Consider the following 121,896-nt stretch of genomic DNA (forward strand, 5'->3'; position numbering starts at 1 on the left):
GTTGGTGTTCTCACTTCCTTTCATTTCATTGCTTCTAACCAAAGCTACTGGGCTCAGACTAGAGGGTGGCTTTGACATTAATAATTCCTTCTCAGGAAAGGAAGTGCCCAAATTTCTAACCTATTATTGAATGCAATTTCTGTATCCTTTCCTGACATTCCCTGAAATTGTGATTTAATATGATGGGTAGCACAAGCTTGCAGTGAAACACATGCTCATACTTGCAAGGTTATTAAGTCAATCATAGTTTCATTATTGTCTTACTGAGCCAACCTTGATGGACCAGTATTTATGTGGATTGCCTTTTGAAGACTTTAATGGAGAAAAATGTTAGAAAAGGTGTAATTAAATTAACTCTTTTTTACTTTAACTTTCATTATTTTTAGTGCACTTATTATAGAATAGTTAGAATGTATAGTAAAGAGGAAAATAGCAATGCCCTAAGAGGGAGTAGGGCTTTGAAACTGATTTTTTGGTCACCATAAATCAACACATCACTCTGGAACGAGTATGGTGGTAGCAATGCCCTCATCCCTGGATTGCTCCTAGTGTTCAGGGAGACCAGTGATCCAGGAGCAGGTCCCCCTCTCCCTACTTTATGATGGAAACAACTGTGCCTTTGGTTGACCAACCCTACTGTGCTAAGGGTCATCCTGAAAGTGCAGCTCAGAGCTCACTCCAACTGTTCTGTTAGCACCAAATTTGTTATATCAAATCCCATTTCACTTGAAAGAACCATGGGTAAATTTTCTGCAAATGAGCCCTTGCAGACAAACAGGCAAAGTTTTGAGGGGTTGGGGTACAGCTCAATCGTGGAGTGCTTGCATAGCATGCATGAGGCTTGGGTTCCATCACTAGAAGCACAGGAGGGAACAAATAAAACAGCAGAGTATGGAGGCAGGAGAGTGCCAAGGTGTGATGACTTAGTTCAGGGGACAAGGTGGACGGCACAAGAGTGAACATGTGAAGTCAAATAGGAAGCTCTCAGTCAAGGACAGCCTTGGTGTCCAGCAGCAGGAATGTGGGCTTCCAGGATGTGCCCAAGAAGTGCTGAAGGACCTCTAAGAAGGTCCAGCTGCAGCTCTGCCCACCAATGATCCTCTCTGGTGGGACAGGTATCAAAAGTATCAGGTTGAGCTCCAGTGGCTCACGCCTGTAATCCTAGCTACTCAGGAGGCAGAGATCAGGAGGATTGCAGTTAGAAGCCAGCCTAGGCAACTAGTTCATGAGACCTTATCTAAAAAAAAAAAAAAACAAACCATCACAAAAAAGGACTGGTGGAGTGACTCATGGTGTAGGCCCTGAGTTAAAAACCCAGTACTGCCAAAAAATAAAAATAAAATGACTCCTGACTGATTGTCAGAAGTGACAATCAGTGACACTCTTGTACTCTTGCTAGGGGGAAGCTCCACAACTACCAGGTAGTGGAAACAAGAAAGATAAGACTGCAAGCTTTTGAAAAAAGTAATAATAACAACTGTATTATTGTAAAATTTACATACAATTAGCCAGAACTGGTTGTGCACACCTGTAATCCTAACTACTCAGGAGGATGAGACAAGAGGTTCAGACCAGCCAGAGGCAGGAACCTTGAGCTCACATGTTAAGGCCAGCCTGGAAAACATAGCAAGACCATGATTCTATAAAAAAATAAATAAAACATGCCATAGACTTCACCCATTCTTAATGTACACTTCAATGATTTTTAGCAAATATACTTAGTTCTGCAACCATCACCACAATTCAGTTTTAGAATACTTCTACCATCTAATAAAATCTGTCTTAGAATGTGCAAGCCCCGGTGGCCCCCAAAAGTCTCTTTTAGAAAATGGTCTTTAAAAGCTGGGCATGTGGCACACACCTGTAATCCCAGATACTTGGGAGGCAAGAGGATTGCAAGTTCTGACCAACTTAGCAAGACCCTATCTCAAAGTAAAATTTTAAAGAGAGCTGGGAATATTGCTCAGTGACAGAGCATTTGCCTTGCATGCATCAGGCCCTGGGTTCCATCCCCAGTACCAAAAAAAAGTTGTTTAATTTTTCAGTTTTAAATTTTGAAATGATTTTACTTAGAGAAAAAAAAAATCAAGAACTGCACTATCAATTCAAAACAAATGATGGCTGGAGCCCAGGAACAGGCTCTGGGAAGGACCCTTATTAGGCCAGGGGTCAACCCTTTAGTTATTAGAGCATGGGGATGGGAGGGGCCTCTCCAAGACCAAGCCTTGGGGACTTGGGCTTTGGGGAATTTTCCTAGAAGCTCAGTTGACCTAGAAGCAGACTCTCAGATGAGTGTCTGTGTGCAGGTGACTTATTGTGGACATGTTCCCAGGGAAAGCCATTGAGAAAGTGGATGAAGCAGGACAAAGAGTGGAAGGAAGTAAGCAAGAAGATAATATACTGTTCTTCAGAGAAACAGACCTATAAAACACATAGATATGGATACAGATGGAGTGAGGTTTTTCACGCTCCTGTTTCTCTCTGACCTAACTGGGGGTGACTGGAGATGCAGAAAGGACAAACAATAGAAGCCAGACATGCGTAAAGTTGGGGTCATGTGTGTTGGGTGCTCAGATGGAGACACACAATAGCCTCATTGCTTTTTTACCTCTCTTCTCTTTACTCTGCTTCTTTTCTCTATCTTTAAAACCTCATTTCTTTAAAGTCTTCTTTTCTATTCTTTAAAGTCTCGCCTTAGACTCTGCCTGTCCCATGTTTTCTTTCTGCTTTTCCTTAGCATAATCTCCCTTAAAGTCTTTGCCCTCAGACTTGCACTGTCCAATGTTCTCTTTAGCTTTTCTTTAGCTTAGCTTTTCTAAAGGCTATGTATAAAGTTCTTGGTGCAGAAAGCTGCTGTGGTAGAAACCCAACAGCCAGCAGCACCAGCAGCGGCAGCCAATCAAAATCCCCCATCAAAAACCTCATGTCCTCCTTCACCAAGTCTTCTATATCCAGTGGTAAACAAGGAGGTGGAACAACCATTCTTGGGGAGGGGCATGACATTGTAACAAGAGAAACCTGAGTTCCTACTTCTCTGAAAGTAAACAACTTAGGAGAAGCAGCTATGCTGCGCTATGCACTTCACTCTCTTCTGTGGCTGGGGCCAAGCCAAACTCAGCCTGCCTTTTATTGGGCACAACTGTGTTTATGTCAAGTTCTCATAGGCTTCTCATAATCCACTCCCCACATATAGACATAGAGATATATAAAGAGATTTGTTGGGGCTGGAAGAATGGCTGCCTAGCAAGCATAATATCCTGAGTTCAAATTCCAGTACTGACAAAAAAAAAAAAAGGACATTAAAGAGATTTGTTGTAAGGAATTGGCTTATGCCATTGTGGAAGCTGAGAAGTCCTACGATCTGCTTTCTGCAAGCTACAGACCCGGAAAAGCTGATAGTGTAGTCCAAGTCCAAGACCTGAGAATCTGATGGTGTAAATGCCAGTACAAAGACAGAAGACCAATGACCCAGCTCAAATAAGCAGACAGGAAGTGAAAGGAATGCAGTCCTCCTTCCTCCATATTTTTGTTCTATTTAGACACTCAAAGGATTTGGAGATGCCCACTCACATTGGGGAGGGTCACCTGTGTTACTCAGTCTACAAATGAAAAGCTGATTTCATCCAGAAGCACATTCACAAACTCACCCCTGATAATGCCAAATATTCAAGTGCCCCATGTCCCTGTCCCAAAGAGGCCAGCTTTGGCTCTCCTTCAGGGAGCTCTGTAGAACAAGCTCTGCTACAGAGTTCTCCCAACCACAGATGAGGAATCTTTGCACCTGCTAGTTACTGTCTTAGGACCACAGTGTGGAAGGATCTAAATCTCCAAGCACTTCTAGGTGCCCAAGGACAGCCCTCCTAAGAAAAGCTGCCAAAAGGCTACAGGTGCTGGCCGCTGGAGGGGAAAGTACCTAGAAGGTGGTGAGGGGGATAGAGCACTAACATTGTTCAGGCCAGTGGGATTGGGGCCAAATCAGTGCGTGCCAGCTGAATGCAAAGCTGAGTAAGAGACAAGGAACCATGTGGCAACTGGAGAGTGAGACAGGCTTAACAATGATCCACTCTCTTCAACTCACTAGCCAGATGACAGCAGAGTCACAGCCTGTAAAACAAAGGACTGGAAATACATGCTTTGTCTCCAGTCTTCTGAAGCTAATTTCTCCTCTGATAACACTGAGAATTGTTTTCATTGAATCCAGATTGTACCTAGACTTTGATATTCACAGGGAATAATACACATGGTATACAATAATAGTTATGGCACTTGACTTTCCCCGCTTTATTTCCAGAATCTAACCTTACCTTCCTGATCTTAGGGAATAGAGAGTCCTCACATGTGTGGTCTTGGTGGAAAGTAGCGGCAGCTTTCCAAAGGGCTGGAGTGCTTCCTGATTCACTGCAGCACAGGCAGAGCCCGAGCATTCTAGGCCAACTGGGTGTCCTGTCCAGGAGTTTGGAATTTGGTGTGAGTGATATTCGGTGGTGGAGATTATTCCTCCTAGGCAGCAGTGACTTGCTGACTTCACTCTTCTGGGGTGTGGCCTCTACTATGGTTCCCCATGCCTAACCTCCTGGAGACCCATGGGCTGCATCTTTTCCATTCTTGGTGGGACTGGAGCTTGAACTCAGACTCAGGGCTTCATATTTGCAAAGCAGTCACTCTACCTCTTCAGCCACACCTCCAGTTAATTTTGCTCTGCTTATTTTGGAGACAGGGGTCTCACAAACTGTTTGCCTAGACTGGCCTCCAACCATGATCCTCCTGATCTCAGCCTCCCAAGTAGCTAGGATTACTGGCATAAGTCCACAAGTGTCCAACTCCTGACATCCTTCTTTTAAGGTACTTTCCAATGTTTGCAATCAAGAACTCTGTTACAGGGGGTTGTGGTGGTTCATGCCTATAGTCCCAGAACTCAGGAGGCAGAGGCAGGAAGATCAAGTGCTGGAATATTGAGGAACACTAAAACAATGCAAACATGGCTACTGTCAATAAAAGAGCCATAGAAAAACAACACGTATGGCTGGCTGCCCAGCCCCAATGACCTTCCTGATAATGTCCAGCACCTTCCCCATTCCCCCTTTGCAGTCATTTTTTCTAATGCCCATCCCCCTCCAACCTCCCTTTTCCCACCACAGGATGCTTAAAAACCCCAGCCTGTAAGAGAGGCGTGCTCTCGCCCCTCTCAGAATATTACTCTGATGGCTGAGGGTTCCTCTCAGGTCTCCTCTTCCTAATAAAGACCTGCTGCTTGCAAAGGTCGCAGATTCTCTCTCTCTCTCGCTCTCTCTCTCTTCATTTTCCTTTCATCAAGAGTTCAAGACAAGCCTGAGCTACGTAGGAAGGACCCTGTCTCAAAAAACAAAACAAAACAAAAAAACCTTTGTTATAAATACAAACTCACCTATCAATAATGTGTATAATTATTTCAAAAAAGTCTTACATAGTGTGTCACTTGTAATGGCACAGACAGACAATTTTCACGTCTATGTCATTGATCAAAAGTTGCCAGCATGCCTCTCTCCATATCTGGAGGGTAAACACTTTGAAGGCTGGAACTGTGGCTATCCGATAGAGAAGACTGATGTCTATCGGAAACCCTTGCATAAATTAGATTTTCATTACTAAGCAATGAATAAAAAGTAACATGTGCATTTTTTTTTCTGTAACTTTGTTAGTCAGCTTACCATTGCTGTGACCAAAAAACCTGAGAAAATCAACTTAAAGGAAGAAAAGGCTTATTTTGGCTCATGGCTGCAGAGGTTTCAGTCTGTGGTCATTTGGCTCCATTGCTATGGGCTTATTGTGAAACAGAATATCATGGTGGGGGCTGTGGCAGAGCAAAGCTCCTCACTTCATGGCAACCAGGAAGCAGAGAGAGACAGAGAGGGATGGGGGAGAGAGGAGGGAGGGAGGGAGGGGCTGGGAACAAAACATACCCTTCAAAGTCCCCCCCTCCCCCACCTCTCCTATCCCCTCAACTGCTTCCTCTAACTAGGCCCCACCTCTGAATAGCACATTAGGCTATGAACTCCTCAATGGTTTAATGGCTTGATGAGGTTAGTGTTCTGGTGATTCAATAACCTCTTAGTGGCCCATCTCTGACTTGCCTCTGGGAGACATTCCAGATACACTATCACACTATCTGGAATAAAAACTGTTCTGAGATTTTATGCATAAGTACCTAAAAAGATAGCTGTGTTACTGCAAGAATTTTTTTTCAAAATATTGATAAAACACTCTTTGATGTAGCTTTTCTTTGTCTAGGTCTTTATCTGAAAATATTTTGTTTACTTATATGTGGTGATCTTGTTTCTAAGCACAGGCTGAGTTTCCCATAGCTGCTATTTTCAATGATGCTTATGTGGAATTTTCTCTTTTGCTGCCATGGATAAAACATCTTAATAGCCATAGTATCAGAGTGTGGAACAGTTAGAAATCAATGCCCTAAATGATCTTCCAGCCACCCCTGCTCTCAGCAGGATCCAACAAAATAATTTCATAGCAAAGATACTGAAAAAAAAAAAAAACAATGAAATGTATGCTCCCAGCAAGAAAGAGGTTTCAGCTTACACTTTGTTATAATCATAAAACATGGATTCATTTTTATCCTAGGACATCTTGAGTCAGAAATTCAGGCACCTGATTATTCTGTAAAATCAAAATGAGAGCCTCCTCAGAGAGACAGTTGCCTGGTAACTCAGACCAGAGGGTTGTCTTTCAATCCCTGGAATCATGTATGTCTATTTTGGTTTCTCTTTTGAGTTCATTTCCTTCCCTACAATCCAAAAACTGAATAATTTTTGGAGATAAATTTTACTCAAAAGAAAGACTTTTTCTGCAGGAGGTATTTTCATTAGGAAGTGCAGCTGGCTTCATGCAGTTGACTAACTCTATTTTCAGGGTTGTTACAAGAACATATAAGAAAAGAAAAAGGAAAAAAAGCTAAGTGAGAGGAGATTTCAGGTGGTAGTCTATATTTTGAGGCTCAAAGGCAGACACTGGCTTCCTAAGAAAAAAAAACTGCCTAAGCACTCACATGGGATTGAAGTACAGTTTGTCCAGGCTGGAGAAGCTTTGTACTGTCTGCACTGAAGCAGAAAGCTGCCCAGGCAGGCTCTTCCTCTCCAAGATTAGAAGCCTTGAGTCTCCCCTCTTTTGAATTGGTGATCCAGTTCCACATATTTTTTTAACTCTGAACTTAGAAATTTTAGTTAGTTGCAACATTTAGGATTCTTTTGATTATAAGCAAGAGCACTTGAGGGACCTAATGCAAGAGGAAATTTACTAGAGGATTCAGGCACTCACAAAGGGCTAACCAAACAACTTAGAAATGGACAGGAACCAAGGCTTTCAAAGTTAAGAGGTAGGAAGCACAGAAAGATCCAGAGGGAATCTATACTGAGATCAATTAATTTTAATGAGCCATCCTTGTGTTATCAGCAATCCTTGTTCTCAGATCTTGGTCCTTGTGCTCCAAATGGAAGAATCTAAGCAGAATACGTGGATGGAGTGAGGTAGAATAGCTTTATTGAGAGAAGGGAGTCACCCGTTCTGCCAGGAAAGAGGAGGGAAGAAGAAGGGCCGGGGTCTCTTGGTAGGTCATTTTTATACCATCTTGTACTTGGAGGTGAGGAGACAATACGTCATCACCTGGCTCCTCTGACCTGTGGGCAAGGGGGAGGAGCCCTTGAGCCATGAAGGGGAGCCATGAAGGGAGACTATCCCTAACCTGGTCTGCCTCACTTGTTTTTGCACTACCCATTCAATATTCAGAATCCTAGTAGAGTGTACGATTGGCTGAGATGAGGTCCCATCCCTGGACCTGCTGTCTCAGGTAAAAGAGAAATGAAAGTCTACTAAAAGGGTCTCCGGGAACCCCTTCAGCCTCCATGGTAGAAGAACAGGCACGTAGATTTACAGTCCCATAAGACTATCTACAATGCAGAAGGAGGATCCTAAAAAGAAACTCTGGTGCTATTAGGGAGGGTGAATAGTATAGGAAGCCAAAAAAAAAAAAATTCCAAATATTCATCACTGTCTTAGGTTGAGATCCCAGAAGCAGAAACTGAGGCAGGGAGTCTCATCCTAGAAACTTACTGAAGTCATGCCTCCAGGAGAAATCTTGTAATGAGGGAAGTAGACTAGAGTAGGGAAGAGGCTAAATAAAGATAGGTTTTCAGCCTTCCCACAGTGAGCTCTGGAGTATGAACAACACTATACTTGTCCCCTTTGAGGCAAGGGATGTCAGCTCTTGTATCTTCCTTTAAATCAGTCATTGGCTACATGATACCCCTAGGGGAAATACAACCTTCCGGGTGATTCTAGGGAGTGAGGCTCCCACTGGCCAAGAGAATTCTGCAGAGAAGGGTGCCATTAGCAGGCAGCACTTACAATAGCTAGGATGGGAGCAGCAGCTGGCAGTGGGGACATGGGTGAAGGGAATCAGGGTGGGACACCAACAGTGTCTACTACAACTACAATCATAAAGGCAAAGTTAGATTTTATTTATTAAGTCCAGGACATCCCATCTGTAAACTAACATAAGTTTATGAGGACTGTTGCTAATTCTGAGATAAACCATATGAAAGAGGTTGATTATTTATTGTGTGATGATGTCATTTGGAGAAATGATGCAATTAGCAGAAAGATGCCAACAAAGTATGAAGTAAGTTTTCTTTAAAAGAAAGATATATTTAAACTTAACAGATATTTGCAAAGGACAGAGACCAAAAGAGAAAGGGTTTCAGGAAGGAGGTCACTGAAAAAAAAAACAACTAGTAGACTTCTAATGCTTTTGAATAAATGCACCAAAAAAATAATGTTGAAGAAGTTTGATATGTGTAATTTGGGAATAACTAGTGATATGTGCATAGAAAACTAAGCAAACAAGAAGAAGCTACTGTTAATTTCAGAAAAGAAAAAGCTGTGCAAAAAAACAGGATGTGATTTTTGTTTTGTTTTTGTTTGGTTGGGTTTGGTTTGGGTATTTTGAGACAAGGTCTTGCTGTGTAGTCCAGTAGCCTAAACCTCACTATATAGCCTAGACTGGCCTAATCTGATCCTGATCCTCCTGCCTCAGCCTCCCAGGTGCTGGGATTACAATGCTAGGATTGCAGAAGTTAACAAAACCAAATGAAAAGGGAAATAATTTTTATTAATAACATTTGCAACATAAAGAATGTTATTCATTACAATTAACAACATTAAATATATAGTCATGTACATCATAATGATATTTTAGTCAATATCAGACAACATATGTGATAATGTCCCATAAGAATAAGATGGGGCTGAGTGTAGTGGTGTGGACCTGTCATCCCATGTATGTGGGAGGATGTAGGAAGGAGGATCTCAATCTGAGGCCAGCCCGAGGAATAAAGATGAGATCCTACCTGACAAATAACTACAGCAAAAAAAAGACTGGGATATGATTCTAGTGGTAGAGCACCTGCCTAGCAAGTGCTAGGTCCTGAATTCAAACTCCAGTACCACACCAAAAAAAAAAAAAAGAATGAGGTGAAACTGAAAAGTTCCTATTGCCTAGTCTTTTTACTGTATCTTTCTATGTTTAGATGTTTAGATATGTTCAGATGCACAAACACCATTGTGTTACAATTGCCTCCAGTAGTCAGTAAAGTAACTTGTCAAACAGGTTTGTAGCCTGGGAGCAATGGCTGTACCATATAGGGTAGGTGTGGTAAGGTACCACCTAGGTTTCTGTAAGTAAAGTCTTACAATATTCACACAATGTCGAGATGGCCACAATGCATTCCCCATTGTTAAGTGCCACATGACCCTCATAGACACATCCAGAGGTGTGCTTTAGGTGCTTCTCAATCCAATCAAGATGACAATCAAGATTTACCATCAAAACCAGGTGCTGCTGATGGCTCATGCCTATAATCGTAGCTACTCAGGAGGCTGAGATCAGGATTGTGGTTTGAGGCCAGCCCAGGCAAATAGTTCTTGAGATTCCATCTCCAAAATAACCACAACAAAATGGACTGGGGATGTGACTCAAATGACAGAGCACCTGCTTTGCAAGCACAAAGCTCAAAGCCCCAAGTTCAGACTCCCAGTCCCACCAATAATAATAATAGTAATAATAGTTCGAGACTTCCATGCCTCACTTTCTGTAATTGATAGAGCTAGACAGAAGACTTGACCAACACTATAAACCACCACTACGGAATACTCCACACAACACAAAACACTTTTTTCTCGTGAATATATGGACCATTCACCAGAATAGAATATATGTCCAACGATAAAACAAGTCTCAAAAAATGTTTTAAATTTAAGCTGGGCAGGGAGCTGGTGGCTCATGCCTGTAATCCTAACTACTTGGGAGGCTGAGTGAAGGAGAATTGCAGTTCAAGAACAGCCCAAGAAAATAGTTTGCAAGACCCCATCTGCAAAGTAACCAGAGCTAAATGGGCTGGAGGTGTGGCTCAAGCAACAGAGTGCCTGCTTTGCAAAAGTGAAACTCTGAGTTCAAAGTCCAATCCCACCAAAAGAAGAAAAAAAAAGGAAAGAAAAGAAAAGAAAAAGAAAGAAACTAGAAAACAAAGAGCACATTAGACCCAAAGCAAGCAGGAAAGGAAATAAAAGTGATTTAAGAAAAAATAAATGAGCTGGGCACCAGTGGTTCACATCTGTAATCCTAATTACTCAGAGATCAGGAGGATCCCTGTTCAAAGCCAGCCTTGGGCAAAAAGTTCATTAGACCCTATCTTGAACAAATCCATCACAAATAAAAAAGGAGGCTGGTGGAGTGGCTCAAGGTAAAGACCCTGAGTTCAAGCTTCACTACTGAAAAAAGAAGAAGAAGAAATAAATGAAGTAGAACATAGAAAAACAATAGAGAAAAATCATTAAAACCAAAAACTGGTTATTTGAAAAGATCAACAGTCAGTACCTGTGGCTCACACCTGTAATGCTAGCTACTCAGGAGGCAGGCATCAGGAGGATCACAGTTCAAAGCCAGCCCAGGCAAATAGTTCCACAAGACCCCCATCTCAAAAAAAATATGAAACAGGGCTGGTGGAGTGGCTCAAGTGATAACAGTGCCTGCCCAACAAGCATGAAGACCTGAGTTCAAACCCCCAGTACCAAGGAAGGAAGGAAAGATCAACAAAACCTACAAATCTCTAGCTAGATTGACTAAGACAAAAAAGAAGACATAGATAGGCAGGGGGAAGGGGGAGAAATAACCCAAACATTGTATGCACATATGAATAAAAGAAATTTTTAAAAAACAGAAAAAAAAGAAGATATAGATAAAAAAAATAGAAAATCTAAGTTGAATCATAATAAGTAAAGAGGTTGAATTAGTATTTTCAGCATCAATATGTGAAGATAAACATCAGGAATGAACCCAGGGGTTTGCACATGCTAGGCACGCACTCTCCCACTGAGCTATACCCCCAAGCCCTCCTCAGGATTCTTAAGAGCTTATTTGGAGGTTCTAGCAGGGAAGTGCAGCTGCCTATATATCCTTGACCAAAGTTATACTCCTCTATTAGAGAAGGTTGTCCTCTTCGACCAAGCACACAGTTTCAGGAGGGAGGAAGGAGACAACCACCTAGCCAGCCAGATCAGCCAAATCAACCAGGGCAATAAGTGGGGTGGCAAATGTCACAGCCAGATTGCCCTCACATCCTCATCAGGATTCTTAATACTAAGGAAGAAAAAGAGAAAGATTGCAAGGGGTTCACACTATTAACTGATGAGAGTTGTCATAATCTGTTTTCTGTTATAACATAATAACTGAGACTGAGTAATTTATCATTAGTTCGTGGTTCTGGAGTCTGAGAAGTCCAAGAGGATAGCACTAGCATTTGGGGAGCATCTGGTGAGGACCCTCTTCACATGGCAGAGGGGCATCACAAGGTGAGACAGAGCAGGTTAGCTGGAGAAAGGTGGCTTTGTAAAGTAGCCCCTCTGTCAATAACCATTAGGGTCCACTTACTTCCCATAGGTCCCACCTCTCAAATACCAGTAACATATGACTTTGGGGAATAAGTTTAAAATGAATTTCAAAAGGAACATTTATAATATATATATATAACTTATGTAGACCATTTGGTAACCTAAGCAGTGAAGTTTGTTGGAAATTTAAAACATAAAAACATTCTAAAGTTAAAAAACCAAGTTTACTACCTTGCCAAATTGGTTACATGTCTGCAAAGAAACAAGTGGGACCATGAAGTCCAGCCCTGGTGTCAAGAGTACAGTGTAGGGTCACAGCCTCCTCCTGTACTCACATTGCTGGTTGGGCTCCAGTTACCTTCTGGGCAATCTTTTCTTGAAGGCAAAAGATAGAATCACAAAATTTAGGGATAGGTGATGTAGAACAAAGGAATTCTGTTTTTACACCTTGTTAGGTCTTCTTCACAAAGTCTCCATAAGACACTTCCTGTATGCCCAGCCTTAGGTCACAGATGAGCCTTTCTCACTGGGACCTTCCCTTCCTAGCCACATTGAAACCAGGATGACCTCAGCACCCTGGAGAGCGTGTTTGTATTCTTCCTCTAGGTGGAAAATAGCTATTTGTTTTTCAATTTCAGGGCTCAGAAATATGAGGTGAGCCTTACAGGGTGAGGAAAGTAAAAAAAAAAAAAAAAGGTAAAAGGAAGGAAAGGAGGGAGGAAGGGAAAGAGGGAGGGGGTGGGAGGAGGGAGAGGTTGGTTAGTTTCCATCACCTTGTTATCCAATAGGGTCACATGAAATCTGTCACTGAGAAAGCTAATTTAACCCAACAACTTGTTAACCTTTTTTGCTAAAACTTGTTTTCCAACCTTAATTTTCCTCTTCAACTCCAGCACTTTATTCCCAAGGGCCTCCTGAGCATCTCCACTAGGATGTTCTGCAGCCACTTCTACCCCAACATGTCTCACTCTGAGCTCCCTGAGTGAGCTTTCTGATTAAATACCTTTCTGAAATATGTAAAGTATTCAGATGGAAGCAATGCAATTGTTAGCTCCAATCATATGAAATCATCAGATCTGTAGACAAAAGCTTGAATATATGTAAGTTTTCATGGTTCAGCCTAACATATCACATCACGTGTCAAAGCATGCTCAAGTAATTTATAGACACCACGTAAAGTAGGTTGCCTTAGGTACATACATGTATAAGGAACACTGTTGCACTTATAAAGTAATTATACTTACAAAGCTTCACTTGGGGGTTCAGTTTGTTGTGATACTTACATAATTATAGAGGATTTTATTGGTAATATGGCCAATAGTCAATACACACCTCACCAGGACTTGGTTTCTCTCCAAGTTCCCCCCTGCCCCGCCCCCATTCTGCCCACAGCCATTCTAATCTATTGCCGGGATCTAGGAAGAAGAGAATACCTGAAGAGAAAAGACAATCAAATTTAGGAAGTCAATGAGTTTAATTTTTTACACAATTCAGGTTAAATAGGTTTTAGTAAGATGTTGGCTTTAATTTTTCAGAAATATGCAATATGTGATTTATAATGGGTTATTGCCTTTTGAAAAAATGATTTATTGAGGTGAAGTGTTGCTGTGAACATTTGTGTGTAATGAGTGTGGACAGTAGTTTTTTATTCTTTTGAGTATATGCATGCAGAATAGAATTACTGGATCAAATGACAACTCCTTGGTAACCTTTTGGTTAACAAGTTGTGATCTCTCCACATCCTATGTAGTAGACTTTTTCATTGCTATGACAAAATACCTGACATAAATAACTTAAAGGGAGGAACTGGGTTTTTTTGCTCACAGTTTCAGAGGTTTCAGTCCATTGTGATAGAGGGTCTGGTAGAGCCGAGCAGCTTGCATCATGACAGCCAGGAAGCAGAGAGGAGAATATCTGCACTCCCAGCTTCTTTCTCCTCCTTTTCCTTCCATCTGGGCCCCCAAGCCTATGAGATAGCTCCACACATTCAGGGTAGGTCTCTCCCCCCATCCTCCTGCCCTCAGTTAATCATCTCTGGAAGTGCTTTCACAGACAAACCCAGAATTGTGTTTTACTGATCTCCTAGGCCCTTCTCAATCAATCACACCGATGACTGTCAAAATTAACCATGACACGTCCACTCCTTATTAACTTGACACTTCAACACATCTTCTTCTTTTTTTTAATTTATTGTTTTTACATTTACTCACATGTATATACATTGTTTGGGCCATCTCTCCCAACACACCTTCTCAAACCATAACATTCCACTCCGGCTCAAGTCCATTTCATAATGCAAATGTACTTAGTTCCTCTCCAAGAGTACGCATAGTATTAAGTTCCAACACTGTTCAAAAGTAAAAATCTAAGGTGTCTTCTGAGCTGAGACTGAGGCAAGGGGAGGATCAGACTAAAGTAAGATTGAAACCCAGCAGGGTAAACACTAAATCCTGTAGATTCATGTCTGCCATCTGGGGAGCAGGGTGACATGGTGTGAGCTCTGAGGGGCTTGGGAAGCCCTGCCCCTATGTCCTTGCTTGTTACAGCCCATGTGGCCTCCTGTCCTGGGCTAACTGTGCTTGAAGCATTCCTTGACAGACATTCCATATTCCTGGCCTTTCCAACTTCCTGGGATCTCTATTGTATCTTTAGTTTCACTCTCATGGCTTTACACATCACTCCCTCATAGGCTACCTATAGGGATTCCAACTCTGCTATATATCACTTGGCCTCCCAAGCCTTCCTTTGAAATCTGAGTGGAATCCTCCATGACCCCACAACCCCTGTATTCTGCATGTCTGCAAAGCCAGCATCACATGCACAACACCAAAATCTACCACCTGCTCAGGTGGTAGCCAGAGCCCCTCCAGCCATTGACTGCAGTGGTCTCTGAGTGCCTAGATAGCTGAACATGGAAAACGCTTTCCTTGTTGTTCCCATGAAGCAGGGTACCCCAAAAACACTCTCTTCTCAAAGGAAAGTCTTTCAAATGCATTTGTTCTCTCATACCCTTGAGCCTGCAATCGGTGTGGTTTGGCCAATTCCTGAGATGCCCTCAAGGCATCTTTCCTATTGTCCTGATAGAAAGTACTTGGTTTTTTTTTAATGGTGCTAATCTCTTCAGAAACCATGACTTCTTTAGCCCCAACTTTATGATGGCTTTTCCAACCAAACTGCAAGTTTCTCAAATCTTTCTGATCTGTTTTTTTGCTCCTAATTCTCACTATAAACATGGCTAAAAGCAGCTAGCAATGTCACAGCCTGAATGCTAGGCTGCCTTGAAATTTCCTTCACCAGATTATTAGTTCATCACCTTTACACACAGCTTCCCACAAAGTCTCAGGGCATGGACAAAATGTAGGTGAATTCTTTGAGCAATATAACACAAGAGTCCTTGTTCCCTCAGATCCTGAATTTCTATCAGCATTCTGGTCTCCTGAGCTGAGCTTCCACCAGAATCACCCATTAAACTCTCTTTGCAGCATTCTGAGGCTTCTCTGGGGTACAGCTCCAGACTTTTCCAAATTCCTTTCCCAAATCATTTCCAAAAGTCTCTAAACCACACTGTTAAGCAGTCATAGCAATGACTCCTTTGCTGGTGTAATTTTTTGTTAGGTTTTGTTGTTGTTGTTGTTGTTGTGACAAAATACCTGACATAAACAACTATTTTTGCTCACTGTTTCAGAGGTTTCAGTCCATCATGGTGGATAGTACACAGTGGAGTGGAGCAGTTCACATAATGATGTCTGAGAAGCAGAGAGGAGAATGCCTATGCTTCTGGTTTCCTCTTCCTTCCCCTTTTTTATTTCAGTTGGGTCCCCAACTGATCCCACCCTCACTGAGGGGGTGTCCCTTCCTCCCTTCACCTTCTTGGAAATACCCTCGCAGACACACTAGAGATGTGCTTTACAAATCTCCCAGGCACTTCTTAATCAAATCACATTGACTGGAATAACTATCATGTTCTCACTAACTCTTGGCATTACCTGTCTTTTTTTATTGTAGTTGCACTGCTGGGTGTAAAGGAGCATCTTATTGTGCTTTTGAATTCCCCGTGGCTAATGATATTAAGCATCTTTTGTATACTTAGTTTTTACACTTTCATTTTATTTATTTATTTATTTATTTTTGGCAGTGCTGAGGATTGAGCCCAAATCCTCACACGTCAGGCAAGTGTTCTACACTTAGCCCTGGGTGTCATTCATGTGTCTTCTTTTTCCCAATTGTTTTTATTTCTTCATTATCAAACCTATCTATTCTACACTATTTGACTGCTTACTTTTCATCAGAGCCATATGTTTCTTTGCCTTTCATGTTTTAGTATCTGATAAGACTACACCTGAGCTCCTTTTTTTTTTTTTTTTTATGTCTTGGATATTCTCTCTTATTCTTTGCGAAAAAATCAGAAATGGGCACATTACCATCTTAACAAAACAGAGACACCCTTGTTTATAACTATTACTTATACACCCTCACACTATGCTGATGCAGTTCTTACAGATGGGATACAGAAAACACTACCCCAAAATAACTCCCTTTGGCATAATGAACATTTCAAGCTGAGGAAAACTGAGAAAGCTGCAGATACAGGAGGATTTCTCTGACCCTCTCCCACCCCTTGCCCTGAAGCAGGCCAGAAAATCTAAGAATGCTACACTTTCCCTCCCTTCTTCCCTGCAGACCCTTTGTGTGACAGGTGTCCACTGTCCCAGGAGGGAAAGAATGACTCACAGAGAGGCCAGGAAGAATCTGAACAAACAGGTCTTGCTAAGTCCCTCCCCTCCAGGCCCCAGTTCAGTACCACTAGAGCAAATCCTTTTGTCCTCTGATCACACTTCTACAAATCTACCCAGAAAAATACAGTTTTTCTGGGTCTTTGGGTATTCCTTTCTGAAGGCTCCCATGTCACATAAAACTTATAGCAAATAAGCATGTATGTTTTTCTTATCATTCTCCTTTTTGTTATAGAGGTCTTCAGCCACAGAAGAGCCTTGTGATGGATGAGGAAAAGATATTACCTTTTATCACCTGTAATACACACCCTAAAGTCCAGTAGTGATGGAAATGGTGTGTGTGTCATTTGTGACTTTGGTGAAATTTTACTGCACTAAAATGAGAAAAGCAGTTGACACACAGGAAAGCTAATGCCATGGGATAGCGCTTACTTTGTAGTGGAAGGTTTCATCTAAAAATGTCCCTCGTTGCCCCCAGCATAGCTTATTGTTTACTAAAGCTACTCTCTTTGCATTAATTTCAGTTTTGCAGCATTTGATTAATCCTGGTAATTGGGATTCTCCATAGAAACCATGGAGCAAGATGCTATACCTTCCAAAACCAAAAAAAACCTTGCCTTTTATTTGTTGCCTGGAAATTTCAGAGATTCTTGCTGATCAGGGTAATTTGGGAAGAGAAAGAGAAATTGATAGGGTGATTTAACCTTTTTCATTTTTAAAGATTCAAGTGAGGGCCTTCACAACCCTAAAGAGCATAAATCGTATACAATATACTGGCAGAGAGAAAGACCGGAAACTTCATCAGGGTCTTGGGAATATATAAGGTGACGCTGCTCTGATTCATGGGTTCAAACTGCAATGTATTCATAAGTCTCGTCAGTAGGCCTCATTTCGAGTGGCTCCTGGGTAGATGATGTTTTAGATTCACAATTATTTCTTCTTCCCTACCCTTGCCATTACTGACTATGGATAGAATTCACCTTCCCTCTTCATTTCCCTTGTGTGTGGTCTGTAAAATGTGGCTGGATGTGGCATATGCTTTGTCTGACCAGAGACCTCATATAAATCTGTGAAATTTCTGTCATTTGCCAAGAGGAGAGAACGTTCCAAGTAGGCATTGGTCCCTTTAGCCTGAGCCCTGGAATGAGAAACACATGGAGTAGACTAACTCTAATCCCAGGCCAGCCTGGCCAAGCCATATGCAGTGCACAGACCAGGAAAGGAAAAATAAATACATGTTATTACGAATCTCTGAAATTTGGGAATTGCCTGCTTTGTAGCATTATGGTGGCAATCACAGAGAAATGAATTGTTCCCAGCAATGCTTACTGTAAGCAATCACAGACTTTACAATGTGTACAGTGGGCGGCAATCATCTGGTCCCATCTTACCAGTTCCAGTCATCAGTCAGATGGAGCAAAGTCTGTGTATGCTCTACCACTTGAGCCACTCCACCAGCCCCCAACTGCCTTGTTCTAATGATGTGAGGATGGTTTTCAAAGTGAGAATTGTTTTTAAGTATACATTATAATTTAGGGACAGATATTCTAAAAATACTATTAGTGGGGAAAAAATCAAGTTATAGAACAATTCTTACGTTGTCATTCATGTAAATTTTTTTTTTCCTTTTTTCAGTAGTACTCTATCACTTGAGCCATGCCTTCAGCCCTTTTTCACTCTGGTAATTTTGGAGATAAGGTCTTCCTTTCTGCCCAGGTTAGCCTGGACCACAATCCTCCAATTCTAGGCTTCCCACTGTAGGTAGGATGACAGGTGTGCCATAGAACCCAATGGTTGAGGCGGGGTCTCTCAAACTACTTGCACAGGCTGGCCTTGAATGGTGATACTTCTGATCTCAGCCTCTCAAGTAGAATTACACAGGTGAGCCACTGGTGATTGATCATTCGTGTAAATTTAAAACATGTACTCTGGTCACCACAGAATTCTTGTCTGTGAGGAAGGGAGTCTGGGTAGGCAAGAAGGCTTGACATTGGATGTACAATGTGATAAGAACTCCCTCTTCTGCAGCCTAAGCAGCAGCTGGTCTCATCCCTTGCAGAACAAGGCCCCACTGTCCCTTACGTTCTGCCACCTCTCTTTGTCCATCCCTAGCCCTTGCTTTCTCCCAAATGCTACTTAAGTCCAGACCCACCAAGAGAAGCTGCTGTGACGTTTTTTCTCGGCCAGCCAGCCTGCTTATTAAACCTCTGGACATGAGATACCTGTGGTGAGCCTCCTTTGTGTGCGATGTGCGGCGTTTTCCTAACACAATGGAACTTAAATGTAATTTTAAAATCTCTGGATTGGTCCTATCACAGAATTGGTCGGGGGAAAGCTGGTGAAGATTATGTGGGACCCTAATACCCCACACTCCCTGGTGCTCCTTGGCCCGGACAGTGCTATATTAAGTGTATCTACAAATACACAAAAAGTGAGTTGAGGAGAGGCCTATGCCAATGTCAATGGGAGTTAAAAGTTGAGTTTTGGGGAATCTTCACCCTCTTCCTTGTGCTTTTCTGTATTGCTTGAATGTTTTGCAATTTCCCAAAAAACAATGAAGTTATTTTCCACAAAGGAGTCCTAGTGATCTCCGTTTCCCACATCTTATTTTTGTCACCTAAATAGTGCCTAAAAATCCTGCCATGTCTTACCTATTTTTTTAACGCTATAACCCTCTGAAAAACAACCAAACGTAAAAGAAACGACACAGACATGTTCGAGCGTCCTGGCGGGTAAAGACCCCAGCTTCAGCCGTGAGGCTGGAGGAGGACACGACCAATGGTGGGGTACCGCTGACCCTGGGCGCAGGTGGGAGGAGACACAGGCGGGCTGGGTCACACTGGGGGACAGGGGCGGGGGTGGGGGCGCACTGCGCCTCCGGGTACCAGATTTCGCGATTCACGGAGAGCCTGGGAATCAAGTTTTACATGCAATCGCATGATTTTAAAACGTTTTGTGAAATCTTTGCAGGCCACGTTAACCCCTCCGGTGAAAGCATCTGGCAGCAAGCGCCGCCGGATCCTGTGTTATTTTCCTGGAGCCCACCCCGGCGCCACCTAGTGGCCGGTGGAGGAGTTTCCAAGAGGGACTTTGGTGAGCATCGTGGACCAGGATTGGCCTGTTTGTTTTCTTAAACAGATCGATGGAGAGATAACGTCAACTTGAACGCCAAAAATTTCTCTCACTAAAACACTTACTAAATGGCAATCAAAAATATCCTGGCACCGGTGACTCACGCCTGTAATCCAAGCTACGAGGCAGATATGAGAAGGATTGTGGTTTGAAGCCAGTCTGGGCAAATAGTTTGGGAGACCTTATCTCAAAAAAAAAAAAAAAAAAAAAAAGGACTGGCAGAGTGGCTCAAGGTGTAGGCTCTAAGTTCAAACCACAGTACCGCAAATATATATATACGTATATATATATATATATATATATATATATACGTATATATATACGTATATATATATATATGTATGTATATATATATATGTATGTATATATATATATGTATGTATATATATATATATGTATGTATATATATATATGTATATATATGTATATATATACATATATATATATACGCACACACACATATATACCAAAGAATTTCTTCACCACTAATGGGACACACACTGTGACTATGCCAAGTGAGACACGCGGTTTGCTATGTTCCAGGAACTCAAGTTTTGAACTATTATTTCAGTTCATCCTCACTGTAATCCTGTGAACTGACCCCCATCCTGTTAGGTGCAGGTGTGAAATGTTGTGGGCCGTACGAAACAATCCTAAGTGTTTCTACCCTATAGTTTTGGCCTTTCCAGATTGTCATATAATGGTGTTATACAGTTTGGAGCCTTTTTAGACTGGCTTCTTTTACTGAGCAATATGCACTGACGTTCCTTCTGTGTCTTCTTGTGGCTTGTTAGCTCCTTTCTCTTTAGCAGTAAATAAAATTTCATTGTCTTGATGTTCCATGATTTATTTATCCATTCACCTACTGAAGGATATCTTGCTTGTTTCCAATTATGAATGAATTTAACTGTCATCATTTGTATACAGATTTTTGTGTAGACATAAGTTTTCAATTCCTCTGGGTAAATATGAAGGAGCATGACTGCTGGCTCATCTAATAAGAATATGTTAGCCAGGTGTGGCGATGAGGCAGAGAAATTAGGGAAAGACTTTTTCAAGACTTTTTAAGACCATCCGGCCATTTACAGCACCCTGCTCCCCCTCCCTGACTTGTATCCTCTGAGCCCAGAGAGCCCCATTTTAATTGTAAATCTTTTGTTAAACTAGAGTGAAAATTTCCTCCCTCATGGACTTGAGAATTAGCATAGGTGTATGCATGAGTCTGTCCAGCTCCTCCCTCTGGCCCAAAGACCATTGGAGATGAGAGTGACACGAATTTCCTCCCCACCTCCAAGTTAAGAACCTAAAATAAAATCCTGCCCCTTTTCTCCAACACGTGGCACCTCCATTACACTTAGCAGAGACCTCATCTGTAATCCCTTTCCCCCTTTCCTATAATAAAACTGCCGAATTTCCCTCAATATGTCCACATGTTTTGCTTGAATTCTAACTCATCAGAGCACAAGAACAAAGATCTTCTGATTAGAGACATCATTACCAATGGCAGTAGTACATGCTTGTAATCCAAGTACTCAGGAGGTGGAGGCAAGATCTCAAGTTTGAGCCCAGCCCTGGCTACATAATGAGACCCTGACTCAAAACAACAAAACAAAAAGAATATGTTTTATTTTGTAAAAGCTTGTCAAAGTATATGTACTAATTTGCATTCCCCTCAGCTACAAATAAGAATTCTTTACATCCTTGCCAGCATGCATTTGGTGGTGTCAGTGTCCTGGATGTTAGCCAGTCTAATATATGTCTCATTGTTTTTCATTTGCATTTCCCTGATGACATCTGATGTCATTTTGTGCGTTGGTTATTTTTGAGATAGGGTCTCTTGAACTATTTTCTCGTACTGGCTTCCTGAGTGGGTAGGATTACAGGCATGAGCCACTGGTGCTCAGCAAGATTATAAATGTTTTAAGCCACTACAGTTTGGGAATATTTATTACAGACAACCCATAAAATTGCTATAATCATTACAGAATAATCAGAAGCATCTAAAATCACAATAAAGTTCATAGTGATTCCGAGACCACAAATTAATTAAAATTTACAAAAAGCCAATCAATACTTTCCTGACTCCTTGGGGGAGTGGGAGTGAGATTTAAGCCCAGGCCTGTTGGAGTGATGCTACCTATGCCCCTGTCCCTTCTGTGCAGCTCAAGAGGGTGGACATGTACGCAGGCCATTTGCTTTCTATGTAGCAGTATCGGAGCTGCAAAGCCCTTCACAGCCTAGTCAGTAGGCAGCAGTAGCAAGACTTCAGCTTGGGCACTTAGCCTGGCAACGTCTCCATCTTCCTTCTAAAAGCACTGTCACTGTGCTTTTAGAAGTCTACTCTGTTGTAATGATGACAATGTTGCGGTGTGGTTAAGGAGTGCCTATTCCACTTCAAATGCTTCGCAAATCCCATTGAGTCTGCCCATCAGATTTGAGTACCATTATTACCCCATTTTCCAGATGAGGATACTATGGTGCAGAAAACAGATAAGGTTGCAAGTAACCAGGAAGCAGAGCTGTTGTGATAACAAAGGAGCACAATCACTTGCTTCTGCAGCATTTTATTTCCAGAATGTCTCCTGAGCCACTAACTTCACCATAAATCTGCACCCACCATCTCCAGAACTCCAAAAAACGGAAATCAAGCGATGGGCTTAATAAAGACATTTCCAAAGCTGTACTTGTTCCAATCTATGCTTGAGTGGGAAACAGGAAATACTGTCAACCCCTTCATTAGTCAGTCCTACCCCACCAGACTGATTCAGCCCTATAAACAATAGAAATAATTACAATGAACAATTGTGTGTTTATTTCCATGTCTAGACACAGTTTACATTTGAAAACAGAGGGGAACAGAAAAGAGATGGTGCCCTGCTATTGTTTAATTCTTTGTGTCAAACTGCTTCTTAATCTGGATGCATCTCTCATGATTGGGTGATACATATTCAGACTATCTGGCTTTTTTTTTTTTTTGCAGTTCCCAGGGCTTGAACTCAGAGTTTACACCTTGAGCCACTCCACCTGCCCTTTTTGTGTCAGGTATTTTTTGCGTGTGTATCCTTTCTTTTTTGATGCTGGGATCGAACCCAGGGCCTTGAGCATGCTAGGCAAGGGCTGTACCACCAAGCTACATCCCAGCCCATGTGTCAGGTATTTTTGAGATAGGGTCTCGAGAACTTATTTGTCCAGGCTGACTTTGAACTTTGATCCTCTTGATCTCTGCTTCCTGAGTAGCTAGGATTATAGGTGTGAGCCACCAGTGCCCAGCTGGACATTTCTTTTTAAAAGAACCTTTTTGTAGAAGAATCAGTATACACTTAGGAGTAGGATAAGATTACATTTAAACAGCTTCTACTCTGAGAAGAAACAAGTCATTCTAAATCATAGAGGACTTAGAAAATTATGAATGGGTACTAAAAGTAGTGAGTGAAAGTTGGATACATTATTTGTGTAGTATCAAAGTACCTCCCCACAAATCACGTTTTAATGTAACAGAGAAAATGATAACGATAGTGGCAAGGCCTGGCAGATAGCAACTTCATCACATCATCTAAGTATTAGGACAAACTGACACTAGGAAAACCAACATCAGGTGCCTCCCTCCAGAAATGGTGTGCTAAGACATAACATCCTTTCCACCCACAAGGACATGGTGGTGCACACCTGTGATCCCAGCACTCAGGAGGGATGGCGAGGCAGGAGGATGGTGTAAGGGCGAATATAAGGCCATGTTAGGAGCAGACCTCTTCGCCCTTGCGGGTTTCTTACTAGAAACTCTCCACCTGGCTCCAAAGAATGACAAACCCCATCACAACTTACCTCCCTTAGCTAGCCACAAAAGTATTTTCCCACCCAGTGACTTTCGTGCTACCTCCTATATCTACCCCGTCAGTACATGGCAGAGGGCTGGAGTGTCTGCTGGAGACCGCCTCCTGCAGGTTCCTTCTCCTGAATAAAACCTGTGCTGACGTTGACCATCTCCTCATCTATCTCTCCGTGCTTTTTCAGTCTAACAATGGTGAGATCAAGGCCAGCCTGGATTTATCATACTCTGTCTCAAAAAAAAAAAAAAAAAAAAAAGAAAAAGACATAACCTGAATCTAGTCCTTAAAAATTCAGATAAGCAAAATTGAAAGATATTCTACAAATTAACTGGCCTATATTCTAAAAATTAAAGAACTATTTTCAAGTCAAAGAAGACCAAAGTACAATTGAGTGGGCTTTAGTGCATTTACCATCAGCACTCTCTAACTCTAAAACATTTTCATGTCCCCAAAAAGAAATCCTGCACCCATTAGCAGTCACTCCCCATTCATTCCCCCTTCCCCCAGCCTGCAACAACCACCCGTCTACTTTCATATCTATTGATATGTCTATTCTGGACATTTATAAACAGAATCATGTGGTATATAGCCTTTGGAGATGCTTCTTTCACTTAACATGTTTTCAAGATTCATCTATATCATGTGGGTGTTAGTTTTTTGTTCCTTTTTTGACTGAGCCACATACCATATGGATATATTACATTTTGTCTATCCATCAGTCACCAGAGACGGACATCTGAGTTGCTTCCACCTTTTGGCTATTACAAATAATGTGCTATGAACATTTATCAGTGAGTATAGGGCAGATACTCCTATATGTCCAGGAGTAAGACTGCCAGGTCACAAGGCAACTCTGGGTTTAAGGTCTTGAGGAGCTGCCTAGCTGCTTAAAAAAGTGGCTGCTCCATTCTCCACTTCCAGCAGGAAATTTGCAACGTTTCTAATCTGCTCTCGCCCTTTTTATTGTAGTCATCCTAGTGGATATGAAATAGTATCTTATTTGGGAGGATTTTGGTTTTTTTCTCAGTTTTCTGAGACAGGGTTTCACTATACAGCTCAAGCTGTCCTGGAACTCCCTACAATCTTTTTTTTTTTTTTTTTTGGCAGTACTAGGGTTTGAACTCAGGGCCTCACCATTGCTAGGCAGGCATTCTACCACTTGAGCAACTCTGCCAGCCCTTTTTGTGTTGGGTATTTTCAAGATAGGGTCTCACTCACTGCTTTAAACCTCGATCCTCTTCTGCCTCCTGAGTAGCTGGGATTACAGGCATAAGACAGTGGTCAAGGCTTACCATGACCTTGATTTGCATTTATCTAGTGGCTAATGAGACTGAGCATCTTTCATGTGCTCACTGGTTATTTGTATATCTTTGGAGAAATGTCTGTTCAGATCCTTTGTCCATTTTTAAATTGGATGTCTTTTTATTGCTGAGTTCTAAGAGAATTGTTTGGGGGTTTGTTTTTGTTATTATGTTGTTGTATTAGGATGTGAACTCAGGGCCTTGCACTTGCTAGGGAGGTGTGGAAAGCAGATTATGAGAAGCCTGTGAGAACTTGACATAAGCACAGCTGTGCCCAATAATCAGCAGGCTGAGTTTGGCACGGCCCAGCCACAGAAGAGTGCAAAATGCAGCACAGCTGCTTTTCCTAAGTTGTTCAGAGAAGTAGGAATGCAGGTTTCTCTTGTTACAATGTCACACCCCCTCCCCAAGAATGGTTGCTCCACCTCCTTGTTTACCAGTGGATATAAAACACTTGCTGAAGGAGGATGTTTATACAGTGATTGAAAGGTTTTTTTGATGGGGGATGGATTGATTGGTTGGCTGCCTGTGAGAAGCAGAAGCTATTGCTGGGCAGAGACGGCTGCTGAATGACACAGCTGGCTGCTGCAGCTGCGGCTGAGTTATGCTAGAGATTAGAGGAAACATGGGACAGTACAAGTCTGAGCACTGAGACTTTAGGAAAGCTAAAGAGAGAACTTGGGACAGTGCAAGTCTGAGGACCAGGATTTAAAGAGAGATTAAAGAAAACATGGGATGGAGCAAGTCTAAGGAAAGAGACTTTAAAGAACAGAGAAGAAAGACTTTTTTAAAGGATAAGAAAAAGTAAAAGAAGAGTTACTAGAGAAAAGAAGTAAGGAAGTTGCTGTGCATCTCCATCAGAGCACCCAGCAAACCTGGCCCCAGTTTTGCCTTCTATCTTTGTCCTTTTTGCAACTCTCCCCCAGTTAAGTCGGGAGAGCCAGGAGCTTGTGAGAAAGCTCAAGATAGGGAGGCACTCTATCACTTGAGCTATCCCTGCCCCCAGTCCTTTTTGCTTTACTTATTTTTCAGATAGGGTCTTCAGTTTTTGCCTGGGGCAGGTGTCCAACTGCTATCCTCTTACCTGTGCCTCCCACATAGCTGAGATCACAGGTATGTACCACCATGCTCAGCTTGTAAGTTGAGATGAGGGTCTCACTAACTTTTTGCACACCTGGCCTCCCAAACTCCCCCTTGTGAATCATAAGCCACTGCACCCCACTGAGTTCTTTACATATTCTAGACAGTAGAACTTTATGAGCCATATGATACTGCAAAAATATTCTCCAATTCTAGGGGTGGTATTTTCATTTTCTTGATAGAAAATGAAATATTGTCCTTTGATGTACAAAATTTTTAATTTTCTTGATAGTGTCCTTTGATGCACAAAATTTTTAATTTTGATGAATTCCATTCTATCTATTTGATTGCTATGCTTCAGATAATCACTGCTGCCTAGAAGATGGTTACAAAGATTTATGCCTGTGCTTTATCCTAAAGTGTTTTATTGATTTAGCTTCTCAGGATTTAGAAGGCAAACATCACATTTAGGGAGCTTCTTCAACCCACTTACCATAAAGATCTAGTTCTGAGTGGAGTCCAAGAGCAACTAAACACAGCTGCAAGTGCAGGCTGTGGTGTAAGCCACCTTGCCACTGAGCCTTTCAACATGTAATATGTGAATGGTCTTTGGTAAATAAAGGTATCAGACAAAGCCTCTGATGAGCCCCGATGGGATACTCAACATAAATACAGACAGTTTGGGAGCAAAGCCACGCTCTCTTTTGCTGTAAACTGTTCTCCTTTGAGAGCCAGTTTCTGGTTGGCTGCTAGGCCCTGACAGAGAATGAATGATCTGGCAGCTCTCTGACCAGCCAAGCCATGAAGTCAGCCATGAGCAGCAGGAGTAGGTCCATCATAGGACAGCCATCCCCAATGGAGAGCAGAATGCAGCTGGCCTAGAAGGCAGGTTTTGTAAGTGGATGGTTCTGACTTGTTAACACCTACTTCTCTGCCTCTTACTTCTGCTGCATTGCTGCCATGCCAGCAGTCAACACCTGTGGCCTCCTGAGAAGCTCTATGACCAGCTATGGAGAAAGAAAAAGATGCTTGGTTTACAGATAGGTCTCCACAGTGTTGAAGTAAAGTTACCATATTGAACAGAGCAAATATATTGTTTCCATCACAGCAGAAAGTCCTGAGACAGTGCTAGTTCAGCTCTGCTGATTGCATTCCCTTATCATGTATTGTGCCCTCTGTATCGCCTTTAGTTAGAGATAGAGACTTAATCTGCTTTGGGGCTTTTATCTCTTTATTTGCAAGACCTTTCTCTGACCCCCACCCAGCAATACTGGGGTTTGAATTCTGGGCCTCACCCTTGCTAGGCAGGCACTCTACCACTTGAGCCACTCCACCAGCCCTGTTTTGTATTGGGTATTTTTGAGATAGGGTCTTGCAAACTACTAACCATGAACCTCCTGATCTCTGCCTCCTGAGTAGGTAGTATTACACACATGAGCCACTGGTTCCCAGCACAAGACCATTTCTTCATGGGTCATACTGTGTTCTTCAAATAGAAGCCTTGACACAATGACCTTTTATCTCAATTTTGAAGCTCAAAAGTAGACCCATCATTTCACTGGGGTTTAAATGTAGTGACGCGCTGAGTTTTTCACGTCTTCTTCATGTGTAAGCTGGAGTACTTCTGTAAAGAACACTTCCCTAATCTACGCTTTGGATACAAGGAGGTAAGAACCAATAGAGCTGTCGAAAGGAAGCCCAAAGAGCGGATCCTTCATCTTTCCTTTTAAGCTTTCCTGATGAGCTTGCTCACCAACATCACCTGCAGTACTGACTAACAAATTTGAACAGCACTAAATACTTACAAGTAAAATGTGTTTCAGTCCACTGCATTTTTAAAATACTCAGATTGTCTTTCACTTGACCAGTGCAACCTTGTTAAATTGGCTTTTGAAGACTTTGGTTGTTTGTTTATGATGAAAAAAATGTGTATTTAGAATTAGCCACCTGGACTCAGTTTAGATGACCCATCATAATTAGGAGCCAATCTAACACAAGCCTTCTCTATGTCAGGCCTGATCAGGTACTGACCTTGGTCAGCCGAATTAGTGTCATAGGGCTTCTGCACAGCCTGTTTGATCTGGTGCTTGCTGGCCTTGACATCTATCATGAAAACAAGTATGTGTTGGCCAACCTGGGCCACATAGTGAAACCATCTCAAAAGACAAACAAGGGGCTGGTGGAGTGGCTCAAGTGGTACAGCGCCTGCCTGCCTAGCAAATGTGAAGCCCTGAGTTCAAACCCCAGTACCACAAAAAAAACCCACTAACTACAACAAAAAAGTTAGATGGTTTCTATATCTTGGCCAGATCCCTCTGGGATTTCAGGGTCATGTGGTAATACAATTTTTAATGTTTTGAGGAATCTCCATATTGTTTCCCACAGTGGCTGTACTAATTTACATTCCCACCAATATATAAGGGTTCCCTTTTCTCCACATCCTTGCCAACATGCTTATCTTTCATCTTTTTTTTTTTTTTTGGTGGGAATGGGGTTTCAATTCAGGGCTTCACACTTGCAAAGCAGGCACTTTACTGCCTGCCATTCTGTCATCTTTTTTTTTGGCAGCACTGTGGTTTGAACTCAGGGCCTCACACTTGTGAGGCAGGTGCTCTACCACTTGAGCCACTCCTCCACCCTGTTTTTGTGTTGGGTTTGTAAGAAAAATGATCTTTTCTATCAAAGTATTTGTTATCCTCTTACATTACTTAAAAATTCCTCAGGTCGCCATCTTAGGTGACTTACATGTTTAAAGGGCCCTTGTTTCTTCTACCGGATTCCTGTACAACTCCAAACTGTATGCCCTAATCCATCCCCAAGCCTTTTAGCCAATCAGGAAAGATTGTGAACCTTTGACCTGGACAAATCCCAGGTGAGGGGAAGGTACAACTGCATCAGGGATATAAGGAGGAGCTACTGTCAGCCATTTTGTGCTTTCATGTTGCTTAGCTGGAGTGAGCACATGCTTGCACCCTCTTGATTAAGAGAAATTGCCTTGTCAAGATTTTCTGTCTCTTGTGTGTCTGTTTTTGGCACTGGAAGGTCTTTAATTCCAGCAGGTTTTCTCAAGATGGGGTCTTGCAAGCCATCTTCCTAGACTGGCTTCAAACAGGGATCCTCCTGATCTCTGCCTGCTCTGTTATCTTCTTCTTCTTCTTTTTCTTCTTCTTGTTTTATAGTACTAAGGCTTGAATTCAGAGCCTACACCTTGAGCCACTCCACCAGCCCTTCTTTATTTTTATGATGGATTTTTTTTTTTTTTTTTTTTGAGATAGGGTCTCTCAGACTATTTGCCTGGGCTGGCTTCCAACCATCATCCTCCTGAGTATTTCAGGCATGAGCCACCAACACCTGGCTTTTGTCATCTTCTTGATAGTGTTGAGGGCACTGGTGCAGTCTGTGATCAGAAGACTTCCAAATTCTTTTGCGTCCCATGGGAAGAATCCATGGCAGGACACATGGGTGTAAATGGAGTTTATTAAAAGGTAGGGAAGGGAAATACAAAGGGAGCATGGTGGGCACAGGTGGAATATTAAGGCCGAGAGAGAGTGTTTCTTCTCAAATTTTTTTTGTTGTTGTTTTTTGTGGTTCTGGGGTTGAATCCAGGGCATACACTTTGAATCATTCTACCAGCCCTTTCTTGTGATGGTTTTTTCCGAGATAGGGTCTTGCAAACTATTTGTCCAGGCTGGCTTCGAACCGAGATCCCCCTGATCTCTGCCTCCTGAGTAACTAGGATTACAGGTGTGGGCCACCACGTCCAGCATCTCAGGTGCTTTAAAAACCTACACTAACCTACGGGAAGGGAGGAACCAGGTGATCTCCATCCCATAATCAAGGGGTGGGAAGGAGCATGAGCGGTTCTCAGCCAGGTGAGGGGTCCTGAGCCAGAGCATGGTTAATCTAAGATGTAATATTTTTCTATGAGTCCTCAACTTTCCCTAATTTAGCCTACTTCAATAGCAGCCTTTCTAACAGGCGTGAAGTCCTATTTCATTGTGGTTTCCATCAATGGGTAAATGGATAAAGAAAATGTGGGGACTAGGGTTGTAGCTCAGTACATGCTTAGCATGCACAAGACCCTGGTTCAATCCTTTTTAAAGGGAGGGAGGAAGGATAGAAGGAGAGAGGGAAAAGGGAAAGGAAGGGAAGGAACTGTAGTATATATACACAATGATATACTATTCAGATCTGAATAGTGAGGTTTTTTGTTTTGTTTCATTTTTGGGGTGATACTGGGAATCAAACCCAAGGCCTCGTGCATGCTAGGTTAACACTCAACAATTCAGATACATCTCAGCCTTCTGTATTATTCAGACATGTTTTAAAAAAGGAAATTCTAGGCAGAGCACTGGTGACTCATGCCCAAGCAAATAGTTCATGAGACCCTGATCTCCAAAATAACCAGAGCCAAATGGACTGGAGATGTGGCTCAAGCAGTAGAGCACCTACTTTGTAAGTGTGAAGTTCTAAGTCCAAACCCCAGTCCCATACAAAAACAAAAGGAAATTCTATCATTTGCAATAACTTGGATGAATCTAGAGAATATTGTGCTGAATGAAATTGCTAGGAACTGAAAGACAAATGCTTCCCCTTCTATGTGGAATCTACAAAACCTCAAAGTCATAGAAGAAAAGAATGGTGATTACCAGAGACTGAGGGTGGGGAGAGGGGAGGGCAGGAAGTCAGAAATAAGCCTTATCAGTCTGCAAGCACCCTGGGACCAGATGTAGGGAGAACTGGGTGGATTGCCAGCGTTTGCTGCAGTTGAGCAAGGTTCACCTGCCTGCAGGGTTTATGAAATATGGCTACAGTCACCAAAAGAAGTTAACAATAGTAAAGAGCCAGGCAATCAAAGTTACCCACAGGACAAGATAACACAATTTATTTCCATTTGCATTATTTGCTATAAATAGTACAGCTTTGGCTCCCTTGTACTGCCCAAAGGAAAAGGCTTTGTGGTCCTATTGTTTTCCTTCTGTCTTACTGTTAAATGAAAGGGCAAAGGTGGATGGATGTGTACTCACAGTGCACTAAGTTCAACACTGAACCAGCTGGACTGGGCTTCCACATGCCAGGATGGGCCACTTGCCCCTGTAGCCAAATAAAGAGGCATGGTAAAGGTAGAAAATGGAGATTTATTACTATTACATAGCCCCAGGACATGCTGTGGGAAGAGGTGGAGTAAGCAGTCAACCCATCTTCAGCCACCTTGGGGTACATACATGAGCTCTAGATTTAAACAGACAAAGAATTAGGGGCAGGGGATAAAAGGTATGCATAGTTAAACAGTCCCTGTCACAAGTGTGTTCCCCTGGGGCCTGGTTAAACATTTTCTCAGTCCTTGTTCTTTGAGGTTTCTGGAGAAGTTGTTAAGGCTGTCATCACTAGAGGGGAGTAATCTGGTTCCTAAGAGATTACTCCTGCTTCAGGGTGCAGCTTCATCATTATATGTAATTGTCCTCATTTGGGGTGTGGTCTTTCCTGCAAGGTTCCCCTGTTCCATAAGGGCAGTTTCAGTTCTTTATCATAATGATGTTATCCTGTCCTTCCTTGATTCCAAGGTGGCTTGCATGACAGAATGGCTCAGAGCAAGAGACAACAGGTGCAAAATGGTTTTAGTTAACTTATGAGTTCAAGTAAGGAGTAAGTGCTTTTCAGCAAAACAGTTTAAGCACTTCTCACAGTATGTGGAAGTCTAGATGAAGTCAGAAGAGTCATTTCTAGCCAGGCATTGTGGCTCATGTCTGTAATCACAGCACTTGGGAGGCTGAATCATGAGGATCATGAGTTTGAGGCCAGCCTGTGCTGCCTAACAAGACCCTGTCTTCCCCCTTCCCACCCCCCCAAAAAAGAGCCATTTCTGCAGAAGTCTGGCTAATATGCTATAGACATTCAACTAATACAGACTGAACAGAGGAATCAAGAGGGAAAGACCTCAGACAGTGGCACTACAACATTAAGTATATATATCACTGTGGTGAACACATATAAGATTGCTGTTGTATTGATTAATTGTATTGTGTTAAAGTATGGAAAATTGTTGTAATAAGAATTATTAGCTAGTGTGTGTTAGGACTAAGAAACCAAGCCAGAGAATGACAGGCTGATATGCAAATGAACCAACCCTAAGGTGGTTAGACCAATTACACCAACTGAGGTCACCACCAAGCATAAAAACCTGAGCCTCACTACCACTCATCGCTCACCTTCTGAACGCTGGAGACCGCGCTGTCAGAGCCCATCCCAAAGCTCTGACTTAGAGGTAGCCGCCACTTGAGAGTGTGCCCCTTCTCCCAACGACTGGGTGTTGCCGGTGAACCAGGAGACTGGACCTGCAACTGAGACTGACCGTAAGGATTCCCCAGAGCTTGGCTGGACTCCCCTTATCGTCTAAGAAGACATCGCATGGTGAACAAGGCTTGGGGAAGGCCTGAGTAAATTCCTGGCTGGCTAGGGTAGAAAAGGACAAGACATTAGGATCTGTGTGAGAGTGCCATGTGGATTTGTTTGAATAAAATCCTGTTCTCTGAAGTAAGAGTCTTCTGAGTACTGCTTACCCATACGCAATTGGTAATGAACCATAAGTGCTCGTGACAATCACAAAGCTAAGTTCTTTAAATTCACACTGAGACTCATCCACACATTTAAACTTGACACCCTAGGGGAGATATCTTGGTTAGATCAAGCACTGTCAAAGAAACAGGTCTTAAAATACCTACCCTAAATGTAGTATAATTTATGAGATGGTACCACCTAGTGGTCAATGGTAAATTCATGTTTTCAAATTAGGGGTATGGAAGCAGTCACACAGATGTAAAATGGTGCTGTTTTCTAGGGTTACATTTAAGGGCAGAAAATGGTGCTGTTCAATATGAGCCACACTTGTGAGATGTATGTGGAGAACCTGGGACCAGGAAGGGCATTTCCAAGGCCAGTACCAAGACTGAATGAGAGGGCTTGGAACAGGGCACAGGCAATGGAGAGCAAAATGTAAACGATGACTCTAGGTTTGAGCCCTAGAAGCCTGTAGCTAGGCCCTTGAGCTGCTCTAGGGACATTTTGGATGATTCCAGAGACTCTGAGGCTACAGAGCCTTGGCCAAGATTACTGTTCAGGTATGCTGTGTTTACCTGAGATCAGTGAGATGGGTGAATAAAGACAGTTATATGTCCAAAGATGCTGGTTGTAGTGTTCTTTGAATTAGAAAAAAATTGGAAAATATTTCAATGATCATTGTGGAAGGCCAACCTGGGAACATAAGAGACCCTGATGCAAACAATAAAAACAAACAGACCAACCAAAAACAGCAAGGATGAACAAAGAAACTGGTGAACAGGAGGGCATATCTAGGCCAGTTGTGGTGACTCATGCCTGTAATCCTAAGCACTCAGGGGTGGAGGGGTATTGCAGTTCAAGGCCAACTGGGGCAAAAAGTTAGCTAGGCCCTCACCTCAATCAATAAGCCAGACGTGGTGGTATACACCTATTATCCCAGGAGACAAAGGTAGGAATTATTTTGTCTAAGGCCTGACCACACCACCCCCCTGCAAAAAAACTCAAGACTCTACCTGAAAAGTAACTAAAACAGAAAAGGGCTTGCGGTGTGGCTCAAGTGCTAGAGCACCCATCTAGCAAGCACAAGGCCCTGAATTCAAATCCTAGTATGGCCAAACAACAACAAAAACCCAGAAAGTGCATCTAAAATGCACATATGACAGCAATGACGACTAAGAGAATTGAAAACATGGTAGGATTCTAATGGACAATCACTCAGGTTATATGCTTCAGGTAGACAATTGTCTCACCTTTCTGATACACAGTGAAAGGGAGCGTAACAGCTCTGTGGCTGAGTATAAGTTCTTGAGTGCAGAAGAATGCTAGCTAGGGCTAGGTCTAGGGTTAGGCCTGTGGGAGAGCAATGGCACACATCAAATAATTTTAATATAAAAATGATTAAGGATTATTGGTTAAAATACACTGAACACACAAAAACCCATGAATTCAAGCCACGTATGGTGGCCCATGTCTATAATCCCAGCACTGGGGAGGCTGAGGCAGGAGGCCAGGGAATTTCAGGCAGGCCTGGGCTACATATCGAGATATGTCTCCAAAAAAAAAACAGAAACAAAAGCAAAACAAAACAAAAGACCCATGAGGTCAGAATAGGGAAGGGAGTAGTCCTGGAGACTGCGAGGGTATCAACTCATTTCTTTGAAAATTGGTAATTATAGGCAAGAGGTAAACATTCATCCCAACTTTCTATATACAGTGAATTTAAAGAGAACCTAACAGCTCTGTGGCTGAGGGAAAGTTCTTCAGTGCAAAAGAATGCTAGCCAGGGTAGGGACTAGGGTGAGGCCCATAGAAGGTCAAGGGCATACAGTTTAAGGAGGCCTCACTTAACCTTGATTCTAGTTAACAAACGTTGGAGGCTCCAAATTAGAAACTCATTTCTGCCATTGGTGGAATAACTGGCTCCGGGAATGCTCATTCATGCTCCTAAAATCATAAGCTGAGGGGCTGGGGATGAGCGCAGTGGTAGAGAGCTCGTCTAGCATGCATGAGGTACTGGGTTCAATCCCCGATCCTGGAAAATAAATAACCAAATAAATAGATAAAGCATAAGGGTGAAAGCGGACAGGATATTTACAAAATCTGGCCATCGCTAACTATACCCAAAAATCAGTCTTTTGCTATGTTGCCCAGGTAGGCATTCAATTAGTGATCCTTCTGCCTCCTGAGTACTGGAATTATAGTATTAAACCACCATGTCTGGTTCCAAAAATCAATCTTAAAGTCAAAAGAAGTAGGACAGTTAGCAGGATGTCTCCTGACCGGGATGCAAAAAATACACAGCACCATCTCGGAGGAATTCTGAGGAATTTTGAATCATAATTAGAGCCTTTAGGACTGACCTCTAGTCCAAGGGGAACACTGGATATAAGGGACACAGTCCACACAGAGACAGTATGCCTGACTCCATAGGCGGGCCCATATATTCAACTCTAATTTCATCCACAAGTCAATGTCAGGAAAAATAAAAAGGGAGGATACTGTTCTAGATTAAGAGAAACATAAAACTTAACAGACTTAAGAGAAACACATGAGACATAACCAAGTTCAATGAGTAGGTTTTGTTTGATCCTGACTCTATAGAGAAATTACATGAGAAGAAATTTGAGCATACTTTGGGTATGGGGTGATTTTAAGGAATCGTTTTGAATTTCTTTTATGACATAATGGCATTGTGGTTATGCAAAAAAACTATTTGCACTATTTCTTTGTGAGTTACATACCGAAGTGTTTAGAGGTGACCTGCATGATATATCTGAGATTTTCTTTAAAATACTCTAGCCACAAAACATAAAGAGGGGGATGGGGCAGATGAAACTAATATATGGCAAAATGAAACTGGGGGATGGACACATGGGATTTGTTATACTCTCTGTTTTTGCTTATGTTTGGAAAGTTTTGCAAAAAAAAATTAAATGTTTACATGGCAGCTAAATCATGGTAGGATTTAGCATGGATGCTAAATCTAGGATATTGTGCATATCCTAGAAAAATTCTTTTAGCTGTGTACATGTTTAAGAATGATCTTTGCAGGCTGGAGCCATGGCTCAAAATGGTAGAGCACTTGCTTACCAAGCACAAGGTCCTGAGTTCAATCCCCAGTACTGCCAAAGGAAAAAAAAATTCTTTGCAGCAGTGTTTGTAAAATGAAAATTGAAAACAATGAATAGAAGTAAAGTGACAAAGATTGTTCTACGTTGGGCATCATGGTGCACATTTGTAATCCCTGCACTTGGGAGGATGAGGCAGGAGGATTGTGAGTTTGAGGGCAGCCTAGGGCTGGTAGAGTGACTCAAGTAGTAGAGTGCCTGCCTAGCAAGCATGAGACCCTGAATTTAAATCCCAGTGCCATCAAAAAACGTAAGTAAATATAAGTGTATCCATTTATGGATACATATGTTGTAAACATAGACTAGGATGCATACCATATGCAGGAGAGCTCTGGGAAGGACTCAGTGAAATGAGATGAGGAAGAAAATGCAAACTGGACTCAGCTGGACAAGCAATAATTGGCCAATGTTTCAAAAACTATCTAAAGCAAACACTGGTTAAATCTGGATGGTAAATACACTTGTCATATTATGTGTTTTGAAATATCTCAGGATGATTTAAAAAACCTTATTACCTGATTTCCTCATTTTTATAATTAAAATATTCTTCTTGCACAAATGCTTCAGAATCACACATAAATTTGAAATGTCGTAAGAAATGGTGCCATTGAGAAACACTCTTTAGGGTCAATTGGCCATAGAAAGTTTGCAAAATACAGATACAATTGTAAAAACCCATGTATACTATTAGTACTTCTATGGACTTTATCTTGTATTTGCGTAGTATTGGTTTAGACATATTGATAAAGTCATAGATTTAAATGCCACCAAACATTAGAAGCTATCTCTAGAAGGAATAAGGAACCTCTTGGGGTGGGGGGAAGGGCGCAAAGTAGTGTTGAGATGAAAGAGGAAACTGAAGCCAGACATGGTGGCTCACGCCTGTAATCTTAGCTACTCAGGCAGCAATCAGGAGGATCACAGTTTGAAGCCAGCCTGAGCAAATAGTTTGCAAGACCCTATCTCAAAAAAACGCTTCATAAAAAAGGGCTGGTGGAGTGGTTCAAGGTGTGGGCTCTGAGTTCAAATGCCAGGATCACAAAAAAAAGAAACTCAGTTAATATGAGTCTTCTTCCTCTTCCTCTCCTCCTTCCCCTCTCCCGCCCCTTCCCCCTCCTCCTCCTCCTCCTTCTTTTTGGCAAGATCTCACTCTGTAGCCCAAGCTGGCCAAACTCTCCATCACCCTGCCTTAGCCTCCCAAGTACTGGGATTATAATTTGTTTCACCATGTCCTGCTTAATATATTTTTTTAATTTATAAAAACCTATAGGGAATCTAATACTGGGAATTGAATGGAATAGCTGAGAAACCAGACAAAAGAGTGAAGCAACAAATTATATGTCAGTGATGAATTACAAAACAAGAAAATATAAATTAAATAAATTGATTAAGATATTTTCAGAGTATCTTCCCATGAAATCCCTACTCTGGGTCACTATTCAATTCAGTGCTGTTGTTGTTTGGATATGAAGTGTCACCCCAAAGAGCTCCTGTGTGAAGGCTTGGTCCCCAACTGGTGGATCCAAACAAGGGCTCTGACCTTATTGGGAGGTGATGGAAAGTTTTGGAGGTAGGCCTAGTTGGAGGAAGTAGGTCTCTGTCTGTCTCTCTCTCTCTCTCTACTTCTTGACTGCTATGAGGTAAATAAGGGACTTTACTTTGCCACATAGTCCCTGCCATGATGCTTTGTCTCACCATAGGCCCAAAAACAATGGAGCCAAGTGACCATGGGTAAAAACCTCTGAAACCATGAACAAAAATAAATGCTTCCTCCTCTAAACTGTTTCTCTCAGGTATTTGTCACACATGCCCACACAAACAAGAAGTCTGAGTAACACAACACCTTCAACATCTGCCTTCACCTGCGACATTGTCTTCTGTGCCATCATTACCACTGGCAGTGAACTAGAGGGGAGAGGAAAGATGGAGGAGGTATTTCTGGAGCCCAAGACTAAAGACAGAGCACAGCCAGAACCAGTACAGGAGGAAGCCTGTGCCAGAGGTCTTCTGAGGCAGAAAAGGAAGGAGAGGAATATCTTGCCCCTTTTCTTGCACTGTAATCTCTCATTGCATCCTGTTGGCTGGACTTAGCTGGAAGCCACCTGGCATGGGAACCTGGGACACACAGTGCTGTAGAAATGAGATCTATGATCAGAGCAGAGCAGGGCTAGGGCGAGATAGAGAGCTGAGGGCAAAGAGGATCCAATCCCTGGTTATAAGCCTGATTGCTGGTGACTTATTCTTTCTCACCTCTCATTATCTATCTATCTATCTATCTATCTACCTACCTACCTACCTACCTACCTATCTACTTTATTAGACAGGGTCTTACTCTGTAGCTCAGGATGGCATAGAAATCCCTATGCAGCCCAGGCTGGCCCTGAATTCAATATCCTCCTGCCTTAGCCTGGTGAGTGCTGATTACAGGTATGCACTGTATGAAAGCCACACCTGACTTTCATATTCATTTTAAAAATGGTTCTTAGTCAGCCGGTGCCAGTGGCTCATGCCTGTAATCCTAGCTACTTGGGAGGCAGAGATCAGGAGGATCACAGTTCGAGCCAGCCCAGGAAAATAGTCTTCAAGATCCTATCTGGAAAATACCCAACATAAGAGTGGCTCAAGTGGTAGATGCCTGCCTAGCAAGAGCAAGAGCAAGGCCTGAGTTCAAACTCCTGTTCCACCAAAAAAAAAAAAAAAAGGTTCTTAGAGTAATGCAGTAGTATGCACTATAGTCCCAGCTCATTTTGGAGGCTGGAGGATCACCTGAGTACAGGAGTCTCAGACCAGCCTGGGCAACATAGCAAGAACCCCCTCTCAAAAAAAAAAAAAAAAAAAGAAACTGGACATTCTGTAAAGTTGTATCTTATATGCTATATATTATATATCAGGTAAATTCTAAATGAAACTAGCTTTTATATCAAACAGAAAAAAAAACCTTGTCCTAAACAAAACTTATTTCCTCCCACTTAAGCTACACCTCCAGGCCAATTGATCCAACTTTTTCTTTTTGGGGGGCAGGGGGATTGCATTCAGGGATTCACACTTACAAAACAGGTGCTCTCCTACTTGAGTCACTCATCCAGTCCATTTTGCTCTAATAATTTTGGAGATGGAGCTCTTGAGAACTATTTGCCCAGGCTGGTCTCAAACCAAGATTTCCCCAATCTCTGCCTCACAGATAGCTAGGATTATAGCTTGAGCCACTAGCACCCTGCATTATGGATTTTTTGTGTTAATTTTTGCTTTTTAAAAATATTGTGACCAGATACCAGTGGCTCGTGCATGCTTTGCAAGTATGAAGCCTTGAGTTCAAACCCTGATCCCACCAAAAAATAAAAAAATTAAAGTATTGTGTTTGGAGCTAGGGGTATGGTTCAGTGGTAGAGCACTTGCCTAGCAAGTGTAAGACCCCAAGTTCAAACCCTAGTTCTGAAAAAAATCATATCTAGAATATATACTTATAGCACAACAATTAAAAGACAAAGAATTCAACTTAAAAATGTGCAAAGGGGCCAGATACGGTGGCTCACATCTGTAATCCTAAACTTGGGAGGCAGAGATCAGGAGGATTGTGGTTCGTCCATCTCAACCAACAGTTGGTTGTGATGGTGTGTGCCTTCATCCCAGCTATACAGGAAAGCACAAGTAAGAGAATCATGACCTAGATCGGCCCAGGCATAATTTGAGAACCTATCTCAAAAATAACCACTGCAAACAGGTCTGGGGTTATGGCTCAAGTGGTAGAGTACTTGCCTAGCAATCACAAGGCCCTGAATTCAAACTCCAGCACCACATACACACATACACACACAGACACAGAAAATGTGCGAAGGACTTGAATAGGACTTCTCCAAATATATACAAATGACCAATAAACATATGAAGAGAAGTTGCTCAATCTCCTTAACCACCATGGAAATGCATAACAAAAGCAAGTGAGATGTCACTTCACATTCTACAGGACAGCTATAATCAAAAAGACAGTTACAAGTGAGAAATAAGAATAGAAAAATAAGAACTCTCATATGCTGCTAGTGGGAACATAAATATTGTAGCCAGTTTGGCAGTTCATCAAAAACTTAAACCAAGGGTTACCCTATGACCAACAATTTCACTTGAGAAATAAAACACATGTCTACACAAACACTTGTATAAGCACATTCATAACAATATTATTTATAAGAGCCAAACAATGGAACGACCCAAATGTCCATCCACTTATTAAGATAAAATGTAAAGAACAGGGCATGGTGGCACATGCCTGTAATCCTACCACTCTGGAGGTGGAGGCAGGAAGGTTGTGAGTTTGAGACCAACCTGGGCTACATAGCAAGACCCTGTCTCAAAAAGTCAAAAGAAACAAAACAAAAATGATGCTATATTTAAGTCAGTCATAAAAAAGAATGAAGTACTGATACTCCCATCAGTGTTGATGAACCCTGAAAATATTATACTGAGTTAAAGAAGCTAGACATAAAGGGTCACGTATCATGTGATTCTCTGTGTGTGAGATGTCTAGAGCAGGCAAATTCATAGGGACATAAATATTAATGGCAGGCTGGAGATGTAGCTCAATGGTAAAGTTCTCATATAGCAATCACAAGACCCTGGGTTCCATCTGCTCAGCACTGAGAATATAAAGAAAAAAAAGGTTAAAAAAAAAGTAGTGGTTAGGGATTGGGAGGAATGGAATGAGTAGTGACGGATTAACAGGTATGGATATCCTTTTTGGGGTAATGATATGTTCTAGAATTAGGTAGTGTTATAATGATTACACGACTTTTGTGTATATACTAAAACCCATGGGATTATACACTTTAAAAGGATAAATTGCATAATATGTAAACTATATCTCAATTTTTTAAATTGCATTTAAAAAAAACAGAAGTCATGGTTTATTATTCCTCAAAATTAACTGGGCAATTTTTCCTGCTTTGTGTTGTAATAAGGATTACTCACGTGAGTTCTTTCAACTGACTGCTGGGCTGGGATAGATAGTTCAAAAAGCCTTCCTTTATATGGGTAGAACATTGGTGCTGGCTGTCAGCTGGGACACCTTGGTTCTCCTCTCTCTATCTCTCTCTCTCTCTCTCTCAGCAGGACAGCCTGGGCTTCTTTCAGCCTGGTGGCTGAGTTCCAAGAACAGGAAAATGGAAGCTGCCATGCTGTTTAAGGTCTAGTACCAGAAGTGGCCCTCATTGCTTCTACTGCAATGAGTAGTTGGAGTGAGTAACAAGACTTCCTCTTATGCAAGAAGAGAGGAAGCTGATTCTACCTCTTTTTTCAACCCCCAACTTTATTGATAAATTAAAATTGCATTTATTTAGGGGATACAATGGTTACCACAGTCAGGTTCACAAAGCTACTATTTTACATGTGTGATGAGAATACTTGAGAGCGCCTTTGCAAATATCAAGTGTACAGTACATTATTGTCAACTATAGTCACTGTGCTGTATGTTGAGTTCAATTCCATCTCTTGATTGGAGGAGCAGCAGTCCATATACGGATAGCAGGATTATTAACAACCATCCCTGGAGACAGTCTTCCGCATCCTGCTTGAGGGGCTGTGAATGGATAGTGGTACCATCATTGGTGGAAGGTAAAGCAACTCACCACAGTTGGTGGCAGAACACAATCCCATTGATTTTTTTTTTCCCCTTTCACTGATGTCAAACTGACCGTACTTTTTTTTTTTTTTTTAATTTTTGGTGGTACTAGGGTTTGAACTCAGGGCTTCACATTTGCAGGGAAGGCACTTTACTACTTGAGCCACACCTCTAACTCTCAAACTGAGTGTAAATGGAGGGAAGGCTACCAATACTGAAATGTGAGAGATGAGACCCAAAATGATACAGGAAAATTCTAGAACTTAGAATGTAGTGGTTAAGACAATAGCTGCTTCCTGGTTCTGTGACTTGATAAAGTGAGTTAACACCTGTGCCTCAGTTTTGTCTGTGAACTGGGAGCAGATATGTGACCATGAGCAGATATGTGACCATGTATGAAAAAGTGAAAAGTGCTGACATCTAGGCTGTGAAGGAGGATGACACAATAAGAAACAGGTCTGCTAAACACAATTCCCAACTGGACATAAGCACCAACAGAATACGAACAAAATTCAGATTCTGTTTTGAGGAAGACAGAAATGAGACCCTCAACTTAAAATATGAGGGCGTATCCCCTTCTTGTAACATGGATGATCCTGCCTCTACTGATGACAGTCTGGTTTGTCTTAATCCTTCACCTCCTAAACAGAAACTGACATCCAATCACTGGATCCTCTGTTTCCTGAGGAATCCAATCCAAAACTGGTGCTCCTTACATGAGTGTGTTGAGTTCAACAAAATTCAATACACTCTACTTATTTATGATTTGTGCACTTTCCTACAAGTACATTAACTTGAATAACAAAAGTAAAAAAGAGCTGGAGGCATGGCTCAAGTGGTAGATCGCCTGCCTGGCAAACCTGAAGTCCAGAGTTCAAATCCCAGTACCATGGAGGGGTGGGAGTGTGTGTGAAGGAAAAAAAAACCAGGTTACCATGTCAAAGGGATACAAGAACAAATCTGACAAAAATTTACCAATTAACAAAGGTATGATAATTTGAGGGGAAAATCACTGCATTATTTGAATATAACCAAAGCATAAGTATCACGGAGTCCATATTGATATAAATATGTGACTGAGTAGCTATAGAGAGAGAAGCAGTAAATCTTCCTTGGAGATCATTTTGTACATCCTACTGCAGGAGGTAGTGCCCAAACACTGATCTCCTCTCGTGGAGTGTGCGCTGCACTTTAGGATTTGCTTCCAAGTATAGTGTCCAGCTGGGTGTAGTGGTACAAGACTGTAATACCAGCACTCAGGAGGCTGAGGCAGGAAGGTTTAGAGGGCGAAATTGTCTCGAAACCAAAATCAAATCCCCCAAAGAGCAGTGTGGAAAGGAACGGGGTAGGTAAGTTTACAGTGGACAAACCTGGCAAACTACCTTGGAGAGGATCAAGGTTAACTTAATCAGTGATGTCATTTTGTAGCCTGTACCCTTCATCTGATGTGATGAGCACGGCCAATCACCTGTGTAGGCTTCCTTCTAAAACCCATAATCTCAGTCTAAGCAGGAGAAAAACACTGCACAAACCCAAATTGAGAAATTCTCCAAAAAAATTTGACCAGTACTTTTAAAAACTGTCAAGATCATCGAAAACAAGTCACAGTTAAAAACAGCCTAAGAAGATATGACGAATAAATGCAATACTGGGATCCTGGAAGAGAAAAAGAACGTTGACCGATAAAATCCAAATGAAATGTGGAGTAAATAGTGATACACCAAACTGGTTTCTTAGAAGTGACTTAATTTAAATGTAGACGTCACAATAAGGGAAACTAGATAAGAATACAGGAACTCACTGAATCATCTTCGCAGCTTTTCTACACATTTAAAACTATTCTGAAACGATTCTAAAATTTGTTTTCTTGAAACGCGGAACTGTAGCAGCGACTCCCTCACAGGGTTGTGGGAAATTGGTGAGATAGTACAAGCAAAGTGAAGGCTCAGAGCTTGCCACATAAACCTTACGTGAGGGTACCGTGATTTTGACAAAATGAAAACGTTGCCGTTTTACCGAGGTCCAGCAAGAAGCAGGGCACCGAATCCCCCCGGCCCAGCCAGCACCAGTCCACAGACAAAAGCCAGCGCACGCGCGCACTTCCGGGGCGGGGCGCGCCGGGGCGGGGCGCGCCGGCGCTGGGCGGGGCCAAGCGTAGTTCCCACGCCAAGCGGCTCTCGCAGATGACCCCGCCCCGGAAGTCGTGTGCCACAGGACGCCGGGAGTGGACGGGGTGTTGGGGAGAGGGCGGAAGCTGTGTATGGCCGGGACTGTGGCGCTGCCTGGGCGGGGATGCTGTTCCTGTTGCTAGACGACAAGCACTAGCTCTCGTCACTTCCTTCGCCCGCGTCTGCCCACTCCCCAGGCCGGAACAAGGAGACCCGGAGCCCTGGTGAGCTCAAGAGTTGTCCGCTGAGGTTCAGCACTGCACCCAGCCCGGCGGCGGGAGTCGGGGCCACGCCACCTGCAGGGAAGAACCCGAGCGGAGGCGGGAAGATGGCTGCAGACAAGCCTGCAGGTGGGGCGCGCCTCGCGAGGGTAGCGGGACGCGCGGTGGGCAGTCCCTGCGCGCGGGGGCGTTAGGGCCCCGCGTGGGGACGTCAGGGCGACTTAGCTTTGGACAAGCATTTCTCCCCCGCGCCCTCCTCTCCCGTGGCTCCCCAAGTGCAGCGTGTAGCCACCTCCGACCGCCTTTGCTCTGCTTTTCCAGAAACTCTGGCCTAAAAAGCTTAAATTATTCTTGACGCCTCACCGACTCTTGGATTTCCCGGGGCGGAGAGGCAGGCCCAGGGGAGGTCGCCCGGTGCGCAGGCTGGAACCCACCTGGACTTTCTACCCACTTGAGGTCAGCGTCGCCTGTGGAATTAACTTTGTCAAAATCTATTTAAACAGGCATGAAGTTTCAGTGTCTTCCTCTTGTCCTTCAAGATTAACTACATAACATCCATGATTTTCTTTACTGTTTTTTTGTCCTATTCCTAGACTCTTCTCCATTAAGGAATATAAAATTCTCACCAACCCAATACTGGGAGGTCTGGCGTATGTTTCCTGCAGGGAATTAATACCCTCTGTGGCATTCAGATTTTATGGCAGGAACTTGTGACAGGGCTTAGAAGTGGTCTGTAACTGATAAATGAGCCATTAGAGGGTTAGATTAGAGAATCTCTTCCCTATCTGTTAAGAAAACAGAAAAAAAGAGAAAGTGAGGATAATAGAGTGCTATGTCATTTTAGTTGGGTGGTTAGAGAAGGTCTCTAGGTAGGTGACAATTTGAGCAGAGATCTGAATGAAGTGAAGGAATGAACCATTTGAAATAGGGAGTGGGTGGAAACAAGCATGGCCTATCAAAGACTGGGCAAGGAGCCCAACATCTCCTTAATTTAAGATAGGTCCTCTGTCCCCAAGTTTGCAATTCCTCCCTGTTCATACCTGGAATCCGTTTTTTAAACCTACAGCGCATCCAGTTTTCAGGTCCTACCTCAGCAAAGCCTTCCTCTGCTTGTTTATTCATTCACGGGGTTTGACAGCAGGCACTGCCTTAGGTGTTGAAGAAATGAATGTGACAAACCACTGCCTTTGAAAGTTTGATTGAGTCTGTCAGAGGAGACAGACCGGTCTATCATAGTTACACTCCCATTGGGTAAGAGCAGTGTAATATGTATAGTTGGAGAATAAGGTCCAGAGCGACTAGGGGACTTTCTTTGATTGGTTTAAGTTTATAGACCACCTTGTAGGAATCTGTTCCCACAACTGTTTCCAGCTGATTTTTCTCTATCAACCTACCAGGCTCTTCACATCAAAATGACTCTTGTAAAGTACTGTGTTCTTTTGAGCTTCTGAGTAATACCCATCTTTTCTCAATCTGACGAATGAACGTTCTCCTCATTCAACATCTACCTGCTGCTTCTTCTCTAAGCTCCTGAAGTCAGGGTCCTTGTCACAGGGGGTCTTAATGTGTTTATTCTTCATTACGTAAGAAGAGGGCAGTAAAAGGATTTAAGAAGGTAAGTGACCTGATCTTAATGGCTGTGGTAGAGGATGGACTTAAGGAAAACTGGAAGCCCAGAGACCACAAGTCCAGCTAATATTGTAATATTACTTTATTCAGTAAATACTCATCAACAACCTGCTTTGCCAGCCACTTTAGGCACTGGCTGGGAAACAAGACAAAGTCTCTGTCTTTATTATGTAGTATGAAAGACAAACTTGTAAACAAAATAAAAAATTAGTGTTTTCAAGTTGTGATAAATACTCTGAAGGAAAGAAATATGCATGTTTACAGTTTAGATATGGTTTGAGTGTGTCTCTCAAAGGTTTATGTATTGAAAGCTCTGTGTTCCAGTTGTGTGTATTAAGTACTGATGGAGGGACCAGGAAGTGTAGGTCAGTGGTAGAGTGTGTATTTAGAATGCACAAGCTGCTGGGCTCAATCCTAGCAACAAAAAACCAAATGACTATGGAACATTTGAGAGGTAGAGCTGGTGGGAGGTGATGGGGTATTGTGGGTGCTGCCTTTGGAAGGGATTAAGTTTGCTCTCAGGGCTGGGGGCATGGCATAAGTGGTAGAGCTCCTGCTTTGCAAGAGTGAAACCCTGAGTTCAAACCCCAGTCTTATCAACCCCCTCCAAAAAAAAAAAAGATTGCTCTCATGGGCCCCTGCTCTTGTTCTTGTTCTCATGAGAGCAAATTATAAAACAACAAGCGTGACCCCTGCCTTCCTGCTTTGCTTTGTGAGCTCCCTCACCCATGTAACTCCTGCCATGATCCGTTTTCCATGTAACACAGCCAAGTGGGTGCTCACCAGGGCTGAAAATATGGCTGCTTGATCTTGGACTTCTAACCTCTCAAACTGTGACCTAAGCCAGGCATGGTGGATACATCTGTAATCCCAGCACTGGAAAGGCTGAGACAGGAGGATTGTGAGTTTGAGGCCAGCCTGGAGTGTGTGTCCAAAAAATTTATAAAACACACAGCCTTGGGTATTTTGTTACAGCAATGGAAAAATGGATTAATACAGTAAGAGGATAACAAAAGAAAGGACTCTGTTTCAGATGGATTGGTTAGAGAAGGACTTTCTTAGAGGAGACATTTGAACAGAAACCCTAAAGATATGGAATCAGCCATGTGGGAGAAAAATGATCCAGATAGTAGGAACAACAGATGTGCAGAATGTTGGTTGAAAAATGTTTAAAGAACATCAAGAAGCTCTCTTGAATATAACTCCATAAGGACTGGACTTGTGTCTATATTAGCCATGCCATAACTCCAACCTAGAACAGTGTCTGGCATGTAGGAGGCACCCACTATTTTTAGGAGAGGAAGTAAGGGTAGCATGACAAAAGATGAAGTCAAAGTTATGGTAGGAGCTGTTATATGTTGGACTTTATTGGTCGTGGGTAAAGTTTAAATTCATTCTGAGTAACAGGAAGCCAACCAGGCATCTTCAACAAGGCCATGATGGTTTGATCTGATTTTTGTTTTAACTGTGCCAGGTAAGAAATTATGGCAAGTTGGAAGCATGGGGTTTCAAACCTGACAACTAAGGTTCATTCTGCTGAATCACTTGGTATTTATGTGACCTTGGGCAGATTTTAAGCCTCTTCCCCATCCCCCCCCCAAAAAAATGTACTGGGCAATAATGGCTCATGCCTACAATCCTACCTACTTGGGAGACTGAGCTCAGGAGGCTCATGGTTTGAGGCCAGCCCAGGCAAATACTTTGTGAGACCCTATCTCGAAAAAATGCCCAACACAAAAAAGGGCTGGCAGAGTGGTTCTCTGCCTAGCAAGCTTGAGGCCTTGAGTTCAAATCCCCCCAAAAGAATAAATTTTTTTAAAAAATAGACCAAAGTGGATCAGAGGTGTGGTTCAAGCAGTAGAGTGCCTGTTTTATGAGCGCAAAGGCCTGAATTCAAATCCCAGTCCCACCACAAAGAACAAAACAAAAATACTGGGGCTTAAACTCAGGGCCACATGCTTACTAGACAGGTACTTTATCACTTGAGCCACATCCCCAGTCCTTTCTGCTTTTAGTTTTCAGATAGGGTCTCATGCTTTTTGCCCTGGTTGGCCTCTGGCTTCCATCTATCTGCCCATCTTCCCGTTCAAAATAGCTGGAATTATAGAAGTGTATCACCATGCCTAGCTTGTTTTGGGGACTTTTTTTGCCCAGGCTGGCCTCGAACCTGGTTGTCCTGACTCCACCTCCTGAGTAGCAGGGATCACAAGTTAGCACATGCCAAGCCAAGAAGCCTTTTTTTTTTTTTTTTTCAATACTGGGGCTTGAACTCAGGGCCTCACGCTTGCTGGGCAGGCACTCTACCACTTGAGCCACTCTGCCAGCCCCTAAGAAGCCTTCGTAAGCCTCAGCTTTCCCATGTGTAGGATGATAGTAGTGTCCGTCTTACCGAGGTGATAAATGAGACAGTCTCAGGCCCTGTTTTTTCAAAATGCTAACTAATATTTTAGGGTAGTGGTAGAATGGGCAAGGAAAGGCAGATGTAAAGGAGTTCTTAGATTAAAATTGTCAGACTTTAGTGACTGAAAGAAAGCCATGCTCCTTGGGAGAGGATCTTAGTTGAGCCCAGTTTCTTCATTTGTAAAATGTGAATCCTTATAGTTTTCTAATTTATTAACCCACAAGGCTTATGAGAATCGGCCGGTAAGTGTGTGTGTTAGCTTATGTCCTCTGGCAAGCCTAACTGAATTTTTACTTAAAAGGTGCAAGTCCACCAGATTGAAAGTGAGGGAGAGAAGGAAGTAAAACCAGTACATTACATTCCTGGCTACTTTGAGCTGTGAAGAGCCAATGGCAAGTCACTTGTGTTTTTTTTCTGCATCTCTACCCACTCCCCCACGACCTATGGAGGACTTTGAAAGTGACTCATAGAAGAGGGAAAGGATGATTTATCTGTCCAGCTTCTCCTGTTTCCTCTTTCCAGTTGGTTAAGTCACCCACAGGGAACTAATTTACTTGTGCTTCTGGGTGATGTCTCAGGGATGGGTGAGCCAGCAGTTCCCACACCCTGTGTTGCATTTCAACCAAATCCGAAAGGAAGAGGTATCCTACAGTGAAGGGGCACCAACCAAAGATAAAGATTGAAAGAGGAAGTAGAAGGTTCACAAGGTTTGTGTCCCTTTATAACATGGAAGAGTGGTGTGAAACTAATAATCTTGTTTGTTGAGTTAGGGTTTTGATAAGTAGCCTATGGTGACCTTGAACTCACAGTCTGCCTGCCGCAGTCTTCCAAGTGCTGAGATTATAAGCCACCACTTCTGGCTTGCTCACAGTTTGGGAGGCTAGAAGTTTAAGATCAAACAGCCATATTTTCAGTCTCTGGTGAGGGCCTCCCTGGCTGTGTTACATGTGGATGGCATGGTGGCCGGAGTGCATGTGTGAGAAAGCCCACATGGCAAAATAGGAAGCCAGAGAGCAGGTGGGAGGGTCAGGTAACTTGCTATAGTGAGAGCAACCAAGGGCCCGTGAGAGCAAACAAATCAGGATGATCGAGTCTTGTAGCTCAATCTGCTGTTTATGAATATCTTACCCTTGGACTCTGACTTGTATTTTCCCATTTCTCCAGCTCCTAGTGTTCAGCTTAAAGTGGAGGGAACATGGTTTAGAGAATAGGGCTGTAGAAGATAACCCCTTTGGTCATGTGTTATTTCTCTGCATCTAGGTAGAAATCAGCCGTTTATATGTGGAGTTTTCATAAGTTGGGTTTCTTCTCTTTTGGAGGGTGTGATACTGGAGCTTGAATTCAGGGCTTCATGCTTGCAAAGCAGGTGCTCTACAGCTTGAGCCCTACCTCCAGTCCGTGTTTCTTCTTTTAGGTAATAGAAACCACGTAGGAGGTTTCCTACCCTCAGCTAGCTGGTGACTTTAGTGAGCCACAATTATTATAAAAGACATTCTTACTTAAAACCTTCCTTCGCAATGGCGTCATAAATATTTTGTGACAGTAACATTGATTTCCTTAGGCCTGTTCATGTACCTTTTTTCTTTGGGAAATCTTGAATATCATTGTAGCTGTATTTTGACAGCATGGTTTATCATCCCTCCTCCAATCAGACTGGAATTGTTAACATTCTGTGCTGGAATATGTTTGTGCTTTCAGTTAACTGACTCTTTCAGTTTTGAGGAGGTGGTACATTTCTTTTCTATTTAGTTGAAACCTAAGGGCATCTGTTTGGTTAGAAATGAAGTCTACTGGCTTAAAGAGCGTCAAGGTTTGTGGGTCAAAGAGCTCTGTATGCCCAGAAGGTCAGCCATGTTTGTCAGGCCAAAGTAGAAGGAAAGTCAGGCTTATCAATGACCGCTCACATATGTTTTCAATTGGCAGTGGAGACTACTTTTGGACAAATAAGGATACATTATGGAACTACGTGCAGACTCTGTTGGGTAAGAAGTCAGCAGTTAAAAATTATGAATGGTAAAAACATTTATTACAAAATTAATACCTGTTCCTTATAGACAACTTGAAAAATATGTAGACATACAATAAGGACAATAAAGATAGTAATCCCATTGAAATGTACATTTTTCTTTAAAAAATTTTTATCCTAAAGTAAAAGAGTATAGGAAAAATAGTGGTTTGCTAGTATGTAAGAGATTATTTATTGAACTCAGTTCTCTGAAATATGTAGAAATGGGAAGTTCAGCCTTGTCAACCTTAGAATCACCTTTTTTGGTGGTTCTGGGGTTGAACTCAGGGTTTCTTGCTAGGCAGGCTTGAAGGCAAGTCAAGAATTTTCGCATTTAACTCAAGTTTTTTTCTTTATGGAGGGAAATACATTTAAAAAAATGTTTCCCTAAAATCATTTAAATGATAAAAGAAACAAAAAGTATTCATTGTCTAAGTGTGTTGTTGCACTCCCGTAATCCTAGCTTTCAGGACTCTGAGGCAGGAGAGTCAAGAATTATAGGCCAGCTTGTGCTACTACATAGCAAGATCCTTTCTCAAAAAAAGAAAGAAAGAAAAAAAAGAAGCAGCTGGACATGATGGTGCCTGTAATCCCCAATATGTGGAAGATGAAGGCAGGAGGATCTTGGTTCCAGGCCAACCCCAGCAAAAACACCAGACCCTATCTGAAAAAGAACGAAAAGTAGAAAAGATTGGGGGTGTGACTCAAGTGGTAGAGTGCTTGCCTAGCAATTTCAAGGCCCTGGGGAGTTCAAAACCCAGTACCAACCAAAAAAAAGAAAGAAAAGAGGCAGTTTGACAGGATGGAAGGACCCCAGTTTTAAGTTCAAAGTTTACCTTCACTGCTTCCTTAGAGTCCTTGGCAACTATTTAACTGTCTGAGCCATGGTTTTCTTTTTTATAAGGTGGCATCTTGCTAGTTGTAATGACTGGTGGTAATTTAAATAAAGCTCTTAAGGCATGGCATGTAGTTAAGTGTTCAGTGTCTATTTTTCTCACCAACAATGATCTGTCTGGCTGCTCCTAGGAAAGATAGACAAGAGATCCAAATCTCACTCATACTCTGGTGAAGAGGATTTTTTATCAATATAAGCAAAGACTGAAAGAGTAGAGATGTCCAGGGTCCTGACACCCTGAAAATGGGAGTGGTAAGTGGTCCATGCACAGTCTTTGAGGAGAGGATGCTGTAGAGAAGAATGGAAACACCACTCCCTCTGTAAGGGGAAGGTGTCAGGGAGAGCCACCTGGTAAAAAAAGAAAGAAAGGAGCTAGAAAGTTTACAGACCCTTCACATTCCTATTTTAGACCTTCTGCCGAGGGGAAATTTTCCTGGGCACAGTATATACTGAAATGATAAGGCACAAATCTGCTAGAGTTTGAGGCTGGTTCCTTAATTTATTAGAGCTGTGGATTTGCCCCAAGTTCTTACAGCTCCATGTTTCAGTCTGGCCACAAAACGTGAAGTACCTATGTGAGGATTAACTTGAAAATTCAATGAGTTACTACATTTGAAGTGTTTAGAACATGTCTAACACATAGCATTCAATATGTTAGCTGCTGTTATTATTGTGATAATGACTCAGAAATTGCAGGTGGTATAGAATGGGGAAGCAAATTGTTTCTTAAGCTACATCCTGGCCTGTGGAAGTAACTGAAAGGAATGATGATTGTTCTGAAGCTGCAGGTAGGTTTTACATTTGGAGCCCCATTCTCTCAGGACTTCCCATGCATGCTTCTTTGTCGCTTTGGTCCTTGGAATTTCTGCTGAAACTAAACACACACACACACACACACACACACACGCACGCATGCACGCACGCCCTCCCGCCCCAGCTCCATTCTCTTGTTCACTTTCAAAGTGACCTTACTGTCGTAGCATTATTCAGTCTGGAATTATGTGTTTGCATTCTGTCTCCCTGAGGATCTGAGTTTCATGAGTGCTGGAACCTTGTCTGTGGCTCATGTTTGTATTGCTAGCAGTGTTTGACCTATTGTAGTCTCTTGCTATTCATTAATTTTTTTTTTTTTTTTTTTTTTTTTTTTTTGGTGGGACTGGGGGGTTTGGACTCAGCTTCAGGTTTGCAAAGCAGGCTCTCTATTACTTGGGCCATACCTTCAGTCTGTTTTACTCTGGTTATTTTGGAGATGTGATCTCAAAAACTTTGTTCCCTGCCTGGCCTTGAACCTCAATTCTCCCAATCTCAACCTCTCAGATAGCTAGGATCATGGGTGCGTGCCACCAGCACCCAGTGGGATTAAAAAATGTACAATGTATTCTGGTGAGCTTGGGGTGATGGTGATGGTAGTGGTCATAGTAAGTTTTGGGGCAAGATGGCCTGTCATTTCTCATGTGGCCTGCTGCTTTTAGCTTGTTTGGGGTTACTAAATTTGAGTTGGAAGGAATCCTAACAGCCATCTAATGCAAACCTTCATTTTAGTAAATAGGGAAACTGAGATTTGCCCCAGTTCCCATTTCTGTTTCATATATTTAATATAAAAGATGGCACTAGAAGCTGGGTACTGGTGGCTCATGCCTGTAATCCTCGCTACTCAGGAGGCAGAGATCCTTTTAGGTTGTAGTTCGAAGCCAGCCCTGGCAAATAGTTTGTGAGACCCTATCTTGAAAAAACCCAACACAAAACAGAGCTGTTGGGAGTGATTCAAGGTGTAGGCCCTGAGTTCAAGCCCCATTACAGCAAAAAAAAAAAGAAACTAGACTTTTAGTCTTTTGTGTGTGTGTGTGTGTGTGTGTGTGTGTGTGTGTGTGTGTGTGTGTGTGTGTGTGGTGGTACTAGAGTTTGAACTCAGGGCTTTGCACTTGCTAAACAGGTGCTCTACCACTTAAGGTATGCTTCTAACCCTTTTTGCTCTGGTTGTTTTGGAGATAGGGTCTTGCTTAGACTGGCCTGACCACGATCTTCCTCTATTTTATCATTCCCACCATAGCTGGTAGTGTGCCACCACACTCAGCTTTTTCTGTTGAAATAGGGTCTTCCAAACTTTTTGTCTGGGCCGGCCTTGAACCCCCATCCTCACAGTCTCTACCTCCCAAGTAGCTAGGATTGAGCTACAGGTGCCCAGTGTAGTCCTTTATTTTAATCCTAATCCTTGTCTCTGCCTCCCGTGTGTATGTTAAAAATGATAGAATATGTGTTGCCATGCCACATCTTGAGGTCTTATTCTGCCAGATATATGCCAGCTACTTCCACATATACTATTGCTAAAAATTTCAGATAACTCCAAAAAGGGTTATCTCTATTTTGCATATAGGGTCCAGTTTTGTAGGGCATTGAATTCTAGACTGGAGAACAGTTCTGTCTAGAAGAAAAATTCCCACATAAATAAGAAATTCAAATACCACGAGATTTTGAAATTCTTCTTTTAAAGTCAGTGATATTACCCTCGCATGCCTATACTTGCATCCTGTCTTAATCTGTTTTCTGTTACTGTAATAGAATACCTGACAATGAGTGATTTTTCAAGGAAAGAAGTCTTAAGGCTCATGGCTCTGAAAGCTGAAAAGTCTGAAATAGGGCAGCCTCATGGAGTGAAGGCATTGTGCTCATTAATAACATGGCATAAGTCAGAAGGTGCAATCAGGCTTGTGCAAAAGAGACAAAATAGAGCTGACAGTCTCACTCTTAAACCTGCTTTATGGTAACCAATGCAACCCACTCACCTCTTGAAGGCCTACTTCCTGGCACCATCAGAATGGCAGTCAAATGTCAACATGAGTTTTGGAGAAGAAAAACATATTCATACCACAAGACATGGTCTGGGAATGTGGTTCAAGGGATTAAAGCACAGGCATGAGTCTCTGAGTTGGAGGGGGTGGGGGGTGAGGGACCAACCGTGGGAATAGCTTGTGAATCATATTTCCTTTTATTGATGCTTCCATTAATGAGGCATGGAGCTCTTGTTGGTCGGTATAAGCAAGAAACAGTATTCTTTGGAAGATACCATGTTTTAAACCTTTTTTGGCGGGCTGGGGTGGCTGTGCTGGGGATTGAATGCAAGGCCTTGTACATGATAAGCTATACCTCAAGCTCAAAAGTAAGCTTTTCTAAATAAATGGCAAGTTTTTGACAGGAAAGAGAAATGTTGATATTGAAAAATGACTAACATTCACATTGCTTGAGTGTCATAGTCTGAGCACTCAACAGGCTGAGTTGCAAGGATCTCCTGAACCTTGGAGTTTGAGATCAGCCTGGACAACATAGTGAGACTCCTGTCTAAAAAATAAATAAAAAAGAGGTGAATCTTCATTTGCACAGTATTCACAAAATGATAGTTATTAACATGGACAACAAATTAGTGGTTGCTAAGGGTAAAGCAGATGGGAGGAAGTAGATGTGGCTATAAAATTACAAGGGGAAGGATCCTCCTTTTGGTGGAAATGTGTTATCTTCTTTTTATTTTTTTGTCATTGTCTCACTATGTATCCCACACTGGCCTTGAACTTACCATCCTCCCGTTTTAGGTCCCCTGAATACTGAGATTTCTAGTGAGCGCCACAATGCCTGGCTAGAAATGTGTATCTTGATTGCATCTTAGTCCACGTTCTGGTGCAGGTGGTGTTGTTATACTGTAACGTTGGAAGATGTTGCCATTGGGGAAAGTAGCTAGAGGATACAAAGGATCTCTCCGTATCATGGTTTACAACTGCCTGTGAATCTATGATTATCTCAGAATTAAAAGGTTAATGTGAAAAAACATTGAACACAGGTGAAGAAAATAGACACATTCATTGTGTATCCTTTTAGCTTTTCTGAAGGTATGAAAAGTTTCAAAATTGGAAATTGGGGGTGTGGGTGGTAGTAAAAAAGATACGGGGGTAGAGGGGGAAGCTTTTATTCTTTTAACTCAAAAGAAAGTCTTCTGAATGGGAAAAATAGTAAATTAGAAGAAAACAGTTTCCAAAGACTGATATTAAGTAGGAACATGCAACTTATATGGTGTGATCAGTATTTTAGAGAAAAAGCAAGAAATGTCATAGTACAAGTGTCCTGAATTTTGAGGTCAAATATTAAATGAAAGCCAGGCATGGTGGACATGTGTATAATCCAGCACTCAGAGACTGAGGCAGGAGGACGGACAGTTCAAAGTCAACCTACACTATATAGCAAGACTCTGTGTCAAAAATATAAATAAATACATATATACATAAATAGATGAACTATTTTAACTATAAAATTAACCATGGCACTGCAGCTAGCTCTGCCTTCTCAAGGACTGTGGCTTTCCTCCCTACCTGCAGTTCCCATTCCCAAAGTCTGTTATTATAGCATTGAATAAACAAGAAAGGGGCTGAAGGGTTTTGAAACCTATTTAAACACAGATTAAAGGGACTTAACATTTGATGGCTCTTTGATGTATTTGACATGTGTTTAACAGCTCTACAGTTAAATCTACAGTTTAACAGTAGATGCAGCTGAGAGTATTTATTAACTCAACTTTTATAACTTACTTTATTGTGTCTTCTTTATTAAAAAAAAAAGAGAGAGAAAAAAGATGAACTGAGGAGATGGCTCAGAGGTAGAGCACTTGCCTAACTGACATGTGTAAGGTCCTGGGTTCCATCCTAGCACTGCAAAAAAATGTCATTTCTATTTCTCTGTGTAGAAATGGAAACTTTGGGTTAGTTTTGGTTTTTGTTTTTTTGGGGGAAGGGCAATACTGTGGTTTGAACTCAGGGCCTTGCACTTGCTAGACTAGTACTCTAGCACTTGAGCCATATCCTCCCACCCTTTTTGCTTTAATTGTTTTTCAGATAGGGTCTCACACTTTTTGCCCTAGCCAGTCTTGGACCTCAGTCCTCCTAACTGTGCCTCCCATGTAGCTGGGATTATAGATATGTACTGCCATGCACGGCCTGGGAACTGTTGTTTTAAATTGTTCTGTGTTTAGCAGCTGGTGCTTATGTGGTTTACATAAAGGTGAGGGTTTGAAGTTTGAGACAAATAAGTATCTTGTTTTCTCCAAAGACATGATTTAGGGGGCTGAGGGAGTGGCTCAAGTATAGAGTGCCTGCCTAGCAAGCGCAAAGCCCTGAGTTCAAACCCCAGTGCCACCAGAAACAACAACAAAAAAGTTATGATTCTTCTCACTCACTTGACATCAAGGCTCCAGGTTCCAAGGAGAACAAAATAGATGAAAGGGTCCTGTCAGCCCCTCCCTGCCAGAATCCACTAGTCCAGAAAGATTACCACTGTGGGCATGAAGTGAAGTAATCTAACTGCATTGTACTCACAAATTTAGGGAGCAACCATGACGCTGAAGTTCTTACTTGATTTACACGAAGTATTTAAGCATTTGTGAGAGCACTTGAAAATATGCTTATTTTTGTCTTGTTTTTTTTGAGACAAGGTCTTGCCTTGTAGCCCAGTTGGCCTCTAACCTGTAATCTTCCTGCCTTAGCCCCTCAAGTGCTGGAATTATGGGTGTGCACCACCATGTCCAGCCATACTTTTTTTTTTTTTTTTTTTTGGCAATACTGGGGTTTGAGCTCAGGGCTACACTTTGAGCCACTCCACCAGGTCTTTTTACTGATGGATTTTTTTCAAGATAGGGTCTTGCGAACTATTTGCCTGAGCTGGCTTTGAGCTGAGATCCTGCTGATCTTTGCCTCATAGGTAATTATGATTATAAGGCATGAGCCACTGGCGCCCAGCTCATACTTTTGTTTAAGGTAGAGTTTCAGACTTGGTTCAGCTGAGATTTTTACCTTTGTTTTAAGATTCCATCTTGAAATCATTAAAAAAAAAAATTGGTTTTTAAATAGTAAATTATGGGGGTAAGAGGTAGTTTTCTCGCTAAGCAGAATCATTAATCTTTAATTAGAACATATATGGACACTTAATCATGTTAAGGAAGTTTTTAAAATATGTTTATCAATGGCTTTTTTATTTCTAAGCCTGGGAAAACATTGTTTGCCTGGAAATTAACTGAGAACCCTTATCAATATGGTTTCTAATTACTAAACATTACTAGTTTTCAAGTAGACAACTTAAAGTTATTATAGGTGCTATACTTTCCTTATTCTCCAGGATCTGGCATGGTTTCTTGAATATGCTGGCTAGCAGATGTATTTATTAACACAACATTCTCAGCCTGAATGTACTAATGAGCAGCTTGTGGTCCTTACCAGAGTGGGCCAGGTTTTTCTTGTACTTTACCATGGCCAATGGGAACATTTCGAGTGTTGAGAGGAGCACCTTCTTGCAACAATGACTAGCTGCTGTTGAGAGCTGTAGCTCTCAACACGTGATAGAGCACGTGTTTAGTGTGCTCAAGGCCCTGGGTTCCACCCTAGCACTACAGAGAGCAGTAAGATAAGTCGGTTGTGCACCTTTCATTTCTAAAGCACTCTGAAACTTGTGTGTTTGCAGATCAGGGAGCAGAGAAGCATGATGGGACAGGTCAGTCCTCCGGAATCACTGACCAGGAGAAGGAGTTGTCCACTGGCGCTTTCCAAGCTTTCACAGTAAGACATGCTTCTCTTGTATTCAGCTCAAATTAGGACTGTAGTGTTTGAATTTTTTCACAGTGAATACAGAAATCTGTCATTTTTGTTCTGCAGTGACTCAAGAGTTTAGAAAGACATAGATGTCATTTTAAATTACAAAAAACATTTTAGAATTTATCTGTGATGAAAGGAATGGAAGTATGTTGAGCCATTGACAAGTTTTTGTGTTTTCATAAATATGTTTTAACTAACTGTTTTTTGAGTCTTTTAAACTTAGATTTGTAAACTATGTGGGTCAGTCTTGCCATTTCACTACTCTGTTCAGTCCTTTGTCTTGAATGTATTTTAAAGTGGAACCCCAAAAGCTTGTTGTCAGAATGTCAACTTTTCTGACATCAAACAAAATGGAAAAAAATTCTGGCCCAGTGTAGTGGCATATACCTGTAACTCCAGCTACTTGGAAAGTAGAAATATATAGGCTCAGAAGTTTGAGGCCAACCTGTTGGGGGGAAGAAATTATCGAGGACTCCCCCCACCATCTCAACAAACAAGTCAGATGTGTGGTGGTGTGCAGCTGTAGTCTCAGCTATGCATGAGGCTAAGTAGGAAGAACTGTTAGACACCAGCCCTCAGAAAAAGCAAGAGATGCTATCAAAAAAATAACTAAAGCAAAAATAGCAAGGGGAATGGCTCAAATGGTAGAGTGCCTCCCTAGCAAGCCTAAGGCCCAGAGTTGAAACTCTAGTATCACCAAAAACAAAAGAACAACCAAAAGCCCCACCTTATTTATCAGGATGTATACTTGTAAGCAGAATAATTTTATTAGTAACTAAAAAGACTGAGTATACTGGCTCAACATCTATAATTCTAGCTACTTGGGAAGCAGAGATCAGGAGGATCACAGTTTGAGACTAGCCTGAGTAAAAAATTTCAAGGCCTCATCTCAACCAATGGCTGGGAATAGTTGTACATACCTGTTATCTCTACCTATACAGGGAAGCACAAACAGGAGGATCGCTGTTCAGGGTGGCCTGGCCATAAAGTGAGACCCTATATCAAAAAAGAAAAAAAAAAAGGATTGGCAGCATGGTTCAAGTGGTAGAGCATCTGCCTAGTAAGTGGGAGGCCGAGTTCAACCTCCAGGACCACCCCCCCAAAAAAAAAAAAAAGATTAAAATTTGGAGTAATTGTTTTTGGGTAGCTTCAGTGTTTTATACCCTGTTAGCAGTATATGCACATAAATACCAGTATATGTGTTATATCTACATTTGTGTTATAGATAATATTTGTCAGAGTTTGAGTCTTAGAAATATACAGTTTGTTAATTGACATGACTATTGCTTTATCTAGTGACTTCACTTAGTATATTAGGGAAACTGTCTTTATAAGAATTTTTGAGGTGAAGATGAATGAAATATATTTGGAAATAATGTTCTTAAAGCTGGTATGTAATTTTGTGTGTGTGTGTCGTTTTTTGTTTTTTTTTTTTTTAGTCTGGAAATTATGATGCCTGTCTGCAACACCTTGCCTGTCTACAAGATATAAACAAAGATGATTATAAAATAATATTGAATACAGCAGTAGCTGAATTTTTTAAAAGTAATCAAACAACAACAGATAATTTGAGACAAACACTTAACCAGCTGAAGAATCAGGTGATAAATGAATTTAACTATAAAAAATTATTGTGCTCATTTGTGAACTAGAACTAAGGAAAATAAATGTGATTTCTTGTCTGATACCTATGGCAGAATTTCTAATGTATTTTTGAAACATGCATTGGTATTTTACTTGTACGAAATTATTATTCCAGGAAGCAAAAGGTATGTTACATGTGTTTATTTTGTTTTGTTTTGTATTGGGTTTTTAAATAACTTGAACAGAATAGTCTAATTACCAAATTTGAATGTGCTTTATAGTTTTCAGGAAGAAGTCAAGTAGAACCATGTAAAGACCCTTAGTTACCGAGATATATCTTATTTATATACCTTGTAGGATCTTAATCATTGGTAATACTGTCTGGTTTTCACAATTTTGTATCAGGAAATGATTAAATAGAAGATAGTCTGATTTATATCTGGTTTGGAATTTGAATTGGTCATTGTTTGGGTCATAACAGTTCACACATCACAGATATCACTGATAGTGCTCACAGGATCAGCTAGCAGGCAGCTACTCACTATGTGACAGACTGCCAAAGATCTTCTGTGTAGCATCTCATGTTTTCTTCTCACTGGCTCCATGAAACTGCTGCTGTCATTTTTCTCATAGGTGTGAAAGGTTGAGGGACAGCTAGCTATGTAAATTTCTAAAGATATCACACCTTTTTGTTTGTTTGTTTGTTTGTTTTTGCGGTACTGGGGTATGAACCAGAGTCTACACCTTGAGCCACTCCACCAGCCCTTTTTTGTGAAGGGTTTTTTTGGGGGGTTTTTTGCCTTTTTTTTTTTTTTTTTTTTTAATATGTGTTTTTTTTTTTATTGTTTTATTATTCATATGTGCATACAAGGCTTGGGTCATTTCTCCCCACTGCCCCCACCCCCTGTGAAGGGTTTTTTGAGATAGGTTTTGCAAACTATTTGCCCAGACTGGCTTGGAACCATGATCCTCCTGATCTCTGCCTCCTGTGTAGCTAGGATTACAGATATGAGCTACCAGCACCTGGCTTAAAGACATCAAGCCTTTAAGTAGTAACAATTATAGAATCCCTGTTCTGTTTGACTTTGGAGCCAGCAGTGTTAATTACTGCTTCATGCTGTAGGGAGTCCTGAGACCTTGAGCCCATGTCTGGTAGTCAGGAGTACCTTTATACCATACACTATCATTTTAAACATGGTACATTCAGAAGTAGGTGATCACTTCAGGTTGTTCATAATTCTGTTTAGCAGTAAAGTAATTTTTAAATCCTGTTAAAGTTCTTCACTGAGAAGTGGGGCATAGTAGTACACTGCTGTAATCTCAGCTGCTCAAAAAGCTGAGGCAGGAGTCTCACGGGTTTGAAGCCAGCCTGACCAAAATAGCAAGACTTTCACTCAAAAGAAAAAAAAATTTTTAATTCTTCAATGAAGATGAGGATAATAGCCAACGTTTATTTAATGCTTTCTTGACACTAAATTAATTATAAAGTGCTTTTTATACTATATCTCATATATTTCTCGCATTCAGCCTTTGGGGTAGGCACTTACTCAGTTTTAAAACTAGAGTTTGGGGCTCAGTTTTAAAACTAGGGTACAGAGCTCATAGTACTCAGGAGGCTGCGACCAGGAGGATCATGGTTCAAGGCCAACCCAGGCAAAAAAAAAAAAAAAACAAGACCCTATCTCAAAAACACCCAACACAAAAAAGGACTGGTAAAGTGGCTTGAGTGGTAGAAGGCCTGCAAAGCAAGCCTGAAGCCCCGAATTTAAATTCTAGTTCCACCAAAATAAATAAGTAAATAAAATAAAGCTAGGGTTTAGGAAGTCTAATAATCATTTTCATTTATCTTGCTGGTAAGGGAAAGGGTAGAATTTGAAGAAAGCTGATTCTTTGCTATGCAGGAGCTCTATAGCTTAAGCCATTCTGCCAGCGGAAAGCTGATTCTTGAGCCTATTCTAACTGCTTCGTCCTCACAGGTTTGTTATATCACATTTCTTCATTACTCCAATATTGTTTTCCATGACTTTATCTGGAGTTCCAAACTCAAAGGAAAGATGATGTTTGCTGATAGCCAGTATGTGTGTTCTGTGTCCCCATAGATAGTTTCTTTTAGGACAGATTTGTTTGGTCTTTGAGAACAAGTTCAGCCTTAAAACTATGTTCTAGAATCAGAGCTCCTGCAGACTTTGTATTGAGCCAAGAAACTTCTTTTTGAAATCCTTTCTCTAGGTTTTATTCTTAATAAGGTTGACTCAATGCCTTTGAACTTTAGAGTTTCCTAGAAGTGTTTGTATTTGGGTCTCCTGACTCCTTTAAGTCATCCTTCTGTTCATAGTCACATGTCTTGGGCACAGTTACACACCTTTTCAACCTGTTCCTCTTTCATTGACACATTTAATGACTTCTTGTTCTGACTAGAGCAATTACTAGGTTATTTTGATGAATCAGAAAATGTAGCAAAATGGGTTGGGGGATGTCAGCACAATTGTGGGGCATTTGCCTAACATGCATGAGACCCTGGGTTCCATCCCTGGCACCACAAAAAAACAAAAAAAGAAGGAAGGAGGGAGGGCCTCATGTTTGCTAGGCAGGTGCTCTACCATTTGAGCCACTCTGCCGAAACTGGGGTTTGAACTTAGGGGTTCATGCCTGCAAAGCAGCATCCTCCCTCTTGAGCCATACCTTCAGGCCATTTTGCTGTGGTTATTTTGGAGATGAGGTCTCACGAACTATTTGCCTGGACTGGCCTCGGACCATAATCCTCTCAGTTTCAGCCTCCAAATTAGCTAGGATTACAGGCATGAGCCACCAGTGCCTGGCATGCTATTGTTTTTTGTTCGCTTATTGACCTCAAATTGAGATTCTATTGTCTCAGCCTCCTAGGCACACTACCACTCCCGGCTTTAATGTTTAAATTTTGTAATATGTTTTACAGTTCTTCACATTATGTAACATTTTTAAGGGAAAGTTTTTTTTTTTTTTTTTTTGCAATGCTGGGGCTTGAACTCAGGGCCTTCACCTTGAGCCACTCCACCAGCCCTTTTTTGTGATGGGATTTTTTGCAATAGGGTCATGTGAACTATTTGTTCAGGCTGATTTTGAACTTTGATCCTCCTGATCTCTGCCTCCTGAATAGCTAGGATTATAGGCAAGAGCCACCAACGTCAGCAGGGAAAGATCATTTTGAGTTGGGCCTACTCTCCATACACCTTCTTAAAACTCATGAGGCTAGAAAATGGGACTCCTAATCCGAAGCAGTGTTGGTAGTTCAAATAACAAGGATATCTTCCTAGTGGCAACGGAGAGAGCTACCCTGCCTGTGCTAGACACTTTGTAATAAAGTCCCATCCAAACACTTTACTTAACAGGTGCTACTGTTAAGTAAAGAAAACAGGTAAAAGGGATGATTTTTTAATATTTGGGAGGAATTAAATTCTAAAGGCACTATTGAAAGTGTAGAAAACTCTGAATAAGAAATGGTGGCGAGCTGGGTGCCAGTGGCTCACATCTTTAATCCTAGCAACTTGGGAGGCTGAGATTGGGAGGATGGAGTTTCAAGGCTAGCCTGTGCAAATAGTTTGTGAGACTCCATCTCCAAACTAACCAGAGAAAAATGGACCGGAGGTGTGGCTCAAGCAGTAGAGTGCCTGCTCTGCAAGTGAGAGTTCAAACCCAGGGAAGGAAGGAAAGAAGGGAGGGAGGAGAGGAAGGCGGGGAAGCCTTCAGCTGGGCAGCTCAGGGGTAGAGTGCTTGCCTAGCAGCCACGAGGCCCTAAGTTTGATCCCCAGCACTTCCAAAAAAGAAATGTTAGCCTCTTTTCCTCTTTATTAGTGAATTCTTTCACTTTTGCTCTTTATTTCTTTACGGTTGTTAGAGCAAGTTCTCTTGATTGTTTTATAGGTCCACTCTGCTGTTGAAGAGATGGATGGATTAGATGATGTTGAAAACAGCATGCTGTATTATAATCAAGCAGTCATTCTTTATCATCTGCGGCAATATACAGAGGCAATAGCAGTTGGTGAAAAACTTTATCAGTTCATAGAACCTTTTGGTATGTTACCTGTCAAGTCAGAAGTTTCCTTATGCTCTCATACTTGTAAAATTTATTTATTGTATTTAGATTATTGTACCTAAATAACCTAATCAAAATTACATGCCAGTATTTCAAAGAAAAAAGACTATGTCAACTTTTCTAAATTTGCTTCTAAAGTAGATAAAAACTGTATGATATTTAGATAAATTCAGGTTTCCTTTTTGTACCCTGTCTCACGTAAGCTTTGAAGATGATGATTAGAAATGTGGGAAAATGTTGGAATCTTAGGTTTTCCTTGGCTGTTTGAACACTACCTTAGTAAGCCAGACCCTTTCTTAAGGAAGCATTTTGGACTGTTAGCATACAATGTAGTCTGTTTCTGACTGAAATTCCTGTATGCAGTCTGCTAGTATAAACTACATTTGCTTTTTTTTTTTTTGTCTGAACTGGCTGGCCTCAAGTAGGAATAGGAGTAGTAAGACAGGTAAGAGAGCTAAGCAGGAGCTAGCAGAGCAGCAGAGGGAAGCTGGATCCAGAGGCAGTGGTTAGAGTGCACTCTTGGCTTCCAGCCCACAGTCAGTCTGATTTCATTTGTGCTTTGCATTTTTCTGTTTTTCTCCTGATTTTTTTCTGTTAAATTTAGAACATTAATAGGAATTCCTAACTTATGAACACCATTTCTGGTTATGGTTACCACAGGACAAAATGATGCCCCTGTGGCACTTTGGAAGATGCTGATTGAGCTGCTGGTTACTGTGATTTCAAGGGGCTGTGTTGAGGTTCTTTTCTTCTCCCCTCAATTCTAAGGGCTTGGTGACTGGACAGACTGGGCAGGAGAGATGTTAGTGATTAGGGATAGTATAACTGGTGACCAGTTCTGCATAGCTAGAAGTCAGAAATATGGCTCACTTGTGTGCTAAAAAGCATATTCCCCAAAGAGTTCACAAAATCCCATCAGTCTGTACAGTGACTGAACAGAATATAGCAAACAATATAGTCAGTATTTAAATCCTTTTTTCTTTTCTGAAAATTATTTTTTCCTTTTCTAAGTTTTACTACTTGGGTTCTTTTTTTTTTTTTTTAAGATCTTATTTTGAACATAATAGTTTTAGGTTCATAGCAAAATTGAAAGGAAAATGCAGAAATTCCATGTACCCTCTTCCCCACCCCCACCCATATTTATAAATCTCCACATTACCAGTATCTCTCATTGCTAAGTGTGCCAATGTACATGTTATAGTTGATGAGCCTACACTGACACATGATCTGAATCCATGCCTTACATTAGAGTTTACTCCTAGTGTTGAACATTCTGTGGGTTTGGACCAGTAGGCCCATTGTAGTAGTATACAGAGGATGTTCACTGCCCTAAAAATTCTGTTTCCGTCTATCATCCTCTCCTCTTTTCTCCAACCACTGAGTTTTTGCTGTTTCTATAGTTTTATGTTTTCCAGAAAATGAAACAATATTATAACTACTAGATTCTTCATATAACACACATTTATTGAGCACATGGGCCAATGCTGTGGTACAGGTTCTTCTGAAATATGGGGCTGCTGTGATGAACAAAGCCGAGAAAGTCTTTACCCTCCATTAAGCTTATATTCGGATGGGAGAGAAGGCAACATAATATATATTGTGAGGTGGTTGAATGCTGTGAAGTAAAGCTAAAATCGGGTAAGAGGATAGAAACTGAGGATGTTACTTTTAAACAAAGTCTGGGATCAGTCAGTATTTGAGAAGAGATTTGAGTAAGGAAAGGAGGTGAGTGGCAATTTCTTGAGGAAAGTATTCCAACTAAGGCTTACTGTATATCCTGAGGACCTTAGGTGAGCACAGTGTTGAGTGAGAGGAACTGCAGAGAGGCCTCTGTGGAGCGGGGTTGGGGAACAGTAGGAGATAAAGTTAGACGCAATGGGCCCAACAGGTATAGCATTGTAAGGATTTAATGTCTGAAATATGCTCAGAATCCTTGGGGATTCCACTTCTAAAGGCTTTTGAAATTTTCTGTTCTAGATTTTAGTGGCTGCCTTTTATTTATTTATTTTTTTGACAATGGTGGGGTTTCAACTCCAAGCCTCACACTTGGTAGGCAGCTGCTCTAAAACTTGAGCCACTCCACCTGCCTTTTTTGTGTTTGGCAGGATCCTTGGTGTTGAACCGAGATCTTCCTGGTCTCTGCTTCCCAAGTAGACAGATGTCTTTTAGACTCATTTTTCCCTTATATTTTTCCTTTCATCTTCACTTTTGAAAGGAAAAGAGAATGGTTTTATGTCATACCAAGTTGCCTGCATTGCATTTTCCTCTTGGCAGTTTCAATTTTCACATGCGCTCCACTTCACACCTTGCTGCTTTTGCTTCCATAATCACATTCTTTTTCCATCTCTGTGATATAGAAAGGAAATCTTTTTCTTAGAGCATAAACCTTATTAGACTTAGAAGGAACCTCAAGAGACCTTCTGCCTTCGAGTAGGTAAAGTATTCCCTCATTTCTGGCCGTTGAGGCTTAAAAAGTTAAGTGATGTTCAAAGTCCACAGGTCCACCAAGTAGCAGAGCAAGAACTGGAATTCAGGTTTATTATTACCTAAGTTAGATTCCTTGGTGCATGTGCTAGCATTTAGTAAATATTTTACAAAGAAGGTTTAGTCCTGGGATCCCTGAAATGACAGGCGTTGAGACCCCTCAGTAACACAGCATTGTTGGCATAGCAAGTTAATTCATTCTCGACTCGCGACCTGCATTCACTTGCTCTGTAGAGCTCCGCACTGTTACAGGGGTAGTCTGAGATAAGTGCTTGATTTTGGATTATGACTTTTCTTTTCCTATTTGTTTTTTTTTTTCTTGCCAGAAGAAAAATTTGCCCAAGCAGTGTGTTTTTTGCTTGTAGACCTATATATATTAACCTACCAAGCTGAGAAAGCTTTGCATCTTCTTGCCGTCCTAGAAAAAATGATTTCACAGGGTAACAATAACAAAAATGGAAAAAGTGAGGTAAGTGTCTCCATATAATCAAACTAAAATTGAGTATCTTAACAGCTTTATTGAGATAAAATTCACATAAATTACCTTGTTTTTTGCCCAAACCCAGTAAGCTGCTGTTTTAGTGTACAGTTCAGTGGTTTTTTTTTTTTTTTACTATGTTCACATAGTTGTACAAGCGTTACCACTATCTTATTACAGAATGTCCTCACTAACTCAAAAAGAAACCAGAATTCATTATTATTTCACCTCTCTCTGTCCTGGCAGCCACTATTCTGTTCCCTATCTCTGTGGATTTGCCCAGTGCTGGATATACATATAAGTGGAACATGTAACCTTTTGTGATGGGTTTCTTTCAGTTAGTATTTTTCATGTACTTTATCCCCTCCCCCACCCCCCCCCACCCCCGTGTGTGTGTGTGTGTGTGTGTGTGTGTGTGTGTGTGTGAGAGAGAAAACTGGAGTTTGAACTAAGGGCCTCATGCTTACTAGGTAGGCACTCCACCACTTGAGCCATGTCTCCAACTCCTTACTTTATCCCTTTCTGTAACTGAGTGCTATTCCATTTCATTACACAAATAATGTCATGTTTTTAAGTCCAGCAGTTGATGGACATTTGTGATCCTTTCCACTTTTGACTATTAAAAATAATGCTACTATGAACATTCATGTACTGCTTTTTGTTTGTGTGTTCACTTTTTTTCTTTTGTGGGATTGGGGTTTGATTCAGTGCCTCATGCTTGAAAAGCAGGTGCTTTACCATTTGAGGGATACTCCAGTCCATTTTGCTCTGCTTATTTTGGAGATGGGTTCTCACGAACTATTTGTCCTGGCTGGCCTTGAACCATTGTTTTCCCAATCTCAGCTTTCCAAATAGCTAGGATTATAGGCGTGAGCCATCCGCACCTAGCATTATTTTCATTTCTTCAGGAAGAGTATTTGAGGGTGAAATCACTGTGTTGTATAGTAATTGCATATTTAGCCTTAGTGGGGTAACTACTGGACTATTTTCCAAAGTAGTTTAATTATTTTACCTTCTCACCAGCAATTCTGGAAGGTTATAATATTTCTTGTTATTGTCTTTTTTTGTTTGTTTGAGACAGTGCCTTGAACGCACCTCTCATCCTCCTGTTCCAGCCTCCCAAGTGCTGCAATTATAAGCATGTGCCACGACACTAGCTTGTATGTCTTTGTAAAACGTTTAGCCATCTCAGTGCAAAGTGGTACCTCATAATACTTTTGATTCGTGTTTCCTGAATGACTAAGGATATATACTCAGCATTTTTTCATGTGCAGAATATTTGTACAGAATATTAAGGTTAGAAAAGATAATAAAATCTGTAATATGAAGCCAAGCATGGTGGCATTCATCTAGAATCCCAGGCATTTGGGAAGTAGAGGTAGGAGGATTAGTTAAGCCCAGGAGATAGCAGCCAGCTTCGGTAACATAGGGAGACCCTGAGACAGTTTTTCTAAGACAGAAAAAAATCCATAATCTATGTAGACAGCTTAGCTTTCATTAGGGAAAATTTCATCATTAAAGCTCTTCAAGGAGAGCATACATTAAATTGGGAGAACACCTGGGATCGATCCCCAGCACAGCAAAAAAAAAAAAAAAAAAAAAAAAAAAAAAGTACATCCATTTACAGTAATTAAGCTACACCATGTTCTGCTAAGAGACTTGGTGTGTATTAAGAATATATCCATTTAGCTGGGCGCCAGTGGCTCACGCCTGTAATCCTAACTAACTCAGAGGCAGAGATCAGGAGGATCTCAATTCCAAGCCAGCTTGGGCAAATGGTTCTCAAGACCCTATCTCGAAAATACCCAATACAAAACAAATGGTAGAGAGGCTGAAGTGGTAGAGCACCTGCCTACCAAGCATGAGTCCCTGAGTTCAAATCCCAGTACTATAAAAAAAAAAAAAAAAAGAATACATCCATTTACACATCTATAATACTACTTACTTGGGAGGCTGAGATGGGGAGGATTGTGATTCGAGGCCAGCCCAGGGAAATAGTTCAAGAGACTCCCATCTCAGAGCAAAATGGACTGGAGGTGTGGCTCAAGTGGCAGAGCACCTGTTTTTGAAGACTCGAAGCTCTGAGTTCATAACCCTAGACCCACCAAAAAAGCAAAACAAAACAAAAACAAAAGAATACATCCTGGAAGACTTGATGTTACTATTTCTCAGAAGTTTATAGCATTATTTATCCTTAAGCAAAACTGGAGGCTGGATGAAAGTAAGAAAGAGCAGGAAATGATTCCATTGGCTCTCATTTTACAGGGGATTCAATAGTCAAGCATTAAAAAGAGAAAAATTTTTGCTACTACATTTACTATAATCATTAAAATACTATCTTCCCTTCCAGATAATATCTGGACCTTATTTATTCATTAGCTTCTTTTTTTGTGTGTGGGGGGGGTGGTACTAGAGTTTGAACTCCAGACCTCATGCTTGCTAGGTAGGTGCTCTCCCATCTGAGCCACTCCACCAGCCTTTTTTTGTGTTGGGTATTTTCAAGATAGGGTCTTGAGACTTATTTGCTTGGGCTGGCTTTGAATCTCATTCCTCCTGATCTCTCCCTCCCGAGTAGCTAGGATTACAGGAATGAGCCACCAGCACTGGGCACATTAGGTTCTTAAGTAACTTATTTCTTCATTGAATAAATTATGATCATTTAAGCATTAAAAAAAAAACCCACACCAGGCACCAGTGCTCACATCTGTAATCCTAGCTACTCAGGAGGCAGAGATCAGGAGGATTGTGGTTCAAAGCAGCCAGGCAGATAGTTCTGCAAGACCCTATCTTGAAAAAACCCTTCATAAAAAAAAAAAGGCGGGGGGGGGGGCGGCTGATGGAGTGGCTCAAGGTGTAGGCCCTGAGTTCAAGCCCCAGTATGGCAAAAAAAAAATACACATCCTGGGTCTTATGTCTTTTGCTGCGCTGCTTCTTCTAAAGGGATGACCCTTTTTCTTCATGTTTCTCCCAATCTATTTTTGTGGCACTGGGGTTTGAACACTGGCCTTGTGCTTGCTAGGCAGGTGCTCTACCACTTGAGTCACTTCTCCAACCCTTTTTGCTTTAGTTATTTTTCAGATAGGGCTCACATTTTTGCCTGGGGCTGTGTCTGATGGTGATACTCCTGCCTATAACCTCCTACAGTTGTTGGGATTACAACCCTGCATCACTATGCCCAGCTCTACCCCTTATTATATAGAAAAGGAATATATGAGGGAAAGATTGCCAATGCCTTTCTACCTGGGACCACTTGCTAGGACTGGTTGCTGTGCCCCCCGCCCCCCGCCTATAAAAGTTTGAGGTTTAAACATAAAGTAGACATCTAGGATGTTTTACTTTTTTCTGCCTAACAAATGTTTATATATAAAGTATTTCAGTTGAACAACCTGCATTATTCCTGGAAATTGTGTTGTAAAATACTTAATTTTTATGTTTAGTACTTGTAGCATTTGCTGAAATATAATTTAGTTCAGTAGATGCTTGTTGCTGTGCTCTATACTTAAGTGACAAAATGGAGACACTGTAGTTCTTGATTTTAGGGACTTCTGCTGAGAAGGAATAGATGGCATAACATCAGTTCATGGACTGGGAGGAGTGAGGTTAGGGAGTGGTTCACAGGAGTTTGAACATTTGATTTGACTATCCAAATAGTCTGACAAGCCAAAAAAGGAAGAATGCTGTGCTGGGCATGGTGGCTCACATCTGTAATCCCACATATGAGTGGAGGTAGAGATTGGGAGGATCATGGTTTGAGGCCAGTGTGGGCAGAAAGTTAGCAAGACCCTATCTCAACCAATAGCTGGGTGTGGTGGCATAAATAGGAGGATCAAGGTCCAGGCCAGCCCTGGCAAAAACACGAGACCCTATGGGAAATATTAAAGCCAAAAGGACTGGGAGCATGGTTCAAGTGGTAGAGTGCTTTCCTAGCAAGCATGAGGCCTGAGTTCAAACTCCAATACTGAGAAAAACAAAAAGAGAAAAATTGAACAGGGTAACAATCCAGGCAGAGAAAACAGAATAGAAGGCATGAATGTCTGGTATGCTGGGAGATTTTCTGATAATAAAATAAGCAGCATCCGAGGAGTGTAATAGAGAACAGGAGGAATAAGGTTGGTGATGGGAATGTGGATTAGAGTGTGAAGAAGTACTTATCTAGCAAGTTAGAACTTGATTTAGTTGGCAGTGTTTATAGCAGAGAAAGTTTTTAGGAAGGCAGGGACGTGATCCGTTGGGAGTTGTAGAGAGATAGACTGCGTAACACCTGTGTTTTTAAAGCAAGCTTTTCATGCTCAGATGTGAGTTTCTCTAAGTAGTTTCCTGTCGTGCACTGGACACTATTGAGCCTGAACCTCTTGAGAGTGGGTCCTGCTGTTCTGTATTTTGAAAATACTCTGATTTCTCTATTAGCTTACTTGGAAGTTAGTTATGGTCAATTTAAACAGACTTTGTTTCACCATCCTACAGACTGGCAATAATACCAACAAAGATGGAGCTAATCATAAAGCTGAAAGTGGAGCTCTGATTGAAGCTGCAAAGTCAAAGATACATCAGGTAGTATAAACTTCACACACATAATGAAGCAATGTGATAAGTCAGTGAAAAAATACATGTTCATTCAAAGCAGGCATATTTATTCATTTTGAACGATTCTAATTTAGAAGTACATTTATCCCTCTATTTTGCTTAAAATGATAGTTTTTTAAATTATTTTATAAAAGGTTGAGATAAATAGCCTGGGAATGTATTAGATAATAAAATCAGTTTGGAATTTTAAAACCACTTAACTGTAGATATGGATTTTTAGGGTTTTTTTCTCGGAACGCAAATATAAATTTTATTCTACAGTACTTTTTGTTGTTTAGCATTTACTCCAAGAGTACAATCAAAATAGAATATTTAAGATAATTTTAAACTTGATTTTGCAAGGAACTGGTGTGTATGTTGTAAACATATTGGGAATAAATTCCTTAATTAGAAAGCAAAACTTTAGCATATGTAAATGAATTATTCTTACTACTAGCACTTCTCCTTTGACAGTACAAAGTAAGAGCATACATCCAAATGAAGTCCCTGAAAGCATGCAAAAGGGAAATCAAGTCAGTCATGAACACAGCTGGAAACGTAAGTTCCTCTGGACTCTGCTCTTGTTTAACAGTTTCTCTTGTTTTACAGTTTTCTTATTTAGACTATGAGTATTGGTTAGTTTTAATAATTTATTTTCAGCTGGGGTCTGGTCCCAGTTGGTAGAGTGCATGCTTAGCTTGCATGAGGCAGACCCTGGGTTTAATCTGAAGATTGAACCAAATAGATAATTCATCTTAGTCTATTATATATACTAACAGACATAAACCTCAGTATTACATAGTTGGGAAGTAGTAATCATACTGTGTCCATAGTTTAATGCATATTTTTTACTTAAAATTATAACTAATTTTAAGGGGGTGTAGGGAGCTTACCTAGCATGAGCAAGGCCCTGGGTTTGATCTCCAGCAACCAAAAAAAAAAAATTTTGATTAAGTATGTCCCCTTTGTATCCATTCTTTAAGACCTGTACTTTAAATAGCTGCCTAGTATTCCAGTAGTAATCTATAAAAATTCACTTAGATGTTTTGCTGATACATTCAACATTTGTGTTATTTTAGAATGTTTTAGTTTTACACTCAAAACATTCATTAAAGATTTAGCAGTCAAATTATAGCGAAAACTATTCCCAAATGAGTTTTCGATGACTGGTACTAGAATATTTGAGATATAATGACTCCTCCTCTTATTCTTCTCACCCCAGTCCTCTATGGATAAATAATTTGGTGCAAGAAACAATTATGAACAAGTTGGTGTTATAGAAAATTGTCAATTTACAAGTATGACATCCTGAGGAGATACCAGGCAGAATCTAGATTAGCCCCTTTATTAGTATTCCAGTAGTGTTTTGTTTTGTTTTGTTTTGAGAACTGTTGTAATCCAGAACAATTATAGGCACAGAAGGATAGGACTAAATAGCCAGCCAGCCATGATCAAACTTTTTTTTTTTAAGATAAAGACATAATCTTTTCCTTTAAAGAATCTAGTCACAGGAAAGAGACAATTGAAAATAATTGTAATGCCATGCAATCAGTCGTCATACCTCAATGAGGGGAAACTTCAGTTGAATAATCCTTGAAAACTCTTGTTCCTTAGTGACCAAGGTGAACAGGAAGCAGAGCAGAGGAACTAAGATTTAGAAGGAAAGCCGGTTTCTAAGCTGAAGTGAATAAGTAATGGACAGGGATTCCAGTTTCCATGGATATATATTTAGTGTTACCCACTGTGTGCTTTTACACTCTAAACTAGTATAATTTTGAGAACCCTCCACTCTAAGGATTCTAAGAGAAGTAAAAGATGATCTGCAACCCAAAACATAGTTTTTCAAACAGCAAGAGCACTCAGAAACGAAGCTTTCTGTCGAGATCATTCTTCCATTCATACAGTGCTGCTGTTTTTCCTGTTTGGAAAAGTATTTGATTATTTGGGTTCTAATGAAAAGTACATTTGTATCCTAAGAAATAAGGACAATCATCAGTCTTTCTAAATGACTATAAAATTGAAAGACCTCACTGGGCGCAGGTGGCTAGGAGCCACTTAGGAGACAAAGATTGGGAGGATCGAGGTTTGAGGCCAGCCTAAGCAAATAGTTCTCGAGACCCCATCTCCAAAATAACTAGAGTGGGCTGGTGGAATGGCTCAAGTGGTAGAGGCCTGTCTAGCAAGCATGAGGCTCAGAGTTCAAACCCTAGTACTAACCCCCTGCAAAAAAAAAAAAAAAAAAAAAAAAAAAAAAAAAAAGACAAAATAACCAGAGCAAAATGGACTGGAGATGTGGCTCAAGTGGTAGAGTACTTCCTTTGCAAGTGTGATGTCCCGAGTTCAAATCCTAGTTCCACAAAAAAAAAAAAAAAAAGACCTAGTTTGTGCTGTGAAACTGGCTTCTAGTTAAGTCAGGTCTGGAGGTCCACACTACTCAGGATGCTGAGGTGGGAGGATTGCTACGACTTTTAGGCTAGTCTGGGCAGAACCTTGAGACCCATATCTAAAAAAAATACAGAATAAAAAAAAAATTGACTTCCAAATACTGATGTAGTACATGATAACAGTCAGTAGTCTGTAGACTGTATTCATATACATATATGTTGTGTTAATTTTTTTTTTTAGTTAGACACAACAATTCTTTTTACAAGGTATTCTCTTGACAGAGGTTTTAGGTTGCAAGAGTAGTGAAAAATTTAGAAACTTTTTTTTGGGGGAAGCTGTGCTAGGACTTGAACTCAGGACTTTGTGCTTAGTAGGCAAGCACTTTACTACTTGAGCCATGCCCCCAGTTTTAGAAACTTTTTTGTGACTATGACTTAACTGATTAATACATGCTCTTGAGCACATATCTATGCAAAAGTATAATTATGATATGTGTTAGACAACTGAAAATAAATTTCTCATAACTTTTGTATTTTCTTTATAGTCTGCACCCTCCCTGTTTCTTAAAAGCAATTTTGAGTACTTAAGGGGCAATTACCGAAAAGCTGTGAAGCTATTAAATAGTTCAAACATTGCTGAACATCCAGGATTCATGAAAACAGGTAAAAGAAAATTGTAACATTTTTTTTCTGATTGTTCTACCCTTTATTGCTTGTTTTTTTAAATCTGACTCCTTCACAGTGATTTGGCTTTTTGGGGGTGCTGCTGGGGTTTAAACTCAGGGCCTTACACTTGATAGGCAGGCACTCTACCACTTGAGCTGCTCCACCAGCTCTTTTTTGTGTTGGGTATTTTTGAAATAGAGTCTTGTGAACTATTTGCGTGAACTGGCTTTGAATCACAATCTTCCTGATCTCTGCCTCCTGAGTAGGTAGGATTACAGGTGTGAGTTACCAGTACCTAACTGATTTTTTTTTATGGGACTGGGGTTCGAACTCAGGGCTTTGTGCTTGCAAAGCAGGCACTATACCACTTGAGCCACACCTCCAGTCCTTTTTTTTTTTTTTTTTTTTTTTTAATGAAAATGTTTTCTGCTAGGTGTGGCAGTGCATGCCTATAACCCCAGCACTCAGTACACTGAGGATTACAAGTTCAAGTCTAACTCAGGCTACCTTGCAAGACCCTATCTTAAAACAAACAACAACAACAAAATATTTCAAGATTTCTGTTGCAGAAAATTCCTAGAATTTTACTTTATGACTAGTTTCAAATTTGGAAAAAAGCTTATTACTTCTTTTACTCTTTCTTTAAACCTTTACTTGCTCTTTCTTTCACTTTGTTTTTAAATATTACCTTAGAAATTATGTCTGGGCATCCGGTCCTTCAGCTTTTGCTTTATGAAGTGTGACCTTTTAAAGAAATTAGATGTTTTTACTTTCCTGTAAAAACAGTGAATGATATAATTTCTTTAGAAAATTAATTATGAAAAACATATCCATAAATTTAGGGAGTCATAATGAATTGCTTGCTATTAATGGTAAGATAAAAGGCATGAATTGTGGCTGATATGTAGGTTTCTCCCATTGCTATTTTTCTCAAGAATTCAGGACCATCTACTAAAAATGCTTGTACCATACCAAGTTTTAAATACAAACAAAGCAGCTGGGCACTGGTGGCTCATACCTGTGATCCTGGCTACTTGGGAGGCTGAGAGGGAGAGGGTCATGGTCCAAAGCCACCCTGGGCCAGCAGTTCTCAAGACCCTGTCTCCAAAATAACCATAGCAAAATGAGCTGAAGGTGTGACTTAAAAAGCTTTGCATGTGTGAAGCCCTGAGTTCAAATCCCAGTCTCACCCCCTACCCCCCCAAAAAAATAAAAAGTTGGCCAAGTGTGGCAATACGTGCTTATAATTAGGAGGGTCACAAGTTTGAAGCAAGCCTCAGCTTGCCTCATTTATTTATTTATGTTTTGGATTCTGTTCAAATGCATACATAGCTTATGGCTGCAAGTCTACTCAGACCTTCTCCCATTTACCCTTTCAGTTCACTGGAGTCATGGAGAATGGCTGTTTGTTTATTATAATTCTCTTGTAGATATCCTTTTTGTTTAAATACCCATTTCTAATTCCCCTGAATTTTAACTTTTGGTCTTTTTATTATAGTTCCCCCTCTGAGGCCAACTGACCGTCAGTTTGAAATGATCTCTTACCATGTGTGATGGTGCATACCTGTAATCCCAGCTCTGGGAAAGTGAGACAGGAGGATAGTGAGTTAAAAAAGCCAGCCAGGGCTAAATAGGAAGACAGTGTCTCAAAAAAAAAAAAGAGAAAGAAAAGGGGAGGGGCATAGAAAGGAGGAGGGGAAAGGATCTCTCAGTCTAGAAAGTTTTTCATAGCATTGCCTTGTGTGGAATTTCAGTGTTGATACTACCAGCCAGGTCAGGTGATGGAGTGTAACTGATCAACAGTCACAGTGCTCTGATGGAAAGGTTTTATATACATGTGTATTTTGCATATTGATATTACCATAGTTAGCAGTTCTGAAACCTTTCGCTTCTTCCTATATATCAAGTTTATTTTTGCTATGGGTAAAATTTGCTTATTAGAGAAGATTTGGGAAATAGGAATTTGGTTGATTGCTCACAGTGCCGCTACTCAGAAACAGTCTTCTCAACATGAATTAAAATAACGTAAAGGAAGATGGCCCACCATGTGTGTTGGGCTGAGTGATAAATCTCCTTTCTCTGCCCTTCAATAAAAAATTAGTTGCAAAGAATAACAGTGGAGTACCCTGTGCAAGTCTCAGCTGCCCCATCTTTCCACCTTTACTTCCATCAGACCACCCAACAGCCTCACCTGCTCAGTCTGCTTCTCATGCTCTTTCTCTTTTCCTATCTCGCTTTGTCCTTTGTTGCTCCTTGGTTCTGCTTTATCCATTTCCTCTTTTCCTTTTCTGTGAATCACCCTTTTTTATTACCTCTACCTTTTACCAATTTTCTTTTCCTAGTACTGTTTCCCATACCTCACACTAGCAGAAGTCTGGATTTCTGTGTTCAAGGGCCCCCTAGTGAGGGGCACAGCTTCACTGTGCTGTGATTGCAGCCTAGAGCACCAGTGCTCCTACTCCCACAACATTTCAAATCAGACTTTTCTCCCTCTGGCCCAGGGGTGGAATTTCAGGTGAAGGCAGGGGCCTGCTTCATTTATAGCTACAAACCAACACCCAGTCCTCTTCTAAGGCTATCAGTTTCTCTGTCATCCTATTTTAACTTAGAGCAATAGAGAAAGGAGGGCAACCAGGCTTTTAAGTGTTGGTCAAAGGCCAGTTAAGAACTGTGTGTGTGTGTATGTAACCCAGGAAGTTGGACAAGTTGTCTATCACTGAGCAACACTCACTCCTACTCCCTATATATGTTTGCTTCATTGTTTGCAATTGCTACATAGAATTTCACTAAGTGAATGCATTGCATATATATGTTAGGTTATTAATACATCCTTTATCTTTTTTATTTTTGTATATCATTTGACTATAATTATTAAAATTCAACCAGGAAAAAAATTAAGCTAAAGTATACAGGTTTGGATTTTAAAAAATAATTTTATTCACTGGACATGGTAATCCCAGCACTCAAGAGTCTGAGGCATAAGAATCAGGAGTTCCAGGCCAGCCTGTGCTACATAAGCCCCGTCTCAAAAAGCCAAAATAATAAAATAATTTTATCCCCTTTAAAAAAAAGTGATTTTAGAGCTGAGGCTGTAGCTCAGTGGTAGATTGCTTGCCTAGCATGTACAAGGCCTGGATTCAATCACCCAGCCCTGTCGCCCCAAAAAAAATTAAGAAAAAAGTTTAGGTCAGGCACCAGTGGCTCACATCTGCAATTCTAGCTATTCAGGTGGATCGCAGTTCAAAGCCAGCCCTGGGCAAACAGTTTGCAAAACCCTATCTCAAAAAAGCCCATTACAAAAAAGGGCTGGCAGAGTGGCTCAAGAAGCAGAGTGCCTAGGCCCTGAGTTCAAACCCCAGTGCCACCAAAAAAAATAAAAAGTTTAAGTTTTTAAAAAATATTTCCTAAATTCCTAATGTCTTGTGAACTGTTCTGTAGGGACTAAGTGGAATTGCAAGAAGAATTAACTTAACACTAGATGAGCCTGATTATTGTATAAGGGATATCTTGGTAAACCTTTTCTGTAGACATATTTGTGTTTTTCTCAGGTGAATGCCTGAGATGCATGTTCTGGAATAATCTTGGCTGTATCCATTTTGCCATGAGCAAGCACAACTTGGGGATTTTCTACTTTAAGAAAGCTCTGCAGGAGAATGACAGTGTCTGTGCACAACTCAGTGCAGGTAGCATTGATCCAGGTAAGCCCAGCACTGGGGTCAGTTTGCATGTTAGTACTGTTTGAGAAAAGCAAGATTAGAAGAACAAACATCCAATCAAAATACATGCCATGTGGACCTATGCAGAGTTAATATTGATCCTGCCCAACAAATTGAGCTCTGGAGATTTTTAATAGATAGCAAGGTATTAGGAGTAATGTTGAATTATCAAAAGATTTAAGTTACCTTCAATTTTTCATGAATTTGAAAATCAGCATTCCTGCATGGGAATATTATGAACCATGTTTGGTTAGTCACAGTTAAGATTTCTCACTGTGTCAACCTAGCTTTATTATAAATTCCTTACAGAGTTGCACATAAGATGCCATTGGCAGCATTTATAGTATAAGCAAATTTCTGATATTTATCTGTTTTTTTGTTTGTTTGTTTTTGTTTTTTTTTTTTTGGTAGGACCAAGGTTTAAACTCAGCTTTGCACTTGCAAAGCAGGTTGAGCCACACTTCTAATCCAAAATTTATACTTTAATATTCATGTTATATAGATTCTTGATTTGAATTGATTTATAATCAGTTTTCTACTTTTTAAAATAAAAACCTAGGTACTGGGTTTTGAACTCAGGGCCTCGTACTTTCGAGACAGGTGTTCTACCACTTGAGCCACTCCTCCAACTCTGTTTTGGGTTGGATATTTTCTAAATAGGGTCTCTTAACTATTTGCCCAGGTTGGCTTTGAACCTTGATCTTCCTGATCTCTGCCTCCTGAGTAGCTAGGATTACAGATGTGAACCACTGGCACCTAGCTGAAAAATGTTTTCTAAGTCACAATTGTTCTTTTATTGTGTGCTATGAAACATTGAGTTGGTAGGCTGTGATAATAAAATGGTTAGCCAAGCTGAAAGTAAGAGTGGACTCTTCTTACTGGCTCTGAAAATGTGGAAATGCTTTAAGTTGAAAGCAATGAGTGATTTTTGCTTTCCTGGAGCACTTGTTGCCTGAATAGCTGGCAAGTGAGCAGAGACAACTCTGGCCCTGCTAGCACAGCCAGCTGACATGACTAGAGAATATCTGTGGGGCAGTTATGGAGACTACCACTGGTGAGAGCCATGACAATTTCAAAAGTGTTTAAGTACTTTATCCAATAAATGTTTGGAATGTAACTGTTACTTTAATTATTTATTCTCAAATTTTTAATACTAGGCAAAAAATTTTCAGGAAGGCCCATGTGTACATTATTAACCAACAAGAGGTACGAGTTGCTGTATAACTGTGGAATTCAGCTTCTTCACATTGGAAGGCCTCTTGCTGCCTTCGAGTGTCTGATTGAAGCTGTTCAGGTTTATCATGCAAATCCCCGCCTTTGGCTTCGGCTGGCTGAATGCTGCATTGCTGCCAATAAGGGGGTGAGTGCTGCTTGTGTGTTTATTTGAACCCCTACTTCTCCTCCTTGACACTTATTACATAGAAAGCAAAAAAACACTTGGGAACATGTGAGGTCTCATTTTCTTTTTAACCCTCATTGAATTTATAAAGACAGCCTTCTGTTCTTTAACAGTTGGGGGTTTGGGGAATTAGTTTTAAAAAGTCATTTGATAAAAATCTGTTTCTTTGTATAAGTGTGGCAGCGCTATAGGGTTGAAGCCAGTGAGAACACCTTATCTGTTGCAACAGTGGTCTGCTAGCTACTGGGACAGGGACCATGCCATCTGCTGGTGTGAGAACAGTTTGTGTGGACCAGATCATTAGAGACCAACAATGCTAGTATGTGGCAAGAGCTACATTAAGCTGCATTTCCTTTAATGCCTGGGACTGTTACTTTGGTGTCAGTAGATGGATGACCAGGCTGTTTCTCTCTGTCACCATTTGTCTACAGTGACTGTGAGAGTTGGTGTTGTTTCCAAATTGCAATTGGTAGAAGCCTTTAATCTCAAGTTGAGAGGAGTCGGTGGGAGTAAAAGCTAGGTGATCTTATAATTACCAGAGGTCTATGTCACCCATTTCCTAAACCCCTCCCTTCCACCTCCCTTTGCATGCTCCCTGGCTGTGTGAAGATTGGGGTGATGGGAAATCCTGAGGTCTTGCCTTGCATATCTGCCATAAGTTGTGTAGAACATTGAGACTCTTCTGCTAAGCAGCCCTTTTCTGAAAAGCAGCTGAAAGAACTGATGAGGGGTTTAAAGAAATATGTGTGCCTCACAGCTTTCGCACTTGGTATTCCAACAGTTGATGATTTGATTATACCAGGGATGAAAGGCTTTAATGATAAGTTCATTTGTACTTTGGTTTTCATAGCATGCTGTTTTTATCAGTGCTGTGGCTCAAACCCAGGGCCTTGTGTATATTGGACAAGTGCTCAACCACTAAGCCACATCCCAGCCCTTTTTTAAGACAGCTCTCTTTTTGGGTAATTTTTTAATTAATTGATAAACAATTCTAGGTTGAATTTGTATTTTTTAAAATAAAAGGGCTGGGCGTGGTGTTACACATCTATAATCTCAGCACTTGGATGTGAGGGCGATCTGGCTGCAACATCTGTCACCCCATTGATCGCCAGGGTTGATTCGGCTGATCTGGCTGGCTAGGCGGGTGTCCCCTTCCTCCCTCACCGCTTCATGTGCGTCCCTCCCGAAGCTGCGAGCTTGGTCAAAGAGGACGACCATCCATAATAGAGGAGGACCGTTCTTCAGTCAAGGGTATACGGGTAGCTGAGCTCCCCTGCTAGAACCTCCAATCAAGCTCTCAGCACTCAGGAGGCAGAGGCAACAGGATATGGAAGTTGAAGGCCAGCCTGAACTATAGCAAGACCTTATCTCAATCAGTCACTAAAGGGCCTCCAGAAATCTTCTCAACTCATTAATGAATTTAAGTGTTCAGCGCCTTTGTACAGTTAATTACAGTGACATTTGTGCAAGTTCATATTGACTGGCTCCAGTCTGTTCCTTGATATGAGAGTTTGCATGTCTTATGGCTAGCAGGAATTTCAAAGGTGAACTGGAGGCTTGGAGTGGAGGGGATGATGAGGAATTAAACTGGTACTACAAGCTTCTTCAGTGAAACAACATAGCTTGGTAAAATATCTTAGAATACTATAGGTGGGCAAATAGCTTTTTACTTGTTTTCATTTTAAATGTTCACTGATTTTATGACTTGGGGATTTTAATTTTCTAGCAGGAAAGAATTGTGTCCATGTAAACTTTATGCATATAGCTTGTTAGAGTTTACATGTTGCTGATAGTATGATTGTTACTTTTTTTTTTTTTTTAATACTGGGGCTTGAATTCATGGCCTCATTCTTCCTAGGCAGGCGCTCTACCAGTTGAGCTACTCTGCCACCCGTCATACCACATCTTAATTTAAATTTATGTGAAATTACTTATATTTTGTAGACATCTGAACAAGAAACTAAAGGTCTTCCAAGCAAAAAGGGAATTGTACAGTCCATTGTTGGTCAAGGCTATCATCGTAAAATAGTTCTGGCATCACAGTCTATACAGAACACTGTATATAAGTAAGTATTTTGCTAAGAGAGAGTGTATATATTTAATACTGTTACACATAATATATTTATGTGTAACCATATGCTTAGGGTTTAATCATGTCACAGGAACTACTTGGTAACTAGGTTTTATTGCTGCTCCAGTAAACAGGACCCCCCCCCCCCCCCCCCCGCCCAAAACATAGGTTCATAATGAATGTTACCCAACACATTGTGATTTTGGTTTATTATGTCCGTGGATTCTGATTTTTTTTTTTTTTTTTTTTTTAGAGTGGTACTGGGGTTTAACTCAGGAATTTGTACTTCCTAAGCAGGTGCTCTACTGCTTGAGCCACTCCACCAGTCAGTTCTGAAATTTTTGATGCCCTAAGAAACTGAAGTCTAATTGGTGTCACTATTTAGAGCCAAAAGAGGGCATCTTTTATTTTATTTTTGGTGGGACTGGGGTTTGAACTCAGGGCATTGCTCTTGCTCAGCAGGCACACTACTGCTTTAGCCACACCTCCAGTTCAGTTTTGCTCTGATTATTTTAGAGATGCGGTCTCAAAAAGTATTTGCCCAGACTGGCCTCAAACCTCAGTCCTCCCAGTTGCAGCTTCCCAAGTAGCTATGATAGATAATAGGTGTGAACCACCAGCACCCAGCCGAAAGAGGGCATCTTGATGTCTCCTTTTCATGTCCAGTCATCTCTCTGCATCCATAAAGGGGGGATTGGTTCCAGGACATTTGCCAAGCCTCCTTTTCTATGTCTGTGTGTTCTCCATCCATGGATGGATTCAACCAACCTCAGATTGAAAACACTCACGAGAAAAAAATTGCATCTGTACTAAAAATGTATTTCTTGTCATTATCCCTAAACAATACCATATAGCAACTATTTCTATTTATATGACACATTGTATTAAGGATTATAAATACTGTAGAGATGGTTTTAAGTATCTAAGAGGATATACATAGGTTCTATGCAAATTCTACCCTACTTTATATAAGGGACATAAGAATCCACAGATCCTGATGTATACATGAGGCCCTGAAAGCAATTCCCCGTGGATACTGCATAGTCTTGGTTGTCATTGATGCTTTTCACTCAGTTATTTTCCTTATTCTTAGGAATGTAAATATTTTAAAGCTAATTCTAATAAATAAAGCAACCAAAGCAATATACAAACTGTCACATGTGCAATCTTCAGTTGAACAACTTTTAAACAAGAGTATCTAGCCAGGCATGGCGGTACACATCTGTAATTCCAGCATTCAGGAGGCTGAGGAAGAAGGATCATGAGTTTGAGGCCAACCTCTGCTATATAGTGAGAGCATGTAAAACAACAAAGCAAGATTTAAAAAAAAAAAAAAAAATCCCAATTTGGAGTTGCTATTTTTCCTAAAGTAATAAGACTGCAGAGACTTTTTCAAAGAAGAAAGTTGTTCATTATCATTTTCAAAAATTTTTCCAGGCCTGGGGGTGTAGCCCATTGGTAATGTATGTGCTTAGCATGTGTGGGACTCTGGTTTCAGTACTCAGCACCTAAGAGAAAACATTTTCCAAAGTTTGAATGGTATCTTGTAGATAGTTTTTGGGTTTTAATTTAGTTTACCTATAATATACCTTCTCGGGGGAAATGGAGTTGTTGGTGCAGGGGATTGAACACAGGTCCCACACATGCTAAGCGCGTGTTCCACCACAGAGCTACACCCCCATCTCTAATGATGTTTTTTTTTAAAAGACTATTACATTTTTGTTTTTAGGACTTAAAACATGATGTTCCTACAAAAGTTATTGCTACTTTTCAGAACTTTATTTTTACTGATAAAGATGACTCAGTTTGATATAATAGAAAAAGTCATATAAAACGTCAATAAAATGGTAAGATAAAACATGCTGGTGGTTCAAAACCTACAAAGGCATTTATGAATGTAAAGGTCAACTAAAATAAGGCTCCAATGTGAAAATAGATTTTCCTCCCTTCTTTTCCATTCTTGTACCCATCCTGGCCCTCATTACAACTTTCCTTATCTTCAGTTCCTCTGTTACTCTAATATTGATGTGCAGATTTTTACTTAAAGTTGTCACCCATACATGATGACATTCCTAGATATACAATGTATAAAGTATATACTTACAATCCATTATTTCTACTTTTTACATCTTATATGTTATATCAGGATTGGGGTTCTTTAGCATTCTCCTATTAAACTTTCTACTTATCAAAGGACAGAGTTTTCATTAGGTTTTATTTCTGGTAATAGAAAAGTCTTATTTGTATGCTCTCTACTTAGGTAATTATTTTATTTTTTAATTTTATTTTTTTTTTTATTTTTAAAGTGATGGGCAGTCTTCAGCCATTCCTGTAGCCAGTATGGAGTTTGCAGCCATTTGTCTCAGAAATGCCCTGTTGCTATTACCTGAAGAACAGCAAGATCCAAAGCAGGAAAATGGGTCTAAAAATAGTAATCAATTAGGGGGGAACACAGAAAGCAGTGAAAGCAGTGAAACTTGCAGGTATGGTAAGCCCAGCAAAATCCTTTCAGGACTTCCTTAGTAAGCCTCTTTGTCTTTTCAGTCAGTTCCTTAAATCTTCAGCCTAAATTTCCAAAATTCTCAGTTTTAAATCATAACAAAGGAGTACTCACTTTGGCAGCACGCGTACTAAAATTGGATTGATTGAGAGAAGATTACCTTGTCCCTTGCATAAGGATGACACACAAGATCATGAAGCATTCCATATTTTTAAAAATCAGGGACAATTTCCAAAGAATGATAGGAATCTTTTAGTTTTGCTGTCTAGTTGACTTTTTTGGGAGTTAAGACAAACCTGAAATAGATATTTGCTGAAATGATAGTGCATGTATCCTTCCCATACGTGCTTCCCATACACTTTTACTTTGAGCCCAGGGAGATGTGTGCATGTGTGTCAGTCTGTTGGTGAATTTGTAAAGGTTAACAATCCACAATTGATTTAAAATGCTCAGAACTTCCCAAACTGGCTTTTACTTCTTTCTGGTGATACTGGAATTTGAACTCAGGGCTTCATGCTTGCTAGGCAGGCACTCTACCACCTGAGCCAGTCCGCAAGCCCCATTTTGTGATGGGTATTTTTGAGATAGGGTATTGCGAACTGTTTGCCCTTGCTGTCTTTGAGCTGTGATTTTCCTGATCTCTGCCTCCTAAGTAGCTAGGATTACAGGGGTGAGCCACCAGCATCCGACCAAGCTGGCTTTACTTTGTGTTATACAGTGGTCAGGGTTAACACAGTGTGTCCATGTCATTGCTGTGGGAGTTAGCCCTGAATGCATGTGTTTCGTGTATATAAATAAAATATATGTTGGTTTCTTTTTCCAGTTTAAATAATAGTTCTACTGAAGGAGGCAATAAACGCTTGCATATCATACATTCAGGTTCTTCTGTAGTTTTTTGTTCTGACAGTGCATGTCTTTTTCTTTTTTATTGCTGTGCTGGGTGGGGGTACATTGTGGGATTTATGAAAGTTCTTAGAGTATATCAAATATATCATACTTGAATTCACACCTTACAAGTGCATGCCTTTCAAAGAATGTGTAAACAAGATTAACATAGAATCAAGTATTAGAGAGAAACATTTGTAGATGTACAGCATTGGTTATTGCTTTTTGTAGTGTTTAGACCTTGATATTGCTGTTAACCCTTTGAACCCTCTCCCCTACCACCCTCCTGTGTTCCCTATTTCTCCTCAAAGTAGTAAGTACATACCTTTATTTGTGATACTACTCTTTTTTTTTTTTTTTTTTTTTTTTTGTTTGAGGCACTGGGGTTTGAACTCAGGGCTTCACACTTGCTAGATAAGCACTCTGTCACTTGAGTCATGTCTACAGCTCTTTTTGCTCTGGTTATTTTGGAGATAGAGTCTCCATTTTTGCCCAGACTTCCATCCTTCTCTTTATGCTTTCTACTGTCACTGGTATGACTGCCCCAGCATCACCACATCCACCTTTTTTCCATTGGGTCTTAAGAACTTCTTTTTTCCCTGGATGGTCTTGAACCTTGATTCTCCCAATCTCAGCCTCTTAAGTTGCTAGGATGACAAATGAGAGCCACTGGTGTGTAACTTAAAAGTTAATTTGAATGTCTTGATAGTCTTCCTAATATGTGCTGCCAAGATGGCTATAAGCTTTTTCTTGATGGTGATACTGGGGTTTAAACTCAGAGCTTTTCATTTGCTAGGTAGGCACTTGACTGCTAGAGCCACATGCCCAACCCAGGCCTCTCTTTCTTTTTTTCTTTTAATCCTATCTTTTTTAAAAACTTCCATTTTACTTAATTTAAAGATAGTTCATAAAGTACAATTGACATCTATGTTGCAGATTTTTTTTTTTTACTTCATTACCTGAATCTGCTTTGTCACTCATAAACAGGAAACAGTGCTTGTAGTAAACTAGACAATGAGGAAATACTGTAGGCTTTTGCTGTGTGGTTTTTGTTGTTACTGTTGTTACCCAGTTTGATGTATTGTAAGGAGATGGTTGGTCTCTTCTTTTTCCTTTCTTTTCTTTTTGCTTGCATAGGTTGTACTAGTAAAATCTGAAATTGTATAAACCTGGCCAAAAGTTGCAAGATACCAAATCTTATAGAGGTTAAATTAAAAAGTTATGCTAAAAAAATCATCACAAAGCAGATTATGTTTCTAGTAGTTCTGGAAAAGAGAAATAAGGTGAAGACTAATGGAGATAAGATCCTTAAAGGAGAAAATAGGAAGGAAAAGCTTTTCATTGCAGGAAGGCCTATGATTATATGAGACAACATTCTTTTACATTTTCTAAAATAAATACTAAGCCAGGTATGGTGGTGTATTCTTGTGAGCCTAGCACTCAGAGTGCTAAGGCAGTTGGTTCAATAGTTCAAAGCTAGCCTGGGCTACATAGTGAGTCTGAGGCCATGAATAAATTAATACAAACCTGCATACAGACATATATCCTGAAACTTTTCATTTCTTGTTATCCTGTGCCTTTTGGGTTTGGTTTTGTTGTTGTTTTGTGGTATTAGGGTTTGAACTAAGGGCCTCACACTTGCCAGGCAGGTGCTCTACCACTTGAGCCAATCCGCCAGCCCTTTCTCATGTTGCGTATTTTTGAGATAGGGTCTTGCAAACTATTTGCCCCTGCTGGCTTCAAACCATATTCCTCCCAATCCCAGCCTCCCAAGAAGCTAGGATTATGTAAAGGCATAAGTGCCCGGCTTATCCTCTGCCTTTCAACAAACTAACCATCAGAATATTCCATGTTTTTAGTTTTCTAGTATAAATTAAAAATTATGAGAGCCAGGTGCCAGTGTCTCAGGCCTGTAATTCTAACTACTTGGGAGACATACCAGGGTGAGACTAAGGAGATCAAGGTTTGAGGCCAGCCAGGGCAAATAGTTCGTGAGACTCCATCTCCAAAATAACCAGAGCAAAATGGACTGGAGGTGTGGCTCAAGCCATAGAGTGCCTGGTTTACAAGCTTGAAGCCCTGAGTCCAAACCCCATCCCACAAAAAAAAAAAAGAAAAAACTTATCTAGTTTTAATGAAACAAACAGTGCTTCCCAGGCATGAGTGGCTCACAGCTGCAATCCTAGCTCCTCAGGAGGGCCAGCCTGGGCAAAAAGTGAGACTCTATCTCAAAAATACCATACACAAAGGTCTGGGGACATGACTCAAGTGGTAGAACACCTGCCTAGCATGTGTGAGGCTCTGAGTTCAAATCCTAGTACTGAAGAAAACAAAAAGCAAAACACTGCTGTATATAGAAAGTTCTGCCTTTATACCTGGTACCTTTTAAAACTTGTGTCTCCCATTCTGACACTTTTAGCTGTTTCTCTCCTCTCCTCCCCCTCCCCTTCCCTTCCTTCTTCTCCTCTCCTTCCCCTTACCCTCTCCTCTTTTCCCAGGGCCTTGGTGCATTGCTAGGCAATGCTCTACCACTGAGCTACCCCCTGGCTCATCTAGTGCTTTTTTTCTTGATTATTATTTTTTAAATGTTTATTACAGAAAGTTTGAAAAAAAAATTTATGGTGGTTTTCCTGCTGTCAACAAGTTAGGTTTAATTGTACTTGATAAAAAAGCAGTCTTGAGACTGAAGATATATGTAAACATTGCCACGATTTCCTTTATGTTGTAAAGATGTTTGCAGTTAGAGATTTATTAAAAATAGCATTGCGTGTTGGGGAAAAGAAACTTAATTCACAGCATAGCTTTTAACATGTTAGTGATACTTATTTGTTAAGCATTTCCATTGTTTTGACTTGTTTGCATTTTTGTCATAAATAATTCCATGGGAGTGGGGATAAGGAAACAAATTCTGCATTTAATTATTTGTTTCTTTTCATAATTAAGAGTCTGTCTCTGTTTCAACAGTAAAAGCCATGATGGAGATAAGTTCATTCCAGCTCCACCTTCTTCTCCATTAAGAAAACAGGAATTAGAAAACTTAAAGTGAGTATGTAAGCACTATGAACATTGCATCTGTTGAAGTGAGCAAACTGATTTTTACCTCTTTTATACTGTTAATATTATGAATTATATCAATCACATGTCAAATGTTAAACCACATATCTGGCCGGCACCAGTGGTTCACACTTATAATCCTAGCTACTCAAGAGGCAGAGATCAGGAGGATCGTGGTCCAAAGCCAGCCCAGGCAAATAGCTCAAGAGACCCTATCTCAAAAATACCTATCACTTAAAAAAAAAAAAAAAAAAAAAAAAAAAGGCTGGTGGAATGGCTCAAGGTGAAGACCCTGAGTTCAAGCCCCAGTACTGAAAAAAAAAACCTTGTGTCTACACATCTTTTTGAACCCCTCAGCATACTCATTCACCATCTTCTGGCTTTCATTGTTTCTGAATAGAAGTTCACAGTCATTGTATACGTGATGCCATTTTCTAAAAAGAGATTATTCTCTGTTATTTAACTGTTAGACTATTAAGAGTCTGCCTGTGATTATTTTCTTTGGTGTTTAATCTTGCTTGGGGATACCTGACTTACTTAAATCTGTAAGTTTATCTTTCAACAAATTGGGTTTGTTTGTTTTTTTTTTTTTTACTGTGCTGGATAGTAAAGTCAGGGTCTTATACATAATGGGCAAGTGCTCTACCACTGAACTATTCCTCCAGCCCCTACTTAAAGAGTGTGGGGGAGGGGGGGGGAGAGAGAGAGAGAGAGAGAGAGAGAGAGATTTTACAGTTAGACAGCACCTCATGCTTTATCTGCCAGGTGCTCACACCTGTATTCCTAGCTACTCAGGAGGTAGAGATCAGGAGGATTGTGGCTTGAAGCCAGCTTGGGCAAATAGTTGACAAGACCCTACCTTAAAAAACCCATCACAAGGATTGGAGGTGTGACTCAAGCAGTAGAGTGCCTGCTTTGCAAGTGCGATGCCCTAAGTTCAAACTCAAAGTATAGGCCCTGAGTTCAAACCCCAGTATTGCAAAAAAAAGGAAAAAAAAAAAAACAACTTGCCAAAGACCGTTTTTTGTTTTTGGTGGTGCTGGAATTTGAATCCAGGGCTTCACACTTGCTAAGCAGATACTCTCCCACTTGAGTCACTCACCAGCCCTATTTGTGTTGGATCTTTTAAAGGAAAAAAGATTACTTCGGTTCTTGGTTTCAGAGGTCTCAGCCCACAGTCACTCGGTCCCTTGACATTGGGACTAAGTTGAGGCTGCACACCATGATGGGGAGGGCATGGCAGAACAGAGATGCTCACTTAAAGGTGCCCACTAAAGAGGCAGAAGAAGGGGCCTGGGACAAGGCACAGACCCAAGAACATGCTCCTGGTGACCTACTGCCTCTCACAGTCTCCACCACCTTCCAGTAATGCTATCAAAGTGTAGATCCACCAGCTGGGAACCGACCTTTCAACACATGAGTCTTTGGGGTACATTTCATGCCAAACCACAATATACAGTCCTAACCCAGTATTGTTTCTTCTCCCCTGAGAGTCTTGTATGCTCCTCATTCCTGCCAGCTTATGGGTATGTAATGGGTTGTTTTGTTTTGTTTTACACTAACAAGTACCATAGGGCCCACACTGCTCTATACCTTCTTTTTCTTGTTTGACAATATATCTTTAGATTATCCTGTATCACTACAAAGATGTTTCATTCTTTCTCTTGGCTTCGTAGAATTTCATTGTATGGATGATATTTATGGAGCTTTGTGGTCATCTTTAGGGTTTTTTTTGGTTTTGGTTTTGTTGTTTTTTTTTTCAGAACTGGGTGTTTGAACTTAGGGCCTCACACTTGCTAGACAGGCACTCTATCACTTGAGCCACTCCACCAACCCTGTTTTTTTATTGTGTGTTTTCCAGATAAGGTTTCTGGAGTTGTTTGCCGAGACTGGCTTCAAACTATGATCCTCTTGATCTCTGCCTCCTGAGTAGCTAGGAATTATAGGCATGAGCCCCCAGCCCCTGCCTGTGTTTATCAGTTTAAAATGTTTTCAGTCATTGCTGTTAAAATAATACCACAGTGAATATCATTAGGTACATTCAAGCAGAATCCTTACTGAAGAAAGTATTTGAAAACTTTCAAACTTGATTTAATTTTCACAGGTGTATTTAAATGAGTACTTACCTTAGGGTTGCTGTATTTATGCAGGCAATTTAAGAAGTACTTTATCCCATAATGATTGAACATCTGCAGACATGTCTTTTTTGGTTTTTGGTTATTATTTTTTTTTATTTCATTAGGCACCATCAACCAAAGCTACAGGTTTAAATCCCATAAAATTGACCTTAGAGGTTGGAGCTTTATCACAATCAGTTGTAAGCAAATACAGTCGGAACATTCTTCACAGGGTCCAGATCCTCGTTACATTTTTTTCTCACCCTTTGGCTGCTTCACACAATGCCATATTCATTTTGCAAGCGACTTTAGTCATGAGCCTTTGCAAAGCAGCTTTTGAAAAGGGGGTTAAAAGGGAAAGGGGTGCAAGAGCTGGATGGAGGAACTTAAAATGCAAATAAAACAGGTTAAAAGCAGTGAATTGTTTATGAGACAGGGATCATCACAAGTGAACATGACACAAGTAGTTTATACCACCCAAAACAGCCACAAAAGACAAAAGGAGTTTTGTAAAGCAAAAGTTGCAAGTCAAAATACTGGAAATGAGTGGGCTTTCCAACTCAACATAATTACAGATTCTAATAGGAGATAACTGCTCAAGAACCTATTCTTTTAGGAAAAAAAAAAAATCATTTGGGTTGGTGGAGTGCCTCAAGTGGTAGAGTGCCTGCCTAGCAAACATGAAGCCCTGAGTTCAAGCCCCAGTACCGCCAAAAGAAAATAAAAAGATCAATATGTGACATTTATAGATGTGGTCACTAATCTTGGTCCTTTTCATTGTGGATTCCGAGGCACCTGAGACCAAATAGAGGCCACAGGACCAGTAATGAAAAAAAACAATTCTATGTTACTCTTCTGTACCTGCCCTTCCAAGGAGGCCCAACATTAGATCACCACAACTCAACCTGTACCAGGAAGCACATATGGTATAAAATCCTCTCATCTCCTTTCAGTTTGATCTTTCCAACAACCCTGAAGATAAAAACTTTCTTCAAAAATACCATAGCATGAAATGAGACTGTCTACAGGTCTGAAGGGGAGAGACTGGGAATATAAATAATCTTAGGATTGCAGTTCATGCTATTGTACAGACATCAGGACCTTTGCCCTTTACTCCCCAAAATCTAATTACTTGATTCACCTTCTGAATCTGTGTGTGTGTGTATGTATGTGTGTATATATCTATCTATATATATATAGATATGTATGTATATATATATCTATATCTATATATATATATATAAAATTTTCAAGTTATCCAGCTAAATGAACCACATTAAATTATTCCCCTGCTTTAAAAAAATCTATTGCAATTGAGAGAAAAAAATCAAATTCTTCTGCATGTACTAACACCCTGTTCAGTTTGGTTCTCGCTGGAATCTCCCATTCTGTTTGAATGCGTGAGATAACTTCTTGATGACCTGAAGGAGCAAAGTGACTGGATTTTCAATCAGCATCAGATTGAGAACTTGATCATAAGGATGGGGAAGTGTAGAGCAGTAGTAGAGCCTTTGCATAGTATGTGCAAAGTTCTAAATTTAATCCCTGGCTCTGGTGTTTGAACTCAGGGCCTCGAGCTTGCTAGGAAGGCACTTTAGTGTTTGAGCTACATCCCCAACCCTCTGTGTTGTGTAATTTAACTTCACCTTCTAAGAATGACATTGAAGATGAGTGCATACAGTTGTTAGGACCCGGAATCCTATTCCCCCGAGAGACAGAGAGCCAGGCGTGAATGCAATCAACAAAGCAGAGTTTATTGGACTGGCTAGCCAGGGTCGAGCTCCCACACGGACACGCAGGACCGGTTAGGAAAGCAAGACCCTGAGCCTCTTAGGGGGAAATCTTATATAGACTGCAGTGGCGTGCATATTTTTGTTATCAACATTAGACAAGCAGGCAGAGCACATCCTGCACGTACTTCACATCTTGCTCGTACCTCACATCTTGCTCGTATCTCACATCTTGCTCGTATCTCACATCTTGCATTCCTCACATTCTATATGCCCTAACTGAGCCCTGCCTCATTGCTTATCTTATCTACATGGGATGTTTGGTACTGGTTTCTCCAACAAGGGGGTTGGGGCCCGCTGAGACCTCATATTCCTTTCATTCCCCCCTTTCTTATGGCCTAAATTGAGGAATCATCCTCGAGAGGATGAAGAGCCTGATATTGTTGGCGGAGGACCAGAAGTTGGATAGTATTAATTCGACTTTTGACAAAAGTCATAAGTCGGTTTAGAATCCAGGGTCCTATGGTAACAAGCAGTAGGATGATTATTATTGGCCCTGCCAGTGCAGATAAAAGGGTAGCCAACCATGGGGACTGGTTAAACCAAGACTCGAACCAGCTTTCCCCTGCCTCTTTTTCTCGTTTTCTTTGTTCCAGGCTCTTTCGGAGTTTAGACATGGAGTCACGAACAACTCCGGTATGGTCAGCGTAAAAACAACATTCTTCCCCTAGAGCAACGCATAGTCCCCCTTTTTGGAGGAACAACAAGTCCAGACCTCGTCGGTTTTGAAGTACTACCTCAGACAGGGAAGTGAGGGATTTTTCTAGGTGGCTAATGGAGGTTTCTATTCTCTCTATATCTTCATCTATGGCTGCGCGCAGCGAAGACATCCCTTTATGTTGAGTAGCCAGGGAGGCTATGCCGGTCCCTGCCCCAGCCACCCCTAGGCTAAGTAGGGTAGCAATGGTTAGTGTAGAAATAGGCTCTCTCTTCTTTCTCTCACCTGTTCCTATATTCCAGTATGAATATAGACTTTCCTCCGAATGATAGAGGATGCGGGGCAGCACAACCACTATAACACAGAATTCTTTAGAGCTGTTAAACACCTTAGTTGATAGGCATGGGGTGAGTCCGGACCGCGAGCATAGCCACCACCCATTGTCCTTTGGAATTACCCATTTAATAGCATTTCCCCAGGTAGAACTGGCGTTAATAACAGTACATAAGTCCCGTCTGTTCTTTGGCACTTTTCCTAAGCAGGTTCCTTGGCCGTTTACCTGCTGTATGGTCAGACCTCTCTTACGGTCTCCCCAGGAACATTGACTAGGGTTTTCCTCAGATGAGGTATCGTGAGTGGTGTTTAGCCCTATTGCCTCATAGAATGGGGGCCTCACATCATAACATAACCAACAGGAGTTAGTCATGTTAGGGTTGGTGTGGTTTAACGTCAGGAAGGCAGCACCCACTAGCTCCCAGAGGGGGTCTTTAGATGCGGTCATGAGACTGGGCCTCACCAGGGGAGGGCTGGTTTCTGATGGTCTTGGAGTTGTAACATTAGCCCGAGCTATGGTTGAGGGAAGGTGGTGAGTTGTGGAAGGTTGGGGAGATGGCTTTACATTGGGCGGCCTAAGTACCTTATTGGGGCCTACTGCTGTGGACGGTGGCCCTATGGGCTCAATTTTTAATCTGACCACTATGGTCGAGCCAGCATGTCCACCATATTTATAAAATACAAGTCCCCATACCTTACCTTGTATCCACCCAGGGGTGTCCTTCTTGCCAGTTTCAGTGAAAGTGACCTTGATTCTATCTAGATCCGTGGGCTGGCATTTATGGGTGGGTATTGGAATTCTGTGCCCCCTTAATATCCCATTTACAAAGGCAAATTTGACTAGGTCTGATTTTGATATCCCCCATTTCCATTCACTATCATTGGATGTGACACATGCCCATGACCTACAGAAGGAGTATTGTATCCCCCCACATTCCTGGTTCTTTTTGTGGCCGGGGCAGGCATAAAACCCATAACGTCGGGCTGACTCCGGGGCAGTAGACTTGTAGGCAGGATTGATGTCTCTGAAGCAGAACTGAAGCTCCGGCCACCAAGTTCCTATGGGGGCAGTGCGAGTAGTCTCGTTGAGGGTGGTATGAGTCTCCCCATCGGTGAGTATCCAGGTTTGCTTATAGGGCTGGTGAGGGTTGGTTTCTGCGAGGCTCCCGCTCTGGGCATTGAGCAAGATCAGAGCGATCAGCCACCCCATCCGTGGCTGCTCCTGAAGGCTCTGCATGTTCCCGGGGCCACAAAAGCTTTAGCTTTAATGGGTTGTCTGGGTGCCGCCGTACAGTCCACTCCTTGACCCCTTCTTGTTTTTGATGATTGGCTCGACGCACGTGGGAGTGGTGGATCCAAGGTCCGATGCCATCAACCTTGAGGGCGGTAGGGGTAGTAAACAGTACAACATAAGGTCCTTTCCATCTAGGCTCTAGGGTTTTGGACTGATGCCTTTTAACCCATACCATGTCACCCGGGACTATGCCATATTCCGGAGCCGGGTCCCTCTTAACAGCGTGGTATGCTTGAATTAAGGGCCAAATCCGTTGTTGCACTTTAGCTAAAGCCTGCAACATGGTCAGGTAATTTGGGGCCAGATCACCTAGTTCTGGGCTTAAGGTCCTCTGAATGATGGGGGGTGGAGCCCCATACAGGATCTCAAAGGGAGTTAGCCCATGGACATAGGGGGAGTTCCGGACTCGGAAGATGGCCAAGGGAAGGAGCGTCACCCAATCACCGCCAGTCTCCAGGGCCAATTTGGCTAAAGTCTCCTTTAGTGTCCTATTCATCCTTTCTACTTGCCCTGAGCTCTGGGGGTTATATTCACAATGTAGCTTCCAATTGGCCCCCATAGTCTGGGCTAGTCCCTGCAGGACCTTACTAACAAAAGCCGGACCGTTATCTGACCCAATTGCCTCGGGCACCCCATATCTGGGTATGATTTCCTCTAGCAAAGCCTTTGCCACTACGTGACTCGTCTCCTTCTTTGTAGGAAAAGCCTCCACCCAGCCTGAAAAGGTATCTATGAATACCAGCAAATATTTGTACCCAAACTTTCCCGGTTTTACCTCAGTAAAATCCACTTCCCAACTTCTTCCCGGAGCCCTCCCCCGTTCCCGAGTACCTGTATGGTGCCCCTCCCTTCGTCCTGGTTTCATGATTGTGCAGCTGGCACAATCTTCCACAATTTGGCGGACTGCTATGGTCTGGTTCGGAAATCGGAGCTGCGCAGATGTCAACAAGTCTAGTAATTTTCTCCGCCCCAAATGGGTGGACTTATGTAAGTTAGCCAACAGGAATCGTCCGAGTTTTTCAGGCAGAATTAACTTGCCTTCCAAGTCGCTTTTCCATCCGTCTTCCCCTTCTCTAAAGGGGGAGTGGGCTCTCATCCAAGTGAAATCCTCTGTGGAGTATTCTGGTCGGGGGGGTAGCGGAGGGAGCTCTGGGACCGGCACGTCTATCGCCGCAACCGTGGAAGGTTGCCCTGTCTCCATGGGAGGACTCACCATTGCTACTCTCTTTGCTTCTTGATCTGCTCTGTTGTTACCGACAGCTTCCGGCGTCTTGGCAGACTGGTGGCCTGGGACATACATCACTGCCACTGCCTTCGGTTTTTCCACTGCCATTAATAGACGCTGGACTTCGGCTAGGTTCTTTAGATGTTTTCCTTCTGCTGTGCGGAATCCTCTTTCGCGATAGATGGCCCCGTGGACATGGATGGTACCGAAAGCATAGCGGCTATCGGTGTAGATATTGACTCGCTTTCCTTTTGCCCTCTCCAGGGCCTCTGCCAAGGCAATTAATTCCGCTTTTTGGGCTGATGTTCCGGGTGGGAGGGCGCTGCTCCATACCGTATTTCCTTCTTGGTCGACTACAGCTGCCCCTGCCCTTCGGGCTCCATCTTGGAAAAAACTGCTTCCATCCGTGTACCAGTTTAATTTGCAGCCGGACAGGGGGGTATCCTTTAGGTCAGCCCGTACCTGTGTAACTTCGGAGAGGAATTCTTTGCAGTTATGGACAGGTGTCTGCAGTTCCGGGTTAGGCAACAAGGTGGCAGGGTTCAGGATTACGGGATCTGTGAATGTGATCCGAGGGGAATCCAACAAGAGCCCCTGGTAGTGGGTGAGCCTGGCATTCGTCATCCATTTCCCAGGGGGTTGTTTAAGGATTCCCTCCACCGGGTGAGGGGCCGTTACCCAGAGGGCCTGTCCAAAGGTTAGTTTATCGGCTTCTCTCACCAGCACAGCAATGGCCGCTATGATGCGGAGGCAGGGGGGCCATCCTGCCGCTACTGCGTCTAATTTCTTGGAAAAGTATGCCACTGGTCTCTTCCAGGGACCTAGCTGTTGGGTCAAGACTCCTTTGGCTACCCCCTTTTTCTCATCTACAAACAGAGTGAATGGTCTTGTAGGATCTGGCAAGGCTAAGGCAGGGGCCTGCAAAAGAGCGTCTTTTAGCTGATCAAAGGCCTGTTGTTCTCTCTCTCCCCAACTCCAATCTGGAGCTTCTTTGGTGGCCTCATATAGGGGTCTGGCTATTTCCGCAAATCCTGGAATCCAGAGTCTACAGAACCCCGCGGAGCCCAGGAATTCTCTCACCCCCCTAGTGGATGTCGGGGATGGGATAGCCAGAATAGTCTGTTTCATGGCATCAGTCAGCCACCTTGCCCCATCTGTAATCCGATAACCCAAATACGTCACTGACCTTTTACAGATGTGAGTTTTCTTGGCACTTGCCCGATACCCCAGCTCACCTAATTCCGTTAGCAGGTGTTCAGTAGCCTTGATGCACTCCTCTCGGGTTTCTGCCGCTAACAGTAAGTCATCAACATACTGTAATAGAGTGACTCGTGGGTGGCTCCGACGAAAAGGTTCCAGGTCCTGGCTCAGGGCCTCATTAAACAGGGTGGGAGAGTTTTTAAATCCTTGCGGCAGTCTGGTCCAAGTGAGCTGTCCGGATTGGCCCCCATCTTCTTGCCATTCGAAAGCAAATAGCGGCTGACTAATTTCTGACAATGGAATGCTGAAGAAAGCATCTTTCAAATCAAGGGTTGTATACCATACTTGCGAGGGGGGTAGGTGGCTGAGCAAGGTATAGGGATTTGGAACGGTGGGATGAATGTCCTCCGTCCGCTCGTTTACCTTTCGTAGGTCTTGCACAGGCCTATAGTCCCCGCTTCCCGGCTTTCGGACGGGGAGCAGAGGAGTATTCCAGGCAGACTGACAAGGTCGCAGTACTCCTTCCTTTATTAGCCTGTGGATATGAGGGGCTATGCCTCTTCGGGCCTCCTCAGGCATAGGATACTGTTTCACCCGAATGGGGAGAGCAGAAGCCTTCAATTGTATAACTACGGGCGGGAGGTGTTTGGCGAGGCCGGTTCCCGCAGTCTCCGCCCAGGCCGTGGGAAATCTTTTTACCCAATGAGTCATGTCCCCTCCTGGTTCCTGTTGACTCTCAAACAGACGATGCTCGTCAGCCAATGATAGGGACAAGACATGAATCGGGCTCCCTTCTCGATCAGTCACAATTATTCCATCTGGTTCAAAATGGATATGGGCCCCTATTTTGGTGAGTAGGTCCCGTCCGAGCAGGGGAGCGGGGCTCTCAGGGACGACCAAGAAGGAGTGTGTGACCTGGTGTTTTCCTAAGTTCACCTTTCTTTTGGTAGTCCATGTACATAACTGCGTACCGGTGGCCCCCTGAACAACACTTGTTCGTGCCTTGTTCAAAGGTCCATGTGCCTTGTTTAAAACCGAATATTGGGCGCCGGTATCCACCATGAACCCCATCGGCTTCCCCTCCACATGCATTGTTACCCAGGACTCGGGGAGGGGGTCTGAGCCCCGTCTCCTTCAGTCCTCTTCTCCGGCTAGTAGGACTCTGGCCTGCTCTACTGCTCGTTCCCTTTCCCTGTTTTCCCCCGGTCTCCTTCCAAACCCTCTTCTTCCCTTTAACTTAGGACATTCTCTCTTCCAATGCCCCGTTTCCTTACAGTAAAAACAGTGTTCCTTATCCGGGGTCCTGGCGTGGCCCCCTCCTCTGGGTTGGTCCCGGACACCCGCTAGGAAAATACGAGCCATTTCTCTCTGTTGCTTTCGGTTTTCCTTAGCCTGGAACTCCCGGTCCTCCTTTCTCAATTTCTCCTGGGCTTCCCTGTCTTCCTTTCTCTGTCTTTCCTCCCTTTCTTCTGGAGTTTCCCTAGCGGTAAAGACCTTTTCTGCTACCTGTAGCATTTCCCTTATAGTCATCTCCCCTAAGTTTTCCTGTTTATTGAGTTTTCTCCTAATGTCTGGGGCTGCCTGATTAATGAATGAGAGTACCACAGCAGACCGGTGGAGGTCCGCCTCAGGGTCAATCGGGGTGTACTGACGGTATGCCTCATAGAGGCGCTCTAAGAAACCGGCTGGGCTTTCGTTTTCCCCTTGAATGACTGCTTTTACTTTTGCAAAATTGGTGGGCCTTTTAGCGGCCGCTCGGAGACCGGCCATAAGAGTCTGGCGGTAGATCCGAAGACGCTCCCTACCTTCTGCGGTCCCGAAATCCCAATCAGGCCGGCGTAGGGGAAAAGCCTCGTCTATGGCCGGTTGGAGAGTTGTGGGTCTCCCATTATCCCCCAAGACATTCTTCCTCGCTTCGTTGAGGATGCGCTCTCGTTCCTCCGTCGTAAAAAGAGTATTGAGCAGCTGATGACAGTCATCCCAAGTGGGGCGGTGTGTATGCATGATGGACTCCAGGAGATCTATGAGACACTTGGGGTCTTCAGAAAAGGGCGGGTTCTGCGTCCTCCAGTTATATAGATCACTGGAGGAGAAGGGCCAGTACTGAAACTGTTGCCCTCCTCCCGGTCCCCCTTGGCCCACCATCCGGACTGGAAGTGTAGGGACAGTTTCCTCCCCCTGTGTTGATGAGGGGGGCCCGTCTTCCCCCTCCCTTTCCCGGATCCCTCGGGGGCGAAGTCTTCGACCCATTCCTCCTCCTGCTGCCAGTCCTGTTGAGGAGGATGAGGAAATTTCCTCCTCCGGGGCACTGGCTTGGCCAGGGGGAGTCACGTATGGAGGCGGCCGATCTTCCTCTGCCCCTGCGAGGGATGGGTAAAGGGGGGAACTCTCTGGTAAGACCGGAGATGGTGAAGGAGATGCCCTAATTTGAGGACCGGTCAAGGTGGGAAGAGGAAGTTTTTCCTCCTCCTTTATGACCAAGGCGGGCGTGACTGGGGTTTTAGCCCCGGGGGCCGAACTGGAGGGGTGGGTCAGAAAAACTGTTAACCAAGGGGGAGGGTTCCTCACCAGATCCTCCCAAACCAAAATGTAAGAAACTTGGTCTGGATGGCCTCGATTGTCTGGCTGAAAAATGACTGCTTTAACCTTAGTGATCAGGTCTAGGGAGAGGGAACCTTGAATGGGCCACCCGACTCCAAAGGTGGGCCACTCTGCAGAACAAAAGGTGTCGAACTTACCTTTCTTGATGACCAGACCCGCATTTAAGGCCCTTTCTTTAACTTCTGGAAAGTGAGAAAGGATCAGAGACTTTGGGGTTGTTTGTCCCTGTCCCATTGTGGAAGGGAGACTCAAACACCAAGAGAGATAGAACAAAAAGGGTAAAGGCAACAATAATTCCACACACACACAACACTCTCCAGCACTCGCTCGGACCGGTCCTTCTCTCACACTGGTGCGCACCCCATTCAACCTCCTCACCGTCCAACTGGGATATCAGGCCGAAAGGCGTCCACTTGACGGGTGGTCGGTCGACTAGCTCAATTAGTTCTTCACCTGGCGCCAGGGTTCCTAAAATGCTCGAGCCCAAATGAGAGGAAAGCCTCTCCCAATAGGACCCTGTGGTCCTCCTTGCGAGATTCCCAGAATGAATCTCCCTGGGGATTGGCCGAATCCCCGCCGCGGCCCAAATGGAACACTCAAGTTCCTCCAAATGAGGGTCTGGGATCCCCTCCCAACGCCTAGGACTTGGGATCGCCCCTGCTTTCTCGCAGGCAGGTTCTGTCTCTCGAGAAAATGAAATCTCGGTGGGACCTCCAAATGTTAGGACCCGGAATCCTATTCCCCCGAGAGACAGAGAGCCAGGCGTGAATGCAATCAACAAAGCAGAGTTTATTGGACTGGCTAGCCAGGGTCGAGCTCCCACACGGACACGCAGGACCGGTTAGGAAAGCAAGACCCTGAGCCTCTTAGGGGGAAATCTTATATAGACTGCAGTGGTGTGCATATTTTTGTTATCAACATTAGACAAGCAGGCAGAGCACATCCTGCACGTACTTCACATCTTGCTCGTACCTCACATCTTGCTCGTATCTCACATCTTGCTCGTATCTCACATCTTGCATTCCTCACATTCTATATGCCCTAACTGAGCCCTGCCTCATTGCTTATCTTATCTACATGGGATGTTTGGTACTGGTTTCTCCAACAAGGGGGTTGGGGCCCGCTGAGACCTCATATTCCTTTCACAGTATGGGATTCCTCTCAGAGTTTTGCACCTTTCATAGCACAACTCTTTGCTTTCCCTGTGTCCTAGCAAGAAAATTGTTCATTTTCAGAAAAAATAAAATCACTTCCCACTTTCTGTGGAAAGGGCAAAGGGTCTCCATAGGGAATTCATCATCATAAAATGAGGCAAAGGGGCTGGAGGTGTGGCTCAAGCAGCATAGCACCTGCTTTGCAAGCTCAAAGCCCTGAGTTCACACCTTATTCCTACCAAGAAAGATAGATAAATGGGTGGATGGATGGATGGATGGAAATAAAATGAGGCAAAGATAGGTTCTTATGGAGCTGATCAGAGAAAGGAACTATAACAAGATGGAAGGACTCATATACAAGATGGTAGCAGTGGTAATATGGAGATAAGTGGAGGGAAGGAGTCATAAAAGAGTTGTGTCTTAATTTTCAAAGCTATAAAATCTCCTAATGCAGTTGATAATGTTAAAGGTAAGTTCTGAGGCAAGAGCCAGCTGTCTTTTCAGGAGCCTGAGCACATTGCTTCTGAAAATACACGGAATTTCTTAAAAGATTTCATCTGTTTCTGACCTGAAGTATTTTATATGATTGAAAATGTGTGTGACTAGTATAAAAATTAGTTTTTATGGACTGTTTGACTTCTTGTGCTCTTTAATACCCAAGACACCAATGCAAAGCCCCATTTCCTATTTCCAAAGTAACTAGTATACAGAAGTTATCATGGTTGTTCTGATGGCCACTTCTTAGGATATGGGTTCACATTCTCTTGAGCATTTTCAGTTTTTTTTCATTTGTACATGAATGAGAAGTCTAAAAAATTTATTCTAACCATCCTTCAATGATAGATAGCAGTGGATGCAGTTGTGAGATTTCTATATTAAGTCAAGGTCTCTCTCAAAAAATATTCTTACAGTTGAAACAGGTTTGTCCGCAGATTAGGAAAATATCTCACAAATCAACTAAACAGTTTAATTATAGGGCCCTGGTGAGCTTGGAAATACTAGAAACATGGGTCAAGACTGGGGATGGAGCTCAGTGGCAGAATTGTTGCCCATCATGTCAAAGGACTGGATTCTAGCCACAGAACTACAAAAGGTAAATAAATAGTAATACTAAGGAAAGAGGCTTCCATATATGTGTGTGTGTATACCCACACACTCTTAATTAGAAATTACTTCAGTTCCTGAACCACTCAAAGCTGCACAAACCATGAGTTTCCTTTCAATGAGTTGTGAAAATGCACATGTGTACACTGTAACCTGGAATTCAATAAATGCTATGACTGCAATTTAAGTTGATTCTGTTGCTAGCTGTTGACTCGAGAAATGAATACTTGTCCCACAGTCATCCCATAGAAGTTTTAGTATATTCATAGATATGTGCAGCCATCTTCACAGTCAATTTTAGAACATTTTCATCACTTCAAAGCCCTTAATCTACTTACCAGCCCTTACTAATCTACTTTATAGATTTCCCTATTTGGGGACTTGTATATAAGTAGAATCATAAAATGTGTGGGCTTTTGCAGCTGGCTTTCATTTAGCAAAATGCTTTCAGGGTTTATCCAAGTTATAGCATATGTCAGTACTTTGTTCTTTTTTTATTACCAAATAGTATTCCGTTATATGGATATACCACATTTTGTTTATCCATTCATCCAGTCATAGACATTTGGATCATTTCCATCCTTTTGCTGTTGCGAGGATTGCTGCTATAAACATTCACGTTCAAGTTTTTGTGTGAATTTGAGGGTTGGCTATGGATAGAACTCAGGGCAAACACTATTACTACTGAGCTACACCTTTAGACCTAGACCTGTATTTTGTTTGTTTTAAATAGGGTCTCACTGTGTTGTCAAGCTTGTCTTGAACTTTGGACCCAAGTGACCCTTCTGAGTCATCCAAGTGATCCCAGCCTCAACCTTCTGTGTAGCTGAGATTCCAGGTGTATGCCACCACACCCACTGGACATATGCTTTTATTTCTCTTGGGTATATACCTAGGAGTGGAATTGTTGGTCATATGGTCGTCCAGTTCAGTGATTTGAGGAATTACAAGACTTGTTTGCTAAAGTGAGTGCACCAGCAGTGTCTGGGGACACCAGTTTCTTCACGTCACCACTTTTTTTTTTTTTTTTTGAGGAACTGGGGTTTGAACTCAAGGTCTCAACACCTGTAAATCCAGGTGCTTGAGCCACACCTCCAGTCCATTTTACTCTAGTTATTTGGAGATGGGGGTCTCAAACCTCAATCCTCCCCACCTCTACCTCCCAAGTAGCCGGGATCATAGCACCTAATTGTCACTGCATTAATCATCATGTGTTTGTTGTGCACCGTAATAGGTATGAAGTGCTGTCTCCTGGCGAAGCTGATGACATCACCATCGTTTCATGTGCTCGTTTGCATATCTTCTTTGCAGTGGTTATTAGATGCTTTCCCACTTTTTTTTGTTTGTTGGTTTGTTTGGTTTTTGCAGTGCTGGGTGTTGAGCCCAAGGCCTCAAGCATGCTAGCCAAGCATTCTACCATTAAGGACAACCCCAGCCCCTTTGCTCATTTTTTGGCGTTGCTAGGGATAAAACCTAGTGCCTTGCACACGCTAAAGCACTTCACCACTGAGCCACATCCCCACCCTGAGTTATTTGTCTTTATTACTGAGTTGTATTAGTTCCTTCTGTATTCTAGATACATGTTTTATCAGATATGACAATTAGTTTCTTCCATTCTGTGAGTGGTCTTTTCACTTTTTTTTTTTTTTTTTTTTTTTTTTGGTATGGGCACACTACTGCTTGAGCCAACACCTCAAACCTCCCAATCTTAGTCTCTCAAGTAGCTAGGATTGTGGCGTGAGTCACCAACATCTGGTGTCTCTTTTTAAGGGGGTATCCTCAGAGCATAGAGCATTTTCATGTTGGTGAGGCTTTTTTCTTTGTTGCTCATGCTTTTCATGTCATATCTAAGAATCCTTTTCTAAATCCTAGCTACTTGAGAGGCTGAGATCAGGTGGATTGTGGTTCAAGGCCAACCCATGCCAATACTTCACAAGACTCCTATCTCTGAAGTAACCAGAGCAAAATAGACTGGAGGTTTGGTTCAGTAGGTTGAGCACCTGCTTTGTAAGTGCAAAACCCTGAGTTCAAACCCCAGTCCCACAAAAAAGAAGTTCATACATAGATTTAGTCACATATTAGTAGCACATTAACTTTTCATTGTTTCACAGTGGTTTAGTAACTGGTGTGGGCATATTGTGGGCATATACTGAGTTTTACATTTGCCCATCACAGGATATCTTATTTTTTCTGAGACTGTGATATTAGCTACCTAATATTCTCTAATTATTATTATTCTCTAAAATTATGATGGGGGCTGGAGAAGTGGTTCAGGTAGTAAAGCACCTGCTTAGCAAGTGTGAGGTCCTGAGTTCAAACCCTAGGACCACCAATAAATAAATCAAACTATAATGAAAGATATTCTAGAATCTGGAAAAGTGTATTGCAACTTTGAAAAACAAATCGCTGAATGTCTGTGGCTCACACCCCATTTCAATCTTGTCTTTTGGATTTGTTTCTTGTTTTTGTTTTGTTTTGTTTTTTGGAGTTAGTGTCTCATTTATGTAGCCCAGGCTAGCCTCAAATTCATGATCATCCTGCCTCATCCTTTTTAGTGCAGGGACTACAAACATCTCAGACACAGCCAGCCCCATGTGAGTCTTAAGACTGAGTGTGGTTCTACTGTCCATCCGGTAAGCTGTACTAAACAAGGACCTGCTCGTGTGATCTGTTCTTGTTAGCAGTTTCTGTTCACCTTGACATGATTCATACCTGATTTCAAGGACCTCATTTAGATGAACCAGTGACTAAACTGATCACAAGTGCTAGGCACTTGTGGCCCACACCTGTAATTCTAGCTACTTGGGAGGCTAAGATCCAGGAGGATCGTGGTTCAAGGCCAGCCTGTGCAAATACTTCACAAGACCCCCATCTCTAAAATAACCAGAGCAAAAGTAGACTGTAGGTTTGACTCAAGCAGTAGAGTGCCTGCTTTGCAAGTGCAAAGTCCTGAGTTCAAACCCCATTTCCATCCAAAAATATGTATATTGGTCACAAGCCAGGGTTAAAACAATTCTTCATTGGTCTGCTGCTCCATGGAAGCCCACAAGACCACCACTGATCTCTGGGCCTTCCTTTCCTCTTCTGTCAAATAAAGGAATTGGATTAAGTGATATCAAGGTCCCATACATAGGGGCTGACTCAAGGGGTAAGAACATCTGCCTAGCAAGTGTAAGGCCCTGAGTTCAAACCCAGTCATGCCAAAAAGAAAAATCATGAATAAAACGCTGTATCTCTATGACTTTATGCATTTTATTTACTGCCTGAGGTAGGACTGGGCTCTTTATGATAGTAGATTTGATGGAGATAATTCTAGATTACAGGAGTGACACAACCTGTAATCCCAGTGTTTAGGAGGCTGAGGCAGGAAGATCAACTACATATAACAAGATCCTCTCTCAAAAAAAAAAAAAAAAAAAGACAAAAGGGTTTTTAGCTTTTTTTTTTTTTTTAAGCTTCTTTGTGCTGAATTTCTATTTGTAGGGGCTTGGGCTGTGTTTATCAACAGATTTGATAAACCTGAGTTTATCAAACTCAGGTAAGAAGTGTAAGAAACAACTTAGACTCTAGGAAATGGTGCCTAGAGGCAGGCCCAGGTTAGGGATCAGAGCTGGAGGGAGAGCAGCACCCAAGCCCTACAGATGAGTCACATTAAGGATCTTGAAAATGGAGATGGGCTTAAGTTTTCCAGGTGGGCCCAATGTCATCACAGCAGTAGAGGGAGGCACGCAGCAGAGTTCAGAGTAATACAAGGTCCAGAAGGACCAGGCAAGGTGACTCATACCTGTAATCCCCAGCTAGGGGAGGAGATAGGAGAATTGAGGTTTGAGGCTGTCTGGAGCAATAACTTAGCAAGACGTGGTCTTGCTGGATGTGGTGATTTGTGACTGTAATCTCAGCTATGTGGAAGGCAGTGGTAGGAGGATTGAGGTCCAAGGGCAAAAACCTGAGCCTCTATCTGAAGTGCGAGACTCAGAACCTGAGTTCAAAACCCCAGTTCTGCGACAAAAAAAGCCCCACCTATCAAGGAATGCAGGTATCACTAGGAAGCATCTTCCCAGCGCTTGGGGAAAGAATCAGCCCTACCAACCCATTTTAGACTTGGAACCACCAGAATTGTGAGATAGTAAATGTGTATTAGTTTTAAAAAGGAAAAAAAAAATCTTTCTGCACAGAACTATGACTACAAAACAAAATGTTACACAAAGGGGGAAAAGACACTAAAATGTTAAAGAAGACAAATGAAAAACAGCTTTTAAACTGTTCTGACAAGTTTAACATTTTCTGAATTATTTGTAGATAAATGGAAGCTTGCTGCTTGAGGACCTTGTTTTTTGTTTGTTCATTTTCAAATTTTAAAATCTAGCTGGGCCTGGTGGCTCATACCTGTCATCCTAGCCACTCAGTAGGCATAGATCAAGAGGATTGCAGTTTGTAGCCAGCCCAGGCAAATAGTTCATGAGACCCTATCTCAAAAAAAAAAAAAAAAAAAACGCTTCACAAAAAAAAGGGCTGCTGGAATGACTCAAGGTGTAGACCCTGAGTTCAGTTCAAACCACAGTACTACAAAAAAATAAAAATAAATACAGTCTCACCAAAAAATTAAAAATCATTTCAGGTATTTGAATTATATTCTTTTAACTCATAGGATGTATGGCTTGACAGATTATAATGTCCAATCTTGTGTAGGTGGTTGTAATTTGGTGTTTGGTGTTTTAAGGGGGGAATAAAAACAACCCTTTCTTCTCTTTTCAGGGATAGTGGTCTGTAGCCCTAGAGGCTCGCTCCTCCAGCATGTGAGGTGTGTCGTGAGGGTTTTGCCAGGCCCTGCACAGGTGCAGAATCTAGTGTGTTTGCCCTTGCAGTATAGTTATTCCAGACTAGTGAACAGTCAGATCCACTGAGTGTCCAGTAAAGCAGGTCAGAATGCAACTCCAGGAAGTAGTGTGCATTGGGGAAGGACAGTCAAAAGTAAGGTGGTTTCTCCAGGGCTTAGTGGACTAGTGTCTCAGTCTGCAGGAAAGGCTATTTCAAAGAGGAAGAGAGGGTGATGAGTTTGGGTCTGCACAAGAGAAGGGGATCATTAGAAATTTGTGTGGGTCTTTGCAGTGGAACTTCTTTGATGAGAATTCTGAGCCCCCACGTTTTGCTGCTACTGCTGTTTTGCAGTGATTGGGATTGAACCAGGGCCTCAGTCATCCTAGGCAAGCACTCTCCCTCTGAGCTGTAATTCCCAGTCTCCCATTTTGTACATACATATTTCAATATTTTTAATAGAATGATTATTTTATTAATAGAATCTTTTATCCCATTATGATTTAATATGATATAGTAAAAGTGGAAGAAAAGAGATTTTTACTTTCTTGTACATGATTATAGTTTGGGTTTGCTTGGAAACAGTCTGGCTGCAAATCTTACATGACTGATTTTTGGACCCAAAGTGGGCTTGACAGTGGGCTGCAGCAATAATAGCCCACCTACTGTCAGGAGAGGCCAGGGCAGGCTGTTCCATTCAGCCTGCCTGACATGGGACTTGTGCTAGACTCTAGGACCTCGTGTGTGCAGGAACAGGGAAAGGTCAGCTTCATCAGAAAAGTAAAGCCAGTAGGAAAAGTGGGGTTCTGGGTGTGCCTGCAGAACCCAAGTGCAGAGGCTGAAGCCTATATGTTTTTTGAGTTTTTTGTTGTTGTTTTTTGAGATGGGATCTTATGTATCCCAGGCTGGCTTCAAACTTGTGGTTTGACTGTCAGAGTTACAAGGGTGTACCACCAGGCCCAGTATACATTAAGTCAGAATGCTGAGAAATTGATGTAAGTGTAGGAGACAAACAACGTGTGCTTCTGCTTTGGAGGAGATTAGTTTTTGCCTTGACTGTTGACAGAGCAGATGGTCTTCTTGAGCCTCTGGAAATCAAACCTTTAAAGTCTGGTTTTTTTTCCTTCATACGCAATACATATGTAACATGTGGTAAAGATTCTGTGTGCTGATTATTTGTTCGTTTTTTGAGCTAGGTCTCATTGTGTGTGTATAGCCTAGCCTGACCTGGAACTCTTGATCCTCCTGCTTCTGCCTCCCAAGTGCTCTGTGTACTTTCTAAATGAGTGACCATTCAGAACATCCTCATTTTAAAATAAAAAGCCAAAAGGAGAAATTAAGACACTTAATCTTGTCATACAGACTTAACCACTGACATGCTCTTGAAGATGGGAGATAACTAGCCAGAGCCTCCCTCTGTAGTTCCTTGAGTCCTCATCAGAGACAGGGTTCCCCCCAAGGACTTTTAGCCATGTGGTAGTCATGTGGTAAAGTTGACTCTTGGAGACTCAGGGATATTTGAGAGTGGGTTCACCAGGAAAATCCCTTTGGAAGTGGCACTACTTGCTAGCTGTCAAATCACTCTCTTCCATGAACAGGGTTTAGATTTTTAAAATTATATAGTCAGTAGCAAAATAGGAAAAAACTCCTTGTAGTAGCTGAATTAAATTTTTATTTAAAAAAAAAAAAAACACTAGCATTTGGGAGGTTGAGGCAGGAGGATTGGGAGTTCAAGGCCAGCTTGAAATATATAGCATGACCCTGTCTCAAAAAAAAAAAAAAAAAAAAAAAAAGCTTTAAAGTGTAGGGTGGGGAGAGGCAGGCGGGGGTGTTTGAGGCCAGTCCAGGCAATACTTTGTGAGACCTCATCTCCAAAATAGCCAGAGTAAAAAGAACTGGAAGTGTGGCTCAAGCCATACAGTGCCTGCTTGAACTCAGTATGAAGCCCTGAGTTCAAACCCCAGTCCCACCAGAAAAGAAAAGAAAGAAACCTCCAGCAAAAAGGTCTGTGTGGCTCAAGTGGTAGAGTGTCTGCGTGGCAAGTAGAAGGTCCTGCCTGAGTTTACAACACCAGTACTGCCAAAAACATAAATCAATAAATTTTTTACAAAGACAGGTTAGAGTATCTGTTTTATATATGAGTAGAATTTAGAAGAATCAGAAGGTAATCTTTTTTATGTACTTTATTTTTAGGCTGGTCTTGTGAACTGATAGCGAAGCAGTGTGGTAGGATGGGAGGAATGGTAGATGAGAGTTATCTGCGCTGAATGGGAGTCCTGCCTAATGACCTATTCTAAGCTAGCGAATATATCTAAGTACTTTGGATCTCAGTCAACATTGGTGATAAAAGGCACCACCTTAGACCGTCCTCCAGCCCTGTCATGATAGCCCAGAACCATAATACTTTGTGCATTCTTCCAAGACTAGTCTGTTTTTCTATGCTGTTAGGAGTTGAGGGGGCTATGTTGTCTTAAGTGGGTAATTTTCTAAGATTGCAGCAACCAAGAGTGAGCAAATGAAGAGGAAGCAGCAGACCACTTCTGAATTTGCCCACCTATGCTACTAAAAGGACCCATTTCTCAGCATAAGATTTCAGAGCATTAGCAAACTGTGGTGCTATAGCGTTATGTTGTTCTATATACTGAAATTGGAAGGCGAATAAACATACGCATTGTAATTTGTAAACATAACTCAAAACTCTGTGTCTGAGCTAAGTCATTTGTGGTTGACCATTCAGATTTCATTACTATTTGACAAGGGTTTATTTTAAGATTGCTTTATGGAGCAGTTAACATTCAAGTGACTGTCAAGCCTTTCTAGCAAGATCTATTTTAAATGATCTGCCCATTAAGTAGAAAACCAAGCAAATTTAGCTTTCTACTCCAACTTAGCAAAACCAATGTAACTTACATTTTATCTTAACATACATTTATTCAACCTGTTTTTTTTTCTTGAATATTTATTTAAGATAATAGCAACTGTCAGTGAAATTTTTAAGTTACTCTTAAATATTGTTGCTTATCAAAAACAATAGACTTCTTACCAGGTTTGGTGGCATAGGCCTGTACTCTGGAGGCTGAAGCAGGAAGATCAAGAGTTTGAGGCCAGCTTAGGCTACATAGTGAGTTCAAAGCCAGCCTGGGCTACATAGTGTCCACTGATGAAACTAAGGACTGAGAAAGTACCTCAGTGGTAGATTGCTTGCCTAGCATGTACATGGCCTTGTGTTCAATACACAGCACTGCAAAAAAAAAGGAAACAAGCCAACAGACTGTAGACTTTAGGTTTAGAGAACACTGTACAGTAAGGTAGGAGAATTCATTAAGTAAGTCCATTTGTTTATTTTGGGGGAATGGGATGGAAGCTAAAGTTAATTTATATAATTAACAAAACTCTTTCAGATGGTAGATTTAGCCATCATTCGAATTTTTTTTCCCCTTCAATTCTGGGATTTTAACTCAGAACCTTGCGCTAGCACTCTGCCACTTGAGCCACAACCTGAACCCTTTTTGCTTTAGTTATTTTTTGGATAGGGTTTCACTTTTTGCCCAGGGCCAGCCTCAGACAGCTGTCCTCCTACCTAAGCCTCCTGCATAGTTAGGATCAAGGCATGTACCACCATAACCAGCTTGTTTCTTGAAATGTTTTGCCCAGACTAGCCTTGAACCTTGAACCTTGAACCTTGATCCTCCTAATCTCTGCTTCCCCAGTAGCCAGGATTACAGACCTGTGCTACCATGCTCACCCCCTCCATCATTCTAATTCTTGCCATTAGTATTGTGGCTTCCTCTCCTTTCCTAGTGTCCAAACTGTCACAGCTATAATTAGGACAGTCTTTGCTGTTTCGCAGATACAACAATTGTCAAATTTTAACTTGGGGTTTTCTTCCCTTCTCTTGTGTTCTAGGTGCTCCATACTTGCCTGCAGTGCTTATGTAGCTCTGGCTTTGGGTGATAACCTTATGGCTTTGAATCATGCAGATAAACTTCTTCAACAGCCCAAGTTGTCAGGATCTCTTAAGTATGTATGACTTTCCCTGGATGTTCCTGATTTGTTTTCTGGTTAATTTGTTTTCAGGATGCTTATTTTTACTCTTCCAGTAGAATATGTATTTGTAAGGAAAGCAACTGGTTAAAAACTATTTCTTCATGTTTTAGCAATGGCTATTTTTTTCTCCTATCGCAGCTCAAGGATTAGAGAAATGGCATTTGCTGTGCTGAGCACAGGAAACACAATTTTTGGGTTCTACAGTGTCCATGCTGGATCTGACTGGAACACTTTGGGCCCCAAAATAATGGGAGTCCTCAGATAGAAGAGCCACAAAAAAAGAAATTTGGTCCACATGATAAATGTACTTTAAGGAATGCAGTTTAAATAGATAAGAATTTTGCTGGGGGTGGGGGAGACGTGGCACAAACAATGTATACACATGTAAGTAAATATAAAAATGACAAAATAAAAGGAGAAAAGAAAAAAAAATTTTTGCAATCCTAGGGTTTGAACTCAAGGTCTTAACACTTACTTGGCAGGTGCTATACCACTTGAACTATACTCCCAGCCCAAGAATTTTATTTAGACTCTTCAGATACCTTTTCAGTATTAATGTTACTGACATCTTTTCTATCATTGAAATTGAATGAAAAACAGCATGCTTTGATTTGTTTTTGGGTTTTTGGTTTTTGTTTTTTGGTTTTTTTTTTGACAGTTTGGTTGGGTTTGAACTCAGGGCTTCATGTTTGCTAGGTAGGCTCTGTACCACCTAAGTATGATGCTGATCTTCAAAAAATTTAATCCAAAGCTGTAAGTGTTCTATAGGACAGTTGTTTTCTACCTTGGTCATGGGAATTACACTTAAAAACTTCAAAATATAACTATGTAGCCTTTTGCTTTTAGTGATCTTTATTTGCAGTGTACAACTTAGAATTGTGAAGTTACACTCTTAAGAAATAAGTCTGCAATTATTTATTTATTTATTTATTTATTTATTTATTTGCCTTTAAAAAAACCTGGTCTAGTGGGCTGGCAGAGTGGCCCAATTGGTAGAGCATCTTCTTAGCAAGTGTGAGGCCCTGAGTTCAAACCCCACTACTACCAAAACCAAAAACAAGAGAATAAAAAAACCTGGACTAAGGCTGGAGGTAACTCAAGTAGTAGAGCACCACCTGCCCAGCAAGTGGAAGGTCCTGAATTTAAACCCTGTATCACCAAAAACAAAAAAATTCTGGTCTAGGAGGGCTGAGAATGTGTAGTTTGCCTAGAATGTGCAAGGTTCTGGGTTCCAGTCCCAGGCTCCTGTTAAAAAAAATAATAAATAAATAAAATAAGATTAGTTTGTGGAATCATCTAAAAGTTACATTGATAGATTAGGATTGCTTCAGGCCAGTGTTCCCCAGACATACCTGTGTTCTTGAAAATAATGTAAAAGAAGAATCATCAGGGGCCAGAGGGATTGCTTAGTGATAGAACACATGCTGAGCTTGCAGAAAGATGTAGGTTTGTTTGTTTTTCTGGGGGAAGAAGGAGTTGAACCCAGGCCCTTGTAAATGCTAGGCAAACACTTACCACTGAGCTACAGCACCAAGCCCAAGATCAAGCAGCAACATAAAAATTCTGAGTAGGAATATAATTTGTATAAGGCCATTGCAATTTTAATCAGTTGACCACAGAGGAATGGCTCAGTGTAAAGACACTAGAAGAAGCAGCTGTTCTGAGCCAGGATGATGTGCACCTGACATTGCATCAGTGGTTTTAAAACAGATGGTGTGAAAAGCAGAAAACCTTTGGAATAGAAGTAGGACTGATGCAGCAGAAACTGGAGGAGCCTGATTCTAATTCTCCACACGATAGGCATCTGTCCTCGGATATATCTCTTTATTTTAGAAGTTTATTGCCAGGCAGGGGACAGGAGGAAGAGATGGCCCAAACAATGTATGCACATATGAATAGATGAATAAATAAACCCCCCAAAAATTTTTAAAATGAAATATTCTAAATTTTTTTTTAAGTTTATTGCTTTTTTTTTTTTTTCCTTTTTTTGTAGGACTAGGGTTTGAACTCAGGGCTTTGCACTTGCAAAGCAAGTCTTCTGCTCCTTTAACCACACCTCCAGTCCATTTTGCTCTAGTCTTTTCAAAGATGGGGTCTCAGGAGCAATTTACCTAGGTTAGTTTTGAACTGCAGTCCTCCCAATCTCAGTGTCCCAAGTAGCTAGGATTGGCATCTGGCTTATTGCCTTCTTGTGTTATTATTTTCCAAGTAGAGCAGCATAAATTTGCCAGTTTGGGGGAATTTTTGGTTTTCCTTTTCCTTTCTTTTTTTGTAGTGTTTGAAACATGGAACCAAGGGCCTCACACATGCTAGGCATGTACTCTACCAGTAACCTACACACTCAGCCCAAATTTTATTGGCTAATACAAAAATTACATATTTTAACTGTGCTGGGTGGAACAGTAGCTCATATCTATTATCCTAGCTCCCCAAGAGGCAGAGATGAGAGGGTCACTGGCAAAAGAAGTTCTTGAGACTCCATCTCAACAAATTATGATACAGTGGCTCACATCTATCACCCCAGCTACACAGGAAGTGTGAATAAATGGATCACAGTCCAGACCCACCTGGGCAAAAATGCCAAAGCAAAAAGAGCCAGGGGCCAGGCATCAATGGCAGAGATAAGAAGGATCCTGGTTTGAAGCCAGCCCAGGCAAATATTTCTGCAACACCCTATCTCGAAAAAAACCCGTTACAAAAAAGGGCTGGTGGAGTGGCTCAAGGTGTAGGCAGTGAATTCAACCCCCCACCAATACTGCCAAAAAAAAAAAGAACTGGGGAATGTTGTTAAAATGGTAGAACACCAGACTATTCAGTCCAAGGCCCTGAGTTCAAACCCTAGTACCACCAAATAAAACTTTTTTTTTCTTTTTTTTTTTTTTGCAGTACTGGGATTTGAACTAAGGGCTTCATTCTTGCTCAGCAAGTGCATTTCAGCCATGCATGCAACCAACCTGTTTTGAAAACATTGCTAAGGATTGAACCTAGGGCCTTGCACATACTGGGCAAGCGCTGTAGCCCTGAACTACTACTTACACAGCGCCTTAAGATGTTTTTAAGAGATAAGCATGTCTTAGTCGGGCACAGGCGCTCACACCTGTAATCCTAGCTACTCAGGAAGCAGAGCAGGAGGATCTTGGTTCAAAGCCAGCCCTGGCTTCAAGTCCCAGTACTATCAAAAAGAAAAGGCAAGATGAACACGTCCTACATTAGAGTGACCTTAAATTGGTCAATTTTGCCTAAGTAAATTTCAGTTTGAATTCAAGGATATGAATTGTAAAGCTCGTGTCTCCCCTCTCCATGTATAATGTAATATAACCAATATTAGTATGCGATGTGGATTTTTTGTGATGATCTATCTTTCAGTATGGAATCTGCTTTTTCATTTTAGGTTTTTGGGACATTTATATGCTGCAGAAGCCCTCATCTCTCTCGACAGAATATCTGATGCTATTACTCACTTGAACCCAGAGAATGTCACTGATGTCTCCTTAGGGATCTCTTCAAATGAGCAGGACCAAGGTTAATGAGGACACATTTGATCAGAACTGATCACTGTTGCCACTTCCTTCCTGTCGTGTAGAAATCTAAGGGCATGGTTGTGAAGGGAAGGATGTCTCAGGTCGGCTTTCTACATTTTTGGCTGCACTTAGTATATAGTAATTGCTTGCTAAGTAGTTGGTTATCTTTTTTTGTGTGGGCAGGGGAGGTAGTACTTGGGTTTGAACTCAGGGCCTTATGTTTGGTAGACATGCACTCTACCACCTGAGCCATGCCTCAAGTTCCTATCACATGATCCAAATTCCCACTTTTGAAAGGCTGATTGTGTTTAGAAGATTCTTTCCTTCCCCTCTATTCCGTCTGCCCTCTCTCTTTGTTACTAGAGTCAGGGTCTCACTGTATTGTGCAGCCTGGCCTCAAACTTCTGGGTTCAAGTCATCCTCTACCTCAGCCTCCTGAGTAGCTAGCACTACAGGTGTGCACCACCACATCCATCTTAACGAGAATTCATTTTGGTTTGATTCTTTTTTTTTTTTTATTGTTTTATTATTCATATGTGCATACTAGGCTTGGGTCATTTCTCCCCCCTGCCCCCACCCCCTCCCTTACCACCCACTTGGTTTGGTTCTGACACTATTTTTCTTTGGGCCAATTCTACAATCCAGATAAGAATAAAAATACCGTACTCAGAAAGTTAATTTTAAATTGTGTAGTTAAGTGGCATTCACTTTTTCCAGGGTTAGCGCTCAGGCTTGGAGTGGTAGTGGGTGGTAGCATTTTGACATCTTTTACTAGAGCCTCTACTACATAAAGAGCAAATATTTGACAGATTACTTTAAATTAGGTTTCCAGTCATAAAGAACTTAGGCTTTTAGAAAATATGCTGTTTTCCTCCCCTCAGATTGTTTTCATGTGTTTGTAGGATCAGACAAGGGTGAAAATGAAGCAATGGAATCCTGTAAGTAAGAAGTTTTGTAAATGCTTAAGTAGTCTGGGCCTGCATCCCAAAGATTGAGACCCTGCATCTTTTGTGTCCTTCATTTATTTGTCAACCTGAGGAGTAGTGCTGGACTTTATTCTGAGTGACTCAAGGGTGGTGGGTCAGGCTGCCCCCTGGCCCTCAACAGCTTCTCATCAGCATCTGCATTTCTTCCCCAGCTGGGAAGAGGGCCCCTCAATGCTACCCCAGCTCCGTCAGCTCTGCCAGGACTGTGATGCTGTTCAACCTTGGCAGTGCGTACTGCCTGCGGAGCGAGTATGACAAAGCCCGGAAGTGTCTGCACCAGGTGAGGCACAGCGGGAGAAACTGTCTCCTCTTATAAAGCAGCCAGCAAAGATTTGAAATGTCTGCCTTTTATATGAGGCTCTAGTCAGTTTCTTAAACATTGGAATATTACTTTCCCAGGTTTAAAAAGATTCTTTCAAGAGAAGCAACTGTTCAGCATTGCATATGAACTTTTTTTTTTGTATTTTTTTATTTATTGTTATGCTGGGAAGGGGTACACTGTAGCCTTTACAAAAGTTCTTACAGTATATCAGATATATCATAATTGAATTCACCCCTTCCACCACATACAAACTTAATGGACATTTTTTTCTGGTGATTTTAATGCTTAAAATTTAAAAAAAATAAAAAATTATTTAAATAAGAGACTCGTTAAACAAATAATGGTTTATCCATGTAGTTGAACACAATGCAGCTAGCTAATAAAGCCAAGACATACTGAATGAGCTGAGCTGGGGAGTAAACCATGTCTGCATGGTTCTGAGTGTCACGAGTGCTATGTGCTTCGAGCACAAACACAGCAGATTTGTTTACCAGTACTCTTTAGCTTTTTAATTTTAAATCATGTGAATTTATACTCAAAAAATTAATTATAGGCAGGCATAATGGTAGCTGTAGTCCCAGCTATTTGTGAGTCTGAGGCAGTAGGATCACTTGAGCCATGAGTTTGGGCAACATAGACCCCAAATCTCAAAAAAGAAAAAAGGGTACTGTGGCTCAAATGGTAGAGTGCTTGCCTAACAAATGTGAGGCCTTGAGTTCAATCCCCAGTATCACTAAAAAGGAAACAAGCCAGGAACCAGTGGCTCACACGTTTAATTCTAGCAACTCAGGGGGCAGAAATCAGGAGGATCACGGTTTGAAGCCAGCCAGGGCAAATAGCTGGCAAGACCCCGTCTCGTAAAACCCATCACAAATAAAAGGGGCTGGTGGAGTGGCTCAAGGTGTAGGCCCTGAGTTCAGGCCCTAGTAACACACACACACACACACACACACACACACACACAACAAAAGTTATAACACACCTTTTAAGAAAGTCAATACTAAAGAAATTCTAGAAAAATTCCAAAGAATTTACTAAGAAAGCTTGCTTATAGCCAGGCTATGAGGCAGAGGCAGGAAGATCACAAGTTCTATGCCAGCCTGCACTACGTAGCAAGACCCTGCTTTAAAAAAACAAAACAAACAAAAACCTGCTTGCATATGAAACTAAAACAGACCTCTGATTTTTCCACTGAGATGGTGTGCCATGAGGCCTCAAGGAAGAGTCTGATTTGGACCTTTTAGGCACTTGCCCATCCTTGGAACAATGGACTGTACCTGAGTAGAGGACTGATAATACCATACATTTCACAGAACTGAAAAGGGATGATTCCTCAAAAGGACTTTCATGCAACAGATGTCTATTGAGTACTCACTTATGTGCCAAGCAATGAAAGTAAGACTGAAAATAAGAGTACATGGCACAACCCTGCACCTGGGGGTCTTACATACAGTTGGGAGATGCCTTCCTAAAAGAAATACGAAGGAGCCAGACACTGATGGCTCACTCCTGTAATCCTGGCTACTCAGAAGGCAGAAATCAGGAGGATTGTAGTTCAAAGTCAGCTCAGGCAAAATAGTTTAAGACCCTATATCAAAAAAACCCATCACAGAAAAACCTGGTAGAGTGGCTCAAGGTGTGTAGCCCTGAGTTTAAACCCCAGTGCTGAAAAAAAAAGAATTACAAAGGGCTGGCAGAGTGGTTCAAGTGATAGAGCACCTGCCTGACAAGCGTGAGTCCCTGAGTTCAAACCCCAGTATCACAGGAAAAAAAAAAAAATTATGAGTCAGAGGTCTATGCAGAATTTTTTTTTTCTAATTCTTTTTGGTGGTACTGGGGTTTGAACTTGGGGCCTCTGGCTTGCTAGGCAGGCACTGTACCGCTTGAGGCACTCGACCACCCTCTATGCAGAATTTTTAATGTAGAAAGTTTGTACAAAATGATCCATCAGGAGAAAGTCCACATTCCCACATGCTTGCCAGAAAAACTGGCTGGAGAGTACCAGCCTAGTAAGTGTGAAACCCTGAGTTCAAACCCAAGTTCCCAAAATAAATATATAAATAAATAAAAGCTACTATCTGGGACATGATGGTTTCCGGATATTCCCTGACTATGAAGGGGACCATGATGTTGCCTATAAGTGTTGATGCTGAAAAATAACTGTACATGATATTCAGTCAATTTAGTAGCATCTGGTCAGCATTTCTGATACCAAATCAGTGTTTGAATTATCTAGGAATTGAGTCATGAGTTAAGCTAGGAAGAGTTAAAATGTCTCATTGTTCTCAGTGGCAAGGCTAGGGGCTAGGGTGTTTTAACAGTCCTTCTGAAAGTGCCTTCACACCCTTCACTGCAGCAAACAGGGCTTTTGATCTAAGATTACAGTGTGTACCATCTAGCTCAGGTTCTCATGCAGCAGGTGGCCCTGGCTGCTACCACGCTGGGAGAGACAGTTGGGGTCAGGCCTGGTTCGGGGTCTAAGGGGGTTTTGTTTTGGTCCCTTGGTTTTTAGGTTAATCCAGTGGCTGGACCTTTGTTAATTGGGAGGCCTACCCTGCCTAGGAAGGCAGAACAATGGTGTGAAGTGTTAGAAAGGGCCCCGAGTAGATGTTTCCAAGCTTGCCTACCCACTACTAACCATTCTGAACAGCAAGTAAGCAAAACGCCATTAAGTATCATAAAGTTGTTGCCTTTAATTCTTACATTTTAGGAAAAGCTGCAGACTGTGGTCCATGCAAAGGACAATAAGTGACCCAATGTTGACTAGCCACTTGGCGGGAAAAGATTTTAATATCCACAAACTGGCATAATGATCCTCTTGCCTGTATAAAGCTAGACCTAGAAATGTAAAACCTCATTTTCTGGACTGAGTTGTTCTTCCTCAGTGATGTGAGCGGAATAAGCTTCCCCACCTCACTCAAGTGGAACTTCTTAAGAATACAACCTCTGATGAGACTCCCCTCTAGCCTGGCATTTCTCCTAACGCTGCCAGGAACCAAATTAATACAAGTTTCTGGTCCTCTGGGCATCTCCTGCATTCAAACATCAGCTTTCCATACCATCTCCTATTTTCTGCCTATCACTTACCTACCCTCCTTTCCCCAAAGTGCTCTATTCAAAAGAAGCTTGCTTCTTCATATTCGCCACACATTCACTTGCCTCTCTCTCTGGCATTTAGGTAAATTTGTTTGGATTATTGTTAACTATCTGCATGCTTATTATTAGGGGGAGTAGTCCCTGTCTTATCCCCACACCCATCTCCATCAATAAGTATTTGTACAAGTACATTTTGCAGTTAGACTAAGGGAAGAAGCAAAGCACTTTGGAAGCAGTGAGCAATTAAAACTAGATGGGGAAATGTGAGTTGGTACTGAGGGTGGGGCAAAGGCTGCAGTGCAAAGAGGCCTCACCTGAGGAAATGAATATATAATTTTAGCACCTTTGACCAGTGCAGCCCAGGCTCCTTAGTACTGGACCAGAGAGAAACTGCTGGCTGATGCCAGAGCTCTTGGTCAGATCTAACGGCAGCATGTTGCCTTAACCAGTAGATTATGTCATTCTAAATTTTATTATTTTTCAAGATGAGGCCTGGTGGTACACATCTGTAATCCCAGCATTTGGGAGACTGAGGCAGAAGGATTGCAAGTTCAAGGTCAGGCTGGGCTACTAGTGAATTAGAGGCCAGCCTGGACTATAGTGAGACCTTGTCTGGAAAAAAAACAAAAAAAAATCAACAGATCTAGCTTGACTGGTAGGTTTCAAAACAAAGGCATCTGAAGGCTGTCACCCCAAGACGGTAGGAAGTCCCTTGGAAGTCTGTGGGAATGAGCTTGAATAAGTTTGCTCCCTTGTTGGCTATTGTACTTTTTCTTTTGATTTTCTCTTTCTGATGTGACTTGAGTTTATATCTTAGGCTGTTGGGTTTTCATGGTGTCTTTTTTTTTGAGTAAAGGCTGCTTCAATGATCCATCCTAAGGAGGTACCGCCTGAGGCCATCTTGCTGGCAGTCTACTTGGAACTGCAGAATGGTGAGTAATTCTTTCTGCTTAGGACTTGTAGCCCTGCAAAAACTTTGTTACCGTTTTTTTCTCTTCAAAATCAAAATTTGAGGGCTGGCAGAGTGGCTCAAGTGGTAGAATGCCTGTCTTGCAAGCATGAGGCCCTAAGTTCGAACCCCAAACCCCAACTTAATCCTGCCAAAAAAAAAATTTTTTTTTTTTTTTTTTTGCTAGTTACTTGAAGTTGAACAGTTGTATTTTGGACAGATGTCATTAGTAAGTTTTATAGCAAGCCAGTTTTTGCTAGACTTACTTGTTTGGGTTTGGGTTTGGGTTTGGGTTTGGTAGTAGAGGCACTAAGTGCCTGGCATTCAGCAGGCCTTGGCTTCCTGAAAGGCAGGCGACACTAAGGTTAGTACACAGTTCTGCATCTCTTCTTTTGTGCAGGTTGTCCATATTTTTAACAAGTTCTCTGAACTGTACCTTCAGACTCCTGGGAACCTTCTTAACACTTTTGTTGCTAGGCTGGGCGTGTGTGGTTCAGTGCTAGAGCATTTGTCAAGCATGCTCAAGGTCCTGGATTTGATCCCCAGTACATCTGCTTGTGCATGCAGGCACATGAGCATGTACATGGACACACACACACATCCCATTACCCCTGCCACATCCTACATCAATGGAGGTGTGTCTCAAACAGTAGAGCACTTACTTGTCAAGTGTGAAGCCCTAAGTTCAAACCCCAGTCCCACCATACGTATGTCACTTGAATCAGAATTTCTGGCATGGAGCCAGGCACCAGTGGCTCATGCCTGCAATCCTAGCTACTTAGGAGGCAGAGATCAGGAGGATCGCAGTTTGAGGCCAGCCCAGGCAAATAGTTCACAAGACTCTATCTTGAAAATACCTTACACAAAAAGAACTGGCTGAGTGGCTCAAGGTAAAGGCCCTGAGCTCAAAGCCCCATACCACAAAATATAAAGTAGAATTTCTAGCATGGACACTCTGCATAGTTTCAGTGTACAGCTGTGGATTTTGCCTCCCTCACAGGATTCTGACACAGTCTCCACTTTGTGCAGTTGACAGTGTGGTGTGCTTGGTTTTTACTGGAAGGTGTTTTATAGGTAATACCCAGCTGGCCTTACAGATCATCAAAAGGAACCAGCTTCTCCCCACAGTGAAAACCCACTCTGAAGTGAGGAAGAAACCAGTACTTCAGCCTGTCCACCCGATCCAGCCCATCCAGATGCCAGCTTTTACCACTGTGCAAAGGAAGTGATGTCCAACTGTTACCTGAGAACCCAGAGCAGTATGTCCTGGCCCTTTTAGTTGTATCGCAGCAAAGCGAATAAATAAAAGACTGATGGTGAAGAGTGCTAATTTTGAAGACACAGTTTTGACACTGTTCTTCCCTTGATTTTTTTTTGCCAGAAGTTTACTTAAAATTAAGGATCCACAAACTTGTTTTCAACCATTTTTCTTTAAGCTCTGTCAGACTATTAATTTTGAACTACTATTTGATGTATTTGTGTCATAGGTAATTAAAACAACATCTTACCAGGACAGTCTTGCATGTTCTTGTAACTGTTGGAGTGTTGTACAATTTGACAGCGAAGACAATCAACAGTACTCAACTAGCCAGGCCAGAAACTAACCTTGGGGTGGAGGAAAGGGGATAAAGTTGATATGTGTTATGCATACTAGAAGGACTAGAAGATTCACAATAACCTATAGGGTATAATTGGGCTAAAATGGGCCAACTGGTCTGTTAAAAGTCATTTCCTAAACCATTATAGACAAAGAGGGGTTCACTGCACTGAGCTGGTTTAAGTTATTAAGCCTGTAATATTAGAACTGGCCTTGCCCAGATGTGGTGGTACATGCCTGTAATCCAAGTTACGTGGAATGAGTAGGTGATAGGATTGAGGTCCAAGGACAGCTCTTGTCAAAAATACGAGACCCCATCTAAAAAAAAAAACTAGGATTAGCTGGGTGCCAGTGGCTCATGCCTGTAATCCTAGCTACTCTGAAGGCAGAGATCAGGAGGATCGGGTTCAAAGCCAGCCTAGGCAAATAGTTTGCAGGAAAAAAACCATCACAAAAAAGTGCTGGTGGAGTGTCTCAAGGTGTAGGCTCTGAGTTCAAATCCCAGTACCAAAAAAAAAACCACTAGGACTGGAGATGTGGCTCAAGTGATAAAGTACCTGCCTAGTTCAAACCTCAGTACACTAAAAAGAATAAGTAATGGAGTAAAGGAAAATGAAGATGAATATGGTCTATGTACTTTACATAAACTACAATGATATAACCTGTTGCATTCATTTTAAGTAGGGGGTAGGGGGAATGAAGGAGAAAGATGGTGAGGCCAAACCTAACCAAGGTGCACCGTAATCATCCACAGAAATGTCACAATGAATTCCCCCTGTACAACTAATACAAGCTAATAAAATGTTAATAAATAAGCAAATCAGACTGAGCTTTAGTTAGTGGCTCCCTCTTGTAATCCTAGCTCCTTGGTGGCATAAGTAAGAGGATTTGCAGTTCAGGCTGGCCCAAGCAAAAATGTGAAACCCTATTTGAAAAATAATTAAATGGATGGTAGAATGCCTGCTTTGCAAGTGCAAAGCCCTGAATTCAAGCCCCGTACCACCAAAAAGAAAGAAGAAGAAGAAAAAACTACAGGGAGAGGGAAGGGACAGGGGTTAGGAGGGAGAAATGACCCAAACGTTGTATGCACATATGAATAAACGAGAAAAAAAAAACTAAAAGAGTTAGGGATGAGGCTCAGGTGATAGCATCTGCTTAACAAGCCAAGGCTCTGAGTTCAAACCCCAGTACTGCCAAAAAAAAAAATCTACTGGCTTTGGAATTTCTAGCAGGCAGTTCCAGGATCATTGCTAACCCCCTTTGCAAATGCAAACAAAAATTTAATAGTTTCTTCTCAAAATATGGGTATGTGTTACGGAATTGACATCGCCTAAATTTGCTAATAGGCTGGATACGCTAAGTAGGAAAAGTAGCAGTACGGACCTGCTTCAGAAAAATTGAGGAAGTACCTACTTAAAATTCTGGTAGATGCATCGATGCATTTGGGAGTGCCCCTGGCTGTCCTCTCTCTTTATTTGAAGACCAAACACTTCAGATAGGGAAGTGAAATACACTAGCTTAGTCTGTGTGATTTCCTAATCTTCCCGCTAGAGAGGAGAGTGGCTGAGCATGTGATTTATCCAGAGCTTGATCTGAAATACTCTGTTACTGACATCAAACAGTTCCGGTAGGGGTACATAGCAGAAGTAAGTATTTATGACCTAAGTAGAAATAGCACACAAACTCAAGAGAGCGAGGGGCTTCTTCCTCCATTTAAACATGGTGATTGTGCACAGGGTGTCTGCTGCTCTGCTGCCGAATTGCAGTTGTATCATACATGCAGTCTTCCCAGGGCGATAGAGAAGGCAGACATGTCCTCACATCTGGGTCCCTTGAAGTCCCTTCCAGATAAGATGATGGCTAGGACCCTGGCTGTGGTTTGAATATGAATGTGTACCCAAAGGTACTTGGGTTAAAAGCTTGGCCCGAATTATGGTATTGTGAGATGCCATTAGTCTGGTTTAAGAGTTGGGAATTTACAGAAG

At 41.7% G+C, this 121,896-nt stretch overlaps 1 protein-coding gene, 1 long non-coding RNA gene and 1 other non-coding gene across 11 annotated transcripts; 2 read left to right on the forward strand and 1 right to left on the reverse strand.

The window, feature by feature from the left end:
* Window positions 1–40,972: 40,972 nt before the first annotated feature.
* LOC141423103 (uncharacterized) lies at window positions 40,973–43,403 on the reverse strand. Its single transcript, XR_012447757.1, has 2 exons — window positions 43,321–43,403; window positions 40,973–41,262 (listed from the first exon to the last, which is right to left on the reverse strand). It is a non-coding gene; the product is annotated as an uncharacterized lncRNA (long non-coding RNA).
* Window positions 43,404–43,515: 112 nt separating this feature from the next.
* On the forward strand, window positions 43,516–119,827 carry Cnot10 (CCR4-NOT transcription complex subunit 10). 9 transcript variants are annotated; one of them, XM_074074064.1, is made up of 20 exons: window positions 43,516–43,822; window positions 57,116–57,210; window positions 58,686–58,847; window positions 62,731–62,881; window positions 65,713–65,855; window positions 70,329–70,415; window positions 70,902–70,985; window positions 73,357–73,474; window positions 77,026–77,175; window positions 78,366–78,553; window positions 80,537–80,658; window positions 82,970–83,146; window positions 87,013–87,090; window positions 90,011–90,145; window positions 109,300–109,413; window positions 112,832–112,962; window positions 113,864–113,899; window positions 114,100–114,227; window positions 118,222–118,297; window positions 119,389–119,827. In XM_074074064.1, exons 1-20 carry the CDS (start codon window positions 43,801–43,803, stop codon window positions 119,541–119,543), a joined length of 2,352 nt encoding a protein of 783 aa, XP_073930165.1. In that variant the 5' UTR covers window positions 43,516–43,800; the 3' UTR covers window positions 119,544–119,827. The 9 variants fall into 9 exon arrangements, with proteins under 9 accessions (XP_073930165.1, XP_073930167.1, XP_073930168.1 ...); XM_074074063.1 differs by having other exon boundaries at window positions 43,517–43,822; window positions 78,351–78,553; XM_074074065.1 differs by having other exon boundaries at window positions 43,517–43,822; window positions 78,351–78,553; window positions 119,378–119,515.
* LOC141423611 (U6 spliceosomal RNA) lies at window positions 83,270–83,376 on the forward strand. The gene has a single exon (XR_012448454.1). It is a non-coding gene; the product is annotated as a U6 spliceosomal RNA (small nuclear RNA).
* Window positions 119,828–121,896: the final 2,069 nt, after the last annotated feature.

The sequence above is a fragment of the Castor canadensis genome, chromosome 5 (genome assembly GCF_047511655.1).
Source record: "Castor canadensis chromosome 5, mCasCan1.hap1v2, whole genome shotgun sequence".
Lineage (NCBI taxonomy): Eukaryota > Metazoa > Chordata > Mammalia > Rodentia > Castoridae > Castor > Castor canadensis.

Coding starts and splice junctions, on each gene's coding strand:
- Cnot10 (XM_074074063.1), top strand. CDS start 43,801: ATGGCTGCAGACAAGCCTGCAG. Junction 43,823..57,115: donor GGCTGCAGACAAGCCTGCAG/GTGGGGCGCGCC, acceptor GTGTGTTTGCAG/ATCAGGGAGCAGAGAAGCAT. Junction 80,659..82,969: donor ATACAGAACACTGTATATAA/GTAAGTATTTTG, acceptor TTATTTTTAAAG/TGATGGGCAGTCTTCAGCCA.